Here is a 141,766-nt window from a genome sequence, read left to right as displayed (position 1 = left end):
TGCAAAACAATTATGTTAATATTAAAACTCATGGTAGGTTCCTGGTCCAGGTTAAAATACCAATTTGCAAACCGGAAAAAAAAACATGAACATGTTTATAAGCCATAGCCCTTATCCGTACATAGAAACTTTTCTTGAGGTCTTCTGTGTCACATATATCATTACATACAAACAACAGAAGGTAACCTCCAGTCTTCTAGTATTATTTTGCTCCATAGCGAATTAGCCATCTACTCATATTTGCCTTGTACTTATGGATAACCGTGAGATGTTCAGGTGGATCAAACCAGAACCGTGGTTTCAAGGTCAGTTTCTAAACCTGAAGTAGCAGAAAAGTTGGTTTCTTATATTACAGTGTAAATTATTTTATTTATTGTAGGATCAGTTTCCATATGCTATAACCATGGGAGCACTCTCAGTTCGCCTAAGTTGTTTGTCTAGAAGTATGTCACTGCTTTGGTTCATTAATTCTTTTGTCAGTTCATTGGCAGTAGTACTTTGGATGACAATGAGATTGGCTTGGAAAAATTCTGCCTTTGAGTAGGCAGCCCAGAACAGATTTCCCCTGCAATGTATTAGGGATCACAAATAATCGCGCACGTGGGATCACCGCTCAGTTTCCTTTCCCCTCCGTCAAATCGCCAACCACTGCAGCCTCTGTCCCGCACCTCCTCCAGATCGCAAATAATGCTTTATTTTGTTCCCGCAACAAATAATGAAATAACTTACTTTTTTAACATAATAGCGTATTATATATTGAAGTGATTATATATACTTAATTCTTGTAAAGATTTATTGTGCCCATGCAATATCATATTATTTTATTTTATGTTAAATAAATATATTTAATGTACGACATGAATTGAATTAAAGTTCAAATACACATATCATATAAAAAAATTTCCGCTAACATGAAATTTTAACAATTATTAAAGACAAATAGAATTGCACCGTAACGTTTAGCACGGGCATATTACTAGTAATCTATTAAAATACAAATCTAACCTGCCAACTATTATAGCTCGCCGGCATAATAGTAGGTTTGCTGAATTCCACGTCTGCGCCTATCCATCTTTTTCTTCGGATTGAGACCACGTATTCAGCATCAGCAATGCTAGGAAAATTCAACGCTGGGCTTTTCTTGAGAGGGACAGCATCCGTTGCAAATTTTTGTTGTAAACTACACCCTCTCAAATATGTGCAAAATTCTGAAAGCAACTTCTAACCATCTAACCATTGTGAAAAGAAAAAAAAACAAAACCAAAATATTTTAACCACGCAATGTAATTTTACTTCCAGTACATATTTTTAACATATCAAACATTCTTATTATTGTTTAGGACAACAGTACCTTTGGGATAAGGAGAGAGAAACTCCAATACCATAATGTGTGATAAATCTCTGTTTTATGGGTTCGATATACAAGTGGTACATCTCTATCGTTTGAAAGGGACATATACAAGAAGATTTTTGTATTTTCCTAGTCTTTTGCCTAATGAGTTCTTAGCAGGCCACCCTTTTGGGCCCAATATTGTAAGAGGTCCATTACAAAGAATTAGGGCAATCCTACATGGCTAACTTCTATGGTCTTCGCCACTTCTGATGGTATCATCGGAGACGGCGTTTCTCGTCACTTCCACGTAGGATCACGGGCGGGCTCGTTCACTTTGCTACCATTTTCAATCTTATTTTTTTTCTTGGTAAAGTTACCCAAAATAATAGCTATATTTAATTTGTTGCCAAATTTTAGTAAGTACATATGAAATTTTGCCAAAATTTGACAACCTTACCAAAATTTTAGCAACTTTACCAAACTTTGGCAATGCCAAAACTTGATAAGATTGAAAATGGTAGCAAAGTGAACAAGCTCCATATTCATGTTTTTCTAAATAATCATTTGGGCGGACATCTTCTTTTTTCAATGTTTCAGTCAACTTTTTTTACACTTGCATTCCTTTGTTTTTTTTTTCGAATTAGTTCCCTCCCATCAGAAACAACTTTTTTGAAGGAAAAGAAACCTTTTTAATACCGATGAACTATACAGATATTCAGAATTTTCGACCTAAGAAAAAGTGCTGACCAGGCCACCTGACAGTAACTACAAACTACTCTTCAATTCTTCAGCATTGCCAGCAACAGCAATATGTACAGACTACATAGTACCCTGCTCACATACTACTACCACACTACTACTCGTAGCCAAGGTTCACAGTTCATCAAACCTTTGGTATAGGGTTACCGTCACCCGCAGTTTAACGATTACCACGGTAACCACGTGGTTATCGTGAAAATCACATGGTCACGTGATAACCCCAGTAACCGTACGGTTTTATAAACATAGCAGGGTTTACAGTATGATCTGCAATTTCTTTTCCACGTGTGTAGTAAAAATGTCTCGTCATTTTTTTACCTCTCGCTCAGTCCCTCGCTGCGTGCTTCGTTCTACAGGCCACTGAGCTGAGCTGCTCTGCACTTGCCCTGCACATGCTCTGCTTCCCCCTCGACGTCGACGACGACGACGACGACCTGCTCCCTCTCCCGAACACGGCCAGCCTCGCGAAGATGCGCAGGATCCTACTCGCGCACCGCCGCTGCGATCCCCACCGCATGGAGCCAATGCAGCTGCTGGAGGACACCGGCGCTCGCCGCCTGACCGCCGCCGCCGCCGCCGGCGTGGCCGCCGTGTCCATCCTGAAGCTCGCCTCCTTCCGGGACGAGCTCTTCTTCACGGTGTTGTGCCGCTGCAGCGTCTGCTTCAGGGAGAGGATCTCCTGCTCCAGCGCCTGGATCCTAAAGCTCGCCGTCTCGTAGCCCGACGCCGCGTCGTCGTCGTCGTCGCCGGCGCGGGCGCGGACCAGCTTCCTGCCGTCCCGCGTGGCGTGGGCGGTGTCCGTGTACGGGCTGCTGGTGCTGAGCGGCTGGCTGGTGGGGACGGCGGTGGTGCACCCGGGGCTCGGCGTGTACGCGGTGGCGGCGGCGGCGCCGCCGGAGACGGGGACGAGGAGCTCCCCCGAGTGCATGCACCGGAACGAGTCGGAGCACTCGGTGAAGGCGCGGTGCGTGTGCAGCTGCTGCATGAACAGCGCCTGCACGATCAGCCGGAGCGGCATCCGGTCGTTCTGCACCGCCTGGATGCACGCCTCGTGCGACAGCTTCCGACATTCGAGGTGGCCGCACAGCGACGCCTTCTCGTCGCCGGACAAGCCGGGATGCTCCTGCAATGGCAGAATCAAAAAGCTTCACAACGTTAGCGCGACAGCTTAACGGACTAAATAATCTCGTGCACGCACGAGTGCTCTGCTCGATCGTCTTTACCACGATGTATGTGTCGATTGCTTCGTAGAGATGGTCGTGGGATTTCCGGTCGCCGGCCGGAACGACGCCGATGAGCTCGGCCAGCCGGTCCGGCCGGAGCTTCGGGTCACCGACGATCTGGGCGATGTACCGATCCCAGAGCTCCGCGACGGCCTCCGCGCCTCTTCTTTGCATTGAGACATGGCTCGCGACGATGCTCTCCATCGCCCTCACCTCCGGGCTGCCGGCGATGGATTGGCCGCCGGCGTCTTGCTCTGGCTCCGGCAGCGGGAGGTCGTCCACGCGGGCGAATTGCAGGTTGGACGCGACCAGTTCGCGCAGCCTCGTCTGGCTCTCGTCCCTGAGCTCGAGGGTGATCGACCGCGCCAGCAGCGCGAAGTAGAACGACACCGGGATGGCGCCGCCGGTCGCCGCCGACGACTCGAGTGGGAGGAGGTCGATCACGCCCTGCAGGATCGCGGTGGCCCTCCTGTTGGCGTCGGTCTCGCCGTCGCCGGTGTCCGTGCTCGCCATGAACTTGTGCGTCTTCTTGGAGAGCACCCACTTGTTGGCGTAGAAGAGCACGACGGGGCTGACGTACTTCTCCTTCATGCCCTGACGCCGCAGCGCCAGCACGATCCGCCTGAAGAACTCGAAGGGGAGGGCGACGAGGTCCTTGATCCAGAGGTCGCGCGCGGCGAGCTCCTTGACGAGCTCGGCGTCCCACCGGCGCCCGGCGATGCCGCGCGCCGCGGCGGCGGCGAGGAGGCCCGGCTGGTCGCGCTCGCGCCGCTGCTCGTCGCCGTCGGGGTCGAGGATCTCCATGCACGCCATGAACGCCAGCGACTCGATGCAGCGGCTGACGACGAGGAGCTCCTCGGCGACGGGGAGCAGCGGCTGGCATCGCTGCAGGACGATGAGGGCGTCGTCCCAGCTCTGCAGCACCACCTGGTTGATGTACAGGTCGCAGCGCGCGCCGAGGCCGGACACGTCGAGGAACTCCGCCGCGCACCGCACCGCCGCCACGTTGAACGGGTCGAGCGCCACCGCGTCGCCGTAGCAGTACAGCCCGATCACCTCGAACGCCTCGCTGCCGCCGGGGAAGCTCGCCGGCAGCTCGACGACCTCGCCGTCGCCGTCGCCGCACCGGAGAATCGCCTGCCTCAAGTACCCGCACCTGGACACCAGAGGATCCTGCAACGACAAGATCACACACACTCATCACCATCTTCTTCCTCCTCATCCCAACCAAGAATCCCTAATTAATCTTCACACAATCTCTCCTAACCTTGTGCAGGTTGAAGCTCCTGTCGCCGACGTGGACGCTCACCGTCGCCGGCGAACCGGTCTCCTTGGCCCTGCAATCCAATCCAATCCAGATCAACAACCAACCCAACCATCAGAACCCCCAAGGGCTCCAAAATTCCAAGCTCTAACACTCTGTACCATGAAACGACCCTCCTCTGCAGGAGCAACGCCGTGCTCGGGCTCGAGTAAGGGCTAAACACGGCGGCCTTCGCCGCCGCCGGCGACATCTCCACCTCCACCTCCACCTCCATCTCCGGCTCCATCCCTCGCAGATTACCAGTACTAGTAGCAGTAGAGACTAGAGACTAGAGAGATAGGAGGAGGAGGAGTATAAAACCGGAGTGGTGGAGTGAGGGAGGAAGGAACATCGGGAGGAGTGGAAAAGGTGTACAATGGCTGAGGGCGCACGAATGGGGGACGTTGGAGTTGAACCCCAGTTTTAAGGCTGGGAAATCGGATCGCCCTCCACCCCCTCGTGCAAGTTTCCTTATTCCCTGGGCGCGCGTGCGTTCTCCTCTGCACTGCACTGCTCTCTCCTCGCCACCACAGGACACAGGGAGGCAGCCTTGTAAAGATCCGAGGGAGCCAGCACTAGTTTAAGCAAATTAAGCTCGAGCTAACCTGCCTCTAATGGCCGGAATGGCTTATGGCCTCTTCAGGCACCATCTGGCCTTTGGTATATGCACGTGTTCTGGAAAAAAAATACAGTATTTTCATATGAATCAGTTCGATTATCGGAGAAATCGAGAAAAATTTCATGTGTCACAAATGGAGGCCACACTTTCCATTTGGTGTGAATGTCTAATGTGTGAAAAGATGTGTGTATATATTCTCGGTTTTGTAAGTAATTAGTGTGGTGTTTCCAGTGTACAGTTGACGTCTGATTGGGGTGTCCAAATTTCTCACCAAATGGCAGAAAACTGGATCCTTTTGCGCCTGGGGTCATACCAAGCTTTCAGAGCTCTGAACAGGCAGAACAGCCGGTCATTGTTGTGTGCTACTCCTAGGCGTAAAACGTCCAAGGTTAGCAATCTAGCATCGCCAAAGCGAAGGACTGAAAGAGTTGCTTGGAGGTAACAATCTCCATATAATAACTGCCACGAGACTAAGCATCTCCTATGATTAGACTATCTGTCCTCTGCTAATCTCTCTAGATGGGCTTCTTTTTCAGAGAAACTTATAATGACCAAATCGTACACTATCCGGTAGCATAAGTTGGGCAGATAGATGCTCTTCCACACAACTTTTAGATTAAAAGAAAACAAGCGTGCACATTGACGAACGGACGGAGCTCTGAATATCATAGTAGGAAGTATAGTATTATCAAGCTATTAATCAAGGTCACTGTCAGTTCATTTCAACGGGCGTTTCATCATTCGCCAGGCATGCACGCCAGAGACTCCCATTCGGACTCGGAACTGTGAAATGGTTTCTTTAAGCTTCGGTAGCAAGCAGTGGCAGTGTGGTCGCCAGAAAACCTTGTTTCTCCTGAGTCCTGACAATTGCGTTGCCATGACAAATTGACACCTTTGTATTCTCCTGACGTTCAGAAGTAGCTATCAGATTAAAAAAAAAGGAACCTAAAAAATAAGAGAATATAGCATTCGTGTGATTGCTTAGCTGATTAGTGCTGTAATTTATGTGCGATCACACTACCGGCATGGTCAGCGCATTTCTGAATCTAAGTTCTGCAATGGCAAGATTGCCATTGATAAAGGAGAATGTCGGTAATAATCAAATCGTTGACGTGCATCGGACGCTGCAGAAGGTGGGGAATTTAAGGGCGTCAAATGCCAGTAATATTTTGCTCTGGAATTTGGGGGGTATCGGGAAGCCAATCCCCCACAATTCTTATTCTCATTGATGCGTTGAAAACTTGAAATCTCCCGAATTCTTTTCGTGGCTCGTGACTGCATCGAGATCGGTGGTGAGAAATTTTTACTGGCGACTCGATCGTGCTTGGGTTTCAGCTCAACGGAGAAGGAGACGCCGGGTCTGCAAGGCTTCTCACGCCCGTGACTCACATTTTGATTTTTGATCGCATTAAAGCACCCAAGGGCGTCGTTGAAACGGAGAGAAACAATGCAAGAGAGGAATGGACGAACTCTCTCCAATTGGCAAACGTTACGTATCGAACTGTCAATCTCAGAGGGTCAGAGGTTAAAGTTAAAAAAAAGAAAGGGTTACTCTAGATTGATCTGGCGAAAGGTTTCGCCCACTGTTTTCGTCGTTTCATTTTGGACAAGTTCACCGTCCAGCTGGTGATTCTTAAGACGTGTTTCTGTATATATTTATAGTGATAGAATTCTATGTTTATACCATTCCCAGGCTCCCATCGGATGGTCCAATAAGTCAAAGAATAAGCTAAATTTTGAATTTTCAAACTTAATTTTAAGATTGATTTTAAGATTTTTTCAACATAGTTTTTTTTCAACATTGGCTTTTAAGTTACAAAGAACACACATATAAAAGTTTTACCTACAAATTTAGTTTTATTCCCTAATAAGCCGTTTTGGCTTATTAGAAAAAAAGCCAACCGATGAGGCCGCCAGGTGCTTGGATGAAAATAAAGTTTCACAATAGGACATGTATGCTTATAATTGAACTACTTTTTCCTTTTTCTCTCTCTGTTGTTCCATAAATTCATAGTAAAATTCGTAAAAAAATCAAAATTTATAATGGCAAAAGAGCAAAACGCTTGGACAAACAACAATCGATATTTATTACTTGTTCAGTTAATATTTCACCTCACTTGAGAGTTCATAGCATTAAATAGCATGCCAAGTACTATAAAATTTGAGGTGGCACTACAATTAGTACAAAGAGATGCAAGAACAAGTATTGGTACGAAATACAACCACAAAGACTCCAACAAAACTATTTTTTCGCTGGGCTGACAAAGAATGCCGACCGAACTTGTATTAAGGAGGGAGGGGGTAAAAATTTATAGACTTTGTAAATGCTCAGCCAAAACACAGAGGATGAAGCATATCGGGCGTGAGACTGAGATGCGAAGCGAGCCCTGTCATAAAACCAAGGCAAAGTGCCTGATGACCTGGGCTCGTCGGCACAATGCTACACTTCAGGTTACCAATCTGTTGTGCTATGCTAGGCACCTAGTCCAGCCATCTTCCATGTCCTCCGCTCATCAATTGTGCAATCTGCGACCTACAGTAACTAGTGGGTGAAGGCTTCAAAGACTCTTGTGCTCCTTTCTTTCCAGATCATCCAGCAGAAGAGGCATATGACCGTGTCGAACACCTGGAGACTCCAACAAAAATTTATAGTATTGAGACATGTTTCCAATGTGTCTAGACATTAGGTGATTAATTGGGATTGGGTAATAAAATTGATTAGATAGGTTCAACTATGCACTAGGCGAACAACTTCTTTAATGGTGTCTTAGATTACATGGATTAGATACAACCTATTTTGTGTTGTTTGTATTGGGACGGCTCTTATAGCCCTTCAGAAAAAGGAATGTTTTATTTTATTCTTCAGTAATACAATATATAGTCAATTACCTTATGTATTTCTCGCACTGATTGAATGAGCTCTCTCATAACTAGAAATCTTCGCAAAACATGCACTTCTCATGTAATTTATCTTTTTTCACAATTATATGGAAGACGCACATGCACACATACAACACCAAATGCAACTTATTTTATAAGGGAAAAGTCCAACTTACCCAGTCAACTATTGTGATAGTTTGGATTACCCGCGAACTGCGAAGCCATACATTTCACACCCTTCAACTTTTGACACTAGACAAATTGGTCGGTCGACCCGAGATAAAACACGCGACAATCCAATAAGAAAAAAAAAAATCAAGGAACCCACATGTCATCTATCTCCTTTGTGTGTGTGGAAGCAGTTGCCTCTGCAACGTAGGTAGGTGCCGCCTGGTGCAGATCCCATGCTCTTCTCGAAGCACACACTAACCCGTGCAGAAGCTTACCACCGACATTGTAGAATGTGAAGCTGCGTCCGAATGTGAAGCCACCTCCACCACTGCAAAAGCTTGTGGAGGTGACGATATAGGAACTCAAGCTAGCTCGGGGAGGCAAATCTTGCCTTCGCTAAGCACGTGCTAGAGGTCGAGAAGTGGGTGGTGGTCTGGTTGAGGCGGATATCGTCAGGGCGGAGCTTGGTACGTGGTGAGCAGGAGACAACGATGGTAAGCTCTCCTGTTGAGGTCGATGCCGTCATTGGGCGAGCTATTGAAAATTGATGACAAGGTTGGAGAAGGAGGAAGACGAAGAGAGAAGGTCAGTGGCGTGGCGCTGAAGGTATCGATATTGACACGAGTTGCAATGGTGGTGGTCGCCTAGGGGATTTGGCCACAACAGAGGGAGAGGAGGCATATCTCGTCACCGTAGGCCTCTACGTTCTAGGTCACCGATGTCATGGTGAGGCTTCCTTCGAGTTTCAAGTACACTGTCGATGCAACAAGCCCCTACCTCCAAGTCTACTTCCATAGGCTTTTTGTGAGAGAGAAAGAGAAGGTTAGAGAGAGAAAGGGAAAGAGAAGAAATAGACATTGACTGACATGTGGGCCACTAGATCTTTTTTAATCTAGTTGCTGACTGGAGTACCACATCAGGCAAATTATTGTCATATGTGTGTCATGTAGGGATCAAAATGCTCTAGGTTGTGTTAGGGGGTAATTTGACCAGATTAAAGAGTTTAGGGTTCATAATTTATGGTTCTTTGGTTTGATTGGTGGGGAAGGGGAAGACGGGATAATTCAAACTGTTGCAATAGTTTATGGGGTTTGAACTTTTTTTCCTTTTTGTAAAACCTTTGAGGACATCTACCCAAGTCAATTATCAATCCAGTCAAGGATTTTATGTCATTAGTTTCCTTGCCATTAAAATGCACGTGTATGAGTACACCTAGCGTCAATAATACTGTCTTGGTTAGTCCAACTACCCAAGTAAGGTAAAGGACTTTAGTTCCCTTAAGATGATGCCCCTCCTTAGTCTATATCAACCAAATTTCCTTATAGATACAACTCATAAAAAAAGTTGTGTATAATCTTGAAATGTTCCATGTATCCATGACAACCCAAGGCACCCTACCCTAAGATGTAGGAGGCCTATTTGGGACTGGGAGTCTGGGAGCTTGAACCCTTGTGGATGGATCGGATTAGGATTTTAGGCCTCCCAATCGAGCCCGTAAAAATCATTTATATCTGCCTTTAGAATGCCTACAATTGACCAAAGATACTGGAAAACACATACTCCTAGGTGCGAACAAGCTGACATCCAGAAAGTTGAGGATAAACAAAGATACAGCAGGATAAGTCCTTCAGAATCCATAGGTGCGAACAGGCTGAGTTCGAATGATTCTTCAGCAGATGCGATGCCCCACACACAACACCCCATCACCTAACGAACTTGACCAAGAGCACCAAAATTTGTGGAATGTGCATGGATACGGCAATGGCATTGCCACTGTATCCGATGTCCAACGGCAACAAGATAACCGCAAGCTCTACCACTACTCCACACAAGCAGAACTGCAGAAGACATGTATGCGCTTTTTGGTGGAAAATGCTTTCCTTCAACTGAATTGAGCTATCCGTTTGCCAGCCGTCTCCTCTCTGTACAGGTTGTCGGACAGCCTGTTTGCAACGGACGCTACGTACCCCGTCGTGTTTCCTGAGGCTTGAAGCAAAAAAAGAGCAGCGCAAAAGAGGAAGAGGGCCCGAGATATCTCAGATATTGATTGGGTCTCACGTCTACATCCATCTGATTTTAGTATTGAACTATAAACTCCAGCATCCAGCTCATGGAAATCTCACACCTTTAATTTACAACCATCCTTTGAAAGGATTGTGACACATTTGTCACGCAAAGCCAAAGCCAAATACAGCTCCTCATCTTCCATTTCTTTGAAGCCCATGAATCAAATCAGTACAAACCAAAGAACAAACAGTACAATAAATACTACAGTACTAGCCACTAATTAACCACATCCAAAGCTACAGGCTACAGCTCGAGCGCCGGTGAGACATGAACCTATAAACATTTGCTACTCGCTGGAGCTTAATTCGTTTAGAACGTTTATTTGTTTCCAATCGAATTCACATACAATAATTTCTAGTACTACCCAGCTGGTTAACAGGCTAGCCGAGCGTGCCGGTGCTATCGTCGTCGTCGATGCCGGCGAAGAAGGGGTCGCGGAGGAGCTCGGCGGCGGAGGGCCGGTTCCGGGGCTGGCCGATGCAGCGCTCGATGAAGGCGCGGAGCTCGGGGTCCCTGATGCGCTTGAGCGCGGCGGGGGGGACGCCCCGGGTGACGCTGTGGTAGATCTGCACGACGCTGTCGCACTCGGCGTAGGGCATCTCCCGCGTCACCATCTCCAGCACGCACATCCCGTACGAGTAGATGTCCACCGACTCCGTGTACGTCTCCGTGTACAGCTCCGGCGCCATGAACTCCGGCGTGCCCAGGATCGTGTGCGCCACGTGGGTCTTGTCCACGATCGCCGCCAGCCCGAGGTCCCCGATCTTGACCTGCATCCATCCATCGACCGATCCAGGCCGATCGAGCCGTCGTCGTCGTCAGCCACACGACCAATCCAAACTCGATTCGCGAGACAGCGACAAGCGAAAGCAAGCATGGCGTGCGAAAATTGCGCGACGCCCACGCGATTTGATCGATTTGAAGGGGTGGGAAAACTAGTGTGAAATTAAAGAGCGCATCAGCGTGCATCTCACTTGTGTTCCCTTCCTTTATTCGAAAGGTGCAGCTCATGCACACACCGAGAGCTACTACTACTACAGGTCATCACGGAAAAGAGGCGGAAAGGGCAAAGCCACCCGCTAATCCCCCAAATGCCGTGATGCCCCGGTCGGTGTACATTTCAACAGCCAATAAATTATACTCCCTCCAACAACCGTCTACCAATTCAAAATTTGAATACCATTTCAGTTTTCAAACATTTCATTTTGAAAAAGAAAAATGGCAGTTCAAAGGCCTAATTAAGCTATTGCTTTGCTCCTAATATAGTCTAGCAGATCGAACGTTATCATGATTTTGATTGTAATTAATTCTAGCCCTAAATTTTTGGGATAGGTGAGCTTGTCAAATCTGCTAATCTGGGAAGAAACTGGATGCAGTAATGAGGGGTGGGGGGGAACCTGGCCGGTGTTGCCGTTGATGAAGACGTTGCTGCAGTTGAGGTCGCGGTGGATGATGCAGGGGTCGTGGGTGTGGAGGTGGTCGAGTCCGAGGAGGATCTGGCGCGCCCACTTCTTGAGCGCCTTGACGGAGACGTGGCGGTGGCGGTCGCGGTACTCGCGGAGGCTGCCGGAGGTGCAGACCTCGGTGATGAAGTTGAGCACGCCGGCGTCGCGGTCGAGCCAGACCTTGTGGAAGCCGATGATGTGCTCGTGGTGGAGGGAGCGGAGGAGGCGCACCTCGGCGTGGAGGCGCTCCACCATGGCCGGGTCGCGGTCGGCGAGCGCGCGCAGCCGCACGCGGTTCCACGCCACCTCGATCCCTTCCTCCTGGTCGAACCCGCGGTACACCTTCTTCACGGAGCCGAGGCCGAGCACGTCGGCGTACCGCCCGAACCGCCCCGTCGGGTCCACCTCCTCGAACGCCTCCTCCTCCTCCCCCGCCGACGCCGACACCGCCATGCCCCCCTGCTCCTCCTCCCCCCGGCGGACGCCGCTGGTCGCCCTCGTCGTCGTCGTCGTCGTCGTCGCGCGCCGCGGCGGAGTCGGGTTGGGGGGCATGCGTTGCGTCGCGTCGCGGCGCGGCGGGGACGCGGCGGCGCGACCCGAGGCGGGGAAAGGGGGGCGAGGCTAGCAGCAGCGGCGAAATCGGGGGCGGCGGCTATTTATACGCGGAGACAGGCGTGGTAGGCTGACGTGGCCGTTTGAACGCGTGGTGCGTCGCGGTTGGGCCACCCGCAGGTAAGCGCCTGCACCAGGCAGAGCCCTGTTTTTTTGACAAATTGATCCTTATAGAAAACTTATTTCAAAACTAGTCCTTACCAAAAACTATATCTAGAAATAGCCTGTTGAGTCAGCGCCAAAACTGTTAACGCTGATGTTGTTCTTGTCAGCGCCAAAGGGACTGGCGCTGACATCATGTCAGCGTGGCGGGCGAGCCGCGACGTGGCGGGGCCTTAGCGCCCATTTACACGGTAATTATACTGATACGCGGTAATAAATTAGTAATGTACTTGTGGTGAGTGGTAAGTTCTTTTGTTGGTGTACCCTAGAACCAGGGTTCGAATCCCCATCAGGTCAGCCATTTTCGTTCTTTTTTTCTTCAATCTACTCGTTCTTTTTTTTTCTTCAAATCTTCAATCTACTCGTTCTTTTTTTCTTCAAATCTTCAATCTACGTGCCTACATTAGTACATATAAATGATTAATGATGATCTCTGTTTTTGAAAAAAAAATATGTACGGTGCAAAAAAAATCACCATATCACATGAGAAGTAATAGGTGAAAAAGCAAATGCAGCAATGAGGTTTGGCTTAGCTCAGTGGTAGGTATTTGTGAGTTGGTATTGCAGTGACCAGGGTTCAAACCCCCTCCTATATGTTTTTACTAAACTTTTTTTCACTTAGTTCTCAACTTGCGGTTTTAATTTTTTCAAAGCTCAGGTATTTTTAAGTCCATTCTTCTATTTTTAAATATGTACTAAATGTGTTATTCCTTTTAAATATTTTTTTAAAAAAAGTGATATTTCTTTTAAAAGTTCAAGTGTTGCTTTAATTTTAAAATAAAACTTACCTTAGTTCTCAAAATGTTGTTTAAATTTTCTTTTTAAAAACTCAAGTTTTTTTAAATCCATTCTTCTATTTTTTTTTCAAAAACAGAGATCATCATTTATATGTACGCATGCAGATTAAAAAGAATGAAAATATATGACCTAATGGGGATTCGAACTTTGGTTGAAGGGTAACACCATCAAAGAAATTACCACTACACCACAAGTACTCTGTTGATTGACTACAGCGCATCAGTTTAATTAGTGTGTATATTTGGTCAGCGCCAGATATATTCGCGCTGAGACCGCGCCACGTCACGGCTCGCCCGCCACGCTGGCATGATGTCAGCACCAGTTCCGTTGGCGCTGATAGGAACAACCTCAGTGCTAAAGACATTGGCGCTGAGCCGACGGCCTATTTCTGGATATAGTTTTTGGTAGGGACTAGTTTTGAAATAAGTTTTCTATAAAGATCAATTTGTCAAAAAAATGGGGGCAGAGCCGGTATAGGAGTACAAGCCTGTGACGTATTTGTACTCGTACTACGTCCGTATAGCGCTACGGTCTACGGCGGACTGGAGGGTTGACCAAGCTTGGTGGGCCCGCCTCGCCGGTAGGAGCATGCGACACGTGGCACGGATGGGCCATGGCCCATGGGAGTATGGGACTCGATCTGGAGTTAGTTAAGCCGACGGCCAGTGCTCTCTAGGAAGGCGAAGGTGAGGTAGGCCGGGTATGGTGCAGGTCAGAGGAGACTCAGAGGCGATTGTACAGATACCAAATGCTCATCCATTCTCCAGGGATTTTCGAATACTTTACGCCATACTGATATTAGATGAAAATTCAAGTAATGGAGTAAAGGCCCTGATCTTTTCTCCAACAAAAGTTGGATTAAATTTTGGATACTCGTGCTACGCTTTTTAAACTGCTAAACGATGCGTTTCGTGCGAAAACTTTCTATATGAAAATTGTTCTAAAATATCATATTAGTCTATTTTTCAAGTTTAGAATAATTAAAACTCAATTAATCACACGTTATTACAACCTTGTTTTGCATAAAACACTTAATCTTCATCTTCAGGATATTCAAACACCACCTAAGTACTACACCCTCATCTGTCCCGATATATAACAATCTAGGATAGATTCTAGGACTACAAATCTGAACATATAAATTAGACTCGTCTTAAAACTACGAATCTGAACATAGTCACATAGGATATATCCAAATTCGTAGTCCTAATTCGTGCTTGCTACATATGAGGATGGAGGGAGTAGCCTACTAGCTAGCTAAGCAGTGACATATGCACAACGTGCAGTCCGCGTTTATCAGACGGTAATCCTACAATCTTATCCGTTGGTAGCGCTGTTTGACTTACGCAGGTCGCGATCTGATCGCTGTTTCGGCGTGATTCGTCTCGGAGAATGCAGCCATTTGGATGCATCAACGTAGCAGGCGGCGCGTGCCGATTCTCCGCTCTGTTCCTTCATTTGTGCCAAGTGTTCTGCTCATGCGGTCATTCCCAGAATAGAAATGCTAGGGAACACATTAACTTTATCTCTAGTTTTCGAGCTAATCTGACCAAGCTCGCAGCTTGTTAGAAATGTAGGAATTCAATTTTAGGCAGCAAGCCTATGAGAGCGTTCGCGAAAAAAAAAAATCCGTCCGACCAAACAGGCCTCAAAGAGTCAAAGGTTGCAACTCAATCCCATCCTTGGCCATTTAAGACGATTGAGATCAAAATATACAAATGTCAATCCCATCCTTGGCCATTTAAGACGATTGAGATCAAAATATACAAATGTCAAGAATGGGATTGAACCGTCTCCCCATTCGCAAACTTTCATGAATGGGGTTAACCAAGCAAACTGTCAAGAAGTTTTCAGAGGTTCAGCTGAAAGAACAGTGGATTTCACATGACATTATATTTCATAAATGCAATTTAATGACGATGGTCCTCGCCAGATAATCAATTTTGGGGAGAATTGAAACCCAATATTCAGCGATATTTTACATGGTTTCATATGCCTGCATTTGCAGACTTAATAGTTCAGCGGTTTTCCAATCACTATCCTTCTTTCAGCATCATGTGCTTCTCTAATATATACTTGCCTTCTTTGTACTTCTGGTCCTCACTATAAGCTTTCTCCTGCATATTGTTCAATGAGCACAGTTACATGATGATGACTGGTCCAGAAAAAATAACCAACATTCATGAGAAAAATGGCATGAACATTAAAGAGCATATTCTTTCGTTCACGCTTATGGACTCATACTTGCTGACATTAGGATCAAATGCCCAAGTGTGTATGACCCAGGATTGGTCTTATAGTCCATCTGGCAGTAGCAAGTGTTTAGAGGTATAATTAGTCATGCATGAAGGAACATCCAGCCAATGCTCCTGGAGGAAATCATCACTACAAATGCAACCAAACAATAAAAATCTCATATTAAGTTAACAATTTGCAAGATTCCTGTGGAAAGGGCAGCCTGACCATGGAACTAAGGGAGAAATGGAGGAACAAATTGATCATATGCTCCTTAGCTGAAAAGACCCACTATGGACTAGATGTTCCCAACCACATAACATAGACAACATATTGTTTTTTCCCCAAAAAAAAATTCACCAGGAAAAAATAACTATAAACTACACAGTGGTAGAAAATGAGGTGTACTTAATTTATAAAGCTCAGAACTATAGGGTAGTGATCGACTAGTCTCGGTATATATTATTAAGATCTGGACAGTCCCAGGTTTAAGCTACGACTTGAACACTAAGCATTACTACCTACTTTGAGTGTTGCAGAAGAATGCATTCAAACGATAAAGTGCCGCATGGAAGCTCATGAAACATGATCTAACAGAAAAGCCTACGAGCATAGATGAGTTTGTAGAGGGAGTGATAGCTTGTTAGACTTCTACCGGTAATGCACCATGGAGCATGGATTCATCATGCATCTTCTCAACTGACAACATCAAATTTCGAAAATGAGGAAACAAAAAAACCAGATCATGTTTGTCTTGTGTCAGAAAGCATAGCCACATCCTGCTGCCCATTTTGCCTCACAATTAAGGCATATAGTATTAATAGAGTTTTACACATCAAAGAAATGATAACACGAAAGAGATCCAGGAAATAGAAAGTCTGACAACCAGTCGATGCCCATGAATCATAAGGTAATGCATTGGCTCTTAGCAAAAATGCAATCTATAGCCAACATAATTCTTAGTTATGTGCTCCCCAGAAATGCAGAGGTTATGCCTTGGAGATTCCCATACATTATGTAGCAAACTCTACCCTCCTATTGTTTCAAAAGACATGAATGCTATATGATCATGCTCAATAAGAAAAGTCAGTCAAATCTCCCACAGTCTTCTGTTAGGACATTAACTTATCCAGATATAGATAACGTATCGAACATTTAACAGGTTGACCATCATGAAGGCATAGACCGTCCTACATTTGTAGTGTTCAAATGAATTCTCACTAAACAACATGGAAACTGGCAACTTACGTATCTCCAACCAAGGAGTCGTTGGCAGCAGCTACAATAGATATCATTCACTGTGTGCAATCCAGTCATGAGAAGGCGATCCTCCCTGGGACCAAGGCTCACGTTCACCCTGGATGTCATGTTCACTCCGGATCAACATGTAAACAAGAATTGGTTGAGAGTGGTTGTTCAAATTATCAATTTGAATGACCAATTATGCCTTAACTAATACTGTGATGTAAATTGATGCAACATTAACAACATTGCCCTAATTATCATGTTTGTTTGTTGGATCGGACAAAAATAAACGCCAGACAAGGATACTTCATTTAAACAAACGAAGTACATGGTATATTGCTTGCCTATTTCAGAAAACAACATATGGTTTACATGTTCAACTGATTTCACAAAACATAACCTTCGCATGCCTTTAACATCCAGTAGTAGGTCAGTTACAAAGATATGAAAAATAGACTAAGAAAAACTATATAATAGCATGTTATACTCTGATACCCTATTTTGCGAGCAGCAATACTGGACTGGATTGGGTATTGTGGCATACATAGTCCAAATAGAAGCAGGAACCAAAATCCTATTAGGATTAGTACATGAACCCTTGTCCTACTAGGTTTAAGATAAGAGCCACCTTTGCAACATATCAGATTGACATAGCTACAATGAATTAAGTTCCCAACTCACACCTTGCTCTGTTCATCTTCATTCTTTACCAAGCATGATGTTGTTTTCCATCATGTAATATCTAACACGAGATTGTGGCTAATTAATCTCCAAACTATAGCTCTGTAGCTTAACACTAGCCATCAACATTTCGGCATTTCCTATCAGTTCCATCTGTGTCTAGATTGACAGACCAAAAAAATTAAGAACAAGACAATTTATCATGTGGAACATAATTTGCATAGCTCTTATTAGCCTCTTATGCCCTAGCCACGCAGTACTGATCAAATCCAACACAACCACATCATGAATCTACTTCCGAACGCTTGCAATCTAGCTTAATTGCACTCAGCAATATAAGATACCGCCGTTTTCCCTCCCATCCCAAAACAACAATACGCGAGAAATCCATCATTAAACAGAACTGTTACAAGACAATTCCACAATTCCCCGTCCATGGACACGCTAATCCTTTCCAGGATAGCGACATTGCCACGATCGCGTCACTGTCATGCATAGAAACGCAATAATCAAAAGAGAGGGGGAAATGGAAATAGTGGATGGATAGCCCAGCTTACACGCTGTCGAAGAGATAGGCCCGGCCATGGCGGCCGCGGAACTCCTTGGACACGATGGCGTCCGGCGACGCCGAGTCCACCCCGCAGAACTTGCACTTGAACACCTTCGGCCCCGGGAGCGACTCCACGAACAGCAAACCCATCAATCCCCCCCAAGCCCGATCGAACCACCACCGGAGGCACGCACGGAAATCTTCCCACCCGATCGAATCAGCAAGCAAGCGCTCAAGCAAGCAAAAAGCCGTCAAATCCCGGGAACCCCAAATGAGGGGCGGGAGAGGCGGCGATTGGGCCCGATCCCCATGCGCCGGCCGGGGAGGGATCGACCGCGTCGGCGGCGGAATTCGGGGGCGGATGATTCGATGGATTTAGGTGGGGGGAGATGGTGGATTGGGAAAGCGGAGGCGACGAGGAGGACGAAGGGAATGGCCCTCTTCTTCTCTGTCGCGATTGCTTCTGTTTTCGGGCTGTTTTTTTCGTCTTTCGCTCGCCTCTTTCCGAATTTATAGGGGGTGACCGTAGATAGCTTGCCTTCGTACGCGACGGCACTTTTCTTTTTTCTTTATTTTGTCATTTCGTCGTCGCCGGTTGTTTTGGGGTTGGTTGGTGGAGGTCTGGAGGATCAGTGGGCAAAGCCACATGCGGAAATCAAACCAAACATTGGGAATTGAATCGATCCATACCATCGCCGTTCGGCGATAATCAGATTTGAAAATATACTGTTTATTTAATTTTTTTCTCAAAAATATTCGTGATACAATTTTTCTTGAAAATATAACATCGATATCCCACAACCGTTGTGCGAAGGCGTGACGTCGTGGATGATATAGCGTGGTGAAAATGTCTCGCGGAATGTGAGACTGAACGCTCTCGCGAAATCAAACAGATACACTGACCAATATCTCCAGTAATTAATCACTCAATTAACAATTAACTAATAATAATTAATGATAAATTATCTTGATCAGTGATTTAATTAATTCGTTAATTAATGGCTAATTAAATCATCATGGCACCAGTATCGCTCCTTGCTTGAGCGATACCGAACGGTCCATTCGCACTTTCATGGCGCGATACCCCTGCGACGTCATTCCACGTTATTTTCGCGTAACGCGTATGCGAGTCCGACGGTATATTTCTGTAGAAAATTTTGTATCCCGAATATTCCTGAGAAAAAAAATGAATGAACAATTTAATTCCATTCGGCAAGACGCTGCAGATTTTCCTGGTATATTGCCGGTTTAGAGCAGGTTTTCTGATATTTTTTTCCTAAGTCAAAAAAAAATCCAACCTAGTTAGTATGGGATGTCCAGATCTAGGTTGAGGTTTTTTTACTGGACAGAGTAGCAGGGGCGAAGCCAGGATAAATGGTCGACGGGGTCAATACTAATTTAGTGTATGATACATTGTTAGATCTTCTAAAATAGCGGGGGGGGGGGGGGGTTTCAAGAATCGCTCCATAATACTTTGCTTGCCTATTTTATCTCTACTACATAAAAACAGAATTTATCATCCACCCTGAAAGAAAAAAAACTGGGAAAAACCAGACCCAACAGAAAACTAAATAACGGGGAAAGTAATTTCATCCCTCGAGGGGATATCCCTCGTTTTGTTCATCTCATCTAAATAGCTAGATTAATACGAAATATATCACTCCACAAATATGCAAGTTAAAATTTAACTTCTACAAATTGAAACAAAAATAACAAATATAAATGCGAATGTACCATAACTATTTTCAGTTTATTTTTTTTGTTGTAACTTGTAGAAGTCAAATTTGATTTTGCATGTTTGTAGAGTGATATATTTCTTATCAACCTATGTTGTCAATTTTTTTATAACTATTTAGATGACATGCAAACAATGAGGGGATATCCCCTCGAGGATGAAAATCCATATACTAAATAATGCTACGAGCAACCATTGGCCCATAGGAGATTGTTGCAACGCACGGACATGTCTATAAATTATACTACCTCCGTTTCAGGGTATAAGACTTTCTAGCATTGCCCATATTTATATAGATATTAATGAATCTACATATTATGCATAGATTCATTAATATCTATATGAATGTGGTCAATTCTAGAAAGACTTATAACCTGAAACGGAGAAATTATTAAAAACCGGACATAATTAATATGTAAACAAAGTAGACATTAAATGCACAAATACTCACTGCTAAGATTACCAAAATGTATATTGGGCCTTTCGGCTGACGTATAATCATTAGCGCTAGCTAATTCCTATTTGTTGCTTGCTAATCTCAAACGTGTCGTTTCAAGTTGCTAATTAATCAGGCTATAACAAATCATGGTTACCGGGGTCTAGTGTTTTTATCGACCGGGGTCATACACGGTAAAATTAAGTGGAGTAAGAAACGTACACAAGAAATCGTCGGGGTCAGTGGACCCCGATAGATGGCTATAGCTTCGCCCCTGCAGAGTAGGTAATCATGTACTCCCTCTGTTTCTATATTAATTGACATTTAGAAAAAGGTTGATATTAAACTTTTATAACTTTAACCATCAATAACTTTAAAAATATTTAGTTTAAAGAAATTAGAAAAACATATATAGATATGTCTTTCAAAACATTGTAATAAAAATAAACATGCATTTATTTATTGTATATATTATAATAGAAAAATAAGATCAAAAGTATATCTTATAAAGCGTGTCATTGTCCAAAACGTCAATTAAAATGAAACCGGAGGGAGTACTATCTACAGCCCATAAAAAACAAACATAAAATTGGATGTGATATATATCTAGTCCAAATTCGTTGTATTAGGATATGATACATTCAATCCTACGTATTTTTAATGGAGAGAGTAACATTAATTTACAATAGATTGTACTTGTTTACACTACTCCCAATACACTTGGAGTATGTCAATCCACTGCTCCCTCCGTCCTAAAAAAATGGCAAACCCTGGGTTTCTGTGTCCAACTTTAACTGTCCGTCTTATATGAAATTTTTTGTAATTCGTATTTTCATTGTTGTTAGATGATAACACATGATTAATATTTTATGCGTGACTTGTCTTTTTTATTTTTTTTACAATTTTTTCAAATAAGACGAACGGTTAAATGTTGGGCACGGAAACCAGGGTTTGTCTTTTTTTTTTACGGAGGGAGTACTCTCTTTCTCTCTCATTTATATTGAAGTATGTGTGAAAATTACCTGGCTTCTCCTCTTTCTCTCTTTTCTTTTCTCCTCCACATCATCATACGAGTTTACTAATAATAAGGGGCCGGCTTTGCTCTTAGCATAAACTCAGGTACACCAAAACACTGATGGGTCCACCTCTAGAGATTTCTTTTCTTTTCTTTTTCACATTCGCGTCCTGATCACACCGTGCAATGCACATTTTTTTTCCTGTTCACAGCACAGGAGATAAGGAACATATAAACCATATAAGTAGTGTCTATAAAGATAGAAATAACATGTTCCCAAATTCTACTCCATCCGTCCTAAAATATAAGAAATTTTGAGTTTCATGAGTTACATCCTCTTATCCAGATTCATACTAGATGTATCATATCCATCCAAAATCTCTTTATATTTATATTTAGGACAGAGAGAGTAATACATAGTCCATTAATTGCTATTTTCTTTCTATAAACCAAAACACCCCTGCATATGTTTCAGATCCATATGGGCAAAAAGTAATATATGGAAGATAAGGGAAGAAAAATAGTCTCCATTTGTATTCGGCCAAAAAGATCTAGACGGATATTGCAAATTAATTTGCTTCCATTTAAAAAGAGGATATTGTTTTTATGCAGTATGCGCCAAATCAAATTACAAATAGTTAAATCTAGGTAAAAATAATTAACACGGTATAAAGGGGAGGGTCCCCTTTCCCCCATGGAGAGATCGTCGTCGATGAATACCGCCTGATCTCGCCACGTTGCTTCCACAGTTGAACCTGCGCTCTGTTAGAGCAAGTTTAATAGTATAGCCAACTACTACGAAAACGCTTATAATCGGCCGTCCGATGTGAGGCGCATCGTCAGACGCACGCGCGAGCCGTTCGATCCGTTAGGACAAAACGCACGGCTGAGATTTGCTCCGCGCATTTAGCCCGTTGCAACATCCAAAGGGAAACAGCTGTGTTTCCCTTTTTTTCCACCGTAACCGCTCTGACACAATCGGATAGAGCGCGCGGAGAGGTGGCGGTGGAGTTAGGTCTAGCGGGGAGGTGATGGCGGCGGCTGAGGCGGTTCTGACAGGCAGCGGCGACGTTCGAGGCGGCGCCGGAGAAGCTAGAAGCTGTCGCAGCGGCTTCTCCAATCGTCGCATTCCCCTCTACGGCTCTACCCCCACCACACACTCACCCCGCGGCTGTGTGTTGCTGCGGTTCCGACCAGCGGCGGCGGCGGCTGTCTCCATTCCCGGCGTTGAGGTGAGGGCTTCGTTTACCCCCGTTCCCCATTCCACCCCCACCCCTCACCACCCCTCTCACACCTTGCTACCCCATGCTTTCTCCCTCAAATCCGAAATGATTTTTGATTTTTTTTTGTGTTTTGCATTGGTCTACTAGATGTGAATGTGTTCTAGTAATGACATTAATTTTTTTTTCAGAATGTTTTTAGGTATAATCTATGAGGATGCATTTATGAGATTCCCCCTAGATGTGAATGGATTTTTTTTTATTATTGTCTGTGTTGCATGTGGTCTCCTAGATGTGATTGTGCTCTAGTAGTTACATTAATTTGTCACAGAAGGATAATCTATGATGATCTATTATGAGATATAATTGATAATCTATAATATGAGTTTGCACTGTGATTGTTTCATATGGTGGTTTTTTTGTTTTACCATTTTTGTACTGTGATAATCTATTATGCATTTTTTTTATTTTTCCATTTTTATTTGTGTTTACGTTGTTTTTTTGTGTTCCCATCCATGCATATACAATGTTGCAGTACACATTAATATTATGTTTCATAGTATTCCCTGGTTTGTTTTACATAGTAGTACACACATTTTTTTTTGTTGCAGAGCACATGTTGTATTTTTGTCTCAGACTTTGTTTCTGTGTGTTTTTTTTTCAAGGATGCCTGATTGGTGTAGTGGTTCCATCTTCAAGCATAGATGGGGCGGTGTGAGGTTTAAGCGCACTATGCTTCAGTTGGAACCCGATCAAAAGCAATTCATCATAGATAATGGCTTTGAATCTTTTCTATCGCTAAGCAATTTCAAGGTCCATAATCGACTTGCAGAATGGATTATGCAAAAGATGAACCCAGAGATTTGTGAGTTTAGGTTCTGTGGCAAGGTTATCGTGTTTGATAAGTTGTTAGTACAGAAGATTACTGGCCTAAATGATGGCGATCTACCTGTTAAGCTTAGTGGTGCCAACAGTGAAGTTGTGAAAGAGATCAGGACCCTGTACCATCCATATTTTGTCAGCAATAGACTTGGTACAGGCATGTGCGAGAAATTGTTGCTTTCTCTGCATGATGAAGAGAAGTTCTTGAGGACTTTGATTTTGTACCTGCTTGCCATCATCTTGTGTCCTGCCACTGGCAATTATGTGAATCTCGACTATGTGCATTCTTTGGTTGATGTCCAGATGTGGAGTCAGTATGATTGGTGCACACATGTGGCGAGCTGTTTGATGCAGGAAATCAGGAAATATCATGGATTCTCTACTGAGCAACGAGATTCCATTTTTCAGATTGGAGAGTGCCTCCCCTTGCTTGTTGTAAGTTTTTTATTGTTTCACCTTGCTATATATATTTTTTATTGTTTCACTGTCATGTGCTTGATCCAATATTTCAGCAAAATACATCCATTTGTCTCATTTAACGTATATGTTTTGTTTCACACAACTGTTGTCATATGTTTCAGTAAATAATCAGTCTAGCATGCTAATTACCTATGTATATGTTTCAGCAAAATATATCAATTGTTTCATATTACACATATGATATGTTTCATGCACCGCTGCCATATGTTCTAGTTCACATTTTTTGGCCAATATGCTCCTGCTAACTACCTATATCAAATGCCTTTTTTTTAGATTGCTTACATGGATCATTTGCAAATGCCAACAACTGGACTGCATCTCCGCATCATTGACTACAGCACACCAAGATTTTGTCATGTCACTGATGAGGACTTTGAGTATGTTGCTGTTGTAGACCGTTGTAGGATGAACCTTGGCTATGTCACATATGGGTCTCGCCCGGTATGTTTCACAACTATGAATGTTTTAGTATATATACATTTTGTGTTTCACCACTTACTAAGACTATGTTTCATCTTTTTATTTCTTCAGTTCCGTCCACAGAATGAGATCCCATATCTAGCCCAAGTTCATGTTGTTGCTGGTGGGTCTGAGGCTGAGAATGCTAGGGTTGCAAGGGCTGAAGATGTTCCAATTGGTGCTGGTCAAGATGGTGTAGGCATTGGGGCTGGTGTTGTTGTTGACAGAAAACACGAGGCCTGGGAGATCTGCTTAACTCCAGTGCAGGTCCAAAGCTCGCCTTCGAATGTATGAGCGTGCCAGTTGATTTGATCATGTAATGAACAAGAAATAGAAGCAAAGAAATTGCAGTTAAATCTATAAATGATAGCCGATCGGCTAGGTGCCGATGACATATCATTTATCTTTGAGCTGATGTCATATATACATCGATCGACAGTCATTAATAAATAAGGAAGGACTGAATCTACTCGATCGGCTGCAGATATTACCAATATATAATCTTTATATCGATATATACTTAAATCAAGTGATTGGGATAGATCGGTCGCCATGCCGAGACAGTATAAATCACTTAGATCGAAATATATATTAATAATGAGACTATATACGTTCATAGCATAGCCGATCAGATAGATCTAGCATGTATCGGCTAATACTCCGATACCACTCTATATTAAGATATTAAAGCGAGTAGAATATACTAAACAAAAGCCTAATATACTTAAATGCAGCAAGATCTTAACGTAAAGGGCAGATTTAACATGTCAATCAAGCATATAGGATAAAAAGTAGTTAAATCAGGTAAGATCGGCTGAAACTCCGATACTACCCTAATCAGCAAACAAGAAGCGGGCTAGAGATTGAGATTCTAATCACGACTCATAAGATCAAACTTAACTGATGCAGCTATAAGTATGAAAAGAAGGACAATATCTAGACAATCAAGCCGTTGGATATGTCATAGAGTGGTAGATATCCTATATAATCTAAGTCAACATCGGTATTTAACCTAATCAGCTGCCTTCTATTGACGGATGTTAGCCGATTGTAGGTTGGATATCGATATTGCCAAGGATTATGTAGGATATATGATAACTCGACGAATTACATAAACAAGATTAGTGTCATAAAAATGGAAGCACTAATCCCGAGAACGCAAGCCGCCATAAAAAGTTTTACCTCTTGTTGAAGATCGAAACCGATGCAGCTCAACCCGAAAGCAAGAACTCGTCGAAATAAAACTAAAGCAAAAAAGGGTGGCGATGCGCCGAGATTGTATTGAACATGTGTGTTAAAAGTTACATAGGGCTCGGGCCTATTTATACCCGAAAATTACAAGATATGTCCATAACGGACACGACTACTATCTCTAACAAACTCTAAGATACCATAAGTCTTTGCGGCAGACTTTTGCCCAAGCATATCTCTAAGAAAATTACCTAAAACATCCTAATTAAAAGATACAATTGCCTTCTCAGGACTCTATCCATGTGCGGTAATCACCTTGAAACACCTCAACTCAACCCGATGTCATACACCAAGTTGCATTGTCGGAATCGGCTGCATCGGCTTACCTAGCCCGACTCAGACCCAGCCGATCCTAATCATAGCCGATCTGGACTCCAGCCGATTCCTGCCCTGTTTCTGAACTCGATCTCCGCCTCCGACTTTGCTTCGATCTAATCTTCTTTCCCGATGCCGATATTACCAAATTTGGTTGTTAACAGTTGCCCAAGATGGTGTTGCTCAAGATTCTGCTTCATTGAATGAAGGGATCAGGCTATTGTTTTAGAGTCATATATGTATCTATACAAAGCTTCACGGAAGCCTTTCTTTGAAGTATACACGGGCAGGAGTTGCTGATCTGCTTCTGTTGTCACGTGCCATAAGCAACATCTATGAATTGTACCGGGGAACACCTTTTTAATCGCTGCTCTTATTGCTTTATCTCGGTCTGTCATCACTGAACCTGGCTTCTGTCCATTCATTGCTCACATCCATGTTTTATAGACCCATATGAATGTTTCAGTTGTTTCATCACAAATCAAAGCACATCCAAGCAATATTGTTTGCAGGTGGTTATTAGTTCCAACAATGGGTGCAAATGGCATGTTGTAACGGTTAGTCATTAAGGTTGTGTCAAAGAAGACACAGTCTTTATAGCTTTGATACAGTTTCCGTGTTCTGCCATCCACCCAAAACAGCGCCTTCAACACGTTGTCCTCATCATATCTTGCAGCATAGAAGAAGGAGGGGTTATCTGCTTGAGTTTTTTTTTTTGGAAATAATCAATAGTCATTGCAACATCTTTGAGTGAAACTTGTTGTCTCAATTTTGTCCTCAAATTTGAGACATCTTTAGCAGTGAAAGTTAGATTCCTCACACCACCGTGCAAATCTCCTAACAACGCCAAAATCTGCGATGTTGCAATGTTTCGATCATGCAAAGTCTTTAGAAAATTCATAGTCTTCATTTGAGATGTGCCTGTGAGATCTGTAATGTCTCCTTCCAAGGCGCTTCACCATCGGATGCGTGTGTTCTGGTTGGAAAGCAATGACTCTCCACTTGTTGTCTCCATTTTCAGATACTTTACATTTCTTCGATGCTTTTTCCCCCCGATGATGACTGGCTGTTTCTAGATGATGCAATTCTTGTTCCAAATCCTAGCTTATAAGCATAAGCGTTGTAAACATTTCTTGCCTCTTCCACTGTATCAAACTCCATTCCAATGTATGGAACAATTGGTGGGGAATAAACAACATCCTTTTCTTCTTCATCATTTTCAGATGCATCTTCATCCAATTGTTCATCAATTTCAACAGTCACAGCAGCCACATCTGTGTTGTCAACACTTTCCACATCCACAACCTAGTACACAAAAAAGTTTCACTAAGTTACATACTGTGTTTTCAAAACAAAATATTTCCCCCCTACATTTGCAATGTTTCAAATCCAAGGACAACTCACCAAGTCAGTTTCATGCCCAGTGGATTCGGATAATAGCACATCAAGGAAGCCACCAGATGAGCTTGGTGCTTGGACATCGATCTGTAACATTTTGTTTTGTTTCATTAACTTGTACAGTTATGTTTCAGCAAGTTAAGGATTATTGTTCAAGTCAAATTCCAGTCCAAATTTATACAAAAGTTAAAATTAAAAATAAGACATGAATATAAATGTTGCATGAGGGAAGACATTGTTTCACAAATCTATGCTTCAATTTTTTATTGAAACTTTGTCAAAAAAAAAAAAGTGAAACAAGCAAAACCCTAGAAATTTTTACTCACCAAATTCATTGCATTATGAATTGGGGTTGTTCCTCCATTTGCACTAGATGAGCTCGGCGGAAAATCCCTCTCAACTTGGTGTATCAGATGAGCCATGGCGGCGGTGGCGGCGTGTGGTGTGGCGGCACGTCGGCGTTGTTGCAGGCTTCGTCGACGACGTGAGGAGGATAGGGGCGTGGGGGATAGGGTCGCCGGCGCCGGAGAGAATCGCCGGTGGCAGCACAGCGCCAGTCGCGCCACCGAAATCTCCCCTCGAGCTAGCGGTCAACGGGCAGACACATTGAATGAAATAGTTAATGTGTCCGGGTGTTGCAACGGCGGGGGCGTCGGGCGCGAGTTGTTTCTCCAATCGGACGGCTGGCGTGCGCGTGCTGCATCGGACGGTCGCGCGAGGCGTCCGATTTTTCGTCTCGCGGCGTACGTCCGACGCGTAGCGCTCTCGCAACTACTAGCTCCAAATCATCTATAGCCAATGTAATAGCCAATTCATACAATAGTTGCTTACTACATTATTAATGTCTGGTCCCACCTGTCATACACACATTATGTCTTGGAGTTCATGCTGCAGCTGGCTACAGATATGTAGCCCGTTGCTCTTCTCTCTTTTTTTATCTCTTTAAAATATGTTTATAGCTAACTTATAGTCTGCTATTGTACCCGGTCTTAGCGTCCCCGACTTCACTGTGTCGCTGCCACCACCAGACCCGCGCCCAATTACCGTCCCCCACCTCACCACGTCTAAATCTGCTTGCACCATCGTTAGACTTGTGCCTCATCGTCGTCCCCGCCACCACATGCTGGCAATGGTATGTGCTGCCATCGCTGCTTTAATAGGGTTAGGGGTTTGTGGGGGCAGAAGGTACTCCCTTTGTTGCATAATATAAAGCACAACTACTTTTTTTGATGTTCCATAATATAAGACATGCATGCATGCTTACAATTAATTAGAACCTCTTCTCTATTAAATTATTACCTTTTTAAATCCTCCACTCTCAAGATCTCTAATTCTATTGGATGCATGCATTATATTTATTATGATGATTTAAACTAGTAGATGATAATAATTGTTTCTTAGTCTTTGGGTTAAGGGTGGTTGTGCCTTATATTTTGGAATGGAGGGAGTATAAGGAAGTGAGGTAGAGTGTTTTGGTACTTCGAATATGCGGAAGTTAAAAAACGCTTCAACATGCGTACCACACGTACTACGTGTTATAATTCATTTTTGAAAGTGTTCCAATGACACGATTAAAATTACAAATTATAATGGTATTTTGAAAATAAATAATCAATTTATAATGGCATGATCAAATTAGTCCTCAACTAAAAAGAACACATTAGACACACCCGGAAGAACAACAGCCAAACACACAGACCCATCAAGTCATCAGCCCCTTGGCCATTGGTTGCTACGGAAGACGATATGTATGGCCAAGCAACAAGGGGAGTAACAATTTCCAAACGACAATTTGGACAAATCGTGAGCGCTAGCGTCGGCCTTTTTTTTTTTTTCAATCTCATCTCGTTGACCGTGGATTATCAACTTAATTATAAACATAACTTAAATGTGTAGATGTTTTGGTAAATCAACTTTATAAAATAGCTTAAAATAAGTAGTTTGAATAATACAATTTCTTTTAGAAAAATGCAATTTTTGAACTATGGAGCAATTAATACAGTGAATAATCTAATGCCTATTTGATTTAGATTATTGAACATTTATTGTTACGGATTATCTACTGGTTATATGGGTAGATTAAATATTTTAAGAAATGAACCAAGTTGTATAGGAAATGTAATATAATGGAATTTTTTAGAAGCTGTATTTTCTAAATAAAACCATTGAGCAAATAATTCGGTGAATAACATTAAAAAAAGCATGGACTTGTAGGTTTGAGCAACCAAAAAGAATTCCGCTTTCGCAAGCTTGGATGATCGAGGTGGATTTTCTCAACCCGATATTCATAAACTAGGACTTTTTGGAGCAAAATGTCTCGTGACAAGGGAGTTTCACCATTCATGGAGGAGGCAACAAAGCCAACAAGTACTTGAACACATGGGGGCTCGGTTTAAATAGCCTCCGCACCAGTACACACTGCACAATTCGTTGGACTGTATCTAATGACCAAGCAACAACTTGCAGGCGGATCTACATCGTTTCTGGGTGTAATAACTCGTCAAATTTTCTGTGGCATGGTTAATTACTGCACAAAAGATTCGGTACAAGACTCGATTTTATTCCTCCCGTGTTTTCAAATAGTATTTCATCCATCCTAAAACATAAACATCTATCTATCTATTATATTATTAAAATAGCTTTGAAAGGAGGCACCACGTTCGCTGTGAGGGCTAGAAATTCCCACATTAATTGGAGAAAAAGAAAAAAAGAAAAGAAGAGTCCAAGTAGAAATACAATCTAAAAATAGCTGAAATTCGGAATTAAAAATAAGCAATATTGAAGAAAGTTTCCATATAATAACCCAATACGAGATTAATTAAAATTCGAAATAAAAATAAAATAAAATCTAAAATTAGAAAAAAAAAAGAGAGTCCAAGTAGAAATACAATTTAAAAATAGCTGAAATTCGGAATTAAAAATAAGGAATATTAAAAAAAGTTTTCATATAAGAGCAAGGTTAATAGTATAGCCAACTACTAGCTCCAATTCATCTATAGCCAATCTAATAGCCAATTCATACAATAGTTGCTTACAATAGTATATGGTCCCACTGCCACACACACATTGCGCCTTGGAGTCCGTGCTGCAGCTGGCTACAGATTTGTAGCCCGCTGCTATTCTCTCTCATCTTTTATCATATTAAAATATGTTTGCAGCTGGCTTATAGCCTGCTATTGTACCTGCTCTAAGAGCCCAATACGAGATTAATCAAAATTCGAAATAAAAATAAAATAAAATCCAAAATTAGAAAAGAAAAGGATAGTCCAAGTAGGAATACAATTTTAAAATAGTTGAAATTCAGAATTAAAAATAAGGAATATTAAAAGAAGAGTCCGTATAAAAACCTAATACGAGATTAAATAAAATTGGGAATAAAAATAAAAATAAAATCGGAAATTAGCAAAAAAAAAAATAAAAGAAGAGCTCAAGTAGGAATACAATTTAAAATTAGCTGAAATTCAGAATTAAAAACAAGCAATATTGAAAGAAGAATCCATATAAGAACCCGATACGAGATTAATTAAAATTCAGAATAAAAAAATAAAATAATATCCAAAATTAGATAAAGTAAAAGAGATTTCAAGTAGGAATAAAATTTTGAAATAACTGAAATTGAAAATAAAAAATAAAAATATTAAAAGAACATAATACGATATTAATTAAAAAATTTTTAAAAAATATGAAATTAGAAAAAAGAAAAATAAGATTCCAATTAGGAATACAATTTATAAATAACTAAAATTTGTGATAAAAATAAAGACTATTGAAAGAAAAGACCATCTAAAACACATGACGAGATAAATTAAGTAACATGCATATAAAGGAGTAGAGTGGTGGCGGTTGATATGACATAAAAAAAAATTGTTAATGAAACACCAAATAGAATCCTAATGACGATTAAAAGGAGGGGCGACAGGGAGGCCGTAAAGCAAACGATCAAGGCGATTGCCGGGACTTCTAGAAAGTAAAAAAAATAAACCCCACTGATAATCATATTCAATTTTTAAAATCTCAATGACAATAAAAAGGAGCAGCAGCGGGCGGGGTGTATAGGAGTATAGTTGCAGAGCTGCCGACGGTTGACGGGAGTTCTAGAAAATAAAAAATGAATTCCAACAATAGTTATGTTCAATTTTTAGAATCCCAATGACAATAAAGAGTAGGCGGCGGACGGGCCTTAGAGGAGCATAGTGGCATAGTTTGACAAGACTTCTAAAAATTATAAAAAAATGAAACCCAACAAGACAATAAACTCTAAAAACTACAAGGTTCAATTTTTGAAGTTTCGGAACTTCTAAAAAGTAAAAAAAAAACAATGATAGTCATATTCGATTTTAAAATCTCAATGACAATAAAGAAGGGAGGCAGCGGGCGAGCCGTAGAGAAGTACAATGGCAAAGTCACTGACAGTTTGGCCGGACTTTTAGAAAGTAAAAAATGAACCCAAACGATAATTATGTTCGAATTTTAAAATCCCAATGACAATAAAGAGAAGAGACAGTAGACGGGTCATAGAGGAGTATAATGGCAACGTTTGACGGGATGTCTAGAAATTATAAAAACGAAACTCAATGTGAAAATAAACTCTAAAACCTATAAGATCCAATGTTTGAAGTTTCTAAGGAGAATGAATAGAAATAGTGGTAGATCGAGCAAGCAAATAAAGAAGGAGATGATATAAGGGATAGTATCTGGTGTGACTTTTAGAAAACTATATAATTAGAAACATGGGGATGATAAGGTTTGGTCTTTCAAACTCTTAAGACAATGAGATAACTATTTAATAAATTTTTAGTAAAATCATAAAAAATATATTTTTTTTGTTTGGTTGCTAGCCGCGCAATTGCGCGGGCCACTCAGCTAGTTTTCTTTTAAAAAAAAGCATGCGATAAACTATTAGAGGATGATACTTAGTAGTCTCAAATGCATGCGGTAAATATGCGATCCAAGATGTTTCCACCCAATCGATAACCATACAAATAGTATAGTACTAAAATCGTTCCAGTTTTATTGTACTCGTAACAATTATCTTTTTAAAGTTAGATACATGTATTAGTTACGGTTGATTAAAAAGAAAAAGTATGTGAAAATAATAAATGGAGATTAAAAAAAGAATAGCTATAATAGGTTGAGATGAGAGAGTGGATGGATAAATATCTTTACTTGTGAAACAAAACGTAAGCGGTATAGGTGGCTTTATTTTAAACTAGCCACATAAGCCACGCGTTGCGTGGCTCTTAAGACCCGTTTAAAAGATGTGTATATATATGTCAGGCCAACGGTGCCCTGCCGTTGAGATCTTCTTGATGGGAAAAATTTCGAAAGTTTGCTCAAGAAAAAACAAACATCATATATTATGACAATAGAGTATTATTGTATGATAAAGGAATACTAACTTGTTTCTCCATCTATTCTAAAATATATAAGGCATTTTTATTTTGAGAAAAATCAAAACATAAAAACTTGTCTAATGAATGGATTAAAAGTACAGGGTTGGATATGTGATTAATGTTATGAGTTTTTATTTGATTTTTATATCATTATATAATAAAGTAGTATTGTTAGATTTTTATTTAACTATTTTTATATGGCGTCGATTCTGTAGGTATTGATAATAAACGAAAGAAAACAGTAGTAGTTAAAGTATAATATCGAAAAGATTGTTTGAGAAGATAATTATATCTATATGTATCTCAATACATTTTAAAATAAAGGGAGTAATTTTTACATATGCATACCTGGTAAAAGAAATTAGTACAAATACATATTAGTAATACAGATGTTCCAAAATAAGTTCATTGTTCACTCATCCTACACATACCAATACAAACATCAAAAGACTAAAATATCCTTACTTTATCTCATCTTAATATAACTATTTATCACTTTATCTACTTCCAATGCAATTATTCTTTACTATTATAAACTTTGATATAATTATTACTAAAAATCAGTTTATTTTGAGATAAATGGGATGAGCTAAAAATAATCTTAATATACGACGGAGGAAGTACTTAATAAAAATGCTTAAAAGAAGACTTGCTACACTGTTACATATGCATATTAACATACATAATGTAAGTAGCCTATTTGTCTGCTTAACCAACCGATCACTGATCACATACGGAAATAAATGGAGGAGGTACTACAGTATTTCTCGCCTCCGAAACAACATGTTAGTAGAAAATAGGAACCCGTCAGCTCTGTACCATCTTCCAACGGCTCGTCTGCTTGCAGACCAGCCTGCAGATCAATTCCTACGGAACAATTGAATGGGCTGGGCACGGTCGGGAGGGATGTGGGCCATGTGCTGTTAGGCAACAACGGGTATGGCCCAATGCAAGTACACGAGTGAACCTTGAGGTTGTATGGTCCAATACGATAAGTGGCTGATGGCCCAAGACTTTTGTAGATTCCTCGAAGTTTTTCTTCGATTTTTCCCTGCCAGATCATTCTCTCTCTCTCTCTCTCTCTCTCTCTCTCTCTCTCTCCTTCTCTCTCTCTCTCTCTCAGGCGTGTTCTTAGCTCATTCACTGTGCAAGTTTCATTTGAGTTTTAATCTCGGGAAATGAGATGCCATATAGACTAAACTGATGACATGCCATGAATTTTATTAAAAGAGATAAAGAATGAACATATAAACAAAACTTGGTTTATACAGTTACCTATGCTTGAAGACCGAATAAAACCCAATTGGGACTGAATTATTTTATCCTATGCCTTAAAAGATGGAAATGAAACCCCATTGTGACCAAATAGTTTCATAACACCATTCAATAATTAAATTATATGAATATAAAATCACGAAAATGAAATTATGCATTTGAGACATTTGTTTCATATTTTTAGATTATGTAGCACTATAGGAAACCACAAGATGAAACTCCCACTGAAAATGGACATAGTCAGATTTAATTTACATTGCTGCCAAATAAGGCCATGTCTGTTTCCGCTTAAGATTATTGTAATCTAGATTATTGAGCTAGATTACTATAAGCTAGATTATAATAAACCGATATAGAATAAGTTGTTAACTGTTTGTTTCTCTGAATTATTAGCTGTTTGTTAGTTGTTAGCCACCCAATAATCTAAAAAAGCACCTTTAGAGTGGATTATCAGATTATAGAAATCGGGCTTATAGATTATAATAATCTATCATAATAAGCTATTTGGTTGTTTCAATTTACTTCTAACAATCCAGATTATAATAATCATAAACTGAATCAAACATGACCTAAATCTCTTCAAATGACACGACATCTTTACAAATGAGAGACGTCTAAAATTGTTCAATGGAAGGCACATACACATATCCCACTATAGATATAAATCACGCCCCTCTAAAAAATGGAAGCCATATATACTATTTCTTTTATTCTTACACCAAACTATGGTCGTAATTTTAAAATATGAATAAAATCTTATCATAAATGACAAAATATCTATGACAGGGAGTATTAGGCACCAGCATTCAAATATTTCCCTTCTATATGACGAAACAAATTTAACCGCATGTAGAAAGTAAAAAACATTCGCAATATGGCCTCTTGCATTCAATTTAGATTCAACCCTCCTCAGGTTCTCATTCAATTTCAAGGAGATCATGGGGTACTCTGACAGGCATCCCACGCCGAATTAAAAACCCACATTTATCTTGTTTCACCATATTTCCCAGCCACACCCACCACCCCCTACACAAACAACGCAAACACCTCACTGACAGCTGGGACCACCACCACGTGGGGCCCACACTCCAGTGACGCATGAAGCCAAACCACTCGGTGCCCCGAAACCGCCAGGCACCGCAGCCAGCCCGGGTCGCTGTCGTCACTCCCTGCCCCCGGATCCCACCACCGGTTTCGTGCCCCGGTTGCTCACATCACACCACGCTTGCTTCGCTTCCCCTTGTTCCAACTCGCGTACTACCCCTCCCACCCCCGTAATTACGCGCACATTGCAGGGGTGGAAGAGTAATTTCAGGGGCCGCAATTAATTAAGTCAACACGAACCGCAGCCTCCCAGCCCACGCTACCTTGGCTACAGGACGACCCCACTTTCCCCAAACTGCCCCTCCCCTCCCCACCCCGCACCATCGCCTCCAAAACCACCACCACCTCACCCTCCTTCCTCTTCACTCTCACGAGACAGCTTCCCACGCAGCGCAGCGCAACCGCAGCAATGGCCGATTCGCCAAACCCTAGCTCCGGTGACCACCCCGCGGGCGTCGGCGGGTCGCCGGAGAAGCAGCCCCCGGTGGATCGGCGCGTCGCGGCGCTCGCCGCGGGCGCGGCGGGCGCGGGGGCGAGGTACAAGGCGATGTCCCCCGCGCGGCTGCCGATCTCGCGGGAGCCCTGCCTCACCATCCCCGCGGGCTTCAGCCCCTCGGCTCTCCTCGAGTCCCCCGTCCTCCTCACCAACTTCAAGGTGAGCTGTGTACCTCGGCCGCGCGTGTAGCGTAGCTATCACCCACCCATCTCCTCGCGCCTAGTTACTGCGGGATCTACGAATTTCTTCGGCGCCCGCATCGTGCCGGGGGATTAATCTGTGTCGGGGGGGGGGGGGGGGGGAAAGGAGGGATTCCGATGCGCGCATTAGCTTTATGCTTCTAGTTTATGAGACATTTGCACCGCGGAATTGGCTCGTGGCGTCGGAATAATGCGCTTTTGCTGCGCGCTTTCGCATTTCTGGTGGTGCCTTGCGGCTTCTGGAACTGACTTTTGGCGGGGTTCGCGCGGATATAGTTGTTTTTGCTCTGTTTCTCCTTTTGGGGCGCCCCTGCGCCGTCAATTTTCTGTGGAGTGAGGTGGGAGCTGTTGTTTGTGCGTTTCGGGGGAATTATTCTGTGCTGCACACACTTGGTGGCTCGGGGGAACAAATCATCATGTGGCATTTTTCTTGTTGCGGCCTCAAAGGGCCTTACATAAGGAAACGCCCCCCTTGGCTTTGGCTGCTATTGTGCTGGTGGTGTGCATGCTAAGGAATGCTGCTGTTTCGTAAGGGAAGCACCAAACACTGCAAGAGAGTTAGTTTATAGGCTTGGTTTAGAAATGATTGCTTCACTGATATCGAGTGCTGGGTCTGGCCTTAGGTGTTGTATTGGCGGTTCTGATTCTTCTCGGTGAAAACCCACAAATTGGAATTTACTTGCTGAGCATAGAGTGCTTGTTTGCAGCTTCATATCACTTGCTTTCTCTTGGTTCCTTCGTTACTTTGCCGACCTTCTTGATGTTTCCTTTTCCAAAACATAGGGATGCTTGGCAAACAGGTTTTAATTAAATGAAGAATTTATGAAGGTAACATTTAGTTGACAAGTGTTTCTGGATAATTTTTCATACTAGAGGCATAAGTATTGTACTAAGCATGACATAAATACTTTCTGCAAGTTACTGTTCAACATGTACACTGTAATACTGTTGCGCATTGTTGAATGTTCAAAAAATTATAGAGATTATGCTTACCTTGCTTGCAAACTAATTATCAAAATTTCCCTGTTTAGGTTGAACCCTCTCCGACAACTGGTACTCTGAGCATGGCTGCAATTATGAACAAGAGTGCAAATCCAGACATACTTCCTTCGCCTAGGGATAAAACATCTGGTAGCACCCATGAAGATGGTGGCTCTCGAGATTTTGAATTCAAGCCTCATCTGAATTCATCCTCTCAATCGACGGTATGGATCCTTTCTTTGAGTGATTACCTGGTATTGTGTAATTCTTCATTTGTGTATACTGTATTTGAGAGTTTGAAAAAATTTCCATAGAAAATAATAACATTTGTTGTTTACAAATGGTCCCACCAAAACAGTGTAATTTATATTGGGGATGTACATAAAAGGAGTGTAAAGTTCTAATGTGCTTATGCTAACTTCCTTTCCATGATCTAAAGTTGTTACCTTACGGTATGCTATTTATTGGATCTATATTGCATTTTACTTGGTAAATCTATCTGAGGTTCCAGCTTTTGATATTTAAGTTTTCCTATGTTTAATTCAAAATATTCTCACGTGAATCGCAAACCTCACCAGGAGTACAATAAATTCGTTTTATTATTATTGTAGGCTGTGTTATTTCTAGTCCATGGTTCGGTGTCTTGAAATTTCAGTGCCAAAATTGGGATGGATCTGGTTACATCTTCAAGTCTAATAAATGATCACACCGACTTTATTGTATGATTTGATTATAGCAGGGTCTTGCAACATAAATACAAGCTATTAATTGTGAAAGGAGAAATGAGATCTTTGGTGAGATCATGAGAATAGGGTATAACAGACACAATATTTCCTTGCTAGGTGAGACTTGAGTGGTGCTAGTCTGGCTGCAAATTTATAGAAGTATGTGAAAATTTGAGGTCAGAATACAAGTAATTGAATGGACCAATCTAATGAGTTCTGTAGCTTTAGAATAATTAATGTTAACATGAAAATATGTTCATGAAATCAGGTCCTTCTGCATTTTGTTGTTAACCGAATTCCACATTCTTCTTTAGTTCTCACAAGTACAGACAAGTATCTTGTAATGGTGGATTCTTTTTTGGAAAACAAACTTCATTACATATTTTGTGTGATCCATCTATGCCTTGTGCCCTTGTTACCTTTTTTTCCCTACACCTTGTTTTCTCTTGTACTTAGTTTTGCATTGTATAACCTTTTGCTGTACTCGTGTCTTGTACTGTAGGCTTCTGCTATCAATGATCCCAAAAAGCATGAAACTTCTATGAAAAATGAAAGCCTGAATACTGCCCCGTCATCTGATGATATGATGATCGACAATATACCTCTATGTTCTCGTGAGTCAACTCTCGCAGTCAATGTTTCAAGTGCCCCGAGCCAACTGGTTGGAATGGTTGGTTTAACTGACAGCTCACCTGCTGAAGTTGGTACATCTGAGTTGCATCAGATGAATAGCTCTGGAAATGCTATGCAGGAGTCACAGCCTGAAAGTGTGGCTGAAAAGTCTGCAGAGGATGGTTATAACTGGCGCAAATATGGGCAAAAGCATGTTAAGGGAAGTGAGAACCCGAGAAGCTATTACAAGTGCACACATCCTAACTGTGATGTAAAAAAGCTATTGGAGCGTTCGCTTGATGGTCAGATTACTGAAGTGGTTTATAAAGGGCGTCACAATCACCCTAAGCCCCAACCCAATAGGAGGCTGTCTGCCGGTGCAGTTCCTCCAATCCAGGGTGAAGAAAGATATGATGGTGTGGCAACTACTGATGGTGAGGGTTTTATCCTTTGTTTTAAAAACTGATGTTGGATCCCTCTGGTTTGGCAGCTTGACCTCCTGCTTCTTGGATCTGATTCCCCCCCTTTTTTTTTTTGTGAATTCTCTTGCTATTTATGTCATCTCTGAACTTCTTATTGCTTCTCAAGAATTTCTTGCAGAATTATGATTCATATTCCTTTAGATTCTTAAAGGAATGAATGATTTGACATATAAAACAGCGAATGAACGTATAGCGTGGTGGTAGAGCCTCCAATAGTGGGGACGCCGAGTCACCGACCTAAGCTCGAACCCAGGTTTTGCACCAAAAAACTCCCCTGCATGAGGTTGAGTGCAGCCTGGCTGTGCACTGCGTTTGGGTGGTTTTTTTTCTCAACTTAGTTGAATTCCACGGGCCATTTTAACCTGCCAATCATTTTTTTTTTGTAACATACAAAACAAAATTTGATAAGAGTTTTCTGAGCTGTATTTGCACTCCAGTACATCACTGCTGGTATATTTTTGCCAGTCCATACACCGAAGGAAAAGTCGTGTGATATGGATGAATGTTTTTGTTGTGTTCTTTTATGCGATTTTTAAGTGTTATGTTTTTATATGCAGACAAATCTTCAAATGTTCTTAGCATTCTTGGTAATGCAGTACATACAGCTGGTATGATTGAGCCTGTTCCAGGCTCAGCTAGTGATGATGACAATGATGCCGGAGGAGGGAGACCTTACCCTGGAGATGATGCTGTTGAGGATGATGATTTAGAGTCAAAACGAAGGTGCGGTTCATTTGAACTTGTTACACACTAGGGCGAGAATCACCCATTTATACTACTGAATGTGTTGTTTACAACTGTTCAAACAGGAAAATGGAATCTGCTGCTATTGATGCTGCTTTGATGGGCAAGCCTAACCGTGAGCCTCGTGTTGTAGTACAAACGGTTAGTGAGGTTGACATCTTGGATGATGGGTACCGCTGGCGCAAGTATGGCCAGAAAGTAGTTAAAGGAAACCCCAATCCACGGTTAGTTGTTATTTTCTTCATCTATTGCTCCTAGTAAATTCTCCTCTTTTTTTCTCTGACATGTCAACAGATTTTTAACAGTAACAACAAAATGTTCAATAATCTTCTGGTCATGTTATTTTAAATCAGGAAGATAAGATTTTTTTGCCTTATACATATTTGTAAAACATGTGTGTCGGATTGTCCGGTGATACTGCTGGGGAGTAAGGCTGTAGGGGCTTAATGCTAAGACTGGGATGCCGGGCATCACTTAATTGGAAATTAGGCCTTCTCTTAAGGCTCTAATGGTTCAATATAATCAGATATTTTCCATCACTTATTGAATAGGTGTATGTGTCCATAACCCATATATATACAGGATGCAACTTGTATATTCATTTTATTTCATGATTGCAGGAGTTACTACAAGTGCACAAATACAGGATGCCCAGTCAGGAAGCATGTTGAGAGAGCATCACATGATCCAAAATCAGTCATAACAACATATGAAGGAAAACATAACCATGAAGTCCCTGCATCGAGGAATGCGAGCCATGAGATGTCCACTCCCCCCATGAAGCCTGTTGTCCATCCAATTAACAGCAATATGCAGGGCCTTGGTGGCATGATGAGAGCATGTGAACCTAGGACATTTCCAAACCAATATTCTCAAGCAGCTGAAAGTGACACCATCAGCCTTGATCTTGGTGTTGGAATCAGCCCGAACCACAGCGATGCCACAAACCAATTGCAGTCCTCAGTTTCTGATCAGATGCAGTATCAAATGCAGCCCATGGGTTCAGTATACAGTAATATGGGACTTCCAGCAATGGCAATGCCGACTATGGCTGGCAATGCAGCTAGCAGTATATATGGTTCGAGAGAAGAAAAACCTAGTGAAGGTTTTACTTTCAAAGCCACACCGATGGACCATTCGGCTAACTTATGCTACAGTACCGCCGGCAATTTAGTCATGGGTCCGTGAGAGTCTATACTAATGCTTATAGCTCGAGAATCATATATTACCAATGCTTCGTATTGACATTCTCTTCAGAAAGATGCTCCTATCATTGACACATCAGTTAAACCGGAGGCGAGAGCTGTACCTGTGGGCTGCAGCAAAATACACCACATGGGTCTTCTGGAGCGGCAAAGGCCTTGTTGTATACTTGTATGTGGCACTGGCCCTATATTCGTTGTACAGTGAACCCGTTAAGATTAATTAGATCATCAGAATTTGGTTTTCTTTAACTATCTTCGCCTTCAGTGGAATGTGGATAGAACATGGATTATGGTTGATTTGGTTTTGTGAGCTTGTCTAATTCTCTTTTGTGACAAAGCTTTGTATCTCACTGCATATGTACAATGCCGTTGGCAGTAAAGATATACACGTACGAATGCTCGGACCGTTGGATTCGTCCCGGTTGAAACATGATGCTACATTTTCAGCTCTACTTGCCAGCATTCCAATGGATATTTTAGCTTATAGTGGATGATAATTCTGATCATAGACATTAGTGTGCCACAACATTACTACAAGACATTTAAAAGAAAAACTGAAACATATACTCTCAAACATGTACTACACTTCTACACCTCATCAGCATTTTGCCCATTTTCGAGTTTGACCCTAGCCGCTACCTTACCATTACAACACCATTGTTACAGCTACCCTTACCAGTCCGTGATCACTATAGCTTTCTAAAGCCCCCAGCCAAGATGGTTACAAGGGAAGTTCGTCGTCAGATCACCTCACAAAGTCACAACGCTAGTGCCACGCCGACGAGACCACCAGGGGCCTGCTCTTCCACCCGAGGTAGAGCGCCCCATCCCTCTCGGCGAGCTTGTAGTTGTCCGAGTAGCTCTGCAGCAGCGTCCTGATGGTGGCGTTCACCAGCGAGCTGAGCGGCGACGGCCTGAACCCGGCCATGGTGAGGCGCGCCTTCCACTTGCCGAAGGGCTCGTACCGCTCCGCCCTCTCCTCCCCCTCGCACGCGATGAGGTTGACGATCTCCCTCGCGAGGCAGTGCTGCTCCATGTTGATCCTCTCCCTGTCGTCCCTCGGCAGCGTCAGGTCGATGGACTCGAAGATGGCGGTGTAGTAGTCCAGCGTCTCCGCGAACCTCTGCGGGAATGGCGCCGTGTTCGTGTTGGACTCCATCTCCACCAGGGTGAGTACCTTCGGCGACAGGCTCTTCACCATCCTTAGGAGGCGGTCACGGTGGTTCGCCGTGCTCACCGACTCGTCTGGAATGTGGTGCAGCTCCAGGGTGAAGTTCACGGCGAGGGCTTCCCCGGGGATGACTCCGAGATGTGCTGCCTCCACCTTGCTGCCGGAGATAGCAAGTGGGTGGAATTCAAAGGGCACCTTGCACAAGCTGGCGATGTGCGACAGCCTCCTTCCGACCAGCTCTAGCCCGCCGCCTCGTGCGTAAGCTGACACTGAGTCATCAATACCAGTGATCCTTACAGTTGGTGGTCCACCAGGCCTGGCTGCAAGGGCCTGAAGGAGAGAGATCCACTGAGCCCCTTGAGAGATATGGAAGTCGATGATATGAATCCTGTCTTCTCCCTTGACAGCCTCTGCAATAGCACCATTTGCCGACATATACCCAAACTTGAAGTAGGGACAGGCCTCATACAGGAAGTGCATGTAAGACAGAAGGTCAGAGCTCTTTGGTTCCTTGCATTTCAAAGCTTTGTAGATTGAAATGCCAGAGGAGGCAAGCCTGGCAACAAGCCCTTCTACCATGTAGGCTCCCAACCTCTCAAGTGGCTCACCAGATACCGAAACTATTTTTCTCAGCTCTGGAATCATCATATCAATAGCAAAGCTATTCTTCTCTTCCACAGCTCTAGCACAGGCAATCAGTAGCTCTTTCAAGTTGCCTCTAGGAATGCCCATCATGCGCACCCACTTCTCCGGCTCCAAGGAAAGTTGGTTTGCCACCGAATTCTCAAGGCTGTTGACTATTTCCGAGTCTGGCCCAAGCATAACGGCCTCGAGATCCTTCAGTTTTTGCTTCAGATCATTAGGATCCTCAGTGACACAGGAGGCGCCTACAGGAGATCCATCAGTCGAGTCAGAGTGGCTGTCTTCCTGAGATAGAGGGCTACCACTTCTGGTTGTGAAACTTTGACTGGAAGGAGAATCATGTCTCATACAACCAGCACCTTCAGAGGAGTCCAATGTGTACTTGTTAGGAGTAGCCTGGCTTTCATAACCAGCATCCGGTGAATGTGACTTTAGGCCATAATGATGTGGCACAACGTGGGTGTCTGAAGGTGCCCTATAAGGGTGGCAAGGGTGCTGTGGATTATCAGAATACTGGAACTGCTTCAGGTTTTGGCTCGGTATATTGCTGAAGGGATGAATCATTCGGGAAGTTGGAGTATCAGCCATTATGGTTCAGTAAAGACCTCCTAACCAATTACTGCATAGTATCCACTGCTTCGCGTATGGCAAGGAGATCCAGGAACAGATTAACTGGAAGGAAAACTTTGTACTAGTTTGTTGTTGGTGTCTTGATATCTCTAGTCCTCCAGTAAAATTTCAGAAATCCAGCAGGAACAAAATCTGCAATGAACCAGTAGATATCAGAAGTCAGAACATAAACAAACTGAGCTACCAACTCAAGTAAATCTGGCACTGAACTACTGGAAGCAATTATTTTAAGTAGTATCAGAACCAAACAAGGCGATATCGGTAATTGAAATGGATTTTCTGACGTTGTTTCATTGAAGAAACCACCCACTATGAATTCTCAAACATTTAATGTTGAGAAAACCACAACATCTCAAATCTCAGATACCTGAGATAATCTACTGTATCTAACGAAAGAAGATCGCCAGAAAACTACATAGAAACTATCCTACAACAATACTGAGTATCTGATCAGAACTGAAGAAAGCGGGCATGCCAAAGTACATGTTGGACTGTGGCAACTTAACTTGGGATCAAATGTCATACATGCATTCTTTTCTGCCAAATAAAACTAAGACGAGCAGAAACCTTAGCTCTTCTAAACAAGCATCATTATGATGTGAAAACATGTTAATTCCGCTAATAAAAGACGAAACAAAAAAGAAACAACTAAGAAATTAGATTGTGCAATACCACCAACTATTTTGGCATCCTAGTCCTACCGACAAGTGAACAAAATCAAGCAGCATGCCGTAACGCTGACCGTAGAACAACGTCATGAATGGATGGGTACCGTACACCCATCGTACAAGAAGGTTTGACCAATCCGTGTGCCAACAAAACAGAGGGCTGTAGATCAAGTCGTAAAGTATCCCCCTCTCCCATAATTTTCCGACACCAAAACAGAGGGCAAAGTTTGACACTTTGACCCGTTTAGCGCAACTACCCCCGGGTCCCAGCACAAGATTATTACGAACACCCACCTTAAAAAAATTCACTCCAAGTCAGCGGTCAAAAGCTTCAAGATCTACCTTGCTCAAGCTACCACTCGTGCGCTGCTATGACGCGGTCCGTCTCTCTCGGTGATTAACTTCACGGCTTCAACCAAATCACGATTCAACGGGGACTAAGCCGCTGCATGCGTCGCTAAACACGCTCACGAATGCGTAGATGAACAACGATATGCCTAGAAGAATCGCCAAGCTACCGAAAGAAGCAAAGCAAAGTGCTGGATTTGAGCCATGCGAGGAACTTCCACAGAGCAGAGCAGCCTCGCATGTCGCACCCGCGCGCTCCGATCCAGCCTCGCATGCGCACTACACGAAGAACCCGGCCTAGCTAGCATACAGCATACTATAGTACTACCATCAGCTGCTACAAGAAAGGACGGCGATTACCTCAGCGAGCTCCGCTCCGGCGCGTCGGATCTCAGCGGCGGCCGGCGGGGAGGACGAAGGGTTGGGGAGGCGGCGCACGCAGCCGCGGAGGAAGCAGGTGGTGGTGGTGGTGGTGGTAGTGAGGAGGAGGTGAGCTGGGGAATTTTTCGGGTGGGCGCGGGTATTTCTACCCGGTGGCCCGTGCGCGTCGTCCGCGGTTTATCATGAGGCATGACGGATGCGGGGGGGTGGGGGGCCCACCGTGCGCCCCGTGTTCAAACGGACGTGGGGCCCAGCAGAAAAGGGTATCTATCCCTCTCGAGTGTCCTGTGACTCCTGTCCAGCTAACCAGCCACTCATCTGCTGCTGATCTGCTTGCTATTCGAGGGGGAAGAAAAAACTCAGCTGCTGCTGCTAGCCTACGGATGATTGGATGAAGTATCCTCTCAGTAGTAGTAGTAGTAATAGGTTACGGCATTCGCATGTCGAAATTGGTAGTTTTAAATAGTCCCATCTAATTTTAGGTTGGTTCTTTCTAGAATGGAATGATTCGTTGTACTAGATAGGATCCCATCTACTTTTAGATTTGTTTTTTCGAAACGGAGGGGTACGTCGTAGGTCATTTATACGTGGGTCAGTAAAAATATGATTTTTATATATCAGTCATCTCTCTACTATTATAAAAATTAAAGATATTTTTACCGTTACTTTGGTAGGTGATACGTATTTGAGTCGGTTGCTAAGTTCATTCGTTTTTGGAAATATAGGTCCGTGTTTGAGTCCGCTTTTAAGCCTGATCACTTTTAAAAATACAGAAGGAGTCATATAAGAAATCTCTTTAAAAAAACTCGCACACTAACTTGGGATGCTTTTGGAAATACAGAAGGAGTCGTATAAGAAATACTTTCAAAAAAAACTCGCATGCTAACTTGAGATGAGAGTTAGACTCCTAATTGTAGCTCATAGTTTTCTAAAAGAAATATTCAAGCAAATTCCCACAGTAATTTTCACTCTAACTGAACCGTATAATAATAATAATAATAATAAGACTAAAATAGCCTTCAACTGTTGCAACACATGGGCATTTTTTCTAGTAAAATAAAAAAAAGTATCATCTAGTTGTTGTTACCGCTGGTTTTTCAGTAAATTTTAAGTTTTAGTAGTAGGTTAATAGGATTAAAAGTATACTTTTCACTTTTCTTTACTTAGAAAAATGGCAACTAATTGACTCTTCAAGTTTGTCTAGGCCAAATATTACTAGCAAGTAGGAGTATAGGATATATTCTTGGAAGATGACGCTACCTAAAGAGAAGCAAACTAGCTAGGCGCTAAATAATTATCTCACGGAATCAGGAATTTCATACCGAACATGCTTATCATGAACCACTAAGGTTTTAGTATTTTGACTTCTTGTAATATTTATGTGACGCTCGTGTAGAGAAAAAATATTGACGATTCCTCTCGTTCTTGTATTATCGTTCGTGTTTTTTTTTTTACAAGTACCTCGCAGACGAGTACTCCCTCCGTATTTTAATGTATGGCACTGTTGATTTTTCGACCAATGCTTGAACATTCGTTTTATTCAAAAATTTTGTGCAAATATGAAAATATTTATATCATGCTTAAAAAACATTTGATGATGAATCAAGCCACAATAAAATAAATAATAATTACATAAAATTTTTTGAATAAGACGAATGGTCAAACGTTGGGAAAAAGTAAACGGCATCATACATTAAAATATGGAGGTATTATGGTCCATTGTATTATCTGTGACGCCGTTTCCGGGCGCCCCTGGACATGAACAGAACGACGCGCACCAAGCACGACCAGTCTCCCTACGACGGCGACGATACACGACTACACAAACCTACAAAAAGGGACAGACAGCCTCTGCCCGTGTGCTCGTGCGCGTCGCGTTAACCTTTTTTTCCGATCAAAGTTGCAGAGCAGCAGAGAAGCATATAGAACCCAGAACGCACACTCGTCCGCCCGCGGTCAGCAAGCGCCGCGCGGAAGTCGGAACACCCGCCTATTCCGCCGTTCGACGAGGCTGCGTCTGCGTGGAAGGAAGGAGATCTTGGACGCTGTTTCGCCACAAGTCACGAGATGCCGATGCAACCGCACACAGCCACACACGCACACGCACACGCACACGCACACCCCCTCCACAGGAGGCAGCCTATCGGTTTCGCCGCGGGCAACTGGGAAGGGGCACGCCGCACGCCAGGATCTAGAACCTCTCCCAAAGGCAGCAACATAAAAATCTAAACCCGTCCCACACAACACGCTCCCACTCGCACGTCCCCGTCCGCAGCGGCGCCCGGCGTGGTCGGCATGCAGCGCCCGGCGCCGGACACGTGTGAACTGCGAACCACCCTGGGCGCCGCCGCCCGCAGCCCGCCGCGGCCGATTGCCCGACCGGCTGTGTAATCTCTCCAGGGGACAAGCCAACAACATGTACTGCCCAAGGCCCCGCCTCGCCTCGCCCGATCGAAAGCGCGTCGACGCGATCCGATCCGATCACGCGAGGAACAAACAAAATCATCGCTTCGCTTGGTCTTTTAGCCGTCCGCTTCACGACCTGCGGGAAGCAGCAGCAGCAGAGCTACAGTAGTGGAGCGGCGTCGAATCGAATCATGCTGATTGCTGCGTGACTCGTATGGCACTCGCTTTTCGTCACGGCCACTTCGATATATTCTGCTGTTTAAGAAGAGGCTTTTGATATGATATTGCATCAGGCCGGAAAGGTCGTGGTCCTCGTGGACACGGAGCCTAGTGAATTATATACAATGCAGGGCATGCAGCCGGGAGGAATAACGCAACACGCATGTTGACACGGAGAATCGAGATCGATCTTAGCTTCAATTTTTATTAGGTTAAAGTCAGTCAGACTCGAGGAAAAGCAAGGAGGGTAAGTGGTATTGCTGCGACTTTGCTCTGAAGCTAATATAAGCGACTGTATATATAGTAACTTATGTTTTGATGGCGAGGTCTGCATTTATTTAACCAAAGACTTGCAGTAGCAACTAGCAACTGCTCCACGACGTGTTCTATACTAATCTACCGAAGCTGTTCATTTGTACATTCATGTTGACCACAACATTGACCAAAGAAAGGTTGACCAGTATCAGCTCAACAACTCGGCAACTTTTCTCTCTGCCACACGGTTTCCTGCCCCCGTTTTTTGTCTGCTGCCTGACTGAGCTATGGGCATATGGCCATGTTATGTTATTTCCTTGAGTTTGAGACGACTACTCCTGTGCAGGAGTGGGCAAATCCACTGTCATATTATATCCAAATGTTTATGCGCTTCTACGCTACGTAAACAGATAGACGCATGACGATTTCGTGAGCGAACCTGGATACACTTTATAAAAGGAAGAGGGCCATGTTTTTCTTCGAATTGCGCATAAATTATCTCAGGATCAAATTATTTATTGACCAAATTGCGAAGTTGACAGTTACCATCATGCTCCAACCTACTCGCGAGTTAATTTGTCCAGGGCTTCTTCCAACCACGTGTACTGTTGGTCCACTGTCAATTAGTTTTTAGTTATGATGTACATTTAATTCAATCATGATAAATAAAACTGAATCATCACTGAGATTAAAGGTATATATAAATGGATTGAGTTTTGCTGATCAGGTTTGCAATCCGACGCATGAGATCAAAATTATGAGTTTAAATGATAACTTGATAAGTCACAAAGAATCCTATTAATCAGTGCGACACTTAAGTTGTAGTATGGGATGGCTAAGAGCTCAACCAACAGCTAATTAGGTAGTGCATCTAGGGTTTAAATTTTCGATGGACTGCTGGACCTAACTCCTGGTAGTATAACATTTTCTCAACGAATTTCCATAAATTTTGATTACATTTTGCTTGAATTTACTGTTTCAAATTTGAATTTCTCAAAAACATTCAAAAGTTGCCTCAAAATATATTCTTTCCCGTGCCCAAACCTCAAATTTCGTGGTTTTTCATCAATGTCGAACCCTGTATGCATCCCTTCGGCTTTCAGCCCCACCCTCTAGGTGGCACTGATGACATTACAGCAGCATCTTTATCCTTATCGCTGACTCCTCCATTCACCCTAAGAACGATACTCTTAAGTCTTAACCAACCTACCAATGTGATGGCTTCTCAATCTGCACTAGTCCCTTTTCCCTTAAATTTCACCAAAAATGTCAATTATTATGTCCAAATTCAAAATCCACTTAAACATTTTGTTCAAAACGTGTTGGCAACTTTTTGTGACAAGTTGACAAGCACGATCGTAGCACCTTATGCCTTGTAGTGATTCTAGAGTCGCCAACCACCTCAATCTAGTAAAGAGCTAAACTTAGATGGGTTTTGACGAATAAACCGGCTAGCGGAGCCGATTTTAGATAACTACCCGTCTCGTGGGCAAAACGGAAGGTTTTCAGGACAAACCTACAAAGAGATGTCGCACTCTCGCAGCAGCGGCGGACGGTTTATGGCGCAAATCGACAAACATGGACAAACTAAGAGAAACTAAAAGCAATATGAAAAACGATTCGATTGATTGATTGTAGATTGGTTTTTTACAATAGAACCGGCCATGTCCCTTATATAGGGGTTGGTCTTGTCCTCTACAGGCCCTCCTCCACGTCCAACTCGGGATAGAAACCAAAGGAAACTCGAAACATACCTTCCCAAGCAAGGAAATCCTGAAACCCGACGAAACACAATCGGATTCGGACCCTGCCGGTCAGACCAGCCACACACCGCCGGTCTGACCGCCCTTCAACCGGAGGTCTGACCGCCCGACACACGGCGGTCAGACCGGCCCACTCGGAAAAAAACGGTATACTTCCAAATCTTGGCGATCTTTCCTATCTTAATTTTAGGTGCTAAATTTGGGTGTAAACACAAAACATTCGATAAAAACCAACAAACCTGAAATTCCCATGGGCCTCCAAGTTTTCTTCTAGTTAGAACCAGCTGTTAGGATGGTACCACTATGAGATCGGCCAAACATAAATATTATCCACAGCCATTGATGTTTACACTCCCCACTCCAGTGAATAGATCAGATATATATGCAATAAATCAACACTCTTTTATGCATCCGTCCGGCTTTTTGCTATGATGACGGAACAAGATACAAGGCTGCAGTGTCTCGTCAGGTTGTGGTCACAAAGATGCGGAATAGCCATGTCGTTCTCTGAACATAAGTGCACCGGTGTCCTATTACCAGGGTCATCATCTTAGTCATAAACCACACTAGCAGCATTTCCGCGCTCGGTGGGCCCACCATTCGACGCATGCATGGTGTGTTGTGAGCCAAAAGATTAGCCAAAAGGCACTGGCCAGAATGTGGATGACATTCCAGGGACAGATAAGAAAATCAATAGACCATGCCACTAGAGAGAAGAAATGAGTAGGAGAGAGGAGTAAAGATGATCAGGACATCTCACCTTTTATCAGTGTAGACAGAAAAATCTTACTGATTATGTGCTGGAAAAGTTAGATCTAAGAACAAATGGAGATGCTCTTACAGCTGGATAGAATTATACTATATGTACTGATCTCTTCCCGGCCCTCAACCTAAAGTCATGTTTTTCTTTAAGAAAAAAACCATGAATTCGCAGCATTTTTATGGAACAAGATTAGTTTTTCTGGAAAAAATAATTAATCCTCTATATATCAGTATATTCCAAAGGACCTCTGAATGGTTTCGTGGTAAATAATATTTTACATAAGAAGTTCATATAATGCTTAATATTGGGCTGTTGCACATATGGTATATAAGAACTTTTACGGTACTATATACTACCAGTATATACTGGTAGTATATAGAAGGGCATGTTAAGAATTTGATAGAAAATAAAACAACACTCTAGTAATTTTTGTTTCAGATTAAATCTAATTAGAGTACCCGGTCCTGGATCTTATCATGCGCTAAGAGAGGAGCATCGTGAGCGCTATTTGATGACGAAGCACGTGACGACAACACGATTTGATGAAAGAATAACGAAGAAAAGACAAAATTACCCTTTCAAACTTTATACTGCAATCTAATTAATAAAAAATCAAATTAATCTACACTGTTAGATCATATATACTTGCAGTATATACTAGCAGTATATTGTACCGTAAAAGTCCTCATAGCATATAGGCTAGTCTATTATAACTCGTTAATCTAATATATTATGAAGGTAGCTTGAAAAACTAACCATGTTCGCTCTGAACAAGTACTATAAATTCTCACATTAATTATAAAAAAGAAAAAAGGTTTGGACCATTAAATTATATATGGTGGGTTCAGATTATGATGGTTTAGATCAATTGATATAGTTATATAAATGAGCATGTTCGGCTAACCATTACAGCCGCTACAGCTAAACACAACCCTAGCTGCTATAGCTGCAGACACCAGGGGCGGATCTAGGAACAAAAAATTGAGGGGCTCAATTACACAGTTTCTTCAACCTCCAGTCATCTAGAGACCTTTGGTTTATCATTCATGGTGAAAAAATTAAAGGAGGTGCTCCGAGGGTATCCATAGGTCTTGTAGGTGTAGGGGGGACTCGAGGCCCCCCTGCACCCACGTTGGATCCGCCCCTGGCAGACACAACACACTGTGTGTTGACTGCACAAGAGTGAAATAAAGTAGAACAGCGCCAATACAAGTGTATATATGTATAGAAACATAATCTAGGATAATTGTGTCCAGTGCAAAATTGCATGTATCAAATTCAAAAAAAAAGAATATCTCGGTGTAAAAATAGATGGGAAAATTCCGCTAGTAATGTACTGTGGGATATATATTAACCAGAACAAAATGCCTCGAGAAGCTTTGACTGGGCTGATCCAAGGAAAAAAAAAATCTCAAACACGTGTTTTCTAGTACAGTTACATGAGAGCGACAAATACTAAATACTAGTATTCATTATCTTCGGAAGCCTCCATATCTCCTTTAGGTTCTAGGTCCTATGTCATACTCCCTCCGTTTCAAAATATCTGACACCGTTAACTTTTTAGCACATATTTGACCATTCGTCTTATTAAAAAAATTGTGAAATATGTAAAACTATATGTGTACATGAAAGTATATTTAACAATAAATCAAATGATATGAAAAGAATAAATAATTACTTAAAATTTTTGAATAAGACGAATTGTCAAACACGAATTAAAAAGTTAACGGTGTCAAACATTTTGAAACGGAGGGAGTACATGACTTAATACTAAAACCTTACCGTCGCAAATTTCCCCCGAAACGCTATAACTATTGTCGATCTGGACCTATTTACAGCGGTTGACTTGATCTACCAATGGTAGGCTAGCGATCCATGACACGGTGGCCCGAGCAGAGGCCCAAGTCAGGACACGAGTGGGCAAAAAGCTTCCAAAGCCCAACAAGCAGAGCGTTCGATTGGACCCGGCTCGGCCTGTAGGCATACTCAGGCCCATCGAAGCCAATGGATTTATGCCTAATCCGTATATAGGGAAAATCCAGGTACTGCATTTTTCTTTGCCAAATAAGCCAGCAAAAGTTGATGTTTTCGCAAATTTTTTTCTTTTTTGACACGTTTCCCAAAAGTCTTCGGAGAACTATTTCAGATGATTTTGTTTTTGTGTAATTTTAAATGTGAAGATAGAGCAAATCAATCTGATGGGCCGAACTAGAGGCCCAAATCCGTGCAAACCGAGGGGAACAATATTTTCAGCCCAATATTGAACACGACCTCTTTCTTCTCCAAACGAACGACCATGCTCCCAAATCTCTTTCTTGTTCGAGGTCGGCGAAGCGCGCGGGCGGCGGCGATCGGCTAGGTCTCAATGAGCGGCGGCGGGTCTCCGGCGGACGGCCGGGGACCACCGCCGCTTGGCACCTGGCTCCGGCCGCCGGCGCAACGGGTATTCTCATCCTCATTCTCTCCGATCCCATTTCCCCCCTCCTAAAACCACACCTCCACCGGGTTTCAATCGCTGCTTATAAATACACTCTTCCCCCTCCAATCCCACCTCCATTGGGTTTCAATCGCCGGGGTTTATACAAATTCCCCCTCTAATCCCACCTCCGACTGGTTTCAGTCGCTGGGATTTATCCAATTTTCTCCTCTGCTAATCCCTCCCCAACTGGGTTCAAAATCCAGTACTTTCCCAATGTATGGCATTCCCGGGTGGCATTTCGATTCCCGACATCCAAACGGGAATCGACTCGCCGTTGCTGAGCTCGGTTTAGCGAACCGCCTTCTCCCCCGCGCGCGCATGGCGCTATATAAATCCTCCTCCTCCCAAGAATTAGGAGAGGGACACCAAGTAGCGAAATCCACAGCCTTTTTGATCCAATTGCCATCCGCGGCGGAATCCATTTCGGTACCAAGCAAGCAAGCCGGTGCGAGAGGCGTCGCGGCATTAGCGTCAGCGGCCGCTTCGTCGTCTTCGTCTCCCTTCTCCCCCCTGCCCCCCCTTCGCCGCTCGGTGTCGCAGGGTGGTGCGCTTCCTGGACGACAATGTATGTACTAGTAAATTGGGGAGCTAGCGCGGCGTTGCATTTGCTCTTTTCTGTCGTTTGCTTTATCCTTGTGCGTTCTTGAGGTGGTTTGTGGAGCATCTGGTACAATCAAGAGCGGTTTTGGTTGAATTCCGGGGACGGGTGGGTTCTTGGCTAGAACGATCCTTCGCTTCTTGTCTTTTCTTTACGCGGGTGAATTCATGTAGCGGTTCGTGGATTATCTGGTACAATCTTGGTGGTTCTAGTTGAACTCTGGATACTGATTCTTGGCCGGGACGGTGCCTTTTACTCTTGTGATTCTTTGCGGGTTCAGCTGTTCTAGGGGTTCGTGGATTATCAGGTACAATCTTGGCGGTTTTAGTTGCACTCTGGATACTGATTCTTGGCCAGAACGATGCTTTGTACTCTTGTGATTCTTTGCGGGGTGAGCTCTTCTAGGGGTTCGTGGAGTATCTAGTACAATCTGAGTGGTATTGGTTTAATTCCGAGATTATGTTCTTGGCTGGAATAGTTCTTGTTTGTAGATATACAACTTCTCTTTTCTTCTTTTGGTGTGTTCTTGTGGAGGCAGGTCTATGGCATTACAGGAGGAGTAGGGTTCGGCTAGTTTTGGTTGGATTCTGAGAAGGGTTATTGGAAAGAACAGTTCTTGCTCATTGGGTTCGTTCTCTTACTATGGATATTTTGGCTGGGTTGGTGGGTATAGAGTTTCTGTTTTGCATCCAACAGATAACTTTGCACTTTGTTCTTCAGATTTGGAACCAGGAAAACATAATTTTGGGTCAATGTGGAAAAACACGAGTTGGTGCAAATGTTTCCTCTTTTGTGGGTGCAAACAGAGATAGATGCAAGGTTTCCGGTTTTGCTTGCACTAATTTTCTCTACTGCCAAATTTTGGTTTAATTGTTATCCTTGTAATCTTTTAGAAATAACTGCTGATTTTTCCAATCAGAAATATTGGCTTGCAGTGGGTTTTTATATTTTGTCCCTTGTGTTGCAGGAACGGGGGGCATATGCTCCAATGTCAACTGGTTTTGCGGCACAAAACCGAGAAATTGGAGCCATCATGTGCAAATGCTATTGTTCAGTACGCCAACATAGCAAAGCCAAGTTGGATCAGTTGGTATGCATTTTCAGCCCGGAATGAGGCAATACAAGCCCTGATTAATGAGGCGAAGTCATACTACATGAGGTTCCCCCAAATACAACACCTCCAGCAGTTACCCTTACTGCAGTCACCTTCAACGCGGTATGATTATGAATCCCCATCGCTCTATTTGGAGCCTCAGTTTCAGGTAGGTGGTTGTTATCATGGAGTTAAGTTTCCATGCCTCCCCGTTGGTCAAAGTGGAGGTTTTGACATCCCATTTTCTGCACATTTGCAGTCTTTGAACATTCCAGGTGATGGCTTGCCAAGGGATTATCTAAATGCACAAGTTAATGTTCTCGGGCTGGTGTCCATGAGATGCACAATCAGAGGCAATCTCATCCTCGTGGCCGACAGAGGGATTTCTTTGGTGAAGGTCCCGATTTTACGATTTATATTACCATCAACTTTGATGGCGGCAGATTAACTAAGGAAAATATTTGGGACTACTTCAAGTATTTTCTTCTAACCTTTGTATTATGTTTACTAGTTTGGAGGACAATACTAGGTGTAATATGATTTAAAGTTTCAAATTATACCACTACATTCAATTCAATAATTTTACGATGGTATTTCTTCCAGGAAGTTCGGGCCTGTGATCAATGTCTACCTTAGCTGTAAGCCAGGGAATGAGAAGTACACTTTCGGTTTTGTGACATTTGAAAATGCTGATACGGTGAGCCTTCTCTTATCAAAGAGCACACCTCATTTCATCTTTGGAGTAAAAGTTAGAGTCAAGCGTTACCTGGAATGGACCAAACAAGAGCAAAGGTCTGTTATCTAACTTTGCTGTTTCTTTTGTTGATTGCTTCTCGCAGTTTTTTTAATTAACCTACAATGTAAACCTACTGTCGTTTTCGTCCAAACGATATCTGAGTTATGGTTTACAAACTATACTGTTGAGCGCCTGTTAGGAGGAGTAGATGTTAACAATTCCCAAATCGATCCCTATGTCCTGGCAAGCAGCTTGGTGTGCCTCTTTTTCAGTGGGGTTATGTAACTTACGTCACAGTATCCTGCTGCTAATTGCAGGCTTTGAGTTTGATGTGTTCTGTTTGTTCTGAGGTCCAAATGGCAGTCTTGCCATAATGTACTCTCCCTTTTCTGATCTTCATTTATTTGGCCGGCAAAAGATCAATCCCTCTCATCCAAGGACTTGCACAAAATCTTCCATAAGTGCATTCTTTAGGATTCTAAAATTAGTTATTAGTTGAAGATTCTTTCTGGAGGTCAATTTGAGAGTTCCTGAAATATGGTTGTTAATAAAAGTATGATCTATTATCGGGGCCTCCTTTTGCATGGCAGTGGTTGGTGGGGACTAATTTGATTTTAATATTCATTCAGTCTATAGGACAGAGTTCATGCTTTTATGTTATCATGCACTCATGCGTGTGCAGGTGTGCTTCATAAATCATATTGACAGTTTATTCATTTGGTTACTTATTTTAAATGTGTAGTCAAATCGTCCATTCTGTTCCACATGTACCGTCTTTGTGAAAAAAATAATAACTAGCTTTTCTGGCTGTACTTAAGTTGCAGATTGAATTTTTCAGTAATTATATAATTACATACATCTTAAACAAGTACCTGCAAGGTATCCGTTTAATTTTTGGGCACATGGAAATAGTTTGTTTTCACTGTACATTTAAGTTCCACGAGACATTTATTTACTGATTTAATGGTTGGAAATTAGTTTGCTTTTGTTGAACTAATATTTTTAGCTTGTTCAATCGTTTTTGCTCTCTTATTTACACATTCAAACCTAACATGCTTACCGATACAGGAAGCTTCCTCAAGAAAACGACCATTTTGACAATGTTGCACACAGGACATCATGTGCCAATGCCTTCGATGGCATGCCAAGGGATTACCTAAATGCACAAGTTCTCGGGTCTGGTGTCCCTGAGTTGCACAATCAGAGGCCATCTCATCCTCGTGGCTCACAGAGGGATTTCTTTGGTCACAATCAGAGGCAATCCCATCCTCATGGCTCACAGAGGGATTTCTTCGGTCAAAGTACCGAGTTTACAATTTATATTACCATCACTAAGAACATATTGACTTGGAAAAATATTCGGGACTACTTCAAGTATTTTCTTCTAAACTTAGTACTATGTTTACTTTGTTTTGAGGACAAGACTAGGTGCATGATTTGAAGTTTCAAATTATACCACTATGTTCAATTCAATAATATTATGATGGTATTTCTTCTAGGAAGTTCGGACCTGTGATCAATGTCTACATCCCCTTTAAGCCAGACAATGAGAAGCACACTTTCGGTTTTGTGACATTTGAAAATGATGACACAGTGGGGCTTCTCTTATCAAAGAGCACATCGCATTCCATCAGTGGAGTAGAAGTTAGAGTCAAAGCCTTACCTGGATAGGACCAAACAAGAGCAAAGGTACTTTATCTAACTTCACTGTTTCTTTTGTTGATTGCTTCTCACATTGTCTTTAATTAACCTGCATTTTAAACCTGCTGTTGTTTTTGTTCAAACAATATCTGATTCGTGATTTACAAACTATACTGTTAAGAACCTGTTTGGATAAAGGGGTTAGACTCAAATCTATAGTAAGTACATTTTAACCATTCCCAAATCAATCCTTCTCTGTCCTGGCAAGCAGCTGGGTGCACCTCTTTTTCAGAGGGGTTATGTCACGGTATTCTGCTAATTGCAGGATTAGAGTTTGATGTGTTCTTGTTTGTTCTGAGGTCCAAATGGCAGTCTTGCCACAGTGTCCTCTCCCTTTTCTGATCTTCATATATATAGCTTGCAAAAGATCAAATCTCTCTCATCTAAGGACTTGCACGAAATCTTCCATAAGTGCTTTCTTGAGGATTTTAAAACTAGTTATTAGCTGAAGATTAATTCTGGAAGTCAATTTGAGAGTTCTTGAAATGTGGTTGTTAGTTGAAATATGATCTTGACCAGGGACTTCTTTTTCATGGCAGTGGTTAGTGGGGACTAATTTGATTTTAGAAATAATTATCGGTCTATGGGACATCAGTTTCACGCTTTTTTGTTATCATGCACTCATGCGTGCTTCATAAATCATACTGACATATTACTCATTTGGTTAATTATTTTAAGTGTATGGTCAATTTGTCCATTCTGTTCCACATGTACCGTCTTTGTGAAAAAATAATAACTAGCTTTTCTGTCTGTACTTAAGTTGCAGATTGAATTTTTCAGTAATTATAATTTATACGTACATCTTAAACAAGTCCCTGCAAGGTAGCCGTTTAATACATGGAAATAGTTTGTTTTTGCTGCACATTTAAGTTCCACGAGACAGTTATTTACTGATTTAATGGTTGGAAATTAGTTTGCTTTTGTTGAACTAATATTTTAAGCTTATACATTGTGCAATTGTTTATTCTCTCTGTATTTACATGTTCAAACATAATAACATGTTTACCGATACAGGCAGCTTCCTCAGAGAAACGACCGTTTTGACAATGTTGCACACAGGACATCATGTGCCAATGCCATTGAGGGTCACTCTGGTGAGTAAATCTGTAAATGCCCTTCCTTGGCTTTGTGCTGTGCCACTTCTGATTTAGTTCTAGACTTATGGTTGTGATTCTATATTTTGACTTATTAAGCCATTTCTTTTGTCATTTCTGATAGGACAAAAAATGCCGAATTTCATTGAACTTTCCCAGGAGACACTGACACATCGATTTGGAGATTTTGATTCACCTCTAACACATAACCTCTCTGAGAAGAAAACAGAATCTCCAGAAGGTATTCATGTGGAATTTCCCTACTCCATATTCATCCTTGTTTTTCATTAAACTGTTATAGTTTTTATATTAGTAAGTCTTACTTGATTCTGTGATGTTTTAGATGATCATGCGACAAAAGAGTCTAATGTGGATGAATCTTCAGAATTCCCAGCTATGTGAGTAATGAGTACTCCTGTTTCTATTTTTGCAGATTAAACAGTCTTATTTCAACCTGTACGATGCATTATTGCTTCTGAGAACATTATTCTTTAAGCAACACGGAAACAAATGAATGAAATTAAGAATTAATACTTTTCATAATTTATTCATGAGAAAGATCAAGATATGTTGGAAAATTGGAGCACTTCTGATGCTGCTGCACAGTTGTACATCTGTAACTTAGAAGTGGCATTTTTCATTCTTTATGCAGCATAGAAACTTTTTTAGTCAATGCAAATGAACACTCCCATCTTATTGTTCTCGCGAGAGGTCAAAATATGTTGGCAACGCACTTCAGATGCTTTGTGCTTTTGAATGTACAATAGCAACAGCCATTGTATTTCATATCTTACTCATATACTGTATTGTGTTTCGCCCCCAACTAATTAATCTGGTTGTAACATCTGACATGCCAACTGCTTTGCAGGGAGCGCTGTCTTCCAGATGACCTATTTAGTGAGGAACAGTGAAGGTGAAGCAGCACTTGTATGACTTTGCTAATTCCAAGCAACCTAAGCCAGTCAAACAAAAGGGAAAGTTTGTGTACAGTGGCCCGGAGGAATGTTTCTTAGTTGATGATTTTGGCGTCACACTGAAGTCGTTAGGATATACTACTACACGTAAACATGGTTAAGTAGCAGTTGATGTTAATGCTGAAACAGCTTAGTGCACTTAAGAGTGTAGCCATACAATACATGCTAATCTTTCTGTGACAAGAATGAAACTGTGTTAATCTTGTCACAGTTTCATTCTTGAGTGTACATTCTTTGGGGGGCTGATTACCTATTTTTTGACAAGGTGGTTGAATGCCTATCGAGTGTAGATTTGCTCAGATATGTGGGTTAAACCGGTTGCATCTTATTAGCATTGTATATAATTGTTCTGATAATTGGAGAAGTGTTTAGACCTATCTATCCTTCTATTAATGAAATGGCAGGCTGCCCGTTCCCTCGAAAAAAAAGAAGTGTTTAGACCAGTTCCTTCACAAAAAGAATGTATTTTGTGTTTCAGGGAAGCATCTAAATTTACAGGAGTATTTTATAGGAGGGGAGTGACTGAATTTGCATGGTGGAGTTTTGTTCTTGAAATGCTAGAATCAGTCCAGATGCAGCATGCCATACCTGATGATGTCGTTCTGAAATGTATGCTGGAAGATAAACGAGAGGGAACATATTCTGATTCTTTTTTTCATTTGAGGGGAAAATGTCATTGTTGGGAAGAGTAACGTTATACTTCATTGCAGAAGATCTACGGTAGAAAATATATACTAAATCAACTTTAAAATTTAGTTGTAAAATTTAAATTTTAAATTTTAGCTATAGGGCAAAAGATAGAAAAAGCAACGATAACTGGTTATAGCTGCATCTATCGACCCTGGATTTTTTCTTCTTCTCGATTCGCATCAAAATATAGGCATTTTATAAAGTTTTAGTAGAAATTAATGATAACTTGTGATTGATAGGAAATATCTATATAAACATTTATATTGTATAAATTTTGAGTAATTTGGAACGGGACGAGTATATTACGTCAACATATGGTACTGAATCTTCAGCGTCGTGCGGTCGACTACTCGACTCCATCTCCGCACAGCGCAGGGCGCAGCCTATTGGCCTTCCTGTCTCCGGACTCCGGTAATGTACTTGCATAGTTGCATCTTCTCTCAGCCTTCCTAACCCACGGGCTGAAAGAACTGTGACACATTATGCAAACATTTGCAAATACTAAGATTAAGTTTAAGACATTTTTACGTTCTTTAGTAAAATTAAGATTAAGAGAGAAAATATCTTTCAATTATCTCAGCAATTAATTTTTTGAATTGCTTAGATTTTCCTATAAAAAACCTGATTAGCTGAAAATGTTATTCCCACATATTGAAATCAATGCTCTAGGGTTGGTGATATGAGCCCGGGGTATCATGTTTAGAGGGAGGAGGCCGCCCCCGAACCCACGTGGCGCCCCCCCGAGGGGGGCCGGGCCTGGGCTGGAGCGACAGCTGCCCCCTCCTAGCTTGGGGTACCGAGTTTGAAAGGAGGAGACTGCCCCCAGACCCACATGACACTTCCCCGAAGAGGGTCAGGCCCGGGGTGGAGTGGCGGCTGCCCCCTCCTCGCTTGGGGGTCGGGCCACCTCGACCCCCTCCACGTGGCGCCACGCGTGCCGTGCCAGACGGGCGTTCCTAGCGCCCACCTAACCGCGTTTAAGGCGGTCTGAGCGAGCGCTCCACGTGCAACATTTATTGTGGCGTGGTGCGTCAGACCGGTCCGTGACCGATCTGTGATCGATGATTGACGTGGCTGGGGTAGTGTGCCTGCGCTCTGGTTGCATGTCAGGCGGCCGCCTTACACCCCCCCGTCATGTCGCAATTGTGAGGGGCAGCTCAGCCTCTCACGTCTGTCGGAGACGGTTTGCCTAACCTGGTTAGGGCAGGGTTCCCACTTCCCGGTGCAAATGAGGACCCAAAAATCCTCACTCTTTAAATGCTGAATGACATGCGTGTTGACACTGTCAGCCGGATGGATTTGACAGGCCCTACGTCGCAGCAAGGTGTGCAACAGACTTCCAAGACAAGCAACAAGACATACATTTAATGTGATTATCCTCCTTGAATAGGCTCGGCGGGCCCATGTGGTAACTCCTTGAGATATAAAAGAAGGTCTAGGCCTACTTAGGGAGGGGGGATCAACTCTTTGTCTAACTGGCGTTTGGGGGCTCACGCGCTTAAGCATATGTATTCCACACATAGTCAGCTAAGCACATGAGTAGGGTGTTACGCTTCTCAGCGGCCCGAACCTGTATAAATCCCTTTTGTCTCTGTCTTCGAGGGCCCCGCCCCCCTCTCTTTCTCTCATCCACCACAGGAACCTCGAATCTCACTCGCTGCCCCCGGTCGAACTAACAAAGGGGGGGCCTCGCGGTACCCCGATAGAGGAGCTCACACTTCGACATCTAGGATTTAAAATTTGTCTCAAAACACAACTACTTGTGTTATTTAAATTTTTCAAAAAAATACAGCTACTTCTCTACCTATCTCCTCGTCTCAACCAAGCATAATCTTTCTCATATATTTTCTCATCTGAACCCATCAGTCATTTTCCACACACCCAGCCTTAATCTCTTATTAAAAAGGGCACAAGTACATTTTGAAAATAGAGGGAGTATAAATTAGTATCCTAAAAATAGAAAGTTTTAGCAATTCAAATCTAGTCTCTACTACTCCCTCTATCCCATAAAAAACGAATCTAGCACCAGATGTGATATATTCTAGTACTACGAATCTAGATTCGTAATGCTAAGATGTGTCATATCCGGTACTAGCCATAGCCATCTTTTTGGTTCCCACCTTATCCCACATATAAAAATATTCTGAAAAACCATTTAAAAAAGAGAGAAACCGCTCAAAAATCCGCGATCTAAAATAGCATATGAAAAAAGGTTAAATGAGAGAAAAATACCGGATAGGAGAAAATGTTGAACCGCTTTAATAAAAAAAAATCAAGAGAGAAAATTGAACCACCTTCACCTCTGATCCAAATAGGAGAGAAAATATGGAAGAAGAGAATAAGGCCGTGTTTAGTTCCAAAGTTTTTCTTCAAACTTTCAACTTTTCCATCACATCAAAACTTTCCTACACACATAAACTTCCAACTTTTCCGTCACATCGTTCCAATATCAACCAAACTTCTAACACACCGTGTGAACTAAACACAGCCTAAGTTAAACCATTTACGGATACCGTCTCTTTGCCAGTGGCATGCCACTAACGGAAAAAAAAGAAAAAAAAATTACAAAAGCCACCTCATTTAGAGATACTAAATTTTGAAATAAAGAAATATTGAAAGGATATATCATCTAGAATATTACATGGGATTAATTAAAATTTGAAATATAAAATAAAATAAATTCAGAAATAAAAATAAGATAAAATTGAGTGTTTAAGTAGGAATATAATTTAGAAAAAACTAAAATTCAGAATGGAAATAAGGAATATTAAAAAATAGTCCGCGTAGAACGCAACACGATATTAATTAAAGTTATAAATAAAAATAAATTCTAAAAATAGATAAAAATGAGTTATCAAGTAGAAATACAATATAGAAATAATAAAAAAGGAATATAAAAAACAATACATCTAGAACACCAGTGGCAAATGCCAAAAAAGAATTGGGTAGCGGACAAGCTATACATGGTTAGTGTCGTGGCGGTTGATGAAAAATCTAAAAAACTATAAATAAAATCCTTCAATGATGAGCAGGTTTGATTTTTAAAATCCAATGACAATTAAGAGAAAGGCAACGGACAGGCCGTGAAGCAGTAAGGTTATGGCGATTGACGGGACTTATAAAAAGTAAAAAAAACTAGGTTCAGTTTTTAAATTCCAATAACAATAAAGAGTAAGAGCGGGCTGGCTATTAAAAAGTACAGTAACAACATTTGACAAGACTTCTAAAAACAATAAAAAGGAAAATTAACGAGACAATGAACTTTATAATTTATTTTTAAATGTCTCAAGGATGAAATAAGTCGTGACATGTTGGACAAGTAAATAAAGAGGCAGAATAGAAGTAACAGGTGATGGCTGGTGTAACTTTGAAGAGCTATAAAACTGAAAACCTAATATTCAATTTCTTTTAATATGCTAAGACAACGAGATGACTATTTAACAAATTTTGAGAAAATCACGTGAAAAAAGCTTAAATAATTTTGTACGGGAGCTATGGCCACGTAAATACACGGCCCACCAGGTAGTTTTTATAATTTCAAAAACAAAAAAAAGGGACACGTTTGTGTTCGCACTTGGCACACGAAGAACAACCGCAGGTCGGCGCAGGGCCTCATCTCTCGTCGTCAGTCGGTTCCGCAAACCGCTCTCCCTTCCGGCGAAAATGGCACTATAAACCCTCAGTCCCAAGATTTAGGGAACACCAACTGGCGAAAGCTACAATCTTTCCAACCTCTGTACCGATTCCCATCTGCTAAATCCCACCTACGCGGCAAGCCCCGCGGCCTGCACACGCGGCGACGTACGGCATTCGCGCAATCGCGCCCGCTTGGGGGTTTCACATGGTGGCGTTCTTTCTTCCTGGACGAAGAAGGGATCCGCGCATTAGGAGAACTGCGAGACAAGGTGGGTTCTTGGGAGGGTTTGTGGGGGGTATCTGGTGCAATCTGAGTGGTTTTGGTTGAATTCTGGGGGACAGGTTCTTGGCCAGAAGCCCAGAACGATTCTTGGTTACATATATGTTAAATTTATTGAAATTTCGCCTTTTCTTTTTGGCGTGTTCATGCGAAGGATCGTGGTCTTCGGTCGGTTTTGGTTATATTATAGGGATGGGTTTTTTGGTACGGCATTTCTTGATCTTGGATTCGTTCGGTTTTGTTATATTATAGGGATGGGTTTTTTGGTACAGCATTTGTTAATCATGGGTTCTTCTCGTATTCTGAAGAGGTTTGGTGGTTTAGTGAAGGTAGAGTTGTAATTTGTTATCCAGAATTGTTTCTGCATTTTTGTCGTTTGATTTTTGGAAGCAGCAACTGGGAGAACACGAACTCGGTGTTGTTTGTGGTGGAAACAGTGGAATGTGCAATTTTTCGTTTTTGCTTGGACTAAAGTTCTATATTGTCACAGTATTTGCATCTTAACCTTTTAATTAATCATAAAAATCTCACTCTTGTTTTGCATTGCAGTGAAATTATCAGAAAACAATCTCCTACTTTTTCTAGGTGGAACTTTTTTTTATAGAATGAGAATCCCATCATTTCGTTTCTGTTGCAGGAATCAAGAAATGGCTATGAACAAATGTTCAGTGCTGCTGAATAGAGCTCGGGAATTCGAGCCATCGCGTGCAAACGGTGGTTACATCCTCTCAACAAGTTCATACCCGCAGATCAGACAGTATGCAGCTAGTCCTGACGAGCATCTACGTTCCTTACCCTCACTGCTGCCTCCTCCACCGGGGCAAGAACTCCCACTGGCTTACTTGAGGGCTCAGCGTCAATCAAGCGGCAATTATCGTGGAATCCAAGCTCAACGTCGCCCACTAATTGATCAAACTGGAGCATTGCAGAGCTCATTTCCTGAATCCATCTGCTTAAAGGAAGAGTTGCAGTCTTTGAGCATGCCAAGGAATTCTCCAAATGCTGGTCGAAATCTCGTCGGACATCCTCATAGTAGCTCGAAGTCGAGTTCCAAGCCTTGCCATTTCCATTTCTTCAGGGGTTACTGCAAGAAAGGTGTCAACTGTCAGTTCTTCCATGGGTCCGTCCCTGAGCTGCATAATCCCAGGCAAGTTCACCCCTTTGCGTCGCTGAGCAAGCTGGATATGGAGATCAGAGAACTCCTGATCGGAATACCACCACCAGTCGCAGTCGATCGTTTGCCGTCGATGTACTTTGAGAAGTATGGTAAGCCCCTGCGGCCTGATGGATGGCTCACTGAGAGCCAGCAGCATGGAAGGACTGGTTGCAGTCTTACAAGTCTGCTCATGGGGCTTAACACCATCAGAGTGGTCGAGAGGTTTTCTTCTATGAATTTCTGATATGGCTCTATCATGATTGATTATTTTTCTTTTTTCTTCACATCCTGATCATGGCTCTTTCCGTTTTCAACTTCAGAGAACATGGACAGTATCATGTAGTCCTGGTGGAAGATGCTCGGAAGAAGTACATGGATTGCTTGGGCTTGGCTCACAGTTGCAACTTGATGGATACTGGCACTGGGTCTAACCAGATTTATATGACCTTCCCTGTTCACAGCAAATTCACTGATGATGATGTCGAGAATTACTTCAAGTATTGCCTTAACTTTATTGTTACTAGGTGTGAATTGTCAATTTGTCATGTTATTATGTTACTGTGATGACAATATTGTCTTGATAATCTACCAGGCAATTTGGGCCTGTCTCCGGTGTGCGAATTCCCTATCAGGAGAAGCGGATGTTTGGTTTTGTGAGCTTCCTATACACTGAGACAGTGAGGCTTATCTTATCAAAGGGGACAGCTCACTTCATCTGTGGATCGCGAGTTCTTGTCAAGCGCTACATGGAAAAGCCTGAACTAAGGTAACACTCTACTGTTCAATAGGGCTGTTTTATGTCGCTTGCTGTTTCTGACATTATTACTACCACGCATTGGAAACCACTATCGATTTCATTCAAATGATTCCTTGCTTTCATGCGTGGCAGACCAAGACGTTAAAGATGAAAAATGATATTTGCTTCCCCTTTATGGTTTACCCAATTTAAGCCTATAGTTTTTACTATTAAGGATCTGATTATGTAATGCGGGTTTACAACATACAGAACAATACCCCTCATCCATACACATGAAAATTCCATAAATGCAATAATATTTATTTTATTTGAAGAATGACATGGCTGAAGAGTGTTTCTGGAAGTCAAGTTGATAGTTGTTTGAAGGTTACCATTGGCCACACTATAGCAAAGGCACCATCCAAAAAAAAAGAAAGAAGTCAAAGAACAGTGTAGCAAAGACCAAGGCCCCATGTTACATTACAGTAATCAGTGGGGCTAATTTGATCTCACAATCAGGACAGATCTAGAATATCATTTTTGCAGAGATTGATTCCATGCTTATACTTCATATTTACAGCACTACATCAGATTAGGGGTTCAATTTGCATTTTTATAACTGTTCTACACATACCATCGTTTGTAAAATCATTAGCCTATCTTGCTCAGTTATAATTGTTGACTGAATTTTGTCTCAGTGAAGACTTTATTGGTGTAGTTTCTTTATAACTATTCTTTTTAGAGAAATGGTGAACTAATATTTCATATTTGCTGGTTATACCTTGTGTAATTTTCTTTTGCTCTTTATATCTTCAACTTGAGGAATAACCAACATTCTATTCCCATTTACTGATACAGAAAAATTTATCGGAAAAATAAGCAATTTGACTATCGTGAACACAGGACATCAGGTTTCGGTGTCACTAATGAGCATTATATAGGTTAGCAAATTCTTATACTTAGATTTGTACTGTAACACTTCTGAGGGAATGATTACGATTCAGTCGTTTTCCTTGTCATGTCTGATTTTGTCTCATGTAAATCTTCCAGGTAACAACATGAAAAAAAAATCACACAGGTCGGATGATTTGGATGAAGCTTCAGCATATGAAGATAGGTAACTGTTCCTACTTATGTTATTTCAGTTCTCTTTAATTCTTTTTTGTTTTCCAAGATAATTCATCTGGCATTTCTAGTTATAACATCCGAGTCGTCTGAACTGTTTTGCAGTGATGAGATCATTCTTCCAGATAGCCTTGGTCTCTACTGAGCGCTATTATTTCTTCACCAATACTACAAACACACTGACAAGAGATTATACATTGGTACACAAATTATTATTATCAATAATTATTATTTACTTGCCATAGATTATAAATAGGTACAGAGACGCAGTGAGGTCAAGTAGGTTTCCACAGATTATTATTAATAGTAGTAGTAGGATGGTTTTTGGGTTATACTTATAATACAGAACTTAGGATTCACAAGTAAGCATGGTCAAGTAGGTTGTTATAGAAAGGGTTATTTTGCAGTTAGCAGTAAAGCAGAAACAGCTTGACGTACATAAGCATAGCCATGAGATCCAGTCTATTTTTTTGTCATGTTGCTTACTACCTAGACATGTAATACGTGCTTTTTCCTGATAAGTTGACAACATTTGAGGCTTTCTTTACTTGTGATGCGTCGATTTTTCCCTTTTGGGGATTTCTCCCCGGAATAGCACCTGACCACCAGTTCCAGTTGCTCAAAATGCAGACAATTGGCCACTATGTTTTCGAAAAATCATACTCTCTCCATCCCTAAATATTTGACGCCGTTCGTCTTGTTAAAAAAATAAGTAATTATTATTTCTTTTTCTATCATTTGATTCATTGTTAAATATACTTTTATTTATACATATAGTTTTACATATTTCACAAAAGTTTTTGAATAAGATAAACGGTTAAACATGTTTAAAAAAGTCAACGGCGTCAAATATTTAGGAAAGGAGGGAGTATATCTTTATCAGTTTTTAGATAGCTTTTCCCAACGTTCGTTCCTTTTCTAGAATCAGAAGTTACTTCCTCCGTTTCACAATATAAATCATTCTAACATTTCCCATATTCATATTGATGTTAATGAATCTAGATAGATATATATGTCTATATTCTTTAACATTAATATGAATATAGAAAATGCTAGAATGACTTACATTGTAAAACGGAGGGAGTATTTGCTAAATTCTACCTTTCAATCACCAGTGACTTATCTAGATCAGTTATATCGTAAATGCTGTGTTGCAGCATAACGTTATACACGAAAAATATGATTTCTTCTATATGACTAGTAAACCAAACACAACACAGATAGAAGCCACAGCAACAGGAATAATTTTCCACCATAACAAACCAGAAAAGCGCACAAGTACAGATCGAACTGGTGATAGAATTTCCATCATTTACAACCGTGGAAAATAAAATATCGTGCTTAACGACGCTACAGACTTACGGCAACGTAGGATGCTGCCTAATACATCCCTAATAGATGGTTAGTTTGTTGTGCTAGACATATTTAACATTAGCTAATGGTCAAGGTGATGTCACCGTGGCAGTAGACAACAAAATGCCACATCAACCATTCTGGTGCATCCCTTTTCATCCTTAGATTGACTCCTGGAACATCCATTTGTTTTTCGACTGGAGGAATCAGATGAAGAATTTACACCTTGTTGTAATAGGAGTAAAAAAAAAAAGGAAGTCTAAACTGTAGTTAGTGATGTATCTGTGATATTGATATATGTGTGCCGAATGCTGATGATTGAATACCAGCACAGCAACCCAGGCCTTTTCCTGCAAACAGTAAATCAATCAGCATTGCTATGAAAAGCAACTTCTGTAAAATAAACTCAAAATATTTGAGGTACTGCGTGAAATGATCATCTTACAGCGTGGCATAGGTTCAAAAACAACCTACTTCTCAATCATGAAGTATCTACCGCCTCGATGTTAATGTTTTCCTTCCAGTCTTCTCTGAAAAACCTTTGAGCAGCATGCTCTGACGAAATGTATGATACTTTTCTAAGCTAGTCCCAGCCCACCTCTTGCAAAATCGCTCATCTGTAGGCACAAAGGAGCTAAGAGGGAATGGACCCTTAGGAGCTTTCTTCAATGAAACAAGAAAACGGTGACGGGGACGGATTCTCTGGTCAAGGGACAAGCTCAAGTACATAGGATACTTTGTCAAGGATTGAACATTGTTTTTAAGGTCATTGACCAAGTAAAGATACTTTGGTTTGAGATTTTCCTCCAAGGACAAAGACAACACCTGAAAAGAAACAAATATTAGAGGGTATTATAATGGCATCTGTCTACATTGAACAATGAAGATACTTGTAAAAACAAAACAAAAATGAAAAGGATAGGGAACTTGAATGTGGTAATACCTGAGTCAAACTCGTCAATACCTTGAGAACATCAGTATCTCTCATGCCAATGCTTCTAAGGAAATTGATTCGAGGCAATATTCCATCCTCAATACTGTAATGAAGCAGCTGTGGGTGTTTTGTGACCATTTTAACAATGTTATCTTTTGGAGCCCCTAATTCTTTTGATAGAAAAAGAAATCGAGATTTCCATGCACTATCAATTCGCTGGACCAGAATCTGTGGGCTTAGTTGCACTACTTTGCCCACATCACTCTCCTCAATGCCCACTTCCTCAATCAGATACCTTATGGTTGGCTTCAGAGACTGCTCAACACTGTAAGAGAAAAATGATGGAGCAGCAGAAATAATTTGACCTATCCGTGCACTAGGAACACCTATGCCCACCAGAAATGCAACATGAGACTTCAGGTTGCTGAGAGTGTATTCCAAAATTTGTGGTTGTCTAACAAGCATCCTCTTCATATCCTTGCTTTTAACACCAACACTTAGCAGGAACTCCAACCTTTCTTCTGCAGAAGCTTGACTGATTTGAAAGCAGGCCATGTGTCTCTCATACATGTTTGTAAAATGAGATTCCTTCAGTCCAAATGTGCACAAGTAATCGATTAGTGGTAACCATTTATCATCAAAGTCATATTCTTCTTGAAGTTTCTGAAACAAGCTTCTAGAGATACTTTCATTTTTCAACTGTGAAAATAAATCAATCATTTGTCCTGCATACGTTAAATATTGAACATAAACAAGAACATGGACACACTGAATCAACCTTAGTAGTCTACCTCTACTTCATTATCTATGTCCACAAGACCAGTTGATCTGCTAGCTTTACTCTTGGCATGCAGAGCATCGACTTTTTTTGAAGTGTCACATCTGTCTCGTGTTTTAGGTTGTCTTCCTTCCCAGTTTTGTTTCAGCGCTGGTTTTTCCTGGCCTGGAGAATAAAGTATTAATACAAAGTAACCACTGGATATCAGGGATTTTCACAGCCTTTCATACCTGGTTTCTTGATTGGAGCACGAGGATTGTTTGAATAAAGTACACCAGGATACTCCAAACCTGATAGATCATCCTGAAAAGAGTAAGAGAATATATTAGAATGCTGGAAATGTAGAATATTGCCAATGGTAAGTTTCTCATATTTCATTCTATGAGAAATGAATGAAAGTTAGCATCACAAAACTTTATCCTTTTGAATCCAATAATCTGCAATTCTGCCTGGTTTGGCATGTGGACTAAACACCCAGTGATGCAGTATACTATATATTGAAAACTCAATGCAGAACAGATCATATAGTCAGGGTGGCAGAAGAAACATAACTGATTCTCTCTCCCTCTCTTTTAAGTCTTCACTAATCAGCAGAAAGGCGAGTTTCGCTGTTTCTATTGGTCCCCGTATGTTGGATATGGTTTACCCAAGGCAGAAATCAAATTAGTCTCTCACCCAAATGCCCACCTCTACCTACTGTTACCTAGCTAGCCTAAGTTTAAGAGCATACCATTGAGTATTTAAGCACATAAATATGCATGGAACAAATAAACCATATAAATAAGAATTGTTTAACTGTGGCAGCCAGGCAGAAAACTTTTAAAACAGTTTATCATATGAGCGGTTAAGGTGTTATACCATTAAATACAGGAACGATGATTTACCACTAGTGCGCTCTTCACAAACTTATGCCTCTTTTAACTCAATGTGCATACAACATTACATCCTACAACGTTTGTTGATTCCTTTGACAAACTTATGCCTCTTTAACTCAATGTGCATACAACATTACATCCTACAACCTAATGAGATGTTGGTTAGTTCAATTTCTGAAACTCTCTAGCCTGACGCAATAAAATGGTATCACATCTCTAATGTACTCCAAAACAAAAGGAATACCGGAGCTCTAGTTACATAATGAGCAGCAGTTGAATGATATTCCTTCCGGAGCTCTAATTACATAATGAGCAGCAATTGGATGATGATATCATGTGATAGCACAGCCTTGCACTTATCCCATGGCACGAGCTTGAGTACGCAAGCAATTTTAGCTAAGGACCCAGCCACTCAGGCAACCTCTCACGACAGTAGCAAAGCTAGAAGCGGCTACTGCCAAACGAGGGAACTTACATCGGTCTCGTAGCCGTCTTCCTCCTCCTCCTCCCCTTCCTCAAACTCGAACTCCGCCTCATCGTCGTCCTCGTCCTCGTCGTGGTCGTAGTAGGGGTACCGGGATCGCCGGGAGCGGCGGTTGGGCTTGAGGAGCCGCACGTTGGTCTGCAGCGAGAAGGCGACGGCGCCGCGGCGGGCGGCGGCGGAGGCGGGGCAGGGGAGGAGGCGAGGGAGAGGGAATGGCGCGGGGCGGAGCGCGGCGAGCGGCGGAGGCGGCGCCATGGGAGGGGGCGCGTAGGCGTAGTACTACACGTTGGGGCCTTCGATTCCTTGGATTTTTATCCGCGGCGGCGGTGGGGGATGGATGAGGACGAGGAGGAGAATCTTTCGGGGATACGTGGAGCGGTGGAGGCAGCGGAATCAGGCAGGGCACGAGAAGAGGAGAGGGGTTTAGCCGACTTGGGCTGGGCCGCTTCATCACAGGTTGGGCCGAATTTTGGCCCGTGGTAATCTGGGGATAGTGGGTTCCTCCATTTTGACCTTGGAAGATTTTGCCTTATTTGATTTATCGTTCACTTAATTACGTTGAGACAGGCGAGCTACGCGCACATACACGGACTGGTTTGAGTGTAAAAAAAAAAAATAGCTTTTACTACTCCCGCCGCCCAAAATTATAGGGCGCCCTGTTTTTTTTAAAAAAATAAACTTGGTAGCTTTTGAGTAATAATCATACTAAAGGGTATTTGGATTTAGGGGTGTAAAATTTTGGTGTGTAACATTGAATATACGGACACACATTTGAAATATTAAACGTAGTCTAATAATGAAACAAATTACAGAATCCGCATGTAAACTGCGAAACGAATTTATTACGCCTAATTAATCCGTCATTAGTAAATGTTTACTATAGCACCTCATTGTCAAATCATGAATCAATTAGGTTTAAAAAATTCGTCTCGCAAATTAGTCGCAATATGTGTAATTAGTTATTTTTTTTAGCCTATATGTGTAATTAGTTATTGTCAGGGTTATGGATACCACATACCTAATAGTAGTTGACTAAATCTCGGCAGGACCCACCACATATCATGTCTTATACGGAAACAACCTTCGGATATAGGGGGAGTTCCGGATAAGGAAAGATAACTAGAGTTCTATATGGAAACGACAAGGACTACTCGGATTGTATCCATATTGATTTTCCTAGTTCTACTTGGACAAGAGGACACCTATGGGTATAAATACAAGACCCCCTAGGAGGAGAGGGGACACAAACAACATAGACGCCACAAAGCCACAGGCCAATACAAGCCTACATACGCCAAGACAAGCTGCCAGATATTGACATCAGAGATAAGCCTGGGAAAACCCAATATGGTACCTACGGGAACCAAAGAGAGGAATCTAGCACTATCTCTGACCTCGCCGGGCACGGATTCGAGGAGGAAGACTACCCTATTGTCGACTACGAGTCAGCACTTCAGACCGCCAAGTCGACAACAGATAGATAGGCTACCCCAAATATTGTACTGGTGTGATTATGGTGAATAAGAGCAATGACCGGCTTCGGCCAACAGGATGTAGGGCTATTACCTGACAATTCAGGGGCCCGAACCTGTATAAAAATCCTCTCCTCCGTCTCTTTTACCTAAGTCTCGTGTATATCCTAGTACCAACGATCCCCATACTATGCAAATACCGGAATCGCGACATCAAACGTCGACAGTTATTTAATACTTCATGCAGATGTTCAAACGTTCGATGTGACAGGGTGAAAAATTTTGGGGTGGGATTTAAATAGGGCCTAACTATATCTATACTAAGTATTATGCATGTTATATCACTAGATTCATATTTTGAATTACTTTCATGTGATGCTAATTTTATTTGTTGGGATTATAGAATGAAATAAAATACTAGTCAAAGTATGTTATTGAAGACCATGTAAAAAAAATATAGGCGTTATAATTATATTCGTGGACTTTTTTACTTTAAAAATCACTCGAGTGATATATATTAGTTTATGGACACATGTTACATATAACTTATAAGAAACACATGATCGAACCGGATAAGAGGGTTGGGTAAATCCGAACCCAAAATCCTGCTCTGCTTCTCTATCCTCACCCTTCATCTTGCCACTGATCTAACCCTACACATTAATTAATGCCACCTCAGTGATTGTTTAGATGGGATTTGAGTAAGGGGCCAAATATCTTTTTATTAGTGGGGATTTAATAGTATCCTTGAGAAGGAATAGCGTTTAATGTTATGCTTATTTGAACAATCTCTTAGATTTCTCCAGTACTCCCTAATAATAATGGAATTAATAAGGGTATATTTTTCAACGAGCAAGGTGTTAGTGAAAAAAAAATGACGAACCGAGTGAAAGGTCGTTCTCAAGACTCGAGAGATTGGAAATTTGGACTGTTGGCAAGAGGGTGACTGGTGCCATGTACCCATGTGGCCATTCATTATGACATACTAATAAGAGCAAGGTTAATAGAGCAGCCGGCTGCCAGCTGTAAAATAATCCACCTCAGCAAAAGTAAATAAAAAGAAGAAATACTACTTAAGCTAGTCATAGTTACTTTTAATATTTTATTCAACTAACTGTACGCATCACTCGGCTTAGCTCCATCCAATTGGCTGGCCATGCCCTCCCACTTATGGGCCCCACCACTTTGCGTTGGAGGCTGTGCTAGAGCTAGCGCTAACTGAAGCGCTCGCCTTTGCGTTTTCTAACCTTCTCTTCCTTCCATGTCAGCATAGATATAATATTTAAAGTATTACCGCCTACTATTATACCTGCTCTAAGTTGATACTACTCCATTGATCAGTGTTTGCATATCTAGAGACTTTTGGTGTAGGCCAGTGTGGTGCATTGCATCTGCACATCCTGTCCATTTTGTTTTCTGTGATGTCAACATAAGAAGCAGCTGATGATTATGGGTACTTTTGTATGCAATTTGGGTGTCTTTGTTGATTATAATGATGCCATGCTAGTTTGGTTCGTTGGCCTTTTTTCCCCTTTATCTACCTTTTTATGCAATATTATATTTTCACTTAGAAAAAGAAACACATAGCACCTCACAAAACCTAATGGCTATTATATTATTCTGGCCTAGAAATTTATCATTGAAATTGTCTTAAATAAGTGTAATTTGAAAGTAATATCTTCCTCTCCAACCACCCTCGTTTAAATTTCTTCATGCTTTACCCCCAACCACCTCTCATTTAATGAGGGGTATTTAGATTATTTCCCTTTTTCTCCTAATATTAAAATTTTAGTCATTTTGAAATGGAGTAAGTAAAATACTCACAACCACATTTCATGCCAAAAGTAGATTATGCTTGACTACTTACCACTACAACGATGGATTCTACCACTCAATTACATGACGCGGGAGCCGGCGAGAGAATAAAAGTATCCAACAAAGCTAATGCCATTTGTGAAAACAATGAAAAAAAGGTACATTTATTGTCTCACCTTTCTTGGCAGTATATCCATCAGTCTACATATATTTTTAACTAACCCATGCAAACCCTAAAAAACATGTTATCGGACTAAGAACCTGTTGCTGCTCAGAGAGGGAGTCAGAAATTACCAAAACCTAGAACTCACATAGGGCTCAACTACTAGATTTTAAGTTCTTTTTTTTTAAAAAAAACTTTCAATAGTGATTTAAAAGGACCTAATTGTGATTATGTAGGAAAAAGCCCTGGTTGCTTTAAGCTTGCTTACGTCTCTCCCTATGGTCTCACATTCAATCTCCCTCACCAAAAATCACCACGAAAATGAATGTAAATAATAATAGCAATTTAATCGTTAGGGTTTCACAATGTTTCATATAATAAATTACATCGGGATATTTTATCACAATTGATTATTTTGACTATTCTTCATTACAGAAATTGTTTACGCCTTGCCTACATAGCAGCCAAAGCAAGAAGTTAGCAATGGCAATAAAGCTACCATGGCGTGCCATTATGGCATTATCTATCAGCCACAAAGTCACGATTCACAAAAGCTCAGAAGCAAGCACCGAAGCGCGTCACCGGCTCACCGCTCGGACGAACCACTGTGTAGCCAGCCAGATAGCCCACGGGAAGCACGAGAGGAGCTCGCCGCTTGCTTGGGTCTCTCTCCATGAACCCAAATAAACGCGGACCGGTTTCGACCACCCCACTTCGCATTCACACCATTTCGTCATCTCCCCAATTCGCGGCGACGCCAGTGAGGGGCGTGTTTTTTCGTGTTAGTTGATCTGGTGATTAGAGGATTTATATATATCGTTTTTCGTGTTAGTTGATCCGGTGATTAGAGGGTTTATTTATATCGTGCATTCGTGCTTCTTTGGCGAGCAGTGTCTGATTTTTATCTCTAGATCCCACTTTAATGCATACACATGTAACTAGTAAGGCTTTGTTTGCAAATAGGATAGAGAAATAATATCCCACCCTCCAAAGGGTAATATTGTATCCTAACCATCCATTCATCACACCTCATTTAATCCTAATCATTCATCCATTTCCCTTTCTCAATCCCACCTCTCATAACCCATTTGTCAAACACATTGCTAAATAGAATATCATAACTCACTTAAACAATATATATAGCGCATTATGATCATTGGATTCTTAATAGGAGTCGATCTCTAATTCATTTATAAAAATTCATCCATTTCCCTTTCTCAATCCCACCTCTCATAACCCATTTGTCAAACACATTGCTAAATAGAATATCATAACTCACTTAAACAATATATATAGCGCATTATGATCATTGGATTCTTAATAAGAGTCGATCTCTAATTCATTTATAAAAAAAATTATATGGTTATATATCGTTCAATATTATTAATCTTTATAGCATTCTAGATTATGTTTAACAAAAATATCTTTCCACTTCTTAGAAAACTAGTTAGGTACCTTATATAATTACAATATATTAAGAAATATAATAATTGTTGTTTACTCATGTAAAAACATAGATAATATATATTACGGAGCACACACATATGAGTTAGCTGTTAGTATTCATGTGCAAGTACTAGTGTCGATTGTAGCAATATTATTATCAAAAATAAATAAGAATGAGAAAGCGAGAAGAAGATGGAATAACAGAAAAATATAAGGTTAAAGTTTTAGTTTTACACCGTATTAAGACGAAGAACAATTTTAATAATATTAGTATATTATCGATTAATGTGAGTATATACCATACCATGGATGTGAGTAGCTTTTCCCCACGTGTGTTTGAGCTAATGACTAAACCTCCTTTTTTTTCTTATCTTCTTTCGAAGTTCTCCTAACGTGTTTGGTAGAAAAAATGTTTTGTTTTGAATAAAATAAAGAAACTTTTTTGACTAGATTATTTTTTAAGAGAATCCACTGTGTGCCGCTGACTTTGTCCCTGTTCTATAATATGGCGCTGAGTTTGTTAAGTTATATAATATGCCATCGTATTTTGCTTATCCTCTGTAATATACCGTCGCCGTCCATTTAGACTTCGTTAGTACTGTATAATTTTGTTCTAATGACCGAAATATCCCCGGGACAGAAATTCCAAAATTTGACAGAATATTCCAAAATATAATATTATAAACAAGGCAGAGAAGATATCCATCTCAAACTTTGGAAGTTTACAATGTGATATTTGAAATTTTTCGTCCCATGGCTATTTCGGTCATTATGATAAAATTATACAATACTAACAGAAGCTAACTAGACGACGATGGTATGTTATAGAAGTTAAGCAAAGTGCGATGGCATATTAGAACTTGATAAACCTAGTGACATATTGTAGAATAAGGACAAAATCAATAACACAATGGATTCACTATATATTTTATGGTTGTTTAGTTCATTACCTATCTACTATCATGCAGCATTTTTATAAAAAGTTAAATCTTATACTATAAGTTCATATCTTACACATTAAATTACATACACTTATAATATAATTTTCAAATTATACAATGCCCTCTTCACATTTTATAGGAGAAATATGAAAAATGATTTATTAAATATTTAATTATGAGAAAAAATATTAGTCCAAATTAACGTATATGTAGAAAAAAATAATATGAAAGAATTACGGAAATACCTACAATCGTATATCATGCAGTGAGAAAAGGAGACCACAATCGAATGCTTTATTGTTGAGAAAAATTGATGGCATTAATTTTATCTTTTTTTAGCTGAATCTATATAACCATAATTAATTATCTCGTGTTAGTAGAAGTATGCATCTTCATGCATCAACATATCATGAGACTATTAGTAATAGCCAAGTACACTGACCCAACAATACTTAATATATCACAAGACTATCGAGTAATGGACAACTCATCTTTAATTGTACTAATGACTTAGTATATCACAAGAGTACCAGGTAATAAACAACTCATCTTTAATTGTGCTAAACCAAAAAAGTAAATTACAGTTCGTACTATGTATTCTTAAAAGTTTTCATATTATGTCATCCTTTAACCATTCTTTTCATTTACAGAACAACTAACTTTACATTTCAATTTGGACCACCCTATTTCAATGGCTTAGCTTGACTACCCATTTAGCAATACGGCCGACGACGTCTTTATTCCTGATGACTTCTCCCAAAGGGGAGGAGGAGATCACTGTGACCTTATGGGCTTGGAAGTTGTGGTGTAGCTTTCTGGATGTCATGATCACAGCGTAGAATAGTTTTTGGATCTGTGGATATTTAGTTTTTGTATCATGGAGGGCCTCGCTGACATAGACACTGGGTATTGTACTCTTTCCCTCTCTACAACGATAAACGTACTCACAGAATAAGGTGTGGCAGCAATATAAATGAATAATTCTTCATTAGTTTGTGGGGCAACTAGTCCGGGGGGTTTGACAAGTAGTGTTTGAGTGCAATGAACGCGCTCTCGGCTTCTTGGGTCCACTCGAATTTGTCCTGCTTCTTGAGCAGGGCGAAGAAAGCTTGTCCTCGTTCTCCCATCCTTGCGACGAAACGACTTAACGAAGCCATGCATCCTGTCAATCGTTGGACCTCTTTGAGTCTTGTGGGCGACTTCATGTTCTCGATTGCCTTGAACTTCTCAGGGTTAGCCTCGATTCCCCTCCCGGAGACCAGGAAGCCGAGTAGTTTCCCTAACGGTACTCTGAACGTACACTTCTCCGGGTTGAGCTTCGTTTGAAATCGTCGGAGGTTGTCGAACGTTTTCCTTAGGTCGTCGATCAATGAGTCGCCCGTCTTGGTTTTGACGACAATGTCGTCCACGTAAGCTTCGGCGTTTCGTCCGAGCTGATCACCTAGTGCTCCCTGGATCCCGCACTGATATGTGTTGCCTGCGCTTATTAATCCAAACGGCATCTTGATACACCGAAGGACGTGACGAACGCTGTCTTCTCCTCATCCTCTTTTGCCATGTTGATCTGGTGGTAGCCGGAGTAAGCATCGAGAAAGCTTAAGAACTAGCAGCCGGCTGTTGAATCCACCAGTTGATCTATTCGAGGGAGAGGGAAGTGGTCCTTGGGGCATGCCTTATTGAGGTCGGTGAAGTCGACACACATCCTCCACTTCCCGTTGGCTTCATGTATCATTACTGGATTAGCGAGCCACTCTGGATGGAGGGCTTCTTTGATGAAGCCAATTTTGAGAAGTTTGTCGAATTCGTATGACTTGTGTTCGATCGGGTGCAAATCTCCATAGTTTTTGCTTAACTGGCTTGGCGTCGGGTTGCACCATCAGTTTGTGCTCAATCGCCTCCCAAGGAACTCCCGACATGTCTGATGGTTGCCAAGCGAACATGTTTACATTGTTGCGGAGGAAGGTGATGAGCGCGAGTTCCTATTTGTCATCCAGCGTTGCCCCGATCTTGATGGTCTTGTCGGGGTTGGAGTTGGACAACGGAATAATCTTGATGGCGCCGTCTGACTTCGGTTTCTTGTTGGGCTTGCTCACTTTTTTGGGGTGCTCAATTGTGGCGGGCGGGTTGGGAGTATGCTCGACCATGTCGAGGCTCCGCTTGTCGCACTGCACCGCTAACTTGGCGTTTCCCTGGATAGTAATTGTCCCTTTTGGTCCTGGCATTTTGAGAACTTGGTAAGTGTAGTGGGATGCTGCCATGAACTTCGCGAGTGCAGTTCTTCCAATGATGGTATTGTAAGTGGTATCGAATTCTGCAACATCAAAGGTAATCTGCTCTGTTCGGAAGTTGTCGGCTTGTCCGAAGGTGACGGGCAATGTAATCTTACCCAGCGGCTTAGATGATGATTCTAGAGTGATTTCATGGAAGGGCTGATCTGTGGGCGTCAGCTCGCTTCGCGGTATCCCCATGGCATCTAAGGTGCTGGCGAAGAGTAGATTAATGGAACTTCTGCCATCGATGAGAGCCCGTGCTACCTTGACATTCCGAATAGTGGGTTCGATCACGATCAGATATCTACCAGGTGTGGTCGCGATCTTCGGGTGGTCCGCCTCCGAGAACTCGATCTTGTGTTGGGACCATCTCATCTTAGCGGTAGGCCCCTGCGACGTGGAGTAGACTTCGCGTTCTATCTTTTTGTACTCCCTTTTTGAGGTGTACGATGTAGAACCGCCGAATATGTGCAAGACATGGAGGTCGTACTCTAGGAACGCGGAGTTGGAGTCGGGAGTGGCCGCCTCTTCGGCCGTTTCGACAACACGTACTCGCTTCCCTCTCTAGAGTGCTAGTTGTCGCGCGAGCTCCTTTTTGAAGACATAACAATCCTCCATGGAGTGATTGTTAGTCTTGTGTATAGGGCACCATTACTTCTTCGAGTCATCGTTTTGGGGGTTCAAGCGCTTGGGTGGGTCCGTTTGCTTAGCGGCGAGGACCTCTCCCGAGGGTTTGCGCTTCCCACTTTTACGACTTCTTTTCTTGCTTGATTCCGGCGCGTCTTTGTTGGCTGACTTCTTCTCCTCACCTACACTGCTCTTTCCTTCCTTTCATCTCAAGGCGTCATCTGCATGAGCGCATCTGTCGATGATCTCAAATAGTTTGCAAGCAGATGTGATTCTTCGAGTTGCCAGTTCCTGGTTGGTGTATCAATCTCGGACGCCTGACTTGAATGTGCGGATGACAGAAGCGTCAGTGATCTCGGAGATCGTATTCCTGCACTCATTGAAGCGCCGAATATAGTCCCTCTATGATTCATCTGGGTTTTGAGTTAGGGCATGAAGGTCGTCCTCAATCGCGTGACGCTTGTATGTTCCCTGGAAGTTGACAACAAACTGCTGCCACAAGTCTTCCCATGAAGAGATTGAGTAGGGTGGGAGGTGAACCAGTCATGAACGAGCGGAACCTTTCAACGCGTCTGGTAAATAGTTTGCCAGCGCATTGTCGTCTGCACTAGCAGCGTAGAGAATTGTGGAGTAGACTTGCAGAAATTCTTCTATGTCTGTGCTTCCGTCATACTTCTCGATCGCCCCTGTCCGGAACTTTTCGGGCCATCGCACATCTCGCAATGTGCGCGCAAACGCTCTGCACACGCCTCCTTGGGCGAAAGGTGGCCCGCGGTTGTGATGTCGTCGAGGAGGCTTGTCCGATGAAGAAGATGACCAAGACGAAGACGAGGGATCACTAGGGTTAGAATCCCAGCTTCTCGAACGGTGGTCCACTAGGGTTAGGAGCCCAGCTTCTCGAACGGTGGTCGCGTCTTCAATCTCGCCTAGAGGCGGGAGACCGGGAGCTACGTTCTCGTCCGTTGTCGCTGCCTCGCCTCCGTTCTCAATTGTTATCTCCATTGTCTTGGCGGTCACTACGGGCTTGCCGATCTCGGTCTCCGTTGGGATGGCCTCCTCGATCCGCGTTCCCACCTCGGCGTGAAAGGGAACGGTGACGGTGTTGACGTGAGCGATGTTCTCTCCTCGTCTGGAGGGAGAGCGATGCTGATGACGATCATTGTCGTTCCAATCTCGCCTGTCCCTCCGCCGGTCATCTAGATGTTCATGAAGGTCACGATTTTCACGACGCGATGGAGTAGGGTCTCGAGCCGGTGGTTCCCTAGTAGGGTTTGCGCTTCCGCGTTCCCGTTAGCTGGTTCACCGTTCCCTCCCGGTGGATCTTGGGGTGGAGGCTCGACTGCTGCATCCACGAATGCGCTGTTGAGGTTGGTCACAGTCTCTCGTAGTCGTGCCGCCCACTGATCGACGTCGGGGTTTAGGACAGGGTCAAAGGGGCTCTTTCTTAATATTGCGTCGAGGTTCCGCAGTTGTTGTGGAGGTGTTCTCGCGGCCGCGGAAGCACTTGTCTCGACACCATTGATCACGTTCACGTCTCGTGGTGAGTCTGAAGAAGACTCGTAATCTTCCAGTAGGTGCAGCATGGATGGCTCGCTAGGGTTGACACCGATAAAGCCTACGAATCGATCTAAAGTCGCTGCGTCTCGTTCCTCGACAATGCACTGAGATTGATCTCGTGGTTGTGGGATGCGAGGACGCGGCGACTTGAATGTCCTAAGGAAGATTATGCAACTTGTGAGATCGTGGGATCTCGATCTATGAATCGGGCAATAAGTGGTGTCCGTTGGTGAAGTGCGTTGAATCCCACGTTTCCAGCAGGCGTAGAGTTCAGCCTTTGCGTGAAGTATCACGAGGCAATCTTCCAGAGTATGCTTAGATGTCTTATGGACGGGACACCAAGACCTCGGTTTCTGGATGGGTATCCTTGTCGGCTCTGGTCTCTTGTTCAGAGGACAGAACTCGGCCGCTTGAGGATTCCTTCCAGGTACTGGGGCCGTCGATGTTCCATTCTCCACTTGCGTGAGAGGAATTGTCAGCGAAGCGTCATTTCTCGAAGTCATAGCCGTGCCGTCCTCGTTCCCAATAGTGATTGGGCTTGTCGAGATCGGCATAACGGTGTAGACCGGAAAGACAATAGTCCCGACTTGAGTCCAAACCAGCGATGTCGAGGTAGAGGCTCCTTGATTGACGCCGGTGTTGGTACTGTTGTCGGGATGGCTTGAAGTCATATTGGCAGAACCTTGAGCACCAAGTTCCCCTACCTGGCGCGTCACTGTCGATGAGCGGTACTCGTAGACCGGATGATTTGGGTATTGGGGTACGTTGGAACAAGGATTTATGTAATATGACATCAAGCAAATAGAAGACAAGGATTATACTAGTTCAGGCCCCTTATCAGGTAATAGCCCTACTCCAGTTTATATGGGATTGATGATGGAAAACCACAGATTACAAAGAAAGTAGTCGAAACTGACGATACTGACGAGATCGTAGTCGATGTTCCCGACGAGATCTCCCGGTGACCTGGCTCCGAGTACTCTGGCTTCGTAAACTATGGTGGGTGTGTTGGTGATGAATTTCGATGCCTTGCACCCCTCCTTAGGCCCCTTAATACCGTGGATCATCTTGATCTCCAAGTAAAACTCAGAGACATCGGATCTTGTACGATATAACATAAACTTTATCCCCACCGAGCAGGACTTTGGAAATCACTTGACTCGTAGAGATATTTTCCATAATTCGAAATAAATTCCTTCGGCGTACACGAGAACAATCCGCATACGTGAAGATATGCCATATCTGTGGGAAATTTAACTATTTGTCACTTTTAGGTTTGCCAAATATCCAAATACCCTTCTTATATTTGCCCTTATTTTCTTGCCCTTCTAAGGTTGTGCCCTTTTAACTATTTGCCACTTTTGCCCATGTGGTATGCCAACTGGCAGCTTAGTGCAAAAATCGCCGTGGTACCCACTCGTCAGTCACACAACTCTCCCTTTCCCCTCTCTCCGGTCAGCCCCATCGTCCTCTCCTTCATCCCCGACTGGAGGTCGTGGTTGCGGCGGAGTGCGGCAAGGCGGAAGTTGAACTCGCGACGGCGCTCGGCTTCTCCTCCGGTGCCTCCCTCTCCTCCTCCCATGGCTCCCTGTCGAGGGAGGTTGTGTTGCGTCGCTCCGTCTCGATGGCAGCGTCCCCCGCTAGCTCATAGCCGTAGAGGCACTCGGCGAGGAGGCCGACCCCCGTCGGTGCAACCCGAGAGGAGGAGTCGAGCGCCGCCGCGAGTCCGACCTCCGCCTCGCCGCGCTTCGTCGTCCACCGCGAGCCGGTGCACCGGAGGAGGAGCCGAGCATCGACGTGAATCCGACATCCGCCTCGCCGTGCTCCGCCGTCCACCGTGAGCCGGCGCGCCGCCGCCGCTACCGCTGGGAGGATTCGCTGCCAGACAAGAGAGGGTCGCCGGCGATGAAGGGGACGGCGGGGTTGACCGGAGAGAAGGGAGGCTGACCGGAGAAAGAGGGCTTCGTCATCCACCGCGAGCCGGTGCACCGGAGGAGGAACCGAGCGTCGCCGTGAATCCAACCTCCGCCTCGCCGCGCTCCGCCGTCCACTGCGAGCCGGCGCGCCGCCGCCGCTACCACCGAGAGGATTCGCTGCCACCTGCCAGGAAAGAGAGGGTCACCGGCGATGAAGGGGACGGCGGGGCTGATCGGAGAGAGAGGGTAAGGGGAGAGTTGTGCTACTGACTAGTGGGTCCCACGGCGAATTTTGCACCGCGCTGCCACGTTGGCATGCCACATGGGCAAAAGTTGCAAATAAGTAATTAAGAAGCTACAAGCTAAGAGGGGCAAGAAAATAAGGGGTATTTGGATAATTGGGAAACCTAAAAGTGACAAATAGTTAAATTTCCCCTTTTCTCCGAGTGTCTTCCCCTTCCCTTTGTGGCGTAACAGAAAGAAAATCTCTCGTCTCCTCCTCCTTGCGCCGCCAAGACGAGTCGCGGCTGAACAGGGGAGTGGCGGCGATCTCCATCTGGCGAGCAGAGCAGGGGAGAGGATCATGGTGAGCATCACATCCTTTTTCTGATTCATCTCTCTCTCCCATCGGTTCTGGAATTTGCTTGTGTTCGTTCGTTAACCCTAGCTTCTCTTCTAGATCTGGAAGAAGCTCTTCCCTTAATTTCAGAGCCTTAACCTTAATACAAGTAACAGTTTGTTTGTTCCCCGAAAAGTTTGGGTGTCCCAAGTTGGATCCGCCCCTGTCCTGGCGTTGATTTTGTGAAATAGAACCGACGAAATGTTGATTTCTGGTTTACTTGTTTCTGTTCCTCTTCTTCTGAATCTTCGCAGGAAGATCCGTGGCTGTGCACATCTGTTTGCTTTTGAATTCATATTTCTCCTGTATGTAGATAGTGTAGTGTACTTCTATGATGATCCTGCCTACCTGTAGTTTAAACCGTTCATTTCGTAACAAAAGATATGTTTATTTTTAGGCTATGCTTCAATATTATCCTTTGGCAAGATTTAGAGGATCTGGTAACAAGTTTATCAAGTTTTGTTGCTGACTAACTAATGTCAAGTTTAGAATAACAGTGACGCAGAGATTGATTTTCCTGATCCGAGAGCGAACATTCACTAGTTGTCTTGCATTACATCACTGCATGTAACCGCATATTCTGGATTGGCCTATCAAAGACCTAGAAAACCTGGTTATGCATTTACGTGGGCTAGCCATCATATTTGGTAGTATATAGATTACTTTATAACGCATTTGAAATGTCGACGAAGAGTATTAATTGACCCATGCAATTTTGCATTTGTCGTCTAGCACACTACAACGCTTCCGATCCTGCGTAACTTCAATTTAGCATATATTTTAATGTATGGTTTTATTGTTTTCGACTCCTATGCTTTGATTCGAAAATGTGTTCCAGGATAAGATGTGAAGATTAGGGATTACTCCCTCTGTGGCTCTGTCCCGAAAAAAACGAATCTAGGACTGGATGTGACATATTCTAGTACGATGAATCTGGACAGAGGTATGTCCAGATTCGTAGTACTAGGATGACATCCAGTACTAGGTTGGTTTTTTTATGGGACAGAGGGAGTAGTTTGGAATCAGGGTCCACCAAATCGAGCAGAGGATATTACTATTTTTATGATATAGTAAAGCATTTCTAATTTTCTTGTCAGCATTATCACGTGCCATTGAGTATCATCTAATACATATAATAAAGGCACAAAAACATATAACTCACCCAGTACGCTTGATTTTATAATTTCGATGGATTTAGTTATGATCAACTTTCAAACCCTGCTTACTGGTTCTAGGGGGTAATGGAAAAATTACTCCCTTAACATGCAAGTCGGACAGATCAACATGTTTTCAGAAATATTTGGTAGCAGGCATCAGTTAGCTGGTGATGGCACCATTGTGCTTTGCATCTTGAGTAACATTTTTTTTCCTGAATAGATGAAAGTTTCTGTATGAATTTACTGGCATCATGAATGTCATTTCCTTGGGATTCTGTCCAAATACACTGCATATTTCTTTCCTTTCTTCAAACAAGTTCTTTTATGATATCTTCTGATATTATTTGCTGATGATGAAACAGACTACCTCAAGGCGTCTCTCAGATAGGAAAGTGGCACGGTTTGAGAAGAACGTCACCAAGAGGGGTTCTGTTCCTGAGACAGTCAAGAAAGGAAATGATTATCCTGTTGGACCCATTGTGCTTGGATTTTTCGTCTTTGTGGTTGTTGGTTCATGTAAGTTACATTCTTTTTTTATATATTTGTGGTGAATGGTTGAGCTATTTATCTTCACTCATACTCTTCATAACTCAGAATGCCTTTACCAACCTAAATAGATTTTAACTATTTTCACCCTTAGTTCTTGTTTTTATGGGTATTGCTTCTGTGCTCTCTCCAGGACTAAACTGTGCTAAATTGCGAAAGTGCTAATCTAGTACTATTATCAGTAGTCGTGTATGGGGGTAGCTGTAGTATACATCATTAGTTTTGCTTTAGGATGTTATCACTTTGTGGGAAAGTATCTATGTGTTTCCTGTTTTGATCTTAGATTAGTCAAATCCTTTTCAAAGAATAAGAAGCTAGATTCCTGCTCTGATTAATTCCAAAAATAGTCTCATGGTTTACTCCAGATATGGTTGTTAACTGCTGCAGCTACCACACCCATGGACATCAGCTACTCTAATCTGTTGCCAGGCAATAAATCCTTATATGCTTATAAACTTCTCAAAAAAATATATGCTTCTCCTTAAGACTTTGGAAAATAGAAGAGGAAGGTTTGATGTTACCCTAGTTAAGGATTCAAATGGAACAGACAGTCTAATGTTGGTAAAATAGAACTCCTTGCATGAAAAATCCTGCAACTATTTCAGTCTTCATTACAGCCTTGGCAGTAATTTCCATCTTTTTCATCATAACTTTATGAACATCTTACCAAGTCACTGTGTTTTCTACTCTTTTCTTTGTGCAGCTCTCTTTCAGATCATCAGGACAGCCCAAAATGCTGGATACTTCTGAGAACTGTAGTGGCCGCTTATATATATAGTCTCGGTTACCTTCAGGAACATGGTTGATATATGTAGCTGTTCGTCACTCCAAAAGGAGAAACTTATGGCATAGCTAGTTCGCTATGATGTTACCTTGTCGTTGTACCGTGCCTTAAGTCATACAGATAACAGATCGATATATACCCAGTTATACTTGGTGCTTAATCTGGATGTTCATGTTTGTTCCAGTCTTGACGTGCTCTGTATTTATGTTCCTCAACTACATGTTTTGGGAGCTAGAGATTCTTAGAAGATGGTGACAATCCGGAGAAACTCGTTTTTCTAGTTTTTGGCTACTAGTTTATTTCTTGGATTTCTTTAGGCTGAAGCTTGTAGGTTTTTAAATCAGGTAAGAATCTGAACTATTCCCGCCGGGGGGGGGGGGGGGGGGGTCTGAAGTGTTTGAATTTGGATAAAAATCAAGATTGTTTGGGGAGCTAAGATTCTAGGAGTAACCTTTCAAGAGTTAGATGTAGTTCAATACTACCCCAGTAGTTCATTCGTACTAAAATTATAGCGACGGATAAAAAAAATAACAATCTAATACTACATGAGAACTAATTTAGTAGTATGGATCTATGTTGTCTTATTTAGTACTGTGTTACTATATTTTGAGAAACGGAAGAAGTAGCAAAACTTATGTTTGTGTGTTTAATCCAACATCGTACAACGCTCATAGGGTGTGGCGGATGCAGGATTCAGGATGGGTATTCAGATTTATCAAATGATGTTTCGGTGGAAATCTATGTCTATCTATTGCTCCTGTAGGATGTAAAATGTTATATATATCTTCTACTATTATTATCTTCGTAAAGTATGGCTTTGACTGGCATTTTCAAGCCTAACTACTTGCTCCCTAGTAAATCGGTTAGCTGTTGCTACTAATGAACTACCTGGAGAGAGTTTTTCGGCCGTGGACTACTTGGTTTCAGGAGTTTGTTACGTCGTCGCTGCAACAGCAGCTGCGTCTTTCAAAAGGGAGATCACAACACATGGATGAGAGTTGAGGAAACTCCAATATTTCAACGAGAAGAAGGAAGCCTTGGAATGATTCTGAAGGTGGATTAGTGTTATGAGAAGAGATTTACCTTTGAAAAAAAAAATCAGGTGTTGGGAAGATCGTTGTGTTTAAGACAGGTATGATTCAGAGCCATCTTCGTCTTGAGACCGTTCGTGCTCTTATGATTTACAGATCCACTCAAATCGCTTCCTCTCATCTGCATCAGTATTCTTTTTATCAGATTTGCAGAGAATTTCATCAGCATTCACCACTCGAAATTTGTTGGTAGGATTAGTGAATAGAGACGGTGTTCTTTTCTTGCCGGAGATGAGGCATCCTAAGAACAAATATGGTTTTGTCACCGCCGTGCTCTCGTCGGCGACGCCTCTCCTCCTGGGCTACGGTAAGAACCAGCGATCCCATCCATGCGCGCGCGCAGATGCATCGATCTGTCCATCAAGCACGGCGTGATCTTGCGAGCGCATTGGTGATCGATGCAGACCTCGTCATGGTGTGCGGCTCGGCCGCGCTGCCGGAGCCGCCCGGCGTGAAGCTCCTGGCGTGCGTCGCCGTCGCGTCCTGCGTCCTCGGCGCGCTCGCCGCCGTGGGAGCCCAGTGCGTCGTCGGCGACCGCTGCACCGTGCTGCTCTCGGCGGCGGTGCTCTGCGCGGGCGCGCTCGCCCGCGGGCTCGCCACCAGCTTCGCGGCGTTCGAGGCCGGCGTCTTCGTCAACGGCGTCGGCATGGGCCTGGCGCTCATGAGCGTCCCGGCCTACGCCGGCGAGCTCAGCCCGTCGTCGCTGCACCGCGGCCTCACCTCGCACCCTGACGGCTTCGTGTGCCTCGGTTGCATCCTCGGCGGCCTCTGCTTCTCCCCGAGATTCTTGAACCTCCCCGTGCGCGTCGCCTGGCGGCTGACCGTAGCCACCGGCACGGCCATCCCGGCGTTGCTCGGCTTCGCCGTCCTCCTCATGCCGGAGTTGCCACAGTGGCTCTTGACCAAGGACCACGCACGTCGCGTCCTCTCCAGGACGTTGTCGCTGGAGGATGCCGAGCTCCGTCTTCTCGAGACAAAAACGGAGCTCGGCGAGCCGCACGACGTCGGCTGCGACGCCGACGACACGGTGGCAACGCCGGCGTGGCGAACCCGGTGGAGGGAGGAGCGCGCGCTCTGGCTGGAGCTGCTGGCGAGGCCGACGGAGCCGGTCCGGCGCAACATCGTCAGCGCGCTGGTCGCCAAGGCATTCCAGCAGGCGTCGGGCATCGGGTCCATGTTCCTGTACGTGCAGCGCGCGTTCCGCGACGCCGGCATCCCGTCCGACACGCGCATGACGAGGGCGCTCGTGGCGTTCGGCCTCGTCGTGTTCGCCTTCTTCGCCGTCTCCACGGTGCTGCTCGAGCTCGCCTGGCTGCTGGTGAAAGCGCTCGCCGGCGGCTGCTGCCCGAGGCGCGCGCCGGCGCCGGCGCCGGCGCCGGCCGACCACCCGTCGTCGCCTCACACCCACCGTGGCGGCGTTGCCATGGGCATGAAGCGGCGGCGGGAGCAGCTGAAGTAGGCGAGGAGCCTGTCCGCGACCATGCTGATGTCGCTGATGGCGCTGGTGTGGCTCTTGCTCGGCCCCGTGCAGATGGCGGACGCGTCGTCGTCCAGTGGCTGGCCGCGGTGGCTGCGGACCGCGGTGGCCGCCGTGAACCGGGCCGTCAGGGCGGCGATCCTGTGGAGCTTCGCGTGGGTTTACGAGGTTACAGCCGTGTACGGCAACTTGCTCGCGTGCTCCGCGATCATCGTGTTCGCGTGGTTCCTCGTGTATTTCGGCGTCCTTGGCGCCAAGGAGAGGTGAGGATTCTTTCTCGTTGAAAAAGAAAAACGAGGACAGATCCATGTTATCGTGAGCAATTTTACAGTTTTTGTGAGCTACTATAAGATAAAAAAATTTTAGTACCTCAGAAACTAAATTTACTCTAGACCGACAAAGACGACCACAAGCGGCTTAAGTACTCTGGCAGGTCCACGCTCAGGCTCTACAGCCCATATGACTGGGAATGTATTTACCATCATTGAGATTAATTAATTAATCGTATTTTCTCTATATTTAGTTCTTTATTTTTATATATTAATTAAGGTGCACTAGCCTCCCATGGCTGACAAATTTCCACCCATTTCTCTTCAAATTAAAACCAGTTATTCAAATACCACTTTTTTTAAACAACCCACACAAGATAGTGCGCAGTCAAGAAAAAGAAAATACAACCACACCACGCGTCTACGTCCGATCCCACTGCAGAAACCCAACAAGCACACAATACGAATGGAACTTCTAAACGACGCCTCCAAGGAGGAAGCGACGCCAAAGAGCGCCGCCGTCGCCCATCCTAGAACAGGATGTGGTTTTCACCTAAAGGACCAAAGAAGGAGGAAAGCGCAACAATGCCTCGCAGGCGTCGCCGTTGCCGGCCCGAAGGCTAGGCTTTCACCCATTGCTTTCCTACTCCCCCGCGTCAACGAGTGCTCGTCAGAATCAACAGCCACCACCAGCTAATCCCCTTCAACGCGTGGCCACCGCGCCGACGCCTCGCCGCCGGTCAGCCATCAGAAAGGATCTCAAACTTCGGCTCGCTCCGGCTCCATCCACGCGGGCGGGTTGGAAAGGGAAAGGGTGAGAGAGAAGGATGGATCCCCTCTCCTCCACACTGGCCCGTCCAACGTGGTCATCTTGCAGCGGCAAGCCGCCACCGCAAGAGGACTGACGCCTGGAGAAAAGATCGCCGCAGCCTTCAACTCCCACCTCATGGCGTTACCGCCGTCGCCGCCTCAACCAAGCTGCCCTTGAGGGGCCACTTGGTCGCATCGCCACCGCCTCTGACCACCCGACCTCCCGATGCGGTAGGCTCGCCGCCGCACCGTGCCGTGCTCGCCGTGCACCTCGCCGGTCGTCGCCTCTGGAGGACTCGCCACGACGGCCTCCATGCCGTCGTCCGCGTCGGCCTCTCAGCGAAGCCACCGCGCCCACGCTGGCCTCACGGCCTCCAAGCCTCCGCCAACGGCCCGTTCCTTCCGCTGGCCTCACCTCCCGCCGTGCTAGCCGCACCAGCCTCCACAGCCGCCGTCTGCGCCTCCTCGCCAGCCTCCGTTGCCGCCGGGCGCGTCCCCTCTCACCGCACGTGCCTCCTCACGCGCGCCATGCCGCCCTCCGCCGCCGCCAGCCGTGCCGGCCACTTGCTGCCTTCTCCCGCGCCTCCCGCCGCCGGCCAGCTGCTGCCATCGCCGTCGCCGCGAGCTCCGCCGGTCAGAGACGCGCTTGGCGATGACGTCGGCCTCCTCTGCCAGTCGACGCACCGCCCCGCGAGTTCCGCCGCCACCGGAGTCGCCAGCTCCCGATCTGGCCGCGGGGAGGCCAGATCCGGCGCCGAGGGGGCCGAATCCGCCTCCGGCGTGGCCGGATTCGCCCTGCGGACCTCTTCGGACGCCGCCTTCCGCCTGACGCTCGCCACTCCACCTCCCACGCCGAGGGGGAGGATCGTCGCCGGCTGGTTTTCCCCGCCGCCGCCTTCCTGGCCGGCCGCGCGGTTTCCGGCGGCGGGCTCCGGCGGCGGCGAGGGCGGCTAGAGCGGGTGGGGAAGGTGGCGGCGCGGGCGGCTAGGGTTTCGCCCCGAGCCACCCGCGTGAGAGCGACGCGGAGGCTGGCTTATACATAGGGATAAACAATCAACAGCTGTATGTGGAAATGCCACGTTGGATCCATCCAAGCCACCACCAACTTGCCGCGAGCTCGGTTTATCATCGCAATCAAAGCCTGGGTAGACGGTGTCCGGGCTGATACCGGGGAACGCCTCTGGATTAACCGAAATCGCACGGTACGCGCCGATGAACAGGGCTTGCCGGCGAAAGCGAGTCACGACCATGGACACCGTCCTCTTCGAATCGAAATACACCCAGTGCACGCTGTACTTGCTGCTCCTGCGGCCGCCGCCGTGCGAGTGCGAGACCTAGCTGCGGCTACGGTGGACAACCATCAGCCTGCCGCCATTGCCGACCAGGTGCAGGTCGTGCGGCGTACGGTAGAAATTGGGGTCGGGCATCAGGTTCCGCGGGGAGGAAGGCACCCCGGCCAGCTTGGCGACCACCACCAGCTGCGGCGGCAGCCGGTGGTCTGTCGTCCTCACCTCCACGATCACCGGGCGGATGGCGTGGCGGGTGGCGCAGTAGAAGCGGCCCGCGAACGACGAGACGGAGGCGAAGCTGGCGTCGGGTTCGACCACCGTCCACCGCTCGTCGCCGGGCTTGGCGGCGGCGAGCTTACGTGCGTTCTCGAAGTAGACCACCACCGTCGCGGAGCCGTCGGCGAGGCCGGCGCCGTGCACCGTGAGAACGTGGAGGAGGTAGTGTACGGGGGAAATCATTAGGCTGGTCGGGTCCAGAACCGTGTTCGCCGGCGGGAGGTCGGTGAGCTGCCGGGTGAGTGGGTTCAGCAGGCGGACGGCGAAGGTGGCCTCGTCGAGCAGGACGAGGAGGCCCTCCGCGGTGGGCCCGAACACGCGGTGGCCCCGGAGCTCCGGGAGGTCCGCCTGGATGCAGCGGCCGGAGGAGACGTTCAGGAAGCGGCGGCGATCGGGGACGGCGAGCTAGTCGCGGAGCATGACCCATTGCCGCGGGTGGAAGCGGCTGTCGAGCGGGCCGTGCGCGCGAGGGCTGGTCGTCCACTGCCGCCACGAGCGTCACACGGCGCGGAAGCTCACGTAGTCCGCGACATCGTCGCCGGCGAGCACGCGCTCGGAGATCAGCCACGCCGGGCCATTCCCAATGCTCGACCAGTCTCTCCTGCTCCCGCCATAAATCGAATCGGATCAAATTGAGGGAAGAAAAAAAAAAGAGCAAATCTGTCGAAGAGAAGCTTCGACACGTACGTGACGTACCACTCTGAATCGGGAAGCGACCGATCACGGAGAGCGCTGCCGCTGCGTGCTCGCTTAGCACCCCAAGAGGGGGCTTGGTTGGAGGAGGAGGAGGAGCGGAGGTGATCGCCGGTGAGCGTCCTGGCTCGCTTTGCCATCTGATGGCGCCGGTACACGGTTGTTTTGGTGAAGTTAGCTGGGGGTCGTGTTTACCGTGTTGTGTCAGATTTATTCTTGGGATGTACAGTACAGGAGTCCAGTTCCAATTCGGCGCCTGTTTCTGTGAAGAGCCACGACTCGGACTCCAACTTGGAGCACACGGCCCGGCCGGCTGGGTTTACTGACTCTGCTACGTGGGCTTATAGCGTTGGGATCCCAGGCCGGAGTTGAGCTGGGCTCACTCTTGGCCCAACTGTATCTAACTTTAGAAGTACTCCAAAGTGACTTAAAAAAAACTTATACTTTTAAAATCGATAGTCATTTGGGGGCGGGGGGGGGGGGGGGGGGGGGGGGGGGGGGGAGTCGGAGCTGCTTGTCAAGTGGCAAGCTCGGCAACGATAACCCTCTTCCGCTTTCGTCTTGTCTTCGTTGTGGTAGCATGGGTTGTTGTAGTTGGCAGGGAGAGAGAGAGAGAGCCAGGGCGAAGGCCCTGCTCCATCTTGGGTTGAGCCTACGATGTCGACGCATGTGGGCGCCGATTTCCTTCTTGAAGGCGTCGTTTCCTTGCTTACCCATTTCTTCGGGTGAAAACCTTCTTCCGGTGTTCGGACGGACGTTGTTTGGCGTTGATCGCTACCTTCCTCCTTGGAGGCTTTGTCTTGAAGATCCTGCCCTACATGGTCTGTGGTGTGTAGTTAGGAAGTCGGAGCTGCTCTTTTGAGCTCGGCAACGATGTCCTTTGTCCTTGAGTTGTGTTGTCGCAAGTTTTTTGGTTTGTTCTTTGTGTGGGTTTCGCTCGGTTTTCCCCTTAAACCGTGCCTATATGAGGTTTTTGGGACTGGTTTTCCCTCAAAAACTGGGCCAAGTCTCTTCTTCTTAAATAAAAACAGGCACTCCCTGTCCTCTCTGAGGTTATCGTTTCAAAAAAATAAATCAATAGTCAAAGTTTTTTATTTTATTTTAGATAATGTGGTGTCTACTATATGATGTGTTAGAATTAATATGATTTTGAGACATTTTTTAAAGTTGAACCTTTTCTAGAGAGAGTTGGGAGTTTGTCACATTGTCTTAAGTTTATATTATAGATACCAAAACTTAGTGGTTGTACAGAGGTCGAAGATATAAACCATTTTCATTATTAAAAAGTATCTAACTTCTTAAACTTGAAAATAGAGCAACTGATCAAGATATTCTTGTTGTGGCAGAATAATCGGAGAAAACAAAAGAGTAAAATTTACTAAAATATAGATATTTTGATAAAATTATCACAAAACTACAGATTTAAGCCATAGTACCATAAAACTACAGATTTACAAATGATTTTATCACAAAACTATATGTTTAAGCTATTATATCTCAAAAGTATAAATTTAGTATTGTCTTTTTTTTTTCACAAAACTACATATTTTAGATGTGCTATCCATACACCTATTACCATGGTAAATTTTAAAATGTGTAGTTTTATCCTCGCAAAAAAAATGTAGTTTTATGAGAAAATGGATGCATCTGTAGTTTTGTGAAAAAAAAAATCCACTAAGTTTGTAGTTTTGAGATACAATGGCTAAAATATATAGTTTTATGATAAATTCGTTCCGAAATCTATAAGTTTGTGATACTATGGCTTGAATTTGTAGTTTTGTGGAAATTTATTAAAGTATTTGTAGTTTTGTGAAATTTTACTAAAAAGAAATTCTGAGCAATGCGTTAAGTTCTATATGGGAAACTATTCTAATCCCTCGAGGGGATGTTCCCTCGTTTGCTTAAAAACCATTTAAACTGTTATGAAAAATTCTGGAAAAATTTGACAACATTCATACAACACATATATACAACTCCACAAAATCTTAAGTCCAAACTCAAATCACACGTCGAGATATAAAAAAGACAAATTCAGCGTATGAATAGTAGCGTATTGTTTATATCTAAATTTGTCTTTTTTGTTTCTCGATGTGTAGATCAAAATTGAACATTAATTTTGGTGGATTACTAGGTATCATTATACTCTATATTGTCGATTTTTTTCAAAATTTTTCACAATTATTTGCATCGAATTTGAAGAAAAAAATATACGAGGGGATATCCCCCTCGAGGGATTAAAATCCACTCCCGTTCTATACTTCTATCTACATGCTACTTCAAGTTGTATTAATCAATTAATGTTCCATGGAGATACTGAGCTCAGCGTTCCTTGGAGATAGGATAATCTGAGCACATTCAGTTGGTTAATATAGGTTTTAAAATGGCTGCAAATATTGTGGACTCCAGAAGTCAAATAAGCCTAGGATTTTTGAAGTTGCTTGCACGCAGACGCTTACAAAATTTAAAAAGTCAGTTTTCGTGTTCAATGTGTTGTGTTTAATTTCCACATGCATGCGTAGATCAGCCAACGTTTCAATCGCTTGTTCGATCAGATTAACGGCGTTTGCTTTTTCCTTAAAAGCTGCACGAACTAAATGCCGGAATCCACCAAGCTCACGGCCATGGCTGTCGACCCCAAGAAGAAGAACGCCAGCTATGCATTCACCTGCGCCATCCTCGCCTCCATGGCCTCCATCATTCTCGGCTATGGTACTCGTAGTACAATCGTATTCACATCATCTCAAAAAAAAAAAAAGAAAAATCTTCAGATGTGGTCTGAATTTGTTTTCAGAAGTGTAGTGTACTGTCAGCGAGCACTGACTGTTCAAGTTCGCGCCAAAATTTTGCAGACATCGGGGTGATGAGCGGCGCATCGCTGTACATCAAGAAAGACCTGAAGATCACTGACGTGCAGGTGGAGATCCTGATGGGCATCCTGAACATCTACTCGCTCGTCGGCTCCTTCGCCGCGGGGAGGACGGCGGACTGGATCGGCCGGCGGTTTACCGTCGTCTTCGCTGCCGCCTTCTTCTTCGCCGGAGCTCTACTCATGGGGTTCTCCGGTGACTACGCCACTCTCATGGTCGGCCGCTTCGTGGCGGGCGTCGGCGTGGGGTACGCGATCATGATCGCGCCCGTGTACACGGCCGAGATCTCGCCGGCGTCGTCGCGTGGCTTCCTCACGTCGTTCCCGGAGGTCTCCATCAACCTCGGTATCCTCCTCGGCTACGTCTCCAACTATGCTTTCGCGCGCCTGCCGCTCTCCCTCGGGTGGCGCGTCATGCTCGGCGTCGGCGCGGCGCCATCCGTGCTGCTCGCGCTCATGGTGCTCGGCATGCCGGAGTCGCCACGGTGGCTTGTCATGAAGGGTCGCCTCGCCGACGCCAAGGCTGTGCTGGAGAAGATTGCTGACACGCCGGAGGAGGCGTCGGAGCGGCTCGCTGACATCAAGGCGGCGGCTGGCATCCCAGACGACCTCGACGGCGACGTGGTCACCGTGTCCAAGAAGAGAGGCGGCGAGGAGGGGCAGGTTTGGAGGGAGCTCGTCGTGTCCCCGACCCCGGCCATGCGGCGAATCGTGCTCGCGGCGGTCGGCCTCCACTTCTTCCAGCAGGCGTCGGGCGTCGACTCCGTCGTGCTCTACAGCCCGCGCGTGTTCCAGAGCGCGGGCATCACCGGCGACGACCAGCTCCTGGGCACCACCTGCGCCGTCGGCGTCGCCAAGACGGTCTTCATCCTGGTCGCCGCGTTCCTGCTCGACCGCGCCGGCCGGCGGCCGCTGCTGCTGACCAGCACGGGCGGGATGGTCGTCTCCCTCGTCGGCCTCGCGACGGGGCTCACCGTCGTGGGCCGCAGCCCGGACGCCCAGGTGCCCAGCTGGGCCGTCGGCCTGTGCGTCGCGTCCATCCTGGCCTACGTCGCCTTCTTCTCCGTCGGCCTCGGGCCCATGTCCGGCCTGTACACCTCGGAGATCTTCCCGCTGCGGGCGCGCGCGCTGGGCTTCGCGGTCGCCGTGGCGTGCAACCGCGTCACCAGCGGCGTCATCTCCATGACCTTCCTGTCGCTCTCCAGCGCCATCACCATCGGCGGCAGCTTCTTCCTCTACGCCGCCATCTCGTCGCTCGCGTGGGTGTTCTTCTTCACTCGCCTCCCGGAGACGCGCGGCCAGACGCTGGAGGAGATCGGCAAGGTGTTCGGCATGGACGACACGGCCATGGAAGCAGAGGACTCCGCCGCGTACAGGGAAAGACTCTTGGCAACTTCTCCATGAAACAAAATTCAAAGCTGGAATTATCAATTATCAGTATTTATCATTGTGCATTCTTGTTAACTTCTTCATGAAACAAAAAAAAATATCAATTGGAATCGTCACTTGTGCAGCGTGCATGCTCACTAGCATAATGACACATTCGTAAACCATTAGGTAGTCTAATCAGTGAGACCGTGAGAGCGCTAATAATAAACTTCGTATCAGGCGTTGGCTGCTTTATGCATCGTCACAAGATTCCGATCCCGTGATTGAGTCGAACAACTTAATTTAAAACTTCATTATTTCTCCGTGGCAACCAGCCGTGACAACATTTTAAAAGGGACAGATAGTTTTTTTTTTCCTTCACACTTTACTGTCTCTTGCTTGACTCACTCGGCAGAATCCTCGAACCACCGCCAGTTTTTCTAACCTCATGCAGTCATGCTTGACCCCTTGCAGCGATCGAGGAATAACTGGCTAAGGTTGTTGATTACTGCAACAATACTGCTTAATTAACAGTTAAACATTTCTTACAAGAACAACGTGACTGACACTTCTAGTAGCTACACACAACCTCAGCCTTGCTACATATTGGTATTCTTCATCGCATAGTACAACTTTTACGGACAAAGCAAAGAGCAAAATAAAATCCATGTACTTGAAGATGATTTTAAGAAGTCTCGAGCTGGAGCTCAGCTTTGTCGTCGCCGGCCGTCGCTCTCCAGCAACGCCGGATCAGCGAATCTTCCCACGTTGCTGCTACTACTTGCTAGCTAGCCAGTACAGCACACGTTTTTGCAAGAAAACCCTTAGGATTTGGTGATTTTGCGGTTAGTTTGATCAGTTAGTGGCGGCCATTTCCACCTTCTTCTTCTCCTTGGCTGGCTCGTCTGATTCCGAGGCGGCGGCCGTGTCGCCGAACAGCTTGCTCATCTCCTCCAGCGTCCGGCCGCGGGTCTCCGGGAGGTAGGTGTAGAAGAACACCCAGGCGAGCGCGGCGATGCCGGAGTAGAGGAAGAAGCTGCCGCCGATGGTGATGGCCTTGGACAGCGACAGGAAGGTCATGGAGATGACGCCGCTGGTGACGCGGTTGGCGGCGACGCCGAGCGAGCAGCCCAGCGCGCGCACCTGGAGCGGGAAGATCTCCGAGCTGTACACCCACGTGATGGGGCCAAGGCCGATGGAGAAGAAGGCGACGTAGGCGAGGGTGGAGGCGATGCTTAGGCCGATGGCCCAAGGTATCTTGGCGTCGGGGTGCTGGCCGACGACGGTGAGCCCGGCGCCGAGGCCGATGAGGGAGAGGATCATCCCGCCCGTGCTGCTCAGCAGCAGCGGCCGCCGCCCGACGCGGTCGAGGAAGAAGGTCGCCACGAGGATGAAGAGCGTCTTGGTGACACCGACGGCGCAGGTGGTGCCGAGGAGGTGGTTGTCGTCGGTGATGCCGGCGCTCTTGAACACGCGCGGGCTGTAGAGCACGACGGAGTCGATGCCCGACGCCTGCTGGAAGAAGTGGATGCCGATGCCCGACAGCAGGATGCGCCGCATGGCCGGGGTCGGGGACAGGATGAGCTCCTTCCACACCCGCTTCTCGTTTCCGCTCCCTCTCTTGGGGACGGTCACCACGTCGCCGTCGAGCTCCTCGGGGATGCCGGCGGCGGCCTTGATGTCGGCCAGGCGCTCCGCGGCCTCCTCCGCCGTGTCGGAGGTCTTCTCCAGCACCACCTTGGCGTCCGCGAGGCGTCCCTTCATGACCAGCCACCGCGGCGACTCCGGCATGCCGAGCACCATGAGCGCGAGCAGCACGGACGGCGCCGCGCCGATGCCGAGCATGATGCGCCACCCGAGGTTCAGCGGCAAGCGGGAGAAAGCATAGTTCGAGACGTACCCGAGCAGGATGCCGAAGTTGATGAACACCTCCGGGAACGACGTCAGGAAGCCACGCGCCGACGCCGGCGACACCTCGGCGGTGTACACCGGCGCGATCATGAGCGCGTAGCCCACGCCGATGCCGGCCACGAAGCGGCCGAACATGAGCATGGCGTAGTTGACGGCGAACCCCATGAGGAACGCCCCCGCGAAGAATATGACGGCGGCGAACACGATGGTGTACCGCCGGCCGATCCAGTCCGACGTCCGCCCCGCCGCGAAGGAGCCGATGAGCGAGTAGAGGTTCAGTATGCCCATGAGAACCTCCACCTTCCCGTCACTGATGTTGAAGTCCTTCTTGATGTACAGCGACGCCCCGCTCATCACCCCGATATCTGCAAGGTCACATGCACATCGCCATGAGCGCCCATGCTGGGGAGAAGCAGCAGCTCGTGCTGTGCTGGGCGGGAAGTGAATGCGCTTTGATTAGTTACCGTAGCCGAGGAGGATGGAGGTCATGGAGGCGAGGATGGCGCAGGCGAAGGCGAACCGGACGTTGCCCTTCTTCTTCGGCGCGACGGCCTCCGGCAGCGCGGCGGAAGCCATCTCCGGTGGTGCAGAGGAGGAGGAGGCTCGCTCTGGGCCGTGTACAGTAGTGGCGGTCGAGAGCTCGCCTTCTGTGTGGCAGAGGAGTCAGTGGAAATCGGCCAGCATTTATAGACGGCGCGAGGCGAGGAGGCAGCAGGGTCGGATCACCTCCGAGCCCTCCGACTACAATCCGAATGGCGTGTGGGCCCATCTTGACAGCCTCTGGTAAGGTGGGCCCAGGCATGACCTGTCCCCGGCCGTTGCATAGCCGCCGGGAATTGGACGTGGTGGCCGACATGTGGGCTCAATAGTTATGGGTCCCATATAACAGTGATCACCTTACTTCATCACCTTTCATTTTAGTTTCATTTCATCAAATCGTACCCTAAATTAGAATGTGTTGACAAATTACATTACTACCGTCATTAACTCTATTCTAATTAGCTCTTTTAGAGTAAGTATTACATTTTATTATAAGAGTATTAGTACTAGTATAACTGCTGGATGAATGGTGAGAAGGGGAAGATATATCTCATATGTTTTAGAAGGTAGTAAGAAGATACTCCATCAATCCGTATCAAAATATAACAACTTCTAGTATTTATAATTTATCTTAAAATATAACAAGTTATCTACCAATATTCTCTTCTTAACCAATCACAACCCTCCATCATTTAATTTTCATATCTACCTTTACTTCTACTCCAATCACAACACTTCTCCATTTAATTCTACCAACTTTCGTAATAATTATGTCTAATTCTAAAAATATTTATATTCTGTGACGAAGGAAGTAAGTATCTTAACTGAGTGCTGGTATAATAAACAAATTAAACGGAGGGAGTACTTGCTTAGCCACCTCCTGCCTTATAAAATTATCGGTACTGCATGATTAAGCTTCCTAGGCCAAGACAAAACAAAGTACTAGTGATTCCTTCGGGTCACTCACACGTCGCTGGACCCCCCCTTTTTTTTCCGAGAGTAGGTGGATGTGATTATCAACTTCTGGCGCCGATATGGCTGAAATGGGACAACGGCTCTTTTTGACAAGCTGCATTTGGTAATGCAGCAACCATTAACAAATCATAAAGCTCTATCATTGTTTGATCAATCTGCTTGCTTTTTCATAGAGCAAGTACTGCACAATCTTTTTTCTGGGATTAGTGTCCAAGAAGAGTGGAAAAAGTCTCCCCCCAAAAGTGCATACTGCAAAGACTTTATATGCCCACGCATGGATTAGCAAAAAGCTGAATCTTATCCTTAACCCGTATATACTTGTTACAGTATCTCATAGCACATCTCGACTCTCGAGTGCTGTACCTCACCTTTTTTTTAACGAACTGGCGCTTGAAGTGTGACAATTTTATTGTACTGTACTAATGTATATACATTAGTATATGTATTTGTCTTCTTATAACATGCGCTAGGTCAGTTAAGCACAGTACAAATTGTGAAAGTGTAGTAGTACTAAATTCAGATGCAGCTGAATTTCTTGATGCACACAGCAACAGTACCTGTAATCCTGCATACATTGCTAGCTTCTCATGTCGGCCCTGGAGCTAGATAGATTAGTCAAGAGATTGCAACTTGCAACTACGTTCACATGTTAGATGCCTACTTGACAAGCAATGCTTGATAATTTAAAACCTTAGCCGGGCCATCACTAAAATGACCTACTATTTTTTTAATTAAACTGAAACTCTGCCTGCTGATTGAATTCATGCCCAGGCCGGGCAATGCAAGAAGGAAAGGAGAAGACATGTGACAACGGGTATGGAGTGATTAAAATTCTGCTATAATCCACATATAATTAGTAAACTCTTCTATGCTACACAGAAGGGAATTAACAGAGAGTATTATTCTCTTTTCATATCACCGGGGGGAAATGTAAGGTCAACTGGGTAAAGACATGCTTGCCGACCAGCCAGGGGGGCCTGGGTGTCCTAAGCTTGGACAAGTTCACAAGAGCTCTGAGATTGCGATGGTTGTGGAATGAATGGAGAGATCCTGAGCAAGCCTTGGGTGGGATTGGAAACGCCTTGTGATGGTGTGGATAGGGACCTCTTCGCCGCCTCAACAAAGATAACAGTGGGCGATGGGAATACGACGCGCTTCTGGGACTCCGCATGGATTGACGGCCAAAGACCAAAAGACCTAATGCCGTTGGTCTATGAGATCTCCAAAAATAGGAAGAAATCCCTACGCCAAAGGAAAGAAGACGACTCCTGGGTGCATGACCTGACCCTCGATGCGGGTTCATCTATCACAATCAACCTTCTCGATCAGCTAGTCTGCCTGTGGGAGGCGGTACGGAATGTGCACTTAGACAGCGAAGAGCCGGATCAGATTGTTTGGAAATTCACAAGCAGCGGCCACTATACAGCTTCCTCGGCTTATCATGCCCAATGTTTGGGGGCGCCAAACACAAACTTCAACTCCCTAATCTGGAAAGTTTGGGCGCCGGGGAAATGTAAATTTCATGCCTGGCTCATCATTCAAAATAGAGTCTGGACGTCGGACCGACTCGCGACAAGGGGTTGGCAGAATAACGGACATTGCCCCCTATGCCGTTGTGACGCCGAGACGGCCTTGCACCTCGTCGCCATGTGTAGATACACGAAGAGAATCTAGCACCTCATTGCTACATGGGTAGGATATCAGCAGTTGGAACCGGCCCAATGGGAGGAAGCCCGGTCAGTCCATCAGTGGTGGGAGAGCCTAGCTAATACACCTGGCATTCCAAAGAAGGGCCTTCGGTCCCTTATTCTTCTAGTAGTTTGGGAAATTTGGAAGGAGCGAAATCGGTGAATCTTTAATCACAAAGAGATGGCAACATGTGTTCTCCTAGCAAAAATCAAAGAGGAGGCCAGCTTGTGGGCTTTAGATGGGGCTAAAAGATTGCGCGAACTCATTCCGCACTCTGTATAGTGTATAGTCTAAAGATCTTTTTGTTTTACCCCTAGGGGTTATATTTTCTCCTTCTATATTCAATGAAAAAGCACTGATGTGCTGTTTTTTCCGTTCAAAAAAAAAATCTCTTTTCAGGGTTTGCTGAGAATGTTTACATAGTTGTAAATCTTGTTTGGAGTACTACTTCTGTTTACTTTTGTAAGGTTTGATCATAGCATTTTGCTTCCGTTTTTATTTTTCTGATGCAGCTCCATCATACATCGATTGCATTATTGAAGTGTGATGAAAATTATAGTTATCATGTGGAGAATTTTCTATCATATATCTTTGAATGATCAAGGAATCATTGAAAATGGGTGTAAAATAGTTGTCCTATGAGCCACTCTCAGCCAGCTTTGGGTCAACTGAACTGAGTGTTTTCAATACGGAAAACCCGCTGGATTTATTAAACCTTGATGCCATGCCCACTATTTTAGGACTTCAGATAGCATGCATGATTTCTTTAGAAAAACAGTTCAACACCTGGAATGGCTTGCTATTCTTCTCGAGATTATGAGCAACTTGGGATATCTGGCAGCAAGACATGACAGGCTGATGAACTGATGACATGTTGCAAACCTAACAAGCAGTACAGTGAAGTTTGTTTGTACTAGTAGACTTACTAAAACTATTACCTGCCCTCGAGGACATATATAAATCTAAATCAAACCATTATTAATTACTGAAATCGAAACAATTTAAAAGTACAGCTGGAGTCGTGTCGTATGAATATAAGCAGATCAGCTCTGCTAAATCTCCTTTCAGTGGCGGTCAATGACCGCAGCAAACGCTTACTGCACGTGTATGTACAATCTGAAGACTCGTTTATCACTTATCACTTCATCAGTCCATTTTTTTTCTACACCAACCGTAGAATTGAAGGAGGTGGCATAACTATTTGAAACTTTAATGACTCAGAGCGCAGTAAATTAATTACACCGTTGATGGATCGATCGATCGACTACTCGATCATCAGATTCGTCAAACTTCCCAGGAGTAGAGGTAACGATCGCTCGTTCCTCCCGGCCTGTACTTGCACGCCACCGGCAATCTCTGTCAGCTGTTCAACCATTTTTATGTGACAGCTAGTTCAAGTACACGAGATTACGAGCTGAACAATTGTAAATTGTGCGGATTTTCGCTTAACTGAATCGGAAACTGCCGTGGAAATCGACTGCTGCCGATGACCCATCATCACACGCAGCAGTGGTCCAGTCCGCCGAGAGCCGGATCAGCTGACAGCAACAAGCAGGCAGGAGCTAGCCAAAAGTAGTCCACTGGCTTGGCTCGCAGTCGCAGCCTCACAGTGCAAATGCGTGCAGAAGCTGGCCTGCATGGATAGCCGCAGCCTGCAGGGTTGCCGTCTCGCGCGAAGACTTTCTTCCCCTTGCCGAGTTGCCTGCAGGAGCTAGCCAAAAAAACCGTCGCGCTCGATCGCCCTCGGCGCTGTGCGCGTTCCCGGTACATGGCCGCCGTTGCTCCAGCGATCAAACGCGACTACTCTGCTACGCTCTCCCGGGGCTCTCGGTGCAGGATGCACACGTCGCCGTCTCCACAGCAAGAGGGGCATTGATTGATTGATCAACTAGGGGGACTCGCTCGTTTTTCTTTTTCTACGAAGGCTTTTGACCGTTCGGCCCGATGGTGATCACGCGCACACTGCCGCGCCCGGCCGGCGTCCCGTACGTCTCGTCTTCCTCCGCCGACCGCCCGCTGCCGTACGCGTCGCGCTGCAGTGGTGAGGTGATACTCTCTCGCGCGCACACGTATATACACATGTGCCGAGTTTACTTCTAAACTATTTCTTCGAACTTCCAACTTTTTCATCACATTAAAATTTTTTTACACACATAAATTTTTAATTTTTTCATCACATCGTTCTAATTTTAGCCAAATTTCTAATTTTAGCTGAGCTAAATACACCCATGGTGGATTGGTGATACGTACGTCGTTTTGATGGGAGAAACGCCAAGAAATCTCTCCCTGTCGCGGCAGATCGGCGAATCAAAACTAGCAGCTCACTGCTGCTGCCGTGTTCTGACTTGCGACCGGGAGATTCAACGGGGGAGGGAGTCGCTGGGTCGACATGCACACAGACGCAACGCACGCCTGACACGCCCGGTGACCCGAGTGACAAGTCTACGGCATGGGCTGTCTGTGCAAGGACTGCATTTCACAACTCAGACTTTGGAGTCGATTGCAACAGAAGTAACCATATATACGCCCATACCGAAATGCTGTATAGTATCTCTACAACAACATACTAATAGAGTAATAGTAAGTATCTCCATTACGCGACAGATACCGTATTGCGTGCATACTGTGACGAAATTGTCGGCAAGCGACAATATATATATACTACTGCATGATCGTGGCTGCAACAACAAGAGTACACGTACGATACGCATGCGGGCAGGCATACGTACAAAAGAAACTGTTGAACTGCTCGACCGGCTTTACTGATGCGTGCATTACGTCGGCTATACAATACAGCATCAAATAGGTCCCATGTTACTTTCATGTGCAAAATTAATTCGTCCGTAGTTTGATTGAGCGAATCTACAACTTGTTTAGAAAAATATCGTTTTCAACTGCTACAGTGGTCTAGCTACGTGTTGTGTTAAGTCAACAAGTCAACCCAAAAGGGCTACTATTAAACGTGTAAACTGATTGATAAGATGATGCGGCTGTGGATGGAACACCGTTGTGATGGACTGATAACATTGCCATGTACTCAACCATGGAACGAAATGGAAATATTATTTCAGGCCGCAAAAGAAAGCATTTCAATTTTCCTGCTTATTTGGAGCTCAGGTATCCAATAACTTTTTTTTAAAAAAAAATAAATTTTTTGTGTATGTTATCAGATGCCGAGTAGATTAATTCTGATGCGGGATTCAGCATATAACCCATTTTTCTCATGTAGCAGTCCTTTTCATCCTCTTTCGCTCTCTGTAAATATGATCTTCTAAGATGCCTGAATATGAAGAAGAACACCGCGGTACTCAAGCCAATCCAACAGTGACACACACCATGTCGTAAGTGTAGTGGCACTAACCAGTAGTCAAGATTCACCGTGGAAAACTGAAGCCATCGGGGTCCCTGAAAGAAACGAGCCAGGGCTAACCCACTGTGTGCTCGAATGGCCAGTCAGGCAATGGGCCAATGACCTCGGGGGCACAGGTCAAAAAAGATGCTCCAATCAAGCTAGTATTGCTATTACTCCCTCTATTATAAAATATGTATGGCATAACTATAACTATATTTCATAATATAAGGTGTGCATGCATATATGCAATTGACTAGCATCTCTTCTCCACTGTATTATTGTTTTTCTTAACTATGCATATCACTCTCAAATATATAATTTTATTAGGTGCACGTATTGTATTTATTAGGATGATTCAAACAATAATATGATAATAATTGTTTCTTGATTTTTAAATTAAAAATAATTATGTCTTATATTTTAAAATACAGATAGTAATACTTTTGGCCTGTCGCTAGGGCAAAGGAGAGAGTACGGCTCAAGCTGGCTTGTTCGCGAGTCAAAGGCACGCGCTGGACAAAATAATACGTTTAGCAGGCCCAATGTTCAGTTGGTTTCCCACTCGATCGAGACCTCGTACTGAACTGCTCAAGGCTCTCAAGCATGGGTGCTTGGATGATCCGAATAATCTTGATTCTGTAAATTTCACAACTACAGATAATACTTTAATAAAAACTATCACAACTCTACAGATTTAGCATCAATTTTATACCATCAAAATATAGATTTAAAATCAGATCATAAAAAAACTACATATTTATGAATTTATCCTTCTAGCTGGGCCGACCTTGCTCCTTCACGTGGCTGCTCACTTCAAAACTTGTGGCCGACTTCAAGGACCTGTCTACCTGAGCCTCTTCACAAGGGCTTCGACTTCTTAATCCTCCTGGTCTCCTAGCAGTTGTGGAAGAAGCGAAACTTTAGGGTGTTCGATTCCACTCTCGTTGGTTTTTGTGGTCCTGGGAGCCCATTCTTCAAGAAGGTCATCTGTGGTCAAGTGCGGGCACCACGGTTTTTAGGGGTATGTTGGGAGTTTAGGGGGGGGGGGGGGGGGCTTCGCCTCCCCCTCCCTCATTTTTTGGAGTTTTATTTTTTCCTTAGCAGTCTTTTCTTCTTTATTTTCCTTTGTCCCCTGACAATAGCCTTCTGGCTGGTTGCGTCGTGTAACTGAAATTTTGTTTTCTTCCAATATATTAACGTGCAATCCTTTTGTATGTTCGTAATAAATAATTATTGAATTTGTCATAAAACTATAGAATTTGTGTTCAAATCCTTAAAATATATGATTTGTGATGATCTAGTTAAAGCATGCGTAGTTTTGTTATTTCTGATTAAGATATGGATTTTACATTGGTTTCCGCTAAACACGCTTTTCAAACTACTAAACAGTATATTTCATACGGAAACTTTATATAAAAGTTGTTTTAAATATCAAATAAATTTATTTTTTAAATTAAAAATAATTAAAACTCAATCAATCATTTGCTAATGTCTTTCTTGTTTTATATGCTCTTGCTTAATCTTGATTTGCTATGTTCTCGGCTGGGGCCTTACTCTTCTTTTCTTTTTGGAGGAAAAGATTGCAAAATACGTTGATCTGCATGTTTGACCAAATTCATATATAAAAATAGAATAACATTTCAAACCCAAAACAAATATACTATAGAACTATATTTTATGGTGGATTAATTTGGTGTTATAGATTATGTTGCTACGTTTTCTTATAAACTTAATCATTCAAAACGTCTTTTAATATGGAACAATATATGGAACGGAGAAAGCAACCGCTTTTACGAAGAACAGATACTACAGCATGAGACAAGCAAGTCACCGTTTGCTCAACCACTGCTTTGTAAATTAGTGATGTGATTGCAAGAGATGAAAAATCGGTCGCATTCCTAATTCACCTGTGATAGTCTGATGCCGAGGGTGTTGAATTTTTCGTCACATCTTGTCCAACAGACGAGTTAAAATGGCTATGCTATCTGAGGACAGATCCGTTCCTTAATAAATCAACGTCTCACTACTAATAATTTATAAGTAACAACATGTTCTAACCAAAACGTGCGAGAGGAAGCTAATAATTGCGGAATACATGGCATAATCTACACATAAGGTTCGTTTCCAGCAATTCAAAATTTAAGTTCGGTTGAAGACAGTGACAAAAACAAGGACCCGAACCCAGAAATGACGGTCAAAATAAATCCTATGTATGAACCGTACAAAATTGACTGCCCAAATGCCAATCAGGGTAGTAAATGAAATCACCACTCACCAGCAAATGAGAAAACCTGAATACCTGATAATGACGTGCTCGATCAGTTTGTACTTAATTAGTACGTAGCTTAATTAATACGTCCATTTCAGATCATGAAATTTATATCCTACACGGCCGCGCCAGCGCTAGATGTTAAAGTTGACATATGTGTGCGACAATGTAGACATCAAACCATACAGTGATGGTCGCAGCTTTAAAATTTAAAATTTAGATGGGACGAAGATCAGAGATGTTCACTTGATAAGAGCAATCGAACAAAACACGTATCATATTTATAGTTTAATAGCATAGCCGCCTCGACCATTATTTGCGGCGTGCTCGCGCGGCGAAGAGATGGAATAATTTGTTTGACGTTACACCTTGTTATACCCAATTTTGATGGCCTATGACTATTATAAGGAGGCATGGGAGTCTTAGAAGTATAGGGCGACACAGGTCGTAGCTAGGTCAATCAACCCACCCTGCATAATGGGTAGATCCCCCCTTGAAACGGTAACCATATGTGAACAAAGAATTGGTGAAATAATAATGTGTATAGAGTTTGTGTCGGATATGTGTTAGTCGGTTATAATTTTAGGGTTTGGAGTTGAACTAGGTGTTAGGAATAGTGTAAGAGCCGAACTCTATTCTAGACTCTCTTAAATAGAGGGACGAACCTATTGTAATAGTATGGCAACTTAGTATAGCGAGAGGGAGCGGCCGTTGGCGGTGTAACTCTGATACCAGCACTATAATATGCTGGATCGGGGAGGAGCGCCTGTAATCAGTATCCGGCTAAGGGTTGTTGTAATTCTGATACGCTGTAATACGCTAGATCGGGGTGAGGAGCGTCTATTAACAAGGGACAATTGCATTCGTGCCCCTACTTTCAACTGCAATTGTGATTTTGCCCTTACTTTTTAGGGTTTGTGATTTTACCCCTATTTTTTGAAAGCGAAGCAACATGTTACCCTTGGTTTGGATGGTCAGTTTGACGGTGTTAAATCAGTGGTGAAATGACATATATACCCTTGTTTAGTATTGCATATTTGCCCTACGTCTCTATATTGAAATGTGTATCTCCCCCTGTTTGGATAAGATGGAGTTTGACATGAAATTTGCCCCCGTTTTGTACTGATATTTGACGAACTTCTAGCAACCTTGATAATATGACAAAGACAAAATGGCACAAATATTCATGCAAAAGAAGCCTCACAAAATGCCACAAAGTAAAAGCAGCATTCGGAATTAATGTTTTCATCAAGAAGCTAAACAAGCATTCCAAATTTGTTGCTGAGCACTAACAGTGCTGCCCTGCTTGCCTTCATCGGCTCGCCATGCGGAGCCGCCGGTGCCTCCTGCAGTCCTGCCTCGCTACGCAGGCTCAAAGGAGTCGCCGCCTCCTGTTTCCCTCGCGGAGCCACGCCGCTACCGGCGCTACCTGCTCGCCTTGCAACTGGTTGCTCCGACGTGCCCGCCTGCTCGCCTCACCTTGCCTGCTTGCCCAACCGCCTTTTCGCCCTGCAGATTGCAGCTAGCTGCTCCCATTGCCACCGGCTCGCCACGAGGACTTGCCCCGCCGCCGCCCGTTTGCCTCGCCGCACTGGCTTGCTAGAGCCTCCGCCGCTGCCGCCTGTCATGGATTGGGGAACGGGGAATGGATAGGGAACGGTAGAGCTTTAGGTCAGTTCATGCCTCCAAGGGTAAAGCGGTAATCTAATATATCAAAAATCATTTTTTTTCTTTTCATTTTCAATTCTTTACCTCACAATTGTGGGTCCCATATAACTGCCATCCATTCTAGGGGCAAACGGCGATTTCGTTTTAAAAAAACAGGTGTAAAATTGCAAACCCTAAAAAGTGAGGGCAAAATCATAATTACAATTGAAAGTAGGGGCACAAATGCAATTGCCCCTAATAGATATTGTGTCTTGATGTCGTTATTGTGTATGGATATTCTATAGTATTTTTTCAGCCTTTGGTTCTTGATATTACTTGCTTGCAATAGAAAGTCTTCGCGTAAAACATATATAAAGAAGTTGCTATTTATCCGCGAAAGGCACTAAGGCCCCATTCATTTTAAATTAATTATAAGGGGATGGATATTATGTTTGGATTATTTGTACCATACTGATTCGAAAAGTTCGATTATTTTTTTAAAAAAAAAATCTAATTTATCCATCCAATCGTCCATTTCAAACCAGCCGTTAGCGAGAATACTAAACGGCCCAGACAAATTCAAGCCCATCAATTGGACGTTCGAAGGTTAAAAGTGGGCCCTTTATTATCTCCAGGCTCTGTATTTGGTAGCCCATATAAAGGAGCTAATCCATTTAGCTAGTTGGGCCAAACGCCCAGAATCCATTATGTTAGCAGGCATGATAATAGTAGATGAATTATGCATCATTTTTTAGCTTTTACAACTTTCTGAACATATGTTCTCTTTATGTTTAAGTGGTTTAAGCCATGCAGTGAATCATGTTCAGACTTTCCATACCTTCAGAAACCATATGCATTTTTTCTGTGAGTACAAGTTGAACGTCAGAAATATACAATTTTTCCGTGGGCTGTGTGCGGGACCGACAGAAAATATACTGACCTACAGGCTTGCTCCAAAGTGTGGTATACTTATATTAGTATATATGTCACACACTTTGGCAGTGCTGTTAAGTTGTTTAGTGAGATCAGGAAACAATAATGCGCACCCTTCTGGTTGACAAAAGTTTCACATAGCTTCGAGCTCTCACAATGGGAAAAAAAAAACATAACCCATTCGAAAGCCCTTTGCAAAAGAATGGTAGGAGGGTTAGAAACCAGACATCACATCTCATCTCCCCTTGGTCATCGGTCAAGATGATTTATTAAGCATCTACTTCGAATGATATCTGATCAATCAATCCCAAATCTTCTCTCCAAGCATATCTCAATCCCTGTTAATGACTGAGAAGCATATGCTGTCCAAGCCGATGGTTCGTAAGTAACCAAGATTATTCCACTGCTTACATGGGTAAAAAAATCATGCGACGCATCCTTCTTCCTTGTCAAGCTGTCATCACATTGTCAATGCAAATCCTCCTAATCAGGAGTAAGAATATTTGGGCTATCATTAATCGCTAGTATACCTTCTTGCAACCGAAAGAGAAGCATGAGCCCTCCAGTTAACTTCTGTCGTTTGTAAGGCCGACAAATGGTATCGTATTAGTCATCATAAGAGGCCATGTTCAAAAACCTCACCAGAGGTGCTCTATAGTCTGTAGTACAGCGTATGATCGCGGTACCATCAGCCAATCACAGAGCAACAGGTTGTGAGCTATTGTTGGTGCATCGTGGCGCCGCCTGTTAGTACTACTCCTACGTAATGTAGCCGTAGGCATGCCCATTACCCTGGCAAAATGGCAGCCCTAGCTATATCTTTGTTGTACACTTGTGATAGAGAGAGCTACTAGTGCAGTGTGCACACACATCTATCCCAGCAAAGCCCTCAACTAGTGTAGTACCGTCACAAGCTTCACAAACTTACTCTAATTCACAATGTGTTTTTGATGACCTGCGACGGTTTCTGGCAGTGTACGTACGCTTCGATGATCGATCATATCAGTGCATCTCCCGATCCGATGAAGGCTCAGACACCAAGGAAACCGGCTTGATTCATGTGTCATTGGCGCCGCAGCCGCGGGGGCGTGCTCACCAGCAAAAGTGAAGTCTCGTCGTGGGGCAAAAGCAGGCAAGGGGCAGGCAGGCAGTATAGCTTAGCTCCTGTATAAATCGATCGGCAGCTGAGGGCGGCGAAAGCGTCGTCTCCCAATGGTGGGGGTGGGTCTCCCCGTGCGGCCGGCCGACAGCGCGCACTGCTTGGATAAGGTGCCGGACACAACGGCCGGACGAAAGGCGCGCCGCGGGGCTCGATTCCAGCCCACCACCTGATGATGGATGGATGCAACCTGCAGATGGCGTACGTCACGTCTCTGAGCGCAGCAGCAGGAGATACCGGAGGGTTTGGACTTTGGACTGCACCGCGTGTTCCACGCGGCGCACGCTGGGAGGCAGGGCCCCCCCCGCCGGTTGGTGTCGCCGCCGTGCCCTGGTCTCGACACGAGTCGATCGATCGATCGATCGAAGAAAGGCTATAGCTCAACCTCTAGCGCAAGATGCCGGCCGCGCGGATGGGGATTGAGACGGGCGCTCGACAACTTGGCCCCCTCGGATATGCTTTGCTAGGTAGGAGTAGGACGCAGGACGACCACGATATATCTCGGCGACGTCGCTGGCTGCCGGTGGTGCGCGCGCGGGCGCGGGCGCGCGGGGTCGGAGGCGAAGGCGAAGGCTTTTTCCGCGGGCGCGCTGGGCTGGCTGGCCGCTTTCTGTCGCTTCGTGGCCTTATCTTGCACTCCGTCTTTGCAGGAATGGGCCGCGCGCGCGCGCTCATGATGAGATCGATCGTTCGGCTTTGGTTGGATCAGCGCGGGCGGTGCGTCGCTAGGCGGTTTAGGCTTTAGCCCTGCCGCGCGCACGTTCATGAGCGCTCGTAGCGGTACGTGGTTTTTGTCGATGGATCGGTCGGTTTCATCGTAAATCTGGTGGACGTGGCCGTAGGGGTTGGTTTCTTTCTCGTAAGCTGGGTGGGGGCCGCGGCGCCCGGTCCAGTCGAAAGTCGAAACCGTCAAATCGGCCGAGAGCAGTCGCAATCGGCACACGTCGATCGCTTTCGCGTGCGAGCGTTGTTTCATGCCTCGTCAAGATGACGTCGTCCCGTGTATAGTTGGCCATATGGGCCGCCCGGCACGACACGGCCCAGGAACGACCGGGCCTAGGCCGAGGTCAGTCGAGCCGGCACGGCCCGACAAACAAGCCGTGCCAGCCCACGGGCTACAACCACGGCCCAAGTAGCCTCGGGCCGTGCCGGGCTGGCCCGACGGCCCGGCCAGCCCATCGTGCCCGTGCCGGCCTAGGCACGCCCTGGCAAAAAACCCCTTCAAAGGTTCAATTCAACACAACAAATTGACATAACACCTCAAATTCATGAGATTCACATGTAATTCATCAAATAAGTCAAAGAATCACAAACAATTCATCAAGTCACCAGTTCATCAAATCATGCATACATCAAGTCACAGATTTACAATCACAGATTTACAAACAAATGAACAATTATTCAAGTCACCAATTCATCAAGTCACAATCTCACAGATTTACAATCAGTTCAAATCAATTCATCAAATGCATACATCAAGTCATCTACTATTTTCCATCAAGTCCATCTCAGAGTCTCAGACAATCAGACTTACAGAAATCACAGAATCACAAACAAACCTTAGAAAGTTAGAATATAAAAGGGGTTTATATAAGCTGTGATTGTGCAATGGCTGCCTCGTTAAAAACCTTTATAGGTAAAAACTCACACCTCGTGAGAAAACCCTAGAAAGGAAAAGAGTACAACCCACAGCTAAAATGTTCACATCAATTACAATCATCCAGTTCAAGGGTTTACATCAATTTCATCATCAAGATACATATTCTCATAAGCATTTTGAAGCTCCACATTCTCAGTAGTATGCTGACCTTTTGCATCTGCTAGCTCCCAATCCTTGATCACTGCCAGAATTTCCACCAGCCTAGGGTTTAGACGCCGCCGACGGTCCTCGATGATCCTGCTAGTTAAGCTAAAAGTAGACTCGGGCGATATAGTAGAAACAGGAACAGTCATAACATCTTTAGCTAAGATTGAAAGAACAGGATAAGTTAGTTTGTGCTGTTGCCACCAGCTAAGGATATTGAAGTCATCATCATATTGGTTGACAGTGTCACTGTCAAGATATGCAGACAGTTCAGAAGAATTGAGATTAGCAGTTGAAGAAGCTGCCTGAAGCAAAGCAGTAGCAGATGTCATCCTAAATAATGAACCAGCACCAAGCCCAGCATCTGGACTGACACCAGCATTACCAGCACCAAGCCCAGCACTTGGACTAGCACCTGCATTACCAGCACCAAGCCCAGCACCTGGACTAGCACCTGCATTACCAGAACCAAAAATCTTCCCCCATGCAGTCCTTTTCTTACCAGTGGAAAGGCCTAGAATAGTGGAACTATGCAATCCAACAGAACCAAACTTTCTTTCATACTTAGCAAAAGTATCAGACAATGAAGCCCTAACAGTTGTTAAATAAGCAGAGTAATCATCACCAATGAGTTGAGCCATAATCTGAAGCACTTTACTAAACCCCCTAATCTTGGCCCTAGGGTCCAAGATAAATGCAAATGAATAAAGAATTGGAATTTTAGACCAGTAGTTCATAAACTTAGTTTTCATGGGACCAACAACATTTGCAAGGTTTTGAACATTGCCATATGTGTTTAGATGTCCAGCAATCTTTAAAATGTGATACATGATTAATGGAGATGTTGGATAATAAACACCAGACAAAACAACAGTTGAATCATAAAATTGTTCAAGGAAACACAAAACAGATTCAGCACATGCCCAATGTAAGTCTGTGAGTAATGGATGGCCATTAACAAAAGGATGTTGTGTACTAATAAATACTATGAATGGTTCCCTATGTGGTATGAGATGCTTAAGCATTAGATAAGTTGAATTCCATCTAACATCCATGTCCAAACCAAACATACGAGGACGATAACCCGCAGCAATGCAAACATTTTTATATGTAGCAATGCGCTGATTAGATGCATTCAAGAATGAAATGGCAGCTCTAATGTCATTTAGCATGGGCTTGAACTTGTCAAGTCCAGCCTTAACAATCAAATTGATGATATGACATGCACAGCGTTGATGCAAAAATAAATGGGTAATTTGGAACCATGCCATTATAATTTTTCAAAGTTTGAGATATGCCATTGATATCTCAATGACATGTAGGACCCACACGAGTCAATGACATGTGGGTCAGGATGACATATCTCAAATTTTACAAAATTATAATGGCATGGTTACAATTTTCCCAAAATAAATCACCAACATAACCAGACAGAGCAGGAGTAAGGGTTTCCATAGCTTTAGAATTAGCAAAAGCATTGTCTAATGTAATAGAGAAAACCTTATCAGTAATACCATATTCTTCAGCAACAGCAATCACACGCTCAGCAATATTAGCACCAGTATGTGACTCATCAATGAGCCTAAGACCCAAGACCCTCTTTTCTAATTGCCAATCAGAATTAACAAAGTGAGCTACAACACTCAAATAATCTTCCTTAGCATGACCAGACCATATATCAGATGTCAAAGCAATAGAGCTAGCAGAATTGAGACGATCAATAATAACAGAACGACGATCCTTAAACAACTTATAAAAATCTCTGGTAGTAGTTTGTCTAGAGACAAGAACAAATCTAGGGTTATGAGCAGCCTTAATATAGTTCACAAAAGCAGGAGATTGACCAAAACTGATTGGAAGATCCTCTCTAGCAATCAATCTACACAATTCAAACCTAGCAACTTCAGGACTATATTCTCATGGAATAACAGAACCATCTGCACTAAATCTAAGCATGGACTGAGGCAAAGCATTAGACCCAAGCTTTCTAGGTTTGCATGACTTAATATGCCTAAGCAAATGTCCAGTGCCAGCAGAAGAACGAGCACTCAAAGTTTTATGATAGTAATTGCATTTAGCAAAGACTCGAACCCTATTACCATTGGTCATTTCATAAAGTTCCTCAAAGTCATCCCATACCTTGGAGGTTTTGGTCTTCTTGTTGGTACAAGTCGCACTAGAGCCAGTCGGCATCCCATTGCCACTGTCGTCGACCGGCGGGTCGTCGTCATCGACATTCACATGGATCGGGATGTCGGAGGTATTGCCGAACACCTCCACACGATCCTCCTCCACATCATCATCGTCATCACCGTGCATCCCCATAGTCCTCAACTCGTAGTTGACGGAGGTAGGATTGTCGTCCATCGCAGGCACTCCGGTCCCTCAACGGCGGCTGCCACTAAGCAATGGGCTTACGACCTGCAAGCAGCCAAGAACACTCAAGGTTAGGGCCGGAAATGGAGAAAAAAAAATAAAAACAATGGGTTCCATGCTTGTACCTACGCAGCCGGAGCACCGGAGTTGCCGTTGAAGATGATAGGCTCACGGATCTACGAGAAGACCAAGGGATCTGGCGAAGAAGAACAAAAGGGAAAGAGACGAAGAGGAAGGCTGGATCTGGAAGAGTGAAAGGACGATGACTCAGGCGACCATGCGTGGCCGGTGGCCCTCATCCTCATGCGCCCCTCATGCGAATCAGGCGAGGCATCGATCGGAGACGAAGAGGAAGGCTGGATCTGGAAGAGTGGAAGGGAGGCGACTCGGTGAGTCTCACCGGTGCGCGCCTGAGGCCTTGAGCGAGTGAGCGGCAGATGCGGAGCGGCGGACGGTGGAGGAGGAGATCTGGTGGGCGGTGGAACGGCGAAGGCGGATCGGCGGAGGCGGTTGAGCGGTGGCGGCTAGGGTTAGGGTTAGGCGGAGAGGCGGAGAGCGAGAGCCGAGAGGGGACTGGGGAGGGGAGGGGCGGCGCTCGCTGGCTTATATATGCGGGCGCACGCAGCGCGCCTGGCTATCTGTTCGGCTGGGCCATGCTCGTGCCTACCGTTGGTACGAGCCGTGGTCGTGCCGACGTTGGGTCGTGCCGTGCCGGGCCGGCCTATCGTGCCGACCTCGGTCCGTGCCGTGACGGGCTGGCCCACCGTGCCCAGCCATAGGCCTAGGCACGGCCCAACAGTCGTGCCGGGCCGGCACGGGCCCGACTGCTACCGGGCCGTGCCGTGCTTGGGCCGGGCCAAATTCCCGTGCCGTGGGCCAGGCCATCGGGCCTCGGGCCATATGGCCAACTATAGTCCCATGCTAAGGCGCCCTTTATGGTTTTCGGCATTTTCCGGCTCGTTTTGTTGGAGAGAAAATGTTCTATCACTCTTGACAAAATGTTTCATCGATTGGATAAAAGTTTTAATAGATGCAACACTCGAAAACTACTCCAATAAAAACATAATGAAACATCCAAACACAACCAGGCGCAACAAAAGCAAATTATGGATTGAAACATCGTCAAGCTCTAGAAAAAAAAACAAAACTAACTCTACCTTCTTCTACCCAGCCATCTCTCGAAACTCACGTACAGTCCTCGTCGATGAGCTTCTCGACTGTAGCTAGTTGTTGCATCACTTTGACCTCCTTTATCCCTCCGAATCTCCTCTCATTGATGGCGGTGCCGGTGGCCAGGATTTGCCGCCTCCATTCTCTCCGCGTCGCCCTGCTGCCGTCGCCGCCGCCACCACCGTGGCTGCCGGTGATGATGACTCCACCATCTCTTCTCGCCGCCATTGCCATGGTCGCCGGTGACCAAGTCCGGCACCTCCGTCCTCTCCCCGTCACCCTGCCACCGCCACTGCTATGGCCGTCGGTGATGATTGCTCCGCCATGTCATCTCGTCATCGCTGCTATGGTCGACGGCAACAATGGCTAGCTCTGTTCGTGTGTTCTCTACCATTGAAGAAAATGTGAGAACAGGATGAGAGGATAGGATGGGTAATACTTAAATCGATAGTGGATCTCGCCTTAATTAAGTGTCGTCTGACGTTTCATCTCCTCTCAAACGTTCGGGTACAAGCATTTCCGTGATGATGCACATTCATCAGTCCAATTGACCGCATGAATTAATTTCATATGATGGACAGTTGGACATCCGATCATCGGCAAATTATCGGAAAGTATTTAGTAACTTGGCAAGAATTGTTCAATGTTTTACCATTTGATAAAATAAATATTTCAATGAGATGTAGAGCATGTTTGGTAGGACTCCAACTCCTAAATTTAACATCAGGAGTTGGGTCTGGAGTGGACTTGCGGAGCTACCTAAACTCAACTCCATCTATCTACTTTATTTTATGAGAGCACTCCAACCAGCTCCACTCCCATTTTTAGTGAAGTTGAAACTGTTTGGTTGGACTTCAGATCATGGTGAGGTGGAGCTGGAGCTGGAGCATGCCAAACAGGGTCGTAACAGTTACAAAAAATTAATTGCAACACCAATAACCAACATGTGAAATATATAAAAGAAAACTAGCTATACAGTCGTTGATAGAAAAAATTAGCATTATGATCAAATTATAGCAACTTTAAGCCAAATTTGGTCGAGCCTTTCCTGCGAAGGCCTGTCTGGACACCGTTGTGTAGCTGGTCATACTGTACAATGAACCACAGTCAGATCGCAGTTGTCCGGACAGTCGGACCGGCAGCACAAAGTCCAATTAGAGTTTTGTTGTGTTTTTTTCTTTGGTCCCGGGATTTCCTTGATTATAAAGTTTCGTAAAATATAGGGGGCCCAAGGCCGATTGAAACAACAATCAATCAATTATCAAAATCAATCTAGTACCTCTATCATTTGTATTATACACCTCCCTCCCTATTGCTATCTATCTCCAAGTCTATTCACCACTCAATCCCTCAATTGCTTGTCATCTCTTGTTTCTACAGCGATAGAGGACATCCTAGTTGGCATGTCGAGCTTAGGACAAACCGCTGCGTGTTACCCTGACAGGGCCCCTTCTAGGTGTTCGTTCGGTGGCATCTGCTCTCTCCTATGGCAACACGTGTCCGATGCCGTTGCGAGTTGTATATAACATGCTCAAGGTGTGGTGGCACTATTCGGTGCCAACAACAACAAAAAAATATATATTGCTGAGTACCTTCAAGATGGTGGCCGGAGGGCGCGAGATACGCCTTTAATGAAGCAGTTCACATCATATGCAAGTGTAGCATTCAGTCGAATAGAATTGCACTCGAACACAATAAAGTGCAATGTAGATAAACAACGGATCGCAACAAAAATTACCCAACTCCAACAAGAGCTACCATATGTTTTCTTCCTCTGCTCCATGATCGGCTTTGCCTTCTTCCTTGCTCCTTTGACTAGATTTGGGCTTCCCATGCCCATAGAGCCGAAGCGTGTGCTAGAGGCATACTTGAGGTCGAGCATGGTATTGTCCGGGTCCATGCACACGGGGCTTCACCTTGGCCCCGAGCCAACAGTTGACATGGTCTGAGTTGAAAAGCAATGTGAAAGTAGATGAAGCATGTATGCTTCATCAAAGCGCTCCAGGCATACGGTCACTTCTTAGGACAGCATGCGGAGAGAGGCTATTGGCCGAGGCAGCTGGTGGGGCAACCGATTTTTTCTATTTGGCTCGGATACCTAGTGGAGAGCATTCTTGTAATTTGATCGACACTATAGTGCAAGATAGTGATAGAAATTTGAGAGATCCCGAGGAAAATAATTAGGTTTCCATCTAGCATAAACAATATAATGATGATTCTAGTAAACTAAAACTACCTTTGTTTAAGCTACTTGGATTTCTTTTCCTTTTCTTTAACAAAACAAGATTTAGTTACGATTGAAAATAATTTTCTTTATCTTCTTCCATAGATCCTTTACTCATATTTTTAAAATTGGATACTTAATACAATGCAAAATTATGCTTCCTGACTCTTGTACTCATAATCCAAATCCGATTTATTTTAAGGATGCAATTTCCATTAGTCTTTGAATACAGACTTCTACAATTATCTTATCAATCAGCCGTGCAACGTAGCCGGGTGCATGCAAATTATTCTGGACTTGGTAGCTACACAACAAAAAAAAAGTGTGCAATCAAGCTAGAATACATGTGTAGCACTATAACAGCGCAAAGTGCTATATACCAGCTTCGGAGTCTAGAGTGCCGGACTTATTTGGACTACTCACACTCACACTTGAGACGGATATGGCTATCGGGTGACAAAATCGATAACCATCTTCCCTTGCCACCTTCTCTTGCTGTCGACATACATCCAAGTCATGATCCCACACCTGCACCACTATTAGTGGTGGAGCCGCCATGGCCCTCTTCCCAAAAGCTCGGGAGGTGGTTCCACCGTTGACTACTATCACTTCCCTACAGTCCACTCATCACAATCTACATCAATTTGCTTAAAACCCTAACTTCTTTGTTGTGCACTGCTAAAAGACAACCTCTTCCCATATTAATTATATTTATTTACTAGAAACTATAAATATTTTATTATTAAACCATCAAAATGAAGTGCATAGCCTTCCTTTTCCTCATATACTTGATTTTGTATTGCAGTAAATAGTTTCAAGCGCCTAATTTTCGTACTTTTGAATAGAATATTAAATCATTCATATTCATTTTAGTTCTCAGTAAAATTTCCAATGGATCAAACTAATTAAGAATTATGCAGTTGCAAACTAGAGAACTCGATCACAGCATAGTGGATATATCACAATGATGCACCAGTGACTGATCAAACTGGCATGTTTGCAAATATGAACTTAATCTGGAGTTGAAATTTCAAATTTCAAAGCTTCTGTTTGAAATTTAATTAATACTCACTCCAGTCCCCCCCCCCCCCCCCCCTCCCGGCACACACACAGACAACACACACACACACACCCCTTTGTTTTGCCTGTAATCACGATATTGACACAATCTCCAATTCAGTTGTTCGATTACTGTTTTTTTCTTATTGTATGTTTACAAAGAATTAATAACATAACCAAATGAAAGAATTTTCACAAATTAATCTACTAATTAATGTCATTTAAAACATCATCTTTCTTAAATAGAAGAAACATCTTAGCATGATGCATGCATGTTTGCCACGCTTGCCAGCTAGCCATAATACCACACTATATTTTCACAGACCTTCACAATCAATAAATAATATATATGTGCACCAAACACCCATTTGGTCGAGTGACGAAAATGACGAACAAACTAGCTAGGCTATTAAAATTAACTTCCAAAATTCAAATTTTCTGAAACAAGCATGCCCAATAGTTGGTCGAGTGACGAAAATGACGAACAAACTAGCTAGGCTATCATATAGGTAAGGATTGAGATTGCCCATGTGGAGTTACTGAAAAGCTAATGACACTATGCATTGTGTTTTTTTAAGTAAAATGCATGAGATTATTGTGTGGAATGCAGTTAATATTCTCTTGTTAGAAAAGGCAAGTTAACTATTTGGAACTTCATCTCGAAAGTCGAAATGCATGTGCCTCCTTCCCATCTACTACTCCCCATCTACATCTCGGAGTAACTAAGATTATCGCCGAGTAGTACATGCATATACAGTACTCTTCGCATCAAGAATCAGGACTACATACTAATTGACACTAAATTCTGAAGCAGGACACAAAATGATATGAACACACATCTGATCTTTTTTAAGCGAACTACTAATATTAATACATTACTAGCTAGCTGGCCAGGTTTTGCCATTAATCACTTTATGTACATAATTAAACACACACACTTAGAGCTGACCATATCAGTTCGATCGATCACCATACAGCTTAATTAACACTATGACTAACTAAATTCCCCGCACATGCCATCATCAACTTGATCTTCGTTAGATCAATCCATACAGGCTGAACCACTCAACCACACTGTTATCAGCGTAGCCGCCGTACTCCGGGACATACACCAGGTCATCGTCTCCGAGGTGATCTCCGCCGCCGCCCCCGCCGCCGAAGCTCGGCGGCTGGCAGGTACCCGTCGAGAACGACGAGCTCGGGCTCCCGGCGACGCAGGCGCCGCTGCCGCCTAAGCCCATGATGTCTCCGCCTTCTCCGGAGGCCGTGTGGCTCCCCGCCGTTGATCTGAGCCGCCTCACTTCCTCCTCGGCGACCACCAGCCTCTCCTTCAGCCTCAGCACCTGCATGCCGCCATGGATGGATCAGAGGAATTGAGGCAGCAATAAGTATACATGTGTGTACATGCAAGGACGGACGATGTGTTGTTACCTCGTTCTCGAGGTGGCATTTGTGGAGGATGGCGGCGTCGTGGGCGTGCTTGAGCTTGGAGAACTCCTCCTCGAGCAGCTTGCTCTTGTGGCGGGCGCGGCGGTTCTGGAACCAGACGGCCACCTGCTTGGGGTCGAGCCCGAGCTCGGAGGCAAGGTGCACCTTCCGCCCGGTCTCCAGCTTCCGCTCCTCCCGGAAGCTCAGCTCCAGCATCTCCACCTGCTCGTCGCTCAGCCGCCGCTTCTTCGGGTCCCCTCCGTCCACCTCGCCACCACCGCCGCCGCCGCCAACGCACCTCGCCCCACGCCTCCTCCTCCTCCGCGCTCTCGGCCTCTCGCCCTGCACCTCACCTGAAAAAAAGATCGATCGATCGTGGCAGCATGATCAGTACACAGTTGACACTTGCCATGAGATGGAGAGGCAAGAAAATGGCGGGAGCTAGCAAGCAAAAGCTAAGTAGCACGAACCGCTGGCTGCTAGGAGGGAGGCGTCCACGTAGGAGGCAAACATCTGCTGCTGCTGCTGCTTCTCGCCGTATCGGTCCATGCCGTCTCGCACACTAGCTCGATCAGCTCAGCTCAGTTCAGCCTTTCTCTCTCTCTCTCACTCTCTCTCTCTCTCTCTCTCTCTCTCTTGTGTCAAGCGTGAGGTGAGGACAGGAGGGAGAGAGGAAACTGAACTGAACTGGATTGTCTCTGGATGGAGAAGAGGACCACGCACCACCACCACCACAGCCACTGCAAAGGCACACACCAGTTGATGTTTAAGTAAGGCCGGGTGCGTGTCTCGAGAGAGAGACCTACGAGTAATATATATAGATAGGAGCGGTACACACGCAGCCGCTGCTGTGTGCATGCCTCCCCCGTTTGTTGCTTTCTCATCCAGATCGATCACCCAAAAGCTAGCAACGACTCACGATCAAATTCTGATCCATCGATCGCTAAAAAGGACGTTATGTTCATTGCTGAACGTAGTATATAACGCAAGGCCAGTTGATGACTGGGCATTGCTGTTTATCTGGTTGTGATCATGAGCACTAGTGCTGCTAGTGTTACCGTAGTCATGCCGACCGACAAAAAGTTAGCTTGTTATCCCCTTGGAATGGATACTCTGTCTGACACTGTCACACGCACACTTACTTTGGTGAAGTAGGGGCCGGATGGGTGCACGCATGAATGCATGTGTCAGTGCATAATTTTGGGATTAGTGGGGGTAGAGAATGCACGACGATCTAGGCCAGCAAGAGCACAGCACAAAGAGCGGCCGGCCGGCTCGACAAGGTGGCACTTGCCCCTGGAAAGGGCTCTCGCTTTCTTTGAAAAGATCGGGGAGAGGAGGAGCTTTGGCTATAGCTAGACGAGATTCTCGCCTGAGTCGGTAGCATGTTAATTGTTCGATCCATGGCTGACTGTACTAGTACTACCACTAGCTAACTAGCCAACTGTTTATCCTCTTTTGAATTGTAGAAAACTTGCTGCTCCATCGATAATCGGATCTAGTACCATCGCATATAAGCACTATTGTTTTGAGAGAGGAGTAGAGAGAGAGAGAACTGCTGAATTATCTGAGTTCGAGCACGTACATACGCAGCTTTGATCTGAAACATCTGTTCAGAAAATCATACCGTACGTGCACTCATAATAACCATACGATGCGGTGCGTGCACTGTATCTGAATTTCGAATTTTCGATCGATCAGCAGTCTGCACGTACGGTTTACCGCGTCGTTGTGTGTGGTGTAGCACACTGCAGATATAAGGAATATCCGGAGCGATCATGTGTGTCATACGATGATCCGATCCTATGCGCCGAGAACCAGAAGAAGGCAGATACAAAACCGTGTACTGGATCAGTCAGAATGTAGGCACACAAGTAAAGATAGCTGCCATGCAATGCATGCAGAGAGATGGGATGAGATGGTCCTGGATAGGGGTTCGGATCGTGCGTCTTCCAGGTAGCCGGAAAGAAAGCAACAGAACTAGTCCGCGCAAGTGTGTATGCGAGAGGAAAGGAAGCGTCAGGTAGCGCGAGAGGAGGGCCGGGGGCGTTGGTGGTGGCGCGCGCGTCGCTGTGGGTGTGGGTGTGGGGAGTAGCTAGCCCGGGAGACAAGGGGAGGAGGCACATGGGCTGCACCCGCGCGCGTCCCCCGTCCCCGCGGGGGCGCGCACACGCGTCGAGCGGCGCGGGGCTTCACAACCGCGGGACCGCATGCCCCTTCGCGCCGTGACGTGTCGCCCGCACCGGCACCGCCCCCCCGGGCGCCTCTCCCACACACCACCCGCGGATCGCGAGGCGACGAAGAAGAATTACCACCGCGCGCGCTCGGGTCTCGGCTCGATCGATCTCGCGGCTCGACCACCACACGCGCACGCAGCGCCTCCGCTCCGGGGTGGGATTCCGCAGGCGCCACCTGCGCTCTGCTATAGCTAACGAAAACGGTCGGAGAACTCCCAAACTAACCGATAATCTTTTTTTCGTACGTGTAAATAATATATTTCCGACCATTTCCAATTTCTTTTCTTAAACACAATAAAAAACATGAGTTCATAATGTGTGCGTACTCAGCTATATATAAATACACACGCACAGACACTATTCCCATGAGCACCTTCAAAAGAGTGGAGTGATATATCTAAAGATTGATGACGATATCAATATGGACGCATCGCCGTTGATTAATATGTCATCTACCACTGGAAAATTAGCCATAAATATGACGATTGTTTCTAATTCTAACCATATATTAAAGTTATGTTTTTTTCAATTTCTTTCAACGTTGTATCAGTGTCACTACTAAATGTTTAAATTGATAAATATGGTTAATTTTTCGAGCGACCAACCGAGAATCGTATTGTAAGAAGCGCTACTACTGTTTTCATCCTTACCTATTGCAGCATGCTCACTATTGCCGAGAGTGGATCCCACTATCAGCAGGGACCATAGTAAAAAATCATAACAAAATTTTAATTTTTAGAGCTTCTTTGGACGCAGGATTCTCAAACACATATGAATAGAAAAACCTGCAGGATTAATATGTCAATGCAATCCTAAGAAATGGAAAACGTACACAGGAAACCGTTTGGATGAAACACGGAAAAAAAACATAGGATTTAGAAGAGAGAGATAGCACAAAGGAAAAAAATCTATGAGCTTGGAGCTTATGCTAGAAATTCTCCAAAATTCCATGAAACATGCAATTTCATTGAAATTTTAAAGAAATTATAGATACCCAATCCTTTTCTTTCAAAAGGGCTTACAGGATTTTTTTTCTACAGGATTTAAATTCTTTGAAATTAATTTCTCTTTTTTTTTCTTTATTTTAAAGGGGTCCTTAAGCATTTATAATCCCTGTCTCGCTGACATGTTGGTCCATTTTAACGAACTACTCACCGAGGATGGCATCGTCGTGTGAGACAGTATCGGATCGAAGGTCAGTACGTGTAAAGGCACTGTCCCCTGTGAACATAACTGCACGCTGAAGGTATTGTCTTATTGGAGTTTCAGGCCATGCAGTGCATTTTGATCATCACACTGATCAGACTTTTCTCCGCACAGGAGATCGACCAAAGATTACTTGTAAAAGCTCCAGGCTTATCGTCGATTCGATCGCAACCAGAGCCCGGCCGGTTGCTTATCTAGTCAGCAACTAGTCGCCGCCGGCCTATTTACGGTCTCAGCCGATGCCAAATTCTCCCATCTGAACTGTAAAGGTTACAGTCACAACTAGGCCGGATCTTGGTTGATCTGTTCGAATCCAACTCATCCCCAGGCCGACGGACAGCCGAGATCTGCTCATTCATGCACATGCCACGAAGCATTTCTTGCAGCATTTTCCCCTGATTTGTATCTGAATCCTATCAGCTGTCGACGTTACATGCACTGACGCAGTGAGTCATCTACTCCCGTATTAGGAAGCTCGCGGCACTGTTCATCCGATTTTTGACCCTGGCTTTGCGCATTTCTGGTAAGAGTTATCCAGTTGTTCCCTGTTTACTTTGTTTAGCAGGTCGGGGCAGCTGAGCTGTGCAAAAGATTAGCCGCCATTGGTGTTCTTGGCAAAATGTGTAGGGGCCTTAGTTTGTTGATGTGTATAGCTAGCTATAGCAGCTACTGGTCCACGAGAAGAAACCGGAATTGTTGGGTGCAAGCAACACACAGCATGTACACGTTGTAGAGTCGTAGCTTGACTGACTTTTCGATCCAAACGATATCGATCCATGCATGTTCAGTGTTGTCAAACGTCTTGATGTACAGTGAATTGCACCAGTAGTGAAGGTGTATTTGGTGAGGAGAAGAAGAAGCTAAGAAAACTTTGACTTAGCTAGCTTAGCTAAGCATTTTGCTCACACATGGTGTTACACGAACTACATGTGAGATAATGCTGAGAAAACTAACTTACCCAATCTGGCTAGTCCCTTTTAAATTAGCTGTTGATATCCTTGCAAGAAAGATCTGTTTCTGCATCTTCAGAAATTTTATTAGTGTTCTGGCAAATTTGTAATCCTAATTTAATGTTGTTAAATTATATTAATTAATTAGTTAACAATGTAGTGTGTATATCTATCTAGCCATCCTGTGCTGCACTTCGGTGCTCACATGGGTCATTCTGATAGGAAGCTGGCCAACCGTATCAAGCTAGGTTTTAAAAGAAGAGAGGCAATTCTCAGTGGATATACATGCATGCTGGGGTTAAGGAGGGAGAAGTTATCAATAGACCTCATTAGCTGAGCCTAGCTGTATTAAGGCTGTATAATCATGATCCTTTACACTCACATCTAGGCTGGTTTCAATAAAGTATAGCAATAGTACTAGTATTAATTGGTTAACTAGAGATCAAAGCTAAGTAAGGACACAGTTGTCCAAGTCAGAGAGATCAACATGATGGCTAGGAGATAAACCCAAATTCTGATGATCATGTGCTCGATTCCCTCGCATGCTCCATGATCTCCACTTGCTTTATGTTAATGCACTTACTAACTACAAAAGCTGATTAAACAAATGGAAGAACCCTTACTCCCGGACAAGCCATGCTCCTGCTTCCCAACTTCCAACTAATCTCCTTGGATCTGCCCAAAACCTGCAATGATCGTCTTAAATGATTGTATAAAGAAGATTATACATGAGATTAATCAATGGCAAAATTTGCTGTTAAGCACAAATTAATGGCCGTTTTTGTATGACTTTATTCATCAAGAATTTTATATATGCTCCCGTGGAAGTTGCCTTAATGCGGTTGCAAATGCAGCCTTGGACACACATGGAAAGAGAAAAAGTTAGCACCCATTAATCTGCTTGTAACAAGGAACATAAGGTCGATCATTAATTTCTCCTCCCAATAACAGTTCAAGTCAAAGCTCCATGACAAGAACATAGTTTTCACCCACAACTTTAATCTTTAATTACTACCCTTATGAAGAACTCATCACCTTTATCCAAACTAATCTTTCACCTTTCCTTGAATTACGCCACTAACCATGTGACATGACCCACTAAAATAACACCATTTCAATGCCTAAGCTTGATAGGATGCCTGCTAAGAAAGGTGATTACTGATTAGCCACTAGCCTGCAGGTAATACTAAGCAGCAGTAGACAGTACGTTGCCCATGGCACGGCGAAACGTGGCAGTCATGTAGCCATTCCCTGCAATCTCTTTGCTTGAGCCGTAAGGATGATGGAGCAATTGATTTCCTTTACTCTCCGTACATTTTGATGTTGTCTAGGCCAATGGTTCAGCGATAAGCAAGCGAATCAATCGACTAATTAAGTAATTAGCTACACTGATCCATGCATACCTGGTGCCAATTGGAAACCTAGCAAATAAAGTTGTGTACTTGTAGAATCTTTCCAATAAATAATTATGTAAGAATAACCGTCTGCAGAGCCGGAGGGCACGCTGACATTTGCAATGTTTAAATTTAAAGGACCATGGGTGCTTTTGAAGTGTTAGGCTAGCTAGCTCTTTGGAGTAAAGATCAACCGGTGCAAGAAAAAGGACAGGTTAATTATGTTTTTGTTGAATAAAGTTGTTTGCTTTTAGTATGGCATATTGCAAATACTATTATGATAGCATTGGCTGCTATAAATTAAAGAAGAGTGTTTTTTTTTTTAGGAAAAGGACCCATCCAAACTTAAAAGATAGTTCTCACCTTTCATCACCATCTCAAGTTTTTCTGTGAACTACTTATTCCAGGAAAAAAATATTTGTGAACTGTTCAATTAATTGAGTTGATCTGCTACCCAACACATTGTTAGATAGAATTGTTTTCTAATGTTATACTGTTCAATACAAGCATCAAAGTAGCTAGGGAGAGTTAAAACATTTCACATATAATTACTTTGAATTAATTCAATTCATCTTGTATCCCCATTAAGATTTTTTACATGGTTTTGGAACGTCATATCATGTCATATACATGGTTCTGGATTGGGGTTTTCACCAACGTTAGGTTCCCACCGTATGTTTACCCAAAATCGAATCATTTCTTTCTTTATTGTACTGAGGAACATACATATAAAAGCACACAACTTGTTTTTAATGAAATTAGGCACATTGCTAGCTGGTACTAAGTTCACACACTACACCCACACCCATCTGGCCATCTACATGTTGAGATCAACATGCTCAAAAGAAACTGCAGGACCACACATGAATTAAGCTGCATGATGCTACTAATTTGCACCAAACCACCGCCAAGAAAACAGACCAAAGAACACGCAAAACTTGCGGCCATCAATCCACATCGTCACCAATAGTAAAGACGAAGAACTGAAGAAGCCATTAAGATAAGCGAGTTGCAAACCTGAGGATAACATTGATTAATCCGGAAGCTTAGCTGTGGTCGCCACGCGATTGATTCCCTAACAACCGAATCTTTTTCCAAATCCAAATGGGTTTAGTTAATCTGAAGACAACCGTGACAGAATCCATACATGGGAGTAGTTCAAGTGACATGTGTCAGGACACCCGACACCGTCACAGCTCTGGGCTACTTTGAGCCCAAAACTAACACCGCTAATTTGGGTTTTCTTTAGCTGCAGCATATGGGCTGGAACCTGGGAGAAGTTTAAGCCTGTGGGATCCAAGGTCCATGTGGAGTTGCCGATGCATTACTACTTTCCTTTTTTTTTTTCCAGTGAAGTGTAGTTTGGGCCATGTTTTGTTACCAAAGTTTCACCTTGGACTATCTCTAAACCATTTTTTTTCCTTTGGATTAGATAATTTTATTGTTTTTGTAGTTTGGACAACTAAGGACCCCCTCATTTCGATTATGCTTATGCTTATTAGCTAAAATTTGAATTTTTAACCTTAAATTTGAAGCTGATTTTAAGGTTTTTTCATCGAAGTTTTTTTTTCAGCATTTGCTTTTGGATCGCTAAGAACACGCATAGAAAATTTTATTCAAAAATTACTATTCGTTTGCAAATATATCGTTACGAGCTGTAACTCTCTTTTCTATCCATGTCTAACCTTTATTCTGGTAAAGATATAGCCTACACATGATAGGGAAGTTCGCCTGAACTTACTTGATGTCGCTGATGTGTACTGAAAAAGTTATTATTTGTGGTGGTCCAAATTGCAAAAGTAGTAAAATTACCGGTCCAAAACAATAAAGATTGGTTAATGATGATACAAAGTAAAACTTGAGCAATCAAAATTACTAATGCATTATTACTACTTTCGGTATAAAAAGTCGATTAGACTTTTCAAAGTTAATATTATACAACCTTAACTACTTAGTTATTTAACATAAACTTTAATATATCATTTTTATGTACCAAAAACATATATCTATAATGATTTTTATGGTCAAAGTTAACTTGCGTTGACCGTACGTATTTTAAAGAGAAAATCCATAAAATGCCATTGACAAACACTCTAATCCCAGAAATTCCATTGACAAGCATAACTTTCTCAAAATGCCATCGTACAAGCGTTTTTCTCCTAGAAATACCATCACAGCCATACTGTTGTTAACTCCTCTCCATTAAGTTCTCCATTAAGTTGTATGAAAAGACAATCTTACCCCTGGGCAAACTTTTTGCTCAAACAACATCATTTTGTATTGTTTGCTCACATAATATCATTTCGAATTGATGCATATTTAAATTCACAAACGTGTATTATTTTGCTATCAATCAAATTATTTCAAAATTAAATTCACAAATTTTGGCATCAAAATTATTTCAGAAATTTTGTTATCAATTATTTCAACCTGGGGCCGACGCGTCGCCGCTCGGAGCCGCCGTGCCGCCACTTGGGAGCACCACATCGCAGTCGAGGTCCGCCGCACCGCCGCCTGGGATCCCCGCGCCGTCACCTAGGAGCCCCGCGCCGTCGCCTGGGGCCGCCGCGCCGCCGCCTGAGGGCCATGCGCCGTCGCCGGGGGCCGCCGCGCCGCCGCCTGAGGGCCGCGCGCCATCGCCGGGGGCCCCCGCGCCGCCTACAAGTGCTGCCGCGCCGCCGCCGGGGACCCTAGCGCCGCCGCTCGGGGAGCGCCACCTCGCAGCCTGCGAGCGCCGCCGCCGGGGACCCCCGCGCCGCCGCCCGGGAGCGCCGCCTCGCCGCCTGCGACCGCCGTCGCCTGGGGGCGCCGCATCGCCGCCGTCGTCGCCCCCCATCGGTTAGGTTTAGGGTTGTCTTTTCTTTTCCCCAATTTTTTTTCTTTTACCGCCTCTGGATAGTAAAATTTGGAGTGAGGGTAATCTGGTCATTCTAGTAAAAATTTCTTTTATAACGGTGTGGACTGAACGGTAAGTTGACTGTGATGGTATTTCAGGGAGAAAAACACTTGTACGATGGTATTTTGAGAAAGTTGCGCTTGTCAATGGCATTTCTGGAATTAGAGTGCTTGCCAATGGTATTTCATGGATTTTCTCTATTTTAAAATGACTTGTTTTCAAAATCAGAGACTGTGTTTAAAGAACTGATTATTCAGACTCAGCCGGTGACGCAATTGGTGGGTGACGCGAGAAACCACAGGTGCACAGAGCCTGAATATTCAGGCTCATTCAGGTTCAGCGTAGGCAGAAACCACAATTGCAGTCACTAGTCACTACTAAGATGAGATGACGACTGGATCGGATAAGATGTGCGAAATGTATTGCTGGGAAAATGGCTGCGCAAATGGCAAATGTGCATGCATGCACAAGGAGCGGCAATCAGACAGTCACGATCAGACGTATGGTTCCGGTGTATGAGTAGCTACAGTACATGGGTGCTCTTGGTTGGCTGCAGCGCTGGCTAGCCTGTGTTTTCAGCTATAGCCCGTCTTCAATACTGGGCCAACGTACTTATTTCTGGATAAGATGGTGATATTACTTCATTAACTCCAGCATCTGACCAGCAAGACAGCAATGTCCTCCATTAAAAAAACAACTTTTATATATATGTACAAAAGTTTTCTGAATGCATAACTTGTTCATGTATAAAGATTTCCTTTTCCTACGATGAAGAGAGCATGGGCGGATACAGTGTATTAGCACTGGTACCTCAGGCTATTCCAGTCAGCTCATTCTAATTTATATATAATTAAGCCTTATGACACATGTCAATATTGTTTTTTTGGCTTTGGCTAAATAAGTTGACTCAAATTTTTCAAAATTTTTAAATTGTGAGTATATACCTAGTTATAAGAATTCGATTTATACCAACACCTATCAACAGAACAACTCAAATTTAACTTTATCTCACAATCCATGATTACATACCTAACTAATTATATATTTAGATGCTATATAACTAGAATCAAAATCTAACAAAAACAAGTTCAAATTCAGTTCAAACTTGCTTTGAACTAGTTAGTAAAGTAGTTAATGTTAATACCTAAATATTTGAAAAAGTTTCATACTCATTTGAATTGGGTATATACTCAATTTCAACTATGGTGCCCGAGCACCATGGAGCATCAAACAAATTTACTATATATATGTATACGTATATATGTATATATGTATATGTATAAATGTATATGTATATATGTATATATATGTGTGTATATATATATATATATATACGTACGTATATATGTATGTATGTATGTATATCTATATACCTATATATATATATATATATATATATATATATATATATATATATATATATATATATATATATATATATATATATATATATATATATATATATATGTACACACATATATATATATATATGTGTGTACACATATACATATATGTATATATGTACACATATACATATATGTATTGATGTATATATATGTATATATATGTACATATACATACATACATATACACATACACATACATACATATACACATATATATATATATATGTATATATATATATATATATATATATATATATAGAGAGAGAGAGAGAGAGAGAGAGTGTAGTGAGAACGGTTCTACGTCGAATTCGCTAATATACGATAGGGACCCGGTTCCTGGATGGATAACAAGTTCATCTTTTTTTAAGATAATGCACACAGCAAGTTCATGATGCATTGGGTACACAAAATCTAAGATAAGCATATGATACCTTTCTGCTTTTCTTTGGTCAAAAACAGTTCGAAGATACTGAAACAGCATGGCTACATCACTATTGACGTGGTATCAAATCCCCTTCGATTTGGACAGCAAGAACAACTGTTCGTATAGATCGTAAAGCGTGAAACTTTTTCAGAAGCAAAGCTTGTGATTTGTTAGATTGCTACTCGTTAATCTTGGAGATGCTTAGCAAAGCACTAATATCTTTTAGTACAAGGTGGCATGGGGCCATTGCAAACCACAGATCCATGCAACCCTAATGAGTACTGACTTTTTTTTTTTGAGGGAAATGAGTACTGACTTTTAAGTCTGTGACTACTACTACTGAAAAATTGATCTTTGCTCGGTCGCCCCAAAATCACAATAGTCCCAGTTTAAAACCCCATAGCCATTCTACGATCTTCTTTAGTCCCGGTTTGTGATACCAACCGGGACTAAAGATGATCTTGGTTCATCCCCTATCAGTCCTTGTCAGAGGGGTAGGGATCTTTAGTCCCGGTTGGTGTCACAAACCGGGACTAAAGATCACGGTTGGTATTACTAACCGGGACTAAAATCATGCATATTATATAATCCCTATTCCCTATCCTCTCCCCCACAACCGGCCTCTCCTCAAATCCATCTCCCTCTCCTCCTCCCCTTCCTCCTCCCATCCCGGCCCTCTCCTCCCCCTCCTCCCCTTCCTCCACCCATCCCGGCCCTCTCCTCTCCCTCCTCCCTTCTCATCCGATGCCCAGCGAGGGCCGCCTCCTCCCCCTCCTCCCTTCCCGCACGCGTCAGGCGGGGCCGTGCCCGGCGGGGCCGCACGCAGGCCGCGCACGGGTCGAGTAGCGAGCGGCGGCAGGCGGCGCCACGGCATCCATTCTTTTTTTCTTTTTTTTTTTACAATTTGTGATTCACTGAGATGTATAATTTTGTGATTTGTTGTATGGATCTGAGATGTATAATATGTGATGTATTTGGTTTGTGTGTAATTTTTTTAAGATTTGTGATGTATTTGATTTGTGTGTACAAGTAACTTAAGATTTGTGATGTGAATGTTTTGGGATGTTACTTTGATTTGGGAATATGCATCTCACTCGATTTGGGAGAAAATACAGGGATTAAACTCTAGCTAAAAAAACAATGAAAAAAAAGATACCTAATGGGACTGCCGCTACCCTCCTTTAGTCCAACCGGGACTAAAGATAGCGATCTTTAGTCCCGGATTCGTAGTCCCAGTTGGATAACCGGGATTAAAAGGGGGTTACGAACCGGGAATACAAAGGGTTTCTCCACAAGTGTACAAATGTAATCTACTTATGTTGTTTTCTTATGTGACAGGTTTAATCAACCCTAATGTGAATACAGAGGTATAACATGATAAAAAGTATTTTGTGCAAAACAACTTGTATAGTTTTCTTATGTGACAGGTTTAAACATGTAACGTGATGTTGAATGTTACATGAAGATATTATGATTTTACTCCACACTTGCTAGCTACTCCCTCCATCCAAAATGTAACTATTTGTAGGAATTCAACCAATCACAATCATTCTCATTTAATTCATCGACATACTTTTTTTTCTTAACTAATCACAATATTTCATCATTCAATCTCACATACTTAATTACTTCATGTAAAAACCTCTCGAAATGCTTTAAAAAATTGGAACAAAGGTAGTAGTTAGGGATGAAAACAGAGCAGATACGGACGGATAATGCTCATACCATATTCGTTTTCATATTTTTTACCGGATACGAAAACGAATACGGATAGTTCGAATACGGAAACAAATACGGATTATCTCGAATACGAATAAGAATCGAATATGATCGGACACGAATACGGAAACAAATTTTTCTCGGAACACGAAAACCAACTCAACTTCTAATAGAAATAAATATCAACATATATAATTAGCTCATTTTATATAAAATGAGGTATAATTTATAAATATTTTTTAAAATTTAAATAATATTAATAGTATGGACTAGTGTTAAGAGATAAACTATTATTAAAATCTATAAAGGTATATTGAAGGTTATAGAGTTAGAAAAAAAGGGGTATGTCTCATGGGTCCTGCGGATATCCGAATAGCACTTTTCACCGGATATCCGAATTATTATCCGTATCCGACGGAAACCCTGATACCATATTCGTATTCGTATCCGGGATATAATATCCGTATTCGTATCCGTATCCGAAATATCCGAGAATTATCCGATCTGAAAGGTATCCGTATCCGTTTTTGACCGGAGCGGACGGAAACTATCCGCTCCATTTTCATCCCTAGTAGTAGTTAGTCCCTCTACGAAAAGGAAAAAAAATCTTCTAACTACAAATCGAACACATGAGTTAAACCCATAGGTTGATTTTTTTTTTTCCCAGGAGCACACGCTGCAGTACTCCTAAGTGGCAAGGATTTTTATTTTTCACGAAACTTTACATGAGTGATGTGATGAATCATAGTTTTTGCAATGTCTCCAATAATGTTTACTTTTCAGTTGTGCACTGCACAGATTACACTGTGTTCATTCTGTCAGACAAACGATGAAACAAACCTGTAGTAGGTCTGTACGATCAGTCCCAATAGAAACTCGACACGCTCGTTCTCTCCTTTTCCTTTCCAGAGGACGTCGACATGTTCAGTGGATAGAACACCGAACTCTGCCACAACGTATACTATCCACCAGTTTGCAACTGTAGGACAAGACTACAGGAAAAAATGGTGAATAATCACAAGAACACCCGATGCTAGACAAACACATATTCCGCTCGAAGTATATGTTGTCTTGGATATGTTTGAAGAAAACTTTATAAGCTTTAACCATTTTTCTGAATATTTAGATTGGATGTATGTTTAAAGCTTACAATTTATCTAACTTGAGAAGTACTTTTACAATATATAGTTTTGTGGGGGGTTTGCAAATATTTTACAATAGAAATTACTAGTCAGAGTTGCATCTTGGAACCCTGATGGAAGTAGATGATGGTGGCCTTAGAAAAGATATACTTTTAGGCCCCAAAAATTCCATATGGAATTTAGAAAAACAGTTTAATATATGTAGAAAGATAGAAAATTTCCCCATTCCTAAGGCCTTATTGGTTGTCTGGAACACATAAATCTATTAACTTATTAAAGGAATAGAAAAAGAAACCTCCACGTTCGCTCTCACGGCCTAGAAATTCTCATATTAATCAGAGAAAAAGAAAAACAGAGTCCATATAGAAATACAATTTAGAAATAGCTGAAATTCAAAATTAAAAATAAGGAATATTGGAAAAGGAGACTAGAGTCCATATAGAAATACAATTAAGAAATAATAGAAATTCGGAATTAAAAATAAGGAATATTAGAAGTAGCGTATAGAGTCCATATAGAAATTTAAAACTAACTAAAATTCGGAATAAACATAATAATATTAAAAGTAGAGTTTAGAGTTCGTATAAAAATACAATTTACAAATAACTAAAATTTGAAATTAAAAAAAAGCATGGGAAGAAGAGTCTAAAGTCAATATAGAATACAATTTAGAAGTAACTGAAATTCAAAATTAAAAATTAAAGAATATTGAAAGATGAGTTTAGAGTCCACATAGAAATACAATTAGAAATAATTAAAATTCAGAATTAAAAATAAATAATATTGGAAGAAGAGCCTTGAGTCTATATAGAAATACAATTTACAGATAACGAAAATACGGAATTAAAGAAAAAGAAATATTGAAAGACGAGTCTAGAGTCCATATAGGAATATAATTTATAAATAACTAAAATTTGATATTAAAAATAATTAATAACTAACACGTATATAAATACAATATGAATATTGCACATTAGTAGTTTCGTAAAGTTAGTACAAAATTTAAAATTATGTTGTCATTTTGATATATTTGAATAATACATTGAGAAAACATATATTCTATTATATGAGAGAAAATATAATGATGCTAGCCGCGCAATCTGCGTAGGTCACCATGCTAGTTTATATTTAAAATAAATTTCAGAAAACTACAAAATTTAGCACCTACTTTATTACGAAGCTACATATTTGAGACGGAGCACCACAAAACTACAGATTTTATAATCATTTACCACAAAATTATAGATTTTGTGCCAATTTAGTCACAGAACTACAATATTTAGAACTCCAGCAAAACAATGATACTAACTACTAAGGACTTAAAGTCTAAAATATGCAGTTATGTGATACTCCACATAAAAACTATAATTTTATGATAAAATTGATGTTAAAACGTTAGTTTTGTGATACATTACCTTAAATTTATTAAATCTATAGTGTTGTGATAATTTGACCTAAGTATATGTAGTTTTACGATATTTACTCTTGTATTTAAATCACCTTGAGAAAAAAAAAAGAAAAATAGGTTTGAATTGGAAAATTTGCCGGTTTCTCATTATTTCAAAATCTGTTTGGCCAAGACCACCCCAGGACCCAGGAAATATTGATATGCTAGTGGACTGGTCATCATCTCTCTCTGTGGAAAGCTCTGTTGTAGCTCTACTGTTTATATTCGAGGATAGGGACGGAGGATAATGGAGGATGTGATTCCATTCTTAAGGTTGGCATGCCTACAACTCACTGATCCAAGAAAAAAATCTGTCATTAGCCATGGTCCGTGGAATCGTGGATACCTTTAGTTCCGGACACAGCGCTAGCTCCTACTAGATCTCTGTCTTCGCTTTGGAATCAGGCACACTTGTGTCTGCCCATCTGAAAGCCTGCTAGAAATGTACTGTACTAACCCTAGTACTCCCTCCGTTACATCAAAAAAACAAACCTTTACATAAAAAAACAAATCTAAGGGTATGTTTAGTTCACGTCAAAATTAGAAGTTTAGTTAAAATTAAAACGACGTAACGGAAAAGTTGAAAGTTCGTGTGTAGGAAAGTTTTGATGTGATAGAAAAGTTAAAAGTTTGAAGAAAAAGTTTGAAACTAAACTCGACCCTAGTAAAATCAAATGTCATATTCCTATTATTAAAATATATCACATCCGATATTAAGTTTAGTTTTAAGGGATGGAAGGAGAACTAACCGTGTGCTAGACTGCTAACAATACAAATGTCGTTGTCACGGGCGGGGAACAAGAGGGATCCAGTTCTTTGGTAAAATCATTTAAAACCGATCACTGCTCTTTCCGTCGTAGAGAAAATCAATATGATGATAATGATAAATCTGAACATAGCCTATATCCAGATTTATATCCAGCTTTATAGATAGAAATTGGTTTTTTCTTTACAAAGCATAACAATAACATAATACTAGGCACACATTTACACAACCTCGAAAAAATATGACTGATCAATATAAAACATAGTAATACAAGGCACATAAGAGAGTGTGTTAAAAAATAGGCACACTTGTACACAACCATGAAAAAACATTTGACTGATCAATACTACATAAAGCATAGTGATAACATAGTAATACAAGGCACATAAGAGATGGTGTTAAAAAAAGGCACAAAAAAGATGGTTAGTAACCATCAAACGGTCATCCAATCACAGAACGCAGGGTGAAAAGTAGCAGTACTAGTAGTAAAAGACCACAAAAGTAGTTTTTTGGGGGCAAGGATATTGACCCAGATGATAGCAACAGCAAAGACATCTTTCCCATGTCAACCTCACCGTCGCAATCTCACCTTATCTTTTCCGAAACAATCTCGCATTCGAGCCACAGGTCTCTCAGTTAAGATAACAGCAACTACTTACTGCCCATGTTACCTTCATACAGTTTGAAAGGAACAGGACCAGCAAAGGTCAGGTTCCAAATGACCAGCAGATTTTTCCCTCTATAACAACAATAAGCCCTTTTAATAATTCTAGACAGAAGAAGGCAGAGGAGGAGAGGAGAGGAAGCACGGATGTATTTACAAGTCTGCATCTTACATTGTTCTAGGTTTCTCTCTACCAATACAGGCAGGTGGCTGAAAGAATGATGCTAGCCAGAGCACAAAACCCAAGGTTATTGCAAAAAGAAAACCTCACAGGATTGTGCGGCCGTTGGTCTTTCTCTTGGCCTCCTCCCATGGCGCCTGTGCAGACCCCATGTCCAGCTCTCCTCCAACCATCAATGCCGGGAGGCCACCATTTGCAGTGGAGCCACCCATGGTCCCTCCAATGCCAAGCCCAAGGAAGTCCAGAGTAGCAGGCTTGGGACCGTACAGTGCCGATGGTCCCATCATCAAGTCCGGCAACCCTGAATTCCCACTGTCATAGGTGAGACCAAGGCCAAGACCGCCAGGTAGCATCGGCCCAGGCTCCATTTCCATTTGCTGGTTGCTCCTATGGTGCCACTGTTGTACACTGTTATCGGTGAACATTCGATGTGGCAGCTTGGCTGGCAGTGGCGGCTGTGGGACGTTATCCATGAACCTTCCTTGAGGCGGATGAGGATGCGGATGTGGATGTGGATGTGGATGAGATGTTGTTGGTGTGTTACCAGTAGTGAACCTCCCTTGGGATAGCTTGGATGGGGGAGACGATGAGGTGGAGGCGGCGAGCCCAAACTCCTTCAGGAAAGATGAGCTTGATTGCGAAGCACCAACCTCAGCAGCCTTCTGCAGGAGAGCGGTTGCGGACATGTGTGGTGCTGGAGGTGGAGCAAAGGAGCAGGGGTCACTTGCATTTGTCTGTGGGAAGAGAGAAGACGGCGCACCAATTGCAAGGCAGAGGAATGTGGGATCGACGCCGATGAGATCGCGGAGGGATCTGCTTTGGGGAGTGCTGCTCGTTGTGACCGACGCAAACAGACCAGCGAACGTGCTCGTCGTCGTAGCTGGAGCGATAGCATTGGTAACGCTGCTTCCCGTGCCGCAGCTGGTGCTGCTGCCATCTGTGCCAATGGCCTCCGAGGGCGAGGGAAGGAAACAAGGCAGCATCGGAGTGTCATTATCCAGCAGGTTTGAGTCCTCCAGTTCAGCATCTTTGTATCGATCCGCTTCCTGAAAGCAAACCTCCTCATCTCGCTCATCTTCCACCTCTATCTTGGCAATCACTGCTGGCTTAGCAACCACCTCTTGCTCTGCAAATAGATACACCAGAATAGGATGGAACATGTTACTCCTCATTGTTCAGCTAACCGATCAAATGACCAAACCGAATCGGGAAAGAAACAAAGACACATGCATTGCTTTCTTGTTACAGTAGTAAGATTGACTAAATGAGCTCCAATTTGCCATAAATCTCGTCTAGTCTATCTATGGGCAATATGACAAACAAACAACAAAAATGTGAAAGAAGCATACCATCCACATTTGGTACCACTGCCACCACCGGCTGAGGATGCTCCTGCAGTATCGGAGGCGGCGACGGCGGTGATGGAGCGCACTGCTGCGGCACCTCCGCCACCGCCTGGCTGGGCTGCGGCTCATCGACCTCGGCCACAGGTGAATCCTCATTCTCCTCCAGCTCCTTCTCCTTCTCCTTCTCCTTCACCTCCTCCTCCTTATCCTTATCCACATTCTCCTCGGCCTCCAAATCAGGCGGGCGAGGCGACGGCGGCGCAGGCACGGCGAGCACCCTGCCCGTCTCCTCCACGAGCGCGCCGCAGAAGGCGCGATGCGTCACGAAGCTGTCCCTCCTGAACCCGACCAATGAAAATCAAGGCAAGCAAGAATGGAAATTCTTTGTTGCCCCCAAGGGACCATGGGGATTTGGGGTCGAGGGTAGCAAGCTATACCTGGTGAAGAGGGTGCCGCAGTCGCAGCGGTACTCGCGGGTGCCGCAGGTCTTGGTGTGCGCCTTGAGGTCGGCCTGGACGGCGTAGCGCTTGCCGCAGCGCTGGCATGTCCAGCGCTTCTCGCCGTGCTTGCGGCAGAAGTGCTTCTTGATGCCGGTGAGGTCGCCGAGGGCGCGGGTGGGGTTGTGGTGCACGCAGCCGGGCTCCGGGCAGACGTACACCCGGCGGCGCGGCGGCGCCGCACCGGGGCCGCGCTGCCGCAGCCGCCACGGCAGGTTGTGGCCGCGGCGGTGCAGCTGCAGGTTCTGGTCTCGCTGGAACCCCTTCCCGCACACCTCGCACACGAACCTGTTCGTCGCCAGCAGCGTCCCCGGCGACAGCGCGATCACCTCCGCGTCCGGATCTGCCCCCGCGCACACCACCCATCAAACCACGCCTCGAAGTAGTAGAAAGCATAGCACCCACCACCGAAACCCCAAAGGAAAAAAGCAACCCCGCGAGCGCGCGCTCTCACCTGGCGTTCCGGGGAGATTCCTCTTCTTCTTGACCACCGGCGCCGCCCCCGCCCCCGCCGGAGCCGGCTCCACCGCCGGCCCGGGCTCCCCCTCCGTCCCCGTCGGATTGGGTGGCATCTCCTCTCGATCTGCCGCCGCCACAGCTCCACCCCCCCTCACCCGCAGCTCCCCCCTCCCCCTCCCCCTCCCCCTCCCCAAGAACTGCGCTACTGCGCGGCGGCGGGCGGTGGACGGGGCGAAGAGGAAGGGAAGGGAAGGGAAGGAAAAAAAAACTTTTTTTTCTTTCTCTCTCTCTCTCTCTCTCGCAGTCTCCCTTTGCTTCTCTCTTCTCTCTCTAATTTTCGCTTGCCTTTCTATTGGGGGAGATGCGGTGGGAGTCAGAGAGGCATCGGGATGATGAGGCGGAAGGCCCGCGCCACTGTGGGTCACACTCCCCCCCTCTCGCTCGCTCGCTGGTGCCAATCCGGCACGTTGCCCTTTCCGCTGCGGGGTGGTGGTGGGTGGGCGGGCTACCGTCCGATCCCGCCCCGCGATTCGTGCCCACGTGCCACGCCCTTTTTTACACCACACCACACGCCGTGTGGTTTTCTACGTACAAAAACTGCGTGGCGAGTGGACAACACACGGGCAGGGGGCACAGGCACGGAGCGGCGGTGGGATTGGATTGTGGATTTTGCATCCCCCCGGTGTTGATAAGGCCGGGCCGCGGGGGGGAAAAAAGGGCGGCAGCGGCGGCTGGCCCAGGCCAACGCAGCGCAAACGCCTCCGATCGGGCGAGCGAGCGATCGATCGGCGTCGCCGTTATCCAGCCAGCCACGCCACGGTGCACGCGTTGCGTTGCTATACTGGTTTTGTATAGTACAGGGAAGGGAGCAGCGTGAGCTCTCTCTCTCGTGCGAAGTCGGCGAGCTGATTTGCTGGGACTGGGACTGGGACTGGGACTGGGAGATGAGTTGACACGGGTGGAGAGAAAGCGATCTTTTTTTTACTGTTTGTTGACGTGTCGTCGGTGTTGTGGTTGGGGATGGGGGGTTGGATCGTCGTGGGGTTCTTTTTTTTCTTCTACTGCTGCTGCTGCTGCTGCTGCCCCGGTTTGGTTTTGGTTCCGTCAGAACGGGGTTTACTTTGGGTGTGTGCTGTGGAGAACACGTCGCTGGTGAGGTAAGAGAGCGGCGTGGGGTCGCATGTAGACCCGCGTCTTATATTGTGCTGGATCTATCAGCGCGTACGGAAAGAGAGCGCAGTAAGCAACGACGATTGCCAGCTGGGATGTGGACATGGATTGGGGTGGTGCTTATGGTGACCATCTCTCTTTCTTTTTCTTTTTTTTAGTTTTTTAATAGCTTTTTCTAGTTGGAGATCTAGAGGTTTTTCGTCCTCATTTTTTTAAGTATATAATCGTGTTTTTGTCCTAAGATGTGTTTTTTTAATGAGGTAGGCTGGTTACGGTGACAAACACACATTAAAAGTCTACCATCATATTATTACAGGAGTTCGTATCAAGTGGATTTTTTATATAAAAACTAAAAACAGAAGTTTCCAAATTGTTCTCTCTATGTCCTTTGCATGTATTTTTGCGAATGGATGGATTGGTTTGTTCTTTTAGGATGAAGGGAGTAGGCCCGAACAAACACCTAAAAACCGTTAAAAACCTTTTCCACGTGGCCTTTGTTGAGTTGTGATCTAAATTCATTTGCACTTAATAAAGGCCAACTTCTGCCGTAGCGGAGCGAAGGCTGATCATCATCCCTTTTAAGGTTCCACCATATATATACCTCTTGTAAGCCGCCGTGCGGCGACGTAACCTCACCTCAGATATAGTGAAGATATTTTGCTGGCTGGCGCCCGTGGTTTTTTCTCTCCTGTTTTAGGAGGGTTTTCCATATTAAATCTCGTGTCTTTTGTGATTGATCTATTGTTTTTTATCGTTTGTTAGCCTATCGTTTCCAAACAGCCTTTACTAAGTGAGTAACTTCAATTATGATGAATGGAAGTTGCCAAATTTTGATCTCTTCGCGTCTCTTTTCAAATCATCGTGTCTTTTTGCAAAGTAATGCATGTCTCTTAGCTTATGACAGAATAACTACATCACTAGAAGCCATTTCTATGTGACAATTAACAAAGCGGATAGTTTTACTTGTGATCTCCTACAAGAAGTGGAATTTACCAAATTTTCGCCTCTCACCTTCTCCAATGCCATATCTTTATAACTCATCTTGTCCTTTCGTGAGTTGATGTGTGTCGCTTATTATGATAGAGCAATTACAAATTGTTTACTTGCGCTTTCATAGATAGCATCTCCTCGAATCAACGTAAGTTACCAATCTTTCATCTTTTCATGCCCTTTTTCAAATCACCGTGTCATTTGGCAAAGCGATGTGTGTCTCCTGAGCCCTAATAGAATACATGCTACTATCCAAAAATGTTTATACATTTTTTTATCATATAAACTAATAAAAAGAGTAAAATTTTATGTCTCTCTCTCTACCTTCTGTACCACGTTCTATTCTATTATTTTTCATAAAAATTATTATTATTTATATTTCTTATATACCACTAAACCATTTTTTCTTGCTTTTCTATGACACC

The 141,766-nt window shown here is 43.9% G+C and overlaps 11 protein-coding genes and 3 pseudogenes across 14 annotated transcripts; 6 read left to right on the top strand and 8 right to left on the bottom strand.

Moving 5' to 3' along the window:
• Positions 1–1,998: 1,998 nt before the first annotated feature.
• On the bottom strand, positions 1,999–5,097 carry LOC127778925 (BTB/POZ domain-containing protein At5g48130). Its single transcript, XM_052305571.1, has 4 exons — positions 4,741–5,097; positions 4,583–4,652; positions 3,316–4,488; positions 1,999–3,215 (listed from the first exon to the last, which is right to left on the bottom strand). Exons 1-4 carry the CDS (start codon positions 4,863–4,865, stop codon positions 2,418–2,420), a joined length of 2,166 nt encoding a protein of 721 aa, XP_052161531.1. The 5' UTR covers positions 4,866–5,097; the 3' UTR covers positions 1,999–2,417.
• Positions 5,098–10,452: 5,355 nt separating this feature from the next.
• Positions 10,453–12,412, bottom strand: LOC127778788 (probable serine/threonine-protein kinase WNK5). Its single transcript, XM_052305409.1, has 2 exons — positions 11,753–12,412; positions 10,453–11,125 (listed from the first exon to the last, which is right to left on the bottom strand). The coding sequence occupies exons 1-2, from the start codon at positions 12,350–12,352 to the stop codon at positions 10,736–10,738; spliced, it is 990 nt and encodes a 329-aa protein (XP_052161369.1). The 5' UTR covers positions 12,353–12,412; the 3' UTR covers positions 10,453–10,735.
• Positions 12,413–15,235: 2,823 nt separating this feature from the next.
• Positions 15,236–18,586, bottom strand: LOC127780705 (putative yippee-like protein Os10g0369500). Its single transcript, XM_052307659.1, has 3 exons — positions 18,091–18,586; positions 16,856–16,964; positions 15,236–15,489 (listed from the first exon to the last, which is right to left on the bottom strand). The coding sequence occupies exons 1-3, from the start codon at positions 18,231–18,233 to the stop codon at positions 15,409–15,411; spliced, it is 333 nt and encodes a 110-aa protein (XP_052163619.1). The 5' UTR covers positions 18,234–18,586; the 3' UTR covers positions 15,236–15,408.
• A 16,815-nt stretch (positions 18,587–35,401) lies between these two features.
• LOC127778238 (WRKY transcription factor SUSIBA2-like) lies at positions 35,402–40,740 on the top strand. 3 transcript variants are annotated; one of them, XM_052304809.1, is made up of 6 exons: positions 35,402–35,701; positions 36,774–36,947; positions 37,951–38,494; positions 39,139–39,265; positions 39,352–39,510; positions 39,907–40,740. In XM_052304809.1, exons 1-6 carry the CDS (start codon positions 35,456–35,458, stop codon positions 40,472–40,474), a joined length of 1,818 nt encoding a protein of 605 aa, XP_052160769.1. In that variant the 5' UTR covers positions 35,402–35,455; the 3' UTR covers positions 40,475–40,740. The 3 variants fall into 3 exon arrangements, with proteins under 3 accessions (XP_052160769.1, XP_052160768.1, XP_052160770.1); XM_052304808.1 differs by having other exon boundaries at positions 39,100–39,265; XM_052304810.1 differs by lacking the exon at positions 35,402–35,701 and adding an exon at positions 35,880–36,570 and having other exon boundaries at positions 39,100–39,265.
• Positions 40,741–41,032: 292 nt separating this feature from the next.
• Positions 41,033–44,470, bottom strand: LOC127778239 (chitin-inducible gibberellin-responsive protein 2). Its single transcript, XM_052304811.1, has 2 exons — positions 44,311–44,470; positions 41,033–43,066 (listed from the first exon to the last, which is right to left on the bottom strand). Exon 2 carries the CDS (start codon positions 42,890–42,892, stop codon positions 41,258–41,260), a length of 1,635 nt encoding a protein of 544 aa, XP_052160771.1. The 5' UTR covers positions 42,893–43,066; positions 44,311–44,470; the 3' UTR covers positions 41,033–41,257.
• Positions 44,471–52,792: 8,322 nt separating this feature from the next.
• On the top strand, positions 52,793–57,439 carry LOC127778491 (uncharacterized; annotated as a pseudogene).
• A 6,226-nt stretch (positions 57,440–63,665) lies between these two features.
• On the top strand, positions 63,666–66,720 carry LOC127780680 (putative zinc finger CCCH domain-containing protein 51). The gene is made up of 6 exons (XM_052307622.1): positions 63,666–64,396; positions 64,495–64,671; positions 64,767–64,940; positions 65,769–65,851; positions 65,961–66,027; positions 66,141–66,720. Exons 1-6 carry the CDS (start codon positions 63,666–63,668, stop codon positions 66,178–66,180), a joined length of 1,272 nt encoding a protein of 423 aa, XP_052163582.1. The 3' UTR covers positions 66,181–66,720.
• A 538-nt stretch (positions 66,721–67,258) lies between these two features.
• Positions 67,259–70,829, bottom strand: LOC127780767 (transcription termination factor MTERF9, chloroplastic). 2 transcript variants are annotated; one of them, XM_052307725.1, is made up of 6 exons: positions 70,451–70,829; positions 69,331–69,403; positions 69,114–69,265; positions 68,332–69,021; positions 67,863–68,213; positions 67,259–67,738 (listed from the first exon to the last, which is right to left on the bottom strand). In XM_052307725.1, exons 1-5 carry the CDS (start codon positions 70,712–70,714, stop codon positions 67,881–67,883), a joined length of 1,512 nt encoding a protein of 503 aa, XP_052163685.1. In that variant the 5' UTR covers positions 70,715–70,829; the 3' UTR covers positions 67,259–67,738; positions 67,863–67,880. The 2 variants fall into 2 exon arrangements, with proteins under 2 accessions (XP_052163685.1, XP_052163684.1); XM_052307724.1 differs by having other exon boundaries at positions 67,834–68,213; positions 70,451–70,827.
• Positions 70,830–86,175: 15,346 nt separating this feature from the next.
• LOC127780519 (polyol transporter 5-like) lies at positions 86,176–89,998 on the top strand (annotated as a pseudogene).
• Positions 89,733–90,518, top strand: LOC127780518 (formin-like protein 14; annotated as a pseudogene).
• Positions 90,519–94,271: 3,753 nt separating this feature from the next.
• Positions 94,272–95,947, top strand: LOC127780509 (polyol transporter 5-like). Its single transcript, XM_052307430.1, has 2 exons — positions 94,272–94,386; positions 94,527–95,947. The coding sequence occupies exons 1-2, from the start codon at positions 94,272–94,274 to the stop codon at positions 95,945–95,947; spliced, it is 1,536 nt and encodes a 511-aa protein (XP_052163390.1).
• A 248-nt stretch (positions 95,948–96,195) lies between these two features.
• Positions 96,196–98,489, bottom strand: LOC127780511 (polyol transporter 5-like). Its single transcript, XM_052307431.1, has 2 exons — positions 98,287–98,489; positions 96,196–98,187 (listed from the first exon to the last, which is right to left on the bottom strand). Exons 1-2 carry the CDS (start codon positions 98,396–98,398, stop codon positions 96,767–96,769), a joined length of 1,533 nt encoding a protein of 510 aa, XP_052163391.1. The 5' UTR covers positions 98,399–98,489; the 3' UTR covers positions 96,196–96,766.
• Positions 98,490–119,783: 21,294 nt separating this feature from the next.
• On the bottom strand, positions 119,784–121,217 carry LOC127779968 (homeobox-leucine zipper protein HOX14). The gene is made up of 3 exons (XM_052306901.1): positions 120,918–121,217; positions 120,451–120,800; positions 119,784–120,362 (listed from the first exon to the last, which is right to left on the bottom strand). Exons 1-3 carry the CDS (start codon positions 120,994–120,996, stop codon positions 120,057–120,059), a joined length of 735 nt encoding a protein of 244 aa, XP_052162861.1. The 5' UTR covers positions 120,997–121,217; the 3' UTR covers positions 119,784–120,056.
• Positions 121,218–136,590: 15,373 nt separating this feature from the next.
• Positions 136,591–139,554, bottom strand: LOC127779741 (zinc finger protein ENHYDROUS-like). Its single transcript, XM_052306632.1, has 4 exons — positions 139,177–139,554; positions 138,663–139,065; positions 138,229–138,563; positions 136,591–138,005 (listed from the first exon to the last, which is right to left on the bottom strand). Exons 1-4 carry the CDS (start codon positions 139,292–139,294, stop codon positions 136,966–136,968), a joined length of 1,896 nt encoding a protein of 631 aa, XP_052162592.1. The 5' UTR covers positions 139,295–139,554; the 3' UTR covers positions 136,591–136,965.
• Positions 139,555–141,766: the final 2,212 nt, after the last annotated feature.

Source organism: Oryza glaberrima, chromosome 7, assembly GCF_000147395.1.
Source record: "Oryza glaberrima chromosome 7, OglaRS2, whole genome shotgun sequence".
NCBI classification, from domain to species: domain Eukaryota; kingdom Viridiplantae; phylum Streptophyta; class Magnoliopsida; order Poales; family Poaceae; genus Oryza; species Oryza glaberrima.
This window is presented reverse-complemented; position numbering and strand designations above follow the sequence as displayed.

What these genes read in the sequence shown, in the direction of transcription:
- LOC127778925 (XM_052305571.1), bottom strand. Translation starts at nt 4,865, where the DNA reads ATGGAGCCGGAGATGGAGGTGGAGGTGGAGGTGGAGATGTCGCCGGCG. An exon ending in CAGAGGAGGGTCGTTTCATG is followed by an intron (nt 4,653 to 4,740) that starts GTACAGAGTGTT and finishes ATTGGATTGCAG; the next exon opens with GGCCAAGGAGACCGGTTCGC. An exon ending in GGAGCTTCAACCTGCACAAG is followed by an intron (nt 4,489 to 4,582) that starts GTTAGGAGAGAT and finishes TTGTCGTTGCAG; the next exon opens with GATCCTCTGGTGTCCAGGTG.
- LOC127778788 (XM_052305409.1), bottom strand. Translation starts at nt 12,352, where the DNA reads ATGCCCCCCAACCCGACTCCGCCGCGGCGCGCGACGACGACGACGACG. An exon ending in TCAACGGCAACACCGGCCAG is followed by an intron (nt 11,126 to 11,752) that starts GTTCCCCCCCAC and finishes GGATGGATGCAG; the next exon opens with GTCAAGATCGGGGACCTCGG.
- LOC127780705 (XM_052307659.1), bottom strand. Translation starts at nt 18,233, where the DNA reads ATGGGTTTGCTGTTCGTGGAGTCGCTCCCGGGGCCGAAGGTGTTCAAG. An exon ending in GCCTATCTCTTCGACAGCGT is followed by an intron (nt 16,965 to 18,090) that starts GTAAGCTGGGCT and finishes CATGACATCCAG; the next exon opens with GGTGAACGTGAGCCTTGGTC. An exon ending in GACTCCTTGGTTGGAGATAC is followed by an intron (nt 15,490 to 16,855) that starts GTAAGTTGCCAG and finishes AACAATATGCAG; the next exon opens with GAGAAAGCTTATAGTGAGGA.
- LOC127778238 (XM_052304808.1), top strand. Translation starts at nt 35,456, where the DNA reads ATGGCCGATTCGCCAAACCCTAGCTCCGGTGACCACCCCGCGGGCGTC. An exon ending in TCCTCCTCACCAACTTCAAG is followed by an intron (nt 35,702 to 36,773) that starts GTGAGCTGTGTA and finishes TTCCCTGTTTAG; the next exon opens with GTTGAACCCTCTCCGACAAC. An exon ending in TGGTGTGGCAACTACTGATG is followed by an intron (nt 38,495 to 39,099) that starts GTGAGGGTTTTA and finishes TTTTATATGCAG; the next exon opens with ACAAATCTTCAAATGTTCTT.
- LOC127778239 (XM_052304811.1), bottom strand. Translation starts at nt 42,892, where the DNA reads ATGGCTGATACTCCAACTTCCCGAATGATTCATCCCTTCAGCAATATA.
- LOC127780680 (XM_052307622.1), top strand. Translation starts at nt 63,666, where the DNA reads ATGGCTATGAACAAATGTTCAGTGCTGCTGAATAGAGCTCGGGAATTC. An exon ending in ATGGAAAAGCCTGAACTAAG is followed by an intron (nt 64,941 to 65,768) that starts GTAACACTCTAC and finishes TTACTGATACAG; the next exon opens with AAAAATTTATCGGAAAAATA. An exon ending in CACTAATGAGCATTATATAG is followed by an intron (nt 65,852 to 65,960) that starts GTTAGCAAATTC and finishes TAAATCTTCCAG; the next exon opens with GTAACAACATGAAAAAAAAA.
- LOC127780767 (XM_052307725.1), bottom strand. Translation starts at nt 70,714, where the DNA reads ATGGCGCCGCCTCCGCCGCTCGCCGCGCTCCGCCCCGCGCCATTCCCT. An exon ending in AAGACGGCTACGAGACCGAT is followed by an intron (nt 69,404 to 70,450) that starts GTAAGTTCCCTC and finishes TACTCTTTTCAG; the next exon opens with GATGATCTATCAGGTTTGGA. An exon ending in TGCTCCAATCAAGAAACCAG is followed by an intron (nt 69,266 to 69,330) that starts GTATGAAAGGCT and finishes TTTATTCTCCAG; the next exon opens with GCCAGGAAAAACCAGCGCTG.
- LOC127780509 (XM_052307430.1), top strand. Translation starts at nt 94,272, where the DNA reads ATGCCGGAATCCACCAAGCTCACGGCCATGGCTGTCGACCCCAAGAAG. An exon ending in CTCCATCATTCTCGGCTATG is followed by an intron (nt 94,387 to 94,526) that starts GTACTCGTAGTA and finishes AAAATTTTGCAG; the next exon opens with ACATCGGGGTGATGAGCGGC.
- LOC127780511 (XM_052307431.1), bottom strand. Translation starts at nt 98,398, where the DNA reads ATGGCTTCCGCCGCGCTGCCGGAGGCCGTCGCGCCGAAGAAGAAGGGC. An exon ending in CTCCATCCTCCTCGGCTACG is followed by an intron (nt 98,188 to 98,286) that starts GTAACTAATCAA and finishes GTGACCTTGCAG; the next exon opens with ATATCGGGGTGATGAGCGGG.
- LOC127779968 (XM_052306901.1), bottom strand. Translation starts at nt 120,996, where the DNA reads ATGGACCGATACGGCGAGAAGCAGCAGCAGCAGCAGATGTTTGCCTCC. An exon ending in CTCCCTCCTAGCAGCCAGCG is followed by an intron (nt 120,801 to 120,917) that starts GTTCGTGCTACT and finishes TCTTTTTTTCAG; the next exon opens with GTGAGGTGCAGGGCGAGAGG. An exon ending in AATGCCACCTCGAGAACGAG is followed by an intron (nt 120,363 to 120,450) that starts GTAACAACACAT and finishes GGCGGCATGCAG; the next exon opens with GTGCTGAGGCTGAAGGAGAG.
- LOC127779741 (XM_052306632.1), bottom strand. Translation starts at nt 139,294, where the DNA reads ATGCCACCCAATCCGACGGGGACGGAGGGGGAGCCCGGGCCGGCGGTG. An exon ending in TGCGGCACCCTCTTCACCAG is followed by an intron (nt 138,564 to 138,662) that starts GTATAGCTTGCT and finishes GGTCGGGTTCAG; the next exon opens with GAGGGACAGCTTCGTGACGC. An exon ending in AGTGGTACCAAATGTGGATG is followed by an intron (nt 138,006 to 138,228) that starts GTATGCTTCTTT and finishes ATCTATTTGCAG; the next exon opens with AGCAAGAGGTGGTTGCTAAG.